The sequence below is a fragment of the Rhipicephalus sanguineus genome, chromosome 3 (genome assembly GCF_013339695.2).
Source record: "Rhipicephalus sanguineus isolate Rsan-2018 chromosome 3, BIME_Rsan_1.4, whole genome shotgun sequence".
Lineage (NCBI taxonomy): Eukaryota > Metazoa > Arthropoda > Arachnida > Ixodida > Ixodidae > Rhipicephalus > Rhipicephalus sanguineus.
The window spans coordinates 73,197,445-73,341,623 of NC_051178.1; the positions used below are offsets into that span (position 1 = coordinate 73,197,445).

General features: G+C 47.0%; 2 protein-coding genes across 2 annotated transcripts; one reads left to right on the plus strand and one right to left on the minus strand.

Moving 5' to 3' along the window:
• Positions 1-23,508: 23,508 nt before the first annotated feature.
• LOC119386738 (uncharacterized) lies at positions 23,509-25,327 on the plus strand. Its single transcript, XM_037654021.2, has 2 exons — positions 23,509-23,542; positions 23,609-25,327. The coding sequence occupies exon 2, from the start codon at positions 23,733-23,735 to the stop codon at positions 25,317-25,319; it is 1,587 nt and encodes a 528-aa protein (XP_037509949.2). The 5' UTR covers positions 23,509-23,542; positions 23,609-23,732; the 3' UTR covers positions 25,320-25,327.
• Positions 25,328-52,793: 27,466 nt separating this feature from the next.
• LOC119385574 (phospholipid-transporting ATPase ABCA3-like) lies at positions 52,794-111,783 on the minus strand. Its single transcript, XM_049414021.1, has 10 exons — positions 111,495-111,783; positions 105,195-105,290; positions 100,612-100,679; positions 92,787-93,033; positions 84,002-84,190; positions 63,215-63,387; positions 57,605-57,730; positions 55,870-55,987; positions 54,518-54,660; positions 52,794-52,994 (listed from the first exon to the last, which is right to left on the minus strand). Exons 1-10 carry the CDS (start codon positions 111,781-111,783, stop codon positions 52,794-52,796), a joined length of 1,650 nt encoding a protein of 549 aa, XP_049269978.1.
• Positions 111,784-144,179: the final 32,396 nt, after the last annotated feature.

Here is a 144,179-nt window from a genome sequence, read left to right on the forward strand (position 1 = left end):
AGTGGCCTAAACGCCCGCCAGCCATCGTCGCGGACCGAGAGGTCATGGGTTCGACTACCGTCAACGGAACTTTTTCTGATAAGTTTTTTTCTTTGCCATCTGATGGCTTTCATTTCGCTGACATACTTCCGTGACGGAAATACGTCATGAAAGTCTTGGTGGGCCCCGGCATAAAACACTTTCGTGTTAAAAAAAATCCGGCAGATCCTACGCATTGTAGGAATCGATTTCATGCGAAGCATCAGCGAGGAGCTACCTATGGCACACTTCCAGGAAAGTATTAGGAGGTGTACCGACGTCTCGTGTAATTTTAGTAGTGGACATAATATGGGCTTATCAGGTGCGCTGACCAACTGGCGTCCCAAGAGTACATTATCTGGCGTAACGCCGGCCCTCACGTTGCTGCATAGACGTCACTTTTATCGAAAAGAAGTGCAAGCAGCGTTCGTTGGCGTATTCCTGCATGAACGAGCAATGCTTGACTACAGCTACCTTCTTGAGTCATAGAACTACATTCCTAAGCGCTTGTGATATACATTAAAATTGCCAACTATAACAGACAATATGTGTCTTTATCTTGTCTAAACCGCTTTATCGCGATACCGGTAAAGAGCTCACTTCACAGAAATTACGGTGTTGGCGTCGGTGTAGGCGTCGGCGTCTTTGGTTGTGAGCTGTCCATGAGCGAAAATTTGAGGTAGATGCAGATAAAGAAATAGAAAATGTTAGGTTAGAGTGGGACCGGGGATTCGAACCTGCGACCGCTCGGCCAGCATGCATACATCCCCCAGCATACCAACGGCGATCCATTTATATACCCTAAGGGTGCGCGAATAGTGAATTTCAGAACCGAATTGAATACGAATAGAACAGCGATGGCATCGAATCGAATACGAATACCAATCAAATACTATTCGAATACTAGTAAGATAATCATTTTCTAGGCAACCCTAGAATGGTTATAATATAATCATTTTCAAAACGGCTCAGAATTCCACGCCATTTTATTTGAAACAAATATTCATAAGTTCATAAGGAACAAATATTCATAAATATTCGTAAGGAACATTACGATTACTTTTAACCGACAAAAAATACCACATTTATGAATACCACAGTTTCGCGAACGCCTGCGCACGCCTTTTTATAAATTTCCTTTCAATTGTTAACTTATGCGAGCGTATCCTGAACCACTCTTCCATTTGCTGCCATTTGTTCATCCACTATACAGTTGTGTTAGGTTTTTCTTTTCCTGTTGTTTTCATTTTTCTACTTTGTTCATTGTTACAATGCCCCTTCTTACCGAATGCCCGACAGGGCCTGTGAAGCGTTTCCTAAATAAATAAATAAATAAATAAATAAATAAATAAATAAATAAATAAATAAATAAATAAATAAATAAATAATGTAAACTGACGCAAGCTCGTATACAACAGCATCTAGACCCTTAGAAATATTTTGTAACTGCAGGTTGAAATACAGAAGTGACTACAGTACACTCTAAACGTGGTAACCGATAAATGAGATTTTGTGCAACGGTAGTAAGGGTTGCCAAGTTTAGAATTTGTGCACTCAAAGCTAATGTAAGCCTTACTATAGGTGCGCAAAATCACCTTTATTGGTTACCACGTTTAGAGTATTCTCTACCAACTAGCCCGACAGCAGACGTTAGTGAACTACAGCATTCAACGTGGCATTCTCAACAGACTTTCATTAAAATTCTCATATGAAACAATATTTACGAGTCAACATCATCATATTATGTCACGAGGGAGATAGTGGATTGATTACTCTGTCGTTTCGGCGACACTAGGGTTTTAAGCAAAACCGCCTTCCTCCTGTGATCACTATAGCGTCGATAGTCCCGTAAAAGCTTCGGCTGCATGCGTCTTGGTAATTCTACAATCAAAAAAGGAAACCTTATGCCACTCTCTTCCAAAGTTTTGTTTCCGTAAGGTTTTTGCAACGGTGCTTCTACTTCGAAAAATATCCGAAAAGCATTCGAGTACCTAATCGAATAGGACGCTACTCGATTCGTTATTAAAAATTGTCGAATATTCGCACACCTCTAATATACACCATTTACCGTTGGCGGTACGCACACCTTTGAGGCTCTTCAGCGGCTTGACTATTACCCCGCCAGATGGCGAACAGGGCCCACGAGCTCTAGAGTTACGGTATATGCTACCTTTAGGTAGCAGAGTTGCGCCTTTGATAGGATTCGCCGCTCGCGCCCTCATTCGCTAAGCGCGCTCACGTGCGCAAAAAGAGTACTTTTGAGGGAACGACAACTTCATGGCCACGCGGGTGCTGGTTACCGCCGCGCCACCACCGCTGCTCTACCGCCGTGCCCCCGTCGCCTCTGTCGTGAGCAGTCCGGCGAGGCGATCCGGCTCAGTGCGAAATGTGTTTCGTTGGTGTTGTGTTGGTGTCTTGTGTTGTCCGTTTTTAGTGAACGTCCGTTTTAGAAGGGAAGCATCTCTTGCTCGGGGTATCTCGCGCGGCGTTGGCCTTGGCGTCCGCACTCACACTCCGCATGCGCAACTCTCCTCCTTCCCTCTCTCCAACAGCTGCGCGTTACTTTCTCCACTTCTCTCCCAGACCTGCTTGCGCTTACCATACTTTTTTCACTCTCACTGTCCCTTAAATCCCCAATCCCCCGTGAGTGTATCGGTTGAGGTGTCCTCACTTGAGAGACAGTTATCGTGCACTCCACACCCAATTTCCATTTTCATTTCCTTCTTCCTTTTAAGAATCACCTCCCCCCCCCCCCCTGCGTTCTCGCTTCTGGTCTCGCGGCGCATGCACTACTCTCCTCCTCTAGTCTCCTCTCCTTCAAGTGTGAGTTTAATGCGGGTAGAGCGCTGCGCGCGTTCAGTCCAGCGCTTGCTTCGGTTGACTTCTCTGAAATGCGGGGTCCACATGCCGAAATTCTCTCCTGCGCAACCTCGCGATGGGCGCCAGCGCATGCGCGTCCCCTCCCGCTCTCTCTCTTCTCCTACGCTGCCCCCCTCTCGCGCGCCTGTCGACCGCGTTCCCCGCTCGCCCTGTGATAATTAACGGCCAGGCTAAAGGGAAGACACGACGCGCGTAGTGTTCCTCTTCGCGTTCCACGACGCGAGGTCGGTAGTATGCCCGAGGTCGGTAGCATACCCAACGAACACCCACGGAACGTGATCGTGCAAGTGCTCCGGCTTCGCATCGCCTCATGGTCCCCTTTAGCGGGAGATGGTGTAACTTATTTGTGTTGCCTGTGCGGTGCAGCGCTGTGACTCAGTGCTTGTGAAGTGGCGACGATGACAGGGTGCTGCGCTCCCCACTGCACGAACCAATGTTTTTGCGACTAGATTAGGCGATAACGAATAGCATATGTATTACTGTTCGCCCACTGTCAACGGCTGGCTGGCCGATGACAAAAATCTAACGGGACAGAACGATAAAATTGTGCGCCAGTGATTGTGTGAATGTTCATCTTACAGGTCTATTAAAACAGAATAATTTAGCCCGAGCACTGTACGGCATTACTGTTCGAAGCCTTACCGCATGTTTTCTTTATGCCATAGCTACCTAGATATGCATAAAATTCTGGTTTGCTTGCGTTATTTGTGAAACATAAAGTGCTAACTCTAGCACTGGTTTTCTCGAGCCACCTACTAATCTTTCAAAGCGGTGCGTCAAAAACTACATGAAACGAGCGATTCGCTGAACTTAATTTTTCCAGGATCGCGTCTGTCGAAGTTTTCCTGTTGCTGTTTGAAACAAAAATATTACTTCCGATAGTGACTGCCATCGAACAGGTTATAGCACCCGTATCATCTAAATTAACTTTTTTTCTAGTTATCTTTTTTTTTCTTCGAAACTAAAGTCATTGTGCCAGCGACGCGTTATGAACGAGCGAGAAAGCACACGGAGCCGCTGGGCCGCGTCGGCTCCTACATTATAAAGGGGTGGCTTTCCTGCATGACGTGGATGCCTCGGAGGGCAAGATGGCGAACCTATGCGCAACTCTGCTACCTAAAGGTAGCACGTACAGTAACTATCGAGCACGCTTTTAAACGGCATCGCCCCGCCGTGTGGCCGTGTTTCGTCGCACCGCATGCATAGAGGGCGTCCGCATTGTGGCTTTCTTTGCGGCACGCTTCTCGGTCCACGTAGAAGCGAGGCCACGCTAGCGATTGGGAAGGCGATACGAACACGGTCCGATTATGCTATCGTGTTCTACTCTTGAAAGCAAAGCTCAAGCGTCCTTCAAAGTTTATTCAATGTCTATTTTCGCTGTCCTGGGTTGACATATTTCGTGAATCACCTGTGGCGCATACCCGCATACCACTCTCCGTGGTATGCGGGTATGCGCCACATGTGAACGTGGGAAAGAGGTTCATGACGAGCGTAACAGGCATACTACTTTATTTGTGTTATGACCTGTCTGTCATATTTGTCGCATAATCATACCTTTCTATGTCAATTGCGCACTGGCGTAGCCAGGGGGTGGGGGGTGGTTCAGCCCCCTTCCATAAAGCTTTCCAATTTTGGATGTGTATGTATGCACGCACACATAAAAGCGCACGCACGACTATGCAAAAGCACGGCTGAACTCCCCCCTCCCCTCCCCGTGAAAAAAATTCTGGCTACACCCCTGAAATGTTGATATATACGAGTTTAAAGGGACACTAATGGCAAATAACAGTTTATGTCAGAGTGACAGCTCAATGTATCACAACGTCTAAAACGGCAATATTATCAACAGCAGTGCCCTACTTACCGAGAAATTCAGCTGAATATATCACGCGATGAGCGCCACAAGTGGGACATTTTGGAAGTGATCCCGTTGACGTGAAAGAGTCCGACCACAATTAATTACTAGTAATCAAACTAGCTGCAACAAAAAAGAACCTTCCGTGATAAAGAGACGTAATAAAATGCTGCTTGTTCGTTTCTGTTTGATTCATGGAAAAAGTAACCTCTTTGGCGTTGCCATGGGGAACGGCGCGCGTGGTTCAAAAGTTCCGTTTTCGCCGAACTGCGCTTCGCCCGGCGCCGTGCTTCGCTCACGCGGTCGCGTCTCAGTGATAGTTTTGGTATCGCGTACTCCGGCGTGTGTTTTGCACGCTCGTGAAAGTCGCTCTGACAGAAGTTCAAGAAAATGCCGCATGCATGTGATGTTGCCGGATGCGCTAATGGTGCACGCCGCCAGTGCACGCCGCCACGCAGAAAAGGCGGGCAACGTTGGGCGCGGCAACAGTGACTTGAGAAAGACCGTTTTCAGGCGGGTGATTTGAAGTGTGCTAATGCGATGCGGACCACTGAAACGTGATCTTATTTCAAAGTAACCACTTCCTTGGAACAAAAGTAGCACTACGAGGTTTCTGGGCCGCTATTTCAACAATCAACGTCGACTTAATATTTGCCTTTAGTGTCTCTCTAAGGAGGTTACCATAAGAGCGCCTACACGTAGGCGGCTAGCTGGATGGATAGAAAAAGTCAATGTGCGTTTGGTTCCCAAAGAAATGTTTCTCACCTAATAAATTGATTAAATATAGATAATATTGTCTATGTTTCTTAGCATTTCTTTTTATATACTCGAAACCTGCTTGCTCTAATCATTATTAGCAAAGTCTATACAGAACTGAAATTCTTCTGAAGCGTCATTTGACTGGGGGAACGTGCACATTCTGGTAAAAAAATGCGGTACCTTTCAGCAACAGCTCGCATATGTATTCCACAGTGTGCACTTATTCGTTTGACACTTGGATTTTTCAGCCAACAGCACCTGCAGTGCTAAGCATGCTTGCGCAATAAAAATAAAAAAAAGAAACAGTGTCGCTATAACAACCGAGTTCGGCCTCTCTTGAAATAACTGCAGGAGTGCATTGACAGCACGAGTTGACATTCGTACGACAGTCAGCTAGCCAGGTGCACAAGTGCAGACGAGTCCAATCGATCCTAATGGTGATTGCAAATTAATCAATGTTTCTGGGCTGCTGAGAACTTTTACGCAAACAGCGTGGTACCTCCGATGACGAACAGCGCCAGAGTAGCGGTGAATGCGGCACCTTGAGTCTGGAGCACAGTGGACAACAGGTATGGCCAGAAGATTGCCACCGGAGCAAATGACAGCAGCACCAGGTACAGCGCCACTGTAAAGACGGTATACATGGACATTGTGGACAGTCCATGTCTTTCATCGCCAGCGTCAGTGACCGGCATACAATCGAGAAATTCTGTCCAGTGTCGAAGACTTCTGATGTACAAAAAAATGTTGGCGAAGGTGAGACCACGCCAAAGCAAAAAACGAATAAGACGGGCACGAACAGCGTTGGACACGGGACGTCTGTTGTCCCGTGTCCAGCGTTTGTCGTTCATTCACCTCCCGTGTACAACGCTGTTTGTTGCCATCTTAACCATGTATCAACCAAACCAGTTAAGTGCACTCCTACAGAAAATAACGAATGAAAGCATGAGTTCTGAGAGGAAGAATGGCGTCTAATCAGGATGAACAAAAAGTGTGCGCTGAATAATATGTCAGAAATTAAAATTCAAAGCATATGCAAACGTTACTGCAAAACGAGGAGAATAGAAATATTCTTGACACCGTGCAAAAGCAATGCGCTCAATCATTACTAAGATGCCCTGTAGCTGTTCGATTCTTACGTTTTGTACGAGCTCGTTTTAACGCGAAAGCGTTTCTTGGCACGGTGGGCAAATGCGCGAACCCAGATGGCGTCCGCAAAAGCCGCTTTCCAGAAATCGCGTGGCCTCTCCCACCGTTACTTAGGCCGGAGCCTGCCGCGGCAACTACACTTGCAGTCGCGGTGTAGGAGAGGGCAACCCCCGCTGAAGACAATGCAGCACCCCACCTAACACAAACCTAGCTAAAACAAACATTTTCATATTCTCATCTAATAAGAATATGCTCAATTCACCTGCAGCAGTTTTTTGATAAATTACCGTGGTACAAAGACCTCACCTCAGTTTTGCGCATTCTCGCCGTATTTCTGTATTTAGATGCTTAGAGCGTTGGCGGTGGATGCGCTAGACACCCAATGTGGTCTGCTCGGACAGAGGCGTATGTACAGTACGATCCACTGTTAAAGGGAACACTCGAATGTGCACCTTTGAAATTGCTGGCCTCCTAACTAGAAATACATGTGAAAACATTGGTCGTTCACTGCACCAGTCTGTCGAGAGAAGTCAGAACTGTCAACTACCAGTAATCTTATGCAAATCGATGACACTGTGATTTGGCAAAAGATCGAAATCCGGACATGCCCTGCACGCAAGTGTTCCCTATAACAGTGGACCCGTCTGTACAAGCAAAATAGTGAAAGTGCCCAACGCCCACGGCAAAGCTGTAAACATTTCCTGTTACGGGCGCCACAATGATAACAAAAATATGTAATTTAACGTTTAAACGGGTACTGACACAAAGTTTCGCGGCCGAGATAGCCTGCGGGATCGATTCCGTGAACATGCGTATATCATCTGCAAAATATCAACAGCGAATATAGCTTCGAAGGTATTTTAAATGAATTTTGAAGTTTGCGTGAGCGATCGACACCCTCGGGCTATTGACAACCTCAAAGGTGACCCTTGGTGACCCCCTACTTCCCTCACGTGACCACGCTGCAACAAGTTATGATGGCGTCATAGCCGCCATTTTTTTTCTTTTTTGCCGCGCTGTCTCCAGCAGCCTACTTCTGGGCGGCCGCTCGCGAATCGCGCGGATGTGCGTCGCAGTTCTGTGAGCTGATGTGATCGAGCGCTGCACCGGCTAGCTGGTGATAGTTGCAACCGGAGGCTTGTCGTTTTTGAAACCGAAACTGACCCTGGTCGGTAATGAGGAGCCTGTAATTAATTATCTCTCGCGCGCTGCAACAAACGATGTGCGGTGTTATGACTAACAGGCCCCCAGTACCACATTGCTGAAAAAAACGCGAGGCCAAAATTTTTTGTCAGTACCCCTTTAAAGACTATGCTTTGGATGCATCATGTCATTTTTCGGGTGCGCGTGCTATTGCTCCGCGCTGTAGAAAGCTCGGTGAGGACCCACGAAGTCAAGACCGTTCTCCCTTGTTGCGTGTATACCTACGAAAGCTGAATATCCAAGGAGAGAGATTACTCAAATTTTGACTCTCGTGACTACATTTACTCACGCATGCGAAAAAAGGTTGCGAGAAAACCAGAAAGTTCTCTATGCCAAAAACCGTACGTTTGTGAGCACCGCACGAAACTTAAGTACACCCCCCCCTCCCTAGCAGATTCGCTTGACATTTCCGTTTCTGGTGCCGTGCACAAAAGTCGCGCTTGCTCCGGCGAAGTCCATGTTTCGACTGTCGTGTTTCGATAGGCATTCTTTTTTAGGGGCGAAGCTCCTTATGCCGTGAGTCTGTCCATCCTCCGTTTGTTCGTTTGTTTGTAGTAGCCACCTCTAGCTCGTGAGAAGCGCGCGTTCTGGTATGCAGTAGAAGAAGAAGAAGAAGACGACGTTGACGAGTGAGACTCTCGTGCGTGTTCGCCTGTGCGGCATTCTTTCTTCTGTACTGCGCGCGTTCTGGCATGCAGTAGAAGAAGACGACGACATTGACGAATGACACTCTCGTGCGTGTTCGCCTGTGTGGCGTTCTTTCTTCTTTACTACGTCTCGTGTTTTCAACGACACCCAAAGACAACATTTCAGAAGTAACGCGCCATGAGGCTCCCTCTTGGCACGCTTTCTCTTTAGTTCGGAGTCGCCAGATGGAAGACAAGGCTGCGGAACGGAGGGCACGGAAGGCGGCGGCAGCGCGCTCGTAGACAGAATCCTGAGGTGAGAGCCCGCGAATCCGAAGCTGCACGTTGACGCCGCGAAGCAGATTCCGCCGTTCGAGCCCGCCAGGCCGAAGCTGCTCGACAAGCTGCACGGCTGCGGCGCAAAGACCCCGCCATTCGAGCCCGCGAGGCCGAAGCTGCACGGCTGCGGCGCGAATCGGATCTTCAAAATGTGAAGGACCGTGAAGCGGCGAGAAAGCGCGCGTACCGGCAGGCAGAGCCCGAGGCTGTGCGAGCACGTGAAGTGGCTGCAAAACGCATCAGGCGGGCTCTGCCCGAAGGCGCCGACGCGCGCTTCCAGCGGGACTTCCTTGATAACAGTTTCGGCCATAGTTGCGGTGTGTGCAACAGATTGTGGTGCTCAAACAATCTAGTCACAATATTTTTCCATCAAGAAGGACCACGCTCGCGCCAATGCCATCGCTGTGCTGCAGCGCGAGTTCGCTTCGCCCAACTCATCATCATTCACCACGTGGATATGCTGTGATTTTTTATGCTTGCTGCAAGCGCACGAAGGCAGCGCAACCCACCTCGACCGCTTCCGCACCGCCTTAAACCGAAGATCCACGCATCAATCATTGCGCTTGGGTTGGCTGTATCAGCTCCGTCAGAAAAAAAAAAGATGAGGCATTGTGAGATCTTTGCAAATCCATAACGCTAGCGAATACACACTGCAGACTACGCAGAACGACACAGTACAACCGCTAGATATCAACTATACTTCAGCGTCAACCAGACCGCTATAATTCAACTGAGTTGAAGTGTAGCGGTTATCCTGTGCCGTTCTCTGTAGTCTGATAGTGCGTTGGCTAGTATTATGGATTCATAAATTCATTACCAACTAGAACAGGTATATGCATTAACGAGTTATTGTTAGATCGATATCAATTTTTCGATGGCAAATAATCTAGCGCGCGAACTGAAGGGCACGAACAATAAAGGATGAGAAGTGGCTGACATCCCTTCTTTTTCGCGCCCTTCTGTAGTTCAGATTGAGCCACGGGTTTGAGTATGGATTTCTAAGTCGTCCAGTATTCAGTACTTTTAACTAAGTACTCACCGAAACCGATGAAGTTCATGTCTGTCTCGTACCCGAACGCGTACATGGTGAACGAGGCGCCGAAAGGCAGCAGGTATTGCGCCAGCAGGTCGAACAAGAAGTGCGAGCACACGTACAGCGGGCCCGACACGCCCGTCATGAGCTGCAGTTCAAGCGCACCGCAGGTCTTTTCAGCGACGGGGAAGATGGCCATGGTGGACACGGTCAGACCGAGGATGGCTTGCGGTAGGAGGATCCAGAAAAATGCAACGGACGTGATCGACGGTTTCCCGTCCTCGGAAGTTTCCACATCGCTAGGCGTCTTAATGCGGTAGAATGGCGCAGTGGCGGTGATACGGGCCTTGGGAGAGTTGGAGAGGCTGCGTAACAGTGCCGTGTTAATCAGGTTGAGAAGCACGTTTGCCGAAACGCTGCTGGCCGGGTTGTACCAGCCCTCGATCCTGCGCCAAAAGAGAGTGCGGGTGTTTTTCAAACGAATCTTGTATTACCTCGCAACTGTCGTCGGAGTTGTAGGTGCGACAGCGACAAAACAACCGGCACCCGCGTGCGTAAACAAATGCGGCCCTCGAATATGCGCCGTTTTTCAGTATTAAAGACGATAGTCGTTCTTGGGGAACCTAAACGCAGAAATTTTGGTCTGCCTGTCTGTTAGTCTGTCTGTCACCCGTTTCAGCCACCCGGCAAAAGTTTAACCACTTGCCCAAGGGCCAACCATCTTGAACTGGTTCGTAGGTTCATACTTGTGTACATTGCCGATCAAAAAGCAAACATTACGCATAACTGAGGCGCAACATCACTACGGAAGTATTAGGTAGTGTGTTCCTTTACCAGAAAATACATAGATACGTAATTATAAAGACCCTAGTTTCTTAAGCTGCGCTTAAAATGGCGGCTGTGCTGAAAATGCGGCTCCCTAATGGAAGACGGCGAAGAGCGCCCTCTGCCACGGAAGAAGGAAACCCTCTGTACAAGCTCATGTTTCCCGACGTATGCCAGATGGCCCTGATATCTCACGCAGCGCTCGTCTATCGTCTTTCGGCGGGATTTGCAGCGTAGCACGCAGATACGCGGCCAATTTTATTGCGATAGCAATTATATGGACAGTCTCGGCTGGATTTTGCCGTCGCCGTCGCCGTCGCCGCCGTCATGCACCGTATATGTATAAGTATGTATATATATATAAAGGCCCCAAAGAAAAATAACTCAGAAAAATGCTTCCGAAGCGCGGAATCGTACCAGGGACTTCTTGCTCCGCAGCGAGCGGCGCTATCCACTACGCCACGAAACGCAGATCCTCCACGTAGCTAACGGCGAGCGTTATATACACACAATTTAGCGCTGGACGGACTCAGAGACAGCAGGCGATAATAAGCGTTTCTTCATTACCAGCGAGGTGGCGCTAGGAGCCCGACGGGCGCATTTAAAAGTCGTCGGCGAGCTCTCTCGCTTCTTCTTATATTTGCGCATGGGAGAAGCTTGCCTTTCCGCTGTCTGCTCGCGCGGTTTTCTCGTGGCGAGGGGTAGAGGAATGTTTCACGCTTTCACCGTGATGTCCGCGCTCATGTTACGGCGCGTACGAATGTCACTCGAGCTCAGGGACGCCGCCAAACGAACAAACAGAAGATGAGCGCGAACTATCAAGTGTCACAGCTCGACACTTGAAGCACGCTAGTTTCCTTCGCTGCTTCGGCCGCCTTTGCGACAGAAGCGCTGTTCAAACTGAGAGTATCCATTGGCGAGCCTCACTTCGTATAGCATTAGTTCCTTGCTATCGCATTCATTGCTTCGCCCTTGCGGCGAAACTGTGACTTTTTTTGATACACTTCCAATCATTTTCATATCATACATTTCCCTATCAGATAACATTTTCATATCAGATAGCATTTGCATATCAGAAAACGACTGATCACCGACAAGCCCACGATCGAGAGAGCTGCAGTTATTGGCAAACGGTGCGTACAAATACGCGTGTGACCGGCGCAACTTGGAGGGCCTATTTGTGTACACCCACATTTCTGTACACTTACCGGAGCCAGCCTTTTCGCGAATTACGCTGCCACCACCGAAATATTTACCTCATGGAAGCTTCTCTTAAAAGATTTCGCGAGTTGCCGATGTCTGTACGGAGTTGCGAATAAAAGCGTTCGCTGTCATCCAAAGATAAGCAGATCGAATTTATTAGAAACACCAAACGTCTTACGCAACGGCCGAATGTTGCCACTTTATTTTGACACACTAAATTGATTGCAGGGTTGACGCGAACGGTGTAATAAATTTTGAATGATAACACGCTCCCATTTTAGGTATGACCTTAGCTAAAATAACAAGCTACGTTAGTCTTCCAAATGTTTCTGTCGCTATATCGATAACCGTAAATAGGAAAAAATCGAAATATATGTACCTTCGTGTGGCCTTTGCATTTTTTAGGGGAGAAAAAAGGATGGTAGACAACTCAATCATTGGATCGAGCAATAAATGAAGACACTGTCAGCGTCGTTAAACCAGGCAGGCAACACAAGCTGTGTTCAGCCTACTAAGAAATGCAGGTAGTATGGACGTAAACATGCTAGCTGATGTCAGGTGACCTAATGAGATGTCCTGGTGGCCTTTGGCATAGGCCCATATTTCTCGTAGGAAATTGGACACTATGCCACGCTACAGATGGCGCGCGGAAAAGGCCAATGGGGACATTGTCTTCCACACACAAAGAAAAGAAAAGCCAGTTTCGCCGCAAGGGCGAAGCAATTAATGCGATAGCAAGAAAATGGAAGGTCACACGAGGGAGGACAAGCAGCTAGTGATGCAGAACTATCGATGGTACTATCGATGCTATCGACAGCCGAGTCACTATCGAACCATCGATGGTAAGCAATACTATCGATATTACTATCGATAGTAAAAAATTCGATGGTACTATCGATAGTATAAAATCAACATCACAAACTCATTGCAGAATAAACTTCGTTCCCAGCACGCGTGGTACATAGTGGAGCCGGAGGAGCAGGCTGAAGTTGACATGCTTGTGTTCTTCACCTGAGTGCTTCTCTGACACATGGTCATAAAGTGAAGCTATTCAGCTGTAGCGAAAAGGAAGGCGTTACACGCAGTGGAACTGCGCGGCTTTAAATTTATATTGCATTTTATGATTTCAAAATAAAAGAAAAATATCATTAACTAAGTTTGTTAATTCCAAGGTGCAACTGGCTGCTTTTGAATGCGAATTTATTGATTTATTGAAGGATAGTCCACTATTTTCACTGCGGAAATAATTTATTTCGTTCGCCAAGAATTGCTCATAAATTAAGCGCAGCTGATAGTAGGTTATCGCAAATGTCTTGACAATATGGCCGGCCCGCCACAGCATCATTGTTCACACCACTATCGATAGTATTGTCACGTGGTTGTGACGGTGAAGAATGCTGCAGCAAGACTGGGAAATACGGAGCCGTTTATTTGGGCGATCTTGTGCCCAGAAAATCAAAACTCAAAATACAAGCGGTACAGGCTGCGCAATGATAGCGGCGAGAGCAGTCGTCGGCTGTTGAGTAATCTGATCATCGGTGGAACGCGTCGTCTTTTATACAGACATCAAACCTTCCAGCGTTATCGCTGGTGCTCGCGTAAGCTCTCGAATAAACTTGACTATCCCCGTTCGGAGGGGATACAGCGCAAGAGAAAACGAGGACAAGAAAGGCGACGCACACAGAGCGCTGACTTACAACACTTTATTGGTAGAAAGGGAAGGATGAACATTTATACACTTCGCTGACATGCGCCACAACCGGGGCAACTGACGATTTTTTTTTTTTTTTTTTTTTTTTTTTTTTGAACTTTATACATAGAGCAACCATCACTGCGCACACGGGCGTATCACTCATGGTCTGTTTAGATATGATATTTCATGAGATGAAAGTGCTATCGAAGGAGAGCTGATGCAACTGCTATCGAACTTTCTGATGAAGTCTGCCTCGATGATTTCGCGTGTCAACTGCAAAGAATGCCTGGCCAGGACCTCGCTTTTTTCAAAGAAGGGCGCGCAGCCACAGTCACGACAATGAATGCCCAAGTGGCCCTGAACCGTGTTGTACACATTGTTGTGGTGCTCTCTTAGACGGTCGTTTAAGCACCTACCAGTCTGTCCCACGTATTTCTTCCCACAGGACAGAGGAATCACGTATACCACGCCAGTGGTACAGGGCACAAACTGCTTTTTATGCTTCACAGAACAGCCATTACGGCTGCCACTCGAAGCAAACTTGCAAAGCTTGGACAACTTCTCCGGTGCGGAAAACACTACCTTAACGCCAGCACGTTGCCCTACCCTCTTAAGTTTGTGGGACAGATCATGTATGTACGGAAGTACAGCAAGTTTTTTCTTTTCAACGTGCGCAACTGGTACACGGTCATTTTCACCACGTCTGATTTGTTTTAACAGCTTTTCCGCCACAGCCGAAACCAGAGCCTTCGTATACCCTGCAGATACCAAGCGGCTAACCTGGGCGTCAAAACTTTTTTGCATCGAATGCGGACACGACCTTCTAAGGGCATTGACGAGGCACACATTCGCTATTCCTCTTTTTACTAATTTTGAATGAGCGGAATGGAATGACAGAAGTGGTTTTCCGCTCCTCGGTTCAAAACACCAACATACATGTTCGCTAGAGAGGTACAGTTTGATATCCAAGAACCTTAAGTAACCATTTTCGGGTAATTCGTGCGTCAGCTTCAGCGGAAGTAGGTTCTGCCTAAACACATTTAAGACTTCTTCCGCAGTTTGTTCAAATGACTCTTTCGGACAATCAATGAAAATCAAGAAATCATCTACATATCTGCACACTTTTTCAACTACGGACACATCGAGGTTGGACAGAATATTGCGATCTTTTTGGGCAAGGTAGATATCGCTTAGGATAGGTGCCAGGCACGACCCGATGCAAACGCCACTTTTTTGTATGTACTGGCAACCTTCCCACGAGACAACCGTTGATTTAAGGTACATTGTCATCAAATTCATAAACCCGCTCACTGCGATCCCTGTGGCGTTCTGGAAAGCTGTTGGCCCGAAACTGTCAATAGCGTCTTCTACACATTTTAACATGTCGTCCTGAGGCAGAGAATAATATAAATCCTTAACGTCTACAGAAAAAGCACTCAGGCCCTTGCTGTTTTGCTTTAAAAACCTGATTACAGCGTCCGAGTCTTTTACTAGAAAGGGGTCGTCAACCGTTAGTAGCTTAAGCTTGCTTTGCAAAAATATTGCGACAGATTTCTGCCAGGTCCCTCTTTCGGTTACGATTACTCGCAGCGGGCAGTCATCTTTGTGTGTTTTAGCTGTAAAAAGGAAATCTAAGCTAAGCTTCGTTGATTTTTCGACAGACTTGGCTAACTTATCGAAGTTTAGAGAAGTAATGAGCCTCTTGGCCTCGGATTTTACTTTCTTCAAAGAGATACCATCGTCACGTCTGAATGCAGAGCTGATAGCCAGAGTGGCTTTGTCATTAAAGGTACCCGAACGTAAAACAGCAAAACCTCCTTCTTTGTCTGAAGGTAAAAGCACCAGAGATTGCGCCTTCAAGAAGGAGACTACAGACTTGGTCTGCACGGCACTGTGACGTGGTTTTTGACGGAACAAAATGTCAACACCTTCCGAGACACACCTGTTTGATTCGTCCTCCGGCATGCGTTGAGCAACTTGCCTAACAAGCGTAAGCAGTTCATGTGGCGTTTTTCGAGGCTCCACAGCGAACTTTGGTCCAAGTCCCAGGATCTGGTTCACTTCTTCCGGAAGGGCAATTTCACCCACGATGTGCACACGGTTACTTGGCTGCGGCGGCTTCTTCGGAGTGCTGTCCCGTAAGGTAGTGAGCATGCGCTGCCAGAGGAACTCAGTCGCTCTGTCGATTAGCACACACAGTTCGCGCCATTTTTTCTTTGCCGTTGATGGTCTATCGAGATGATGCAGCTGCAGATAAAGGCTGTCGCGGTGAAGACGAGCTTGGCGTTGCCACTCGGCACGAAGAATCTTGCATATCCTCACTCCATGACCACTGGAGGGTGTGAATCCAGCACACAGTAATTTGACTTCTTGTGGCAGGATCTTAGCTCGGATACATTTACGTTTATGAATTTGATGACAATGTACCTTAAATCAACGGTTGTCTCGTGGGAAGGTTGCCAGTACATACAAAAAAGTGGCGTTTGCATCGGGTCGTGCCTGGCACCTATCCTAAGCGATATCTACCTTGCCCAAAAAGATCGCAATATTCTGTCCAACCTCGATGTGTCCGTAGTTGAAAAAGTGTGCAGATATGTAGATGATTTCTTGATTTTCATTGATTGTCCGAAAGAGTCATTTGAACAAACTGCGGAAGAAGTCTTAAATGTGTTTAGGCAGAACCTACTTCCGCTGAAGCTGACGCACGAATTACCCGAAAATGGTTACTTAAGGTTCTTGGATATCAAACTGTACCTCTCTAGCGAACATGTATGTTGGTGTTTTGAACCGAGGAGCGGAAAACCACTTCTGTCATTCCATTCCGCTCATTCAAAATTAGTAAAAAGAGGAATAGCGAATGTGTGCCTCGTCAATGCCCTTAGAAGGTCGTGTCCGCATTCGATGCAAAAAAGTTTTGACGCCCAGGTTAGCCGCTTGGTATCTGCAGGGTATACGAAGGCTCTGGTTTCGGCTGTGGCGGAAAAGCTGTTAAAACAAATCAGACGTGGTGAAAATGACCGTGTACCAGTTGCGCACGTTGAAAAGAAAAAACTTGCTGTACTTCCGTACATACATGATCTGTCCCACAAACTTAAGAGGGTAGGGCAACGTGCTGGCGTTAAGGTAGTGTTTTCCGCACCGGAGAAGTTGTCCAAGCTTTGCAAGTTTGCTTCGAGTGGCAGCCGTAATGGCTGTTCTGTGAAGCATAAAAAGCAGTTTGTGCCCTGTACCACTGGCGTGGTATACGTGATTCCTCTGTCCTGTGGGAAGAAATACGTGGGACAGACTGGTAGGTGCTTAAACGACCGTCTAAGAGAGCACCACAACAATGTGTACAACACGGTTCAGGGCCACTTGGGCATTCATTGTCGTGACTGTGGCTGCGCGCCCTTCTTTGAAAAAAGCGAGGTCCTGGCCAGGCATTCTTTGCAGTTGACACGCGAAATCATCGAGGCAGACTTCATCAGAAAGTTCGATAGCAGTTGCATCAGCTCTCCTTCGATAGCACTTTCATCTCATGAAATATCATATCTAAACAGACCATGAGTGATACGCCCGTGTGCGCAGTGATGGTTGCTCTATGTATAAAGTTCAAAAAAAAAAAAAAAAAAAAAAAAATCGTCAGTTGCCCCGGTTGTGGCGCATGTCAGCGAAGTGTATAAATGTTCATCCTTCCCTTTCTACCAATAAAGTGTTGTAAGTCAGCGCTCTGTGTGCGTCGCCTTTCTTGTCCTCGTTTTCTCTTGCGCTGTATCCCCTCCGATGTCTAACCAACACGCCCAAGCTTCGATACTATATCCCCGTTCGGCGCGTAATCTTAATAGAATGATCTCAAACAATCGTGAAGCTTCGCTAACATTCGGCTCGGTCTGCGTCAAACGTTCCTCAGTCTTTGTGGGTGAAACCCGAATACATTAAAACAAATCAATACACACGTGTGGCAGTAATATCGCTAGTAATATTAACCATGGTACTATCGATAGTTTGTCGATAGTAGTACTATCGATAGTTTGCCTACACTATCGATAGTTTCAAAAAAACTATCGATAGTATCGATAGTCAATTTACCGATAGTTCTGCATCACTACAAGCAGCTCGATGATACTTGCAGCGCGCCGCAAGCGCAAAGAAGGACGCCCTAAAATAACGCACTGGTATACAAAGGGCAAGTGTGAACTAACCACTGTCATAGTTGTTACGTCTTTGTGCTTGGGCAACGCGCTGCAAGGATCAACAACGGAGAATCAGAAGCTCTTAGATATTTCTTTTTCTTTTAAACTACGGCACGTGGAGTGACTCCTCTGCGTCTCCTGCCACGCAGGGGTGTCTGACGCAAGGTGTGCCCGGTGTTTTTCGTTTTCGTTCCACATCAAGAGCGACTCTCGTGTGGCCACTTTGTCGTGCGCGTATATAGGGCAGTTTTCAAAGTGAAAGAAAATGTAGGAGCGTTGCGTGTTAGAAACCACGCAACGCTCCTACAACGCTCCCACCAGCGGTAAAAGGTGCCTATAAGTAGCTTACCGTTATTTCGCCGGCGCATACATGACGTGTGGTTGAGTTGTCCACCGCAGCGCGCTGTGGAACGACGGGTCGTTGGTTCAGATCCCCCGTCGTGTGCTTTGGAATTTCTCCTGCTTTATTTTTCTTTGTGCCTGTTTATATCTCTACATACTGTGGGGTTCGCCGTCCACGCCAATGAAAGGGGCTGCTCGTCGAAGTCGGGGTGACTCAAAAACCCATTTAATAATAAAAAGTTAACGTTAGGGCAACAAGGGTAAAACACAATAACAAGCTCAACCATGTTCGAAGAACAACTTCCGCGCCGGTCCCGCTATCCTTGGCCCCAGCGGAACGCACGCCGCGCAAACACACGCACCTCACGGCAGTTCGCCGGCCACTCCCCCTTGGCAGCTCGCTGTGCTCGGTTATGAAGCTTGTCCTCATCCGCGCGCACGCGCAGTGGCCCTCGCTGCTTGGTCTTGTCACTGCCGGTGCGGACGAGGGCGAGGGTTCTTATCCGCGATCCCCACACATTCCCCCTCTCCAAAAAATGACGTCGCCTCACCGCCTTCCTTGAGGGCGTGAAAGGTCTTCGCGGTTGCCAACGTGGCGGCGGCCAGACCGCTCACCCACAGGTCGCGCACGGAGGCGTCATCTGGGTAGCCGCGCCGACAGCCCTTGTCCGAGGCGCAGCGGCCCTATTCACGACTTTGTGGCCTTCGGCAGAATCCTTCTGAGCCTCTCCAGCAGCTGCTGCAACAGCCGTCCTCGTAGCCACTGTCTCGGAGCCAATACCTGCGGCTAGTTTCGGCGTCTCCAAACTAGCATTCTCATCTGACGCGGCGGCGTGATCCTCCTCCTCTGCGTCACCGCCATCCTCTTCCTCCTTCTCCGGCTCATAGTTCAACGCCAGCACGCTTCCTTGACCAGCCGGAAGCGCTGCTACTTGACCAGAGCCTTCGCTTTGTCTTTCGTCCATGCTCCAGTGGGCATCCAGTGGGGTGTCGGCGCCGGCGTCAGCGGAAGGGGCCGAAGTCTCCGCGCTCGTACTCTCCCGCGTCGCGGCAGGTTGGTCCTCCTTTATCGCGGCCACAGTCGTGCTCAGGCCGACGTTGTCAGCCTGCACGGCCAAAGCCGCCTCAGCCTCGTAGGTGACGACCTCGTCCTCTTGCGCCGGTGTGCAGTCCCGCCCAACCGGGGCCGTCAGCCATCCGAACTTCATCGTTGGGACCACCACGCCCTTCGCCGCGCAATAGGCTGCGGATTCGGCGTGTCCCCGCGCCGCGCAGTACACTGCGGAGGCTACGTCGAGGCGTTCCATGGTCTCCAGCAGCTTTTGCAGTGCGGCCTCCATTCTAGCTGGCAGTAGACAGGGCCAAATTCACGTTGGGCGCCAGTTGTGGGGTTCGCCGTCCACACCAATGAAAGGGGCTGCTCGTCGAAGTCGGGGTGACTCAAAAACCCATTTAATAATAAAACGTTAACGTTAGGGCAACAAGGGTAAAACACAATAACAAGCTCAACCAAGTTCGAAGAACAACTTCCGCGCCGGTCCCGCTATCCTTGGCCCCAGCGGAACGCACGCCGCGCAAACACACGCACTTCACGGCAGTTCGCTGGCCACTCCCCCTTGGCAGCTCGCTGTGCTCGGTTATGAAGCTTGTCCTCATCCGCGCGCACGCGCAGTGGCCCTCGCTGCTTGGTCTTGTCACTGCCGGTGCGGACGAGGGCGAGGGTTCTTATCCGCGATCCCCACAATACATATACCTATCCGGGACATGACCGCGACGACGACGGCCAAAATCCGCCGAGAGTGTCCATATAATAGCTATCGCAATAAAAAAAAAAAGCCGCCAGATCCCACGCATTGTGGGAATCGATGTATTGCGAAGCAGCCAGCAAAGAACTGCATACATCGTCTTGTCTGTCACTGAGGAAAATGCGTGCCACTCATGTTATTTATGTTCGTTACACAGTAACGTCGCGCAATACCAATTTCGGGATAGGTCAAGCTAGCGAAACGGCCACCAGCGCACCATGAGCGTGGCACGTAAGTCATGCTGCACATGACATGTGTGTCATGATTTTCACGTTAATTCGTGTTATGTCCTTTACACAGTAACGTCGCGCAGTACCAATTTCGGGGTAGATCAAGCTAGCGAAACGGCCGCCAGCGCACCATGATCGTGGCACGTAAGTCATGCTGTACATGACATGCGTGTCATGATTTCATATTAGCTAGTGTTATTTATGTTCACCACACAGTCACGTCGCAAGATACCAATTTTGGTGTATATCAAGCTAGCGAAACGGCCGCCAGCGCACCATGATCGTGGCACGTCAGTCATGCTGTACATGACATGCGTGTCATGATTTCATATTAGCTAGTGTTATTTATGTTCGCCACACAGTCACGTCGCAAGATAGCAATTTTTGTGTATATCAAGCTAGCGAAACGGCCGCCAGCCATCCATGATCGCGGCACGTAAGTCATGCTGTACATTACATGCTTGCCATGATTTTCATGTTAAGTCGTGTTATTTATGTTCGTCACACAGTCACGTCGCGCAATACCAATTCCGGGGTAGATAAAACTCGCGAAACGGCAGCCAGCGCACCATGAGCGCGGCACGTAAGTCATGCTGTACATCACATGCGTGTCATGGTTTTCATGTTAAGTCGTGTTATTTATGTTCGTCACACAGTCACGCCGCGCAATAACAATTTCGGGGTAGATCAAGCTAGCGAAACGGCCGCCAGCGCACCATGAGCGTGGCACGTAAGTCATGCTGTACATGACATGCGTGTCATGATTTTCATGTTAACTCATGTTATTTATGTTCGTTACGCAGTAACGTCGTGCAGTACCAATGTTGGTATATATCAAGCTAGCGAAACGGCCGCGAGCGCGTCATGAGCGTCAGTCAGTCAGTCAGTCCAGTCAGTTCAGTCAGTTCAGTCAGTCAGTCAGTTCAGTCAGTCAGTTCAGTCAGTCAGTCAGTCAGTCAATTAAATAGAGGCGGCTAAGAGTGTAGCTGTCGTCGATGTCGCTACCGCTACCATGTGTATATCTCCTAACCAGAGTAGTATGCCTTTGTTCCCAGGCCACCGGTACCTGGGTCCCGGGAATCCACAGCGCAACGGAGCTCCGGTGGACGAGGACGACGGCATAGCCAAGTCACACGACGAAGCCTACGAGCGGGCCACGAGCCACGAGGACGTCTTTGCTGCTGATCAGGCATCTGCGGCTCTCTTCTTGAACGACTTTAGACGCACGGGTAACTGGCACTCCGCATTAGGTGCAGTTGGTCTGGGCACGAAGAATATTGTGGAACAATACGTCTTGGGCCGTAGTCTCTATGGAATGCCAGGAGATAGACGGAAACGTGCACATAACGGGGAATCAGATACAGCAGACGCAAAGCGATACCAGCCTGACTCAACTACCGGCGACGCCCAAGGGATGTCGCAGCAGATGCACTCAGACGCCCCCACCCGTCCAGGCGGAGCAGGAGTTGGAGGTGACGGTGAAAATTCGACAGAGCTCGTTCAGCAGATTTTGCGCGTACCTCGCGACCACGGAGTGGTCTCAGTCTTCCGTGACAGCAAAATACTCACCACATGGGCCTACGCAATGCTGAAGACCAATTTAGTTTATGACACCGAGAAAACGTTTCCAGGAGTTCTGACTAGCCTGTCACGCTTGCCAGTGGACCGGCCGTATCTTTACATTCCTCACGGCACCTACCTTAACCTACCAGCTCACACAAGAGCTGTTAGCTGCTCTGTCAAGGTAACCCCTCATGGTTTACGCACGCCATGGAAGACTGGCTCTTCGGTTGTCCAACCCGTCAACTCTGACATGCTAGTTTATGGCCTTAGCTCCGTCGGACTGAACCACTACTTGGATACCGGCATGTGTCGTGTGAAGAAAGGCGAGACAAACAACCCGATGAAGCCACAGTCTTATTTACCATTTCAGGAGAAGGACCACTCGGATCTGGCTAAGAGCTACTGGGGTCTAAAGATCACACCCGGAAACGAGGATCACGATGGCGATGACGAAAAGAGCATACCTGCGTGCATGGGTGCACCACGTCACAACTTTGCTTACGACTTTATTCACATTGACAAGGCAAGTCCCCGCTTGACCAAGTTCGTAAACCAGTTTCCGTTCAAAGGTCACGTGGGCACACCTATAGTCAACTATGAGTACCAGTTTGGAAGTGACGCATGGCTAAAGATGGGTCCAACTTATATACGCGGGAAACGAGTTGCTAACTCGTACACACCTTGGCCTGCCTGCTGACGTTGTATCCTACACCACTAGCAATATGTCAAACTACGAATCGTACGAGCAAAAGCCAGATACCAACATCACCATGCGGCTTCGACCCGACGATATGCACACGCGCCACGTGAGGTATTTGGACCCTATGGAAAATACTTACTTCACCCGAGGTTTAAAAACGATGGCGCACTCAACTATTCAACCAAGTTTGAGTTTTGGGGTATTGGCAGTAAGCAAGTCTAACAAGGACAACCCAGGCAGTACTGAAACGTTTCAAGACATTGCCGCCTTTTTTCAAATTGACACAGAACTGGTGGTTCACTCTGACGTAGACACCATAGTTGCCGACAGTGTTACTTTACCCTCGAACGTGGGGCCTTACTTGCGTCACTCCAACGAAAACATCAAAGCAAGTTACAACAGCCTCACACGTCACGGACGTCCAGTCAACCTCGCTCGCACGGAGTCCGAAGTTGCCGAACACAAGGCAGAGCTGCAGAAGATTGCGCAAGCTCAAATTAATGCATCAAAAGAAGTTGCTTCAAGAACCCTACGCTCGGTGCCATTTTTCCCACAATAGATCGTTCTGTTTAATAAAAACAAAATAAAAAAGCACAACTTTTGTTTCGTTTCTTATTTACTTCACAATGCTGCGCCGTTGTCGTTGTCGTCGAAGCCTAAAAAGGGATATTTAAATATATATATATATACTTTTTCTGAGTGGAACTACAACGACAACGACATACAAAAAAAAAATAAAGCCATGTCGTTGTCGTTGTCGTCGAAGCCTAAAAAGGGATATTTAAATATATATATATATATATATATATATATATATATATATATATATATATATATATATATATATATACTTTTTCTGAGTGGAACTACAACGACAACGACATACAAGGAAAATACGTGTTTAAAAAGCGCCTTTGTTGTAGAAGAAAAGAAAAACTCATTTATATTCCACTGAGCGCCATGCAGGAGAACTAACTAGTTGTCGCGCAATCGTAACTAGTTCTAAACGGGTTTTTACACTAATTATAAAGGGCTTCCAAGGCCGCCGCGAGGGGTATATAAAGAGGTGTGAAGCAGCTCAGAACTCACAGTCTTCAACAGGCTGTCCACTCAGGAGGACCTCAAGCGGACACTCAAGACGCCTTCGGTAAGACTTTTTTTCCGGTTAGCTATGCTATATTCTGAATTCTTGCATTTTTCTGCTTTTTAATAGAGACCATGGCAGAATCACGCAAACGTCAGCTTGACGATCAAGAAACAGAAGATGAGGTACCCCTATATTACCATTTGGAATTATTTTTTGGTGACGCCATCTATATTCCCAGGGACAAACTACAATGTTTATTGGTTCGAGCGACGAGAACAGTACCTATGACATTAATGAAACCCTGGCGGCATTTGCGGAACCTGATCGAGGCGTGGGAGAAGTATCAGATCCAAACGTGTCCGAACCAGGAACAGGGGCTGGAGGAGATGGAAAAGGTTTACAACCCCCTCCACGCTGGGCACTGCAGCTACAGTCAATTCCAAAACGAAGAATGCTTGTGCACGATGTGTTTCCCGCTCGAGACGACGGAGAGGCTGAGACAGTTTGTCACGACATTATCAGAGGATTCGAGCAAGGGCCCACCCAGTACGGAATCGCTGCCGTCGCACTCCACACACGAGGAACTACACTCCCACACGTCCACGTCTTACACGACTGCAGCTGGAGCAACGGCACATGCCGATGTGTTATCTTCGCTGGCTTCGTCAGACGACCAAATCGCTCGTCAATTTGGTCTACAAGCGCCAGTGCATGGGACCTCTACCATCTCGTCAAGTATTTCAATAGTGAGCCCCGAGTATTGGAATACATTAAAATGGGAGGAAATGATTGGGGTCGCGACGTTAGAGATGAAGTTTTGGGACAACTCGAAGGTTCTGGACACGAGCCCGGGCGAGTTTTGGAAATACTGCACCCGAAACTTCCGCATTCAGTTGCATGTGACGACGCCCATGGAGGTCAGACGAGCGGTGGAGACACTGACGAGGTACGCGCAAGAGCGGGTGCAAAGTGCCGAAAACGTTCAAAAGGAGCGTCGGAAGAATCCATCTACGAGTGGCTACGCGAAAACCCCGTATCGCCGTTGACAAACATTGTGCGCACCCCCAAGTGGCTGGCAGACCCGGTGTTTCGGTTCATTCGCCTGGACGACAAGCGCCTGCAGCGAGCTATCCAGGTGTTTAATGACGAAATGTGCTCGTACACCACCTTGGACTTTATTGAAATGTACCAGAACACCCAGCCTCTCTTTGACGCCCCACACGGTGACCTCGCTACCTTTTACATGGATGTGCCCGCGTCGTTTGATGCCATGATGGAACTATTAAACTTTCAGTTTAATGGCATCCACGAGGAAGTGTCGGCCTTTGTAAACAACCTATATAGCCTGGTCGAGAAGGCGGTCCCCAAGAAAAACTGTATGGAGATTGTGTCCCCTCCGAGTGCAGGAAAAAACTTTTTTTTTGACCCCGTTCTTTCCTTTTACATTAACCGCGGTACGATCCGCAACTTTAACCGCTACACTAGCTTTCCACTTCAGGACACCGTGGGCCGTCGCATCCTGGTGTGGAACGAGCCAAACTGTGAGTCGTCTGCTTTTGATACTGTTAAAAAAATTTTTGGTGGGGACGTAGATTCGGTGGCGGTCAAGTGCTCGGCTGATCAGACCATTTCCAGGACGCCCGTCATTGTGCTCTCAAACAACGAGGTGTTTCCAGATGACGAGGCCTTCAACCACCGCATGTGGCGCTACAAGTGGCGAGCGTGTCCTCCACTAAAGAAATACGACAAGAAGATCCACCCGATGGCCCTGGTCCTCCTGTTTGATGCTTTTGTACTCGAAGAAACATACGTCGGCACGCGCCAGCTTGATCAATAAACAGCTTTGAACCTAACATCCTGAGTACTTGGTCAATGCTTTGCATTTTCCGACTACACCGACACCGACAAGCGCAAAAAAAAGCTTTCGGCTCAATCAGTCTGTTTTGTTTTGTTTTTTTATGTCACTCAGTCAGTCAGTCAGTCAGTCAGTCAGTCAGTCAGTCAGTCAGTCAGTCAGTCAGTCAGTCAGTCAGTCAGTCAGTCAGTCAGTCAGTCAGTCAGTTCAGTCAGTCAGTCAGTCCAGTCAGTCCAGTCAGTCAGTTCAGTCAGTCAGTCAGTCAGTCAGTCAGTCAGTCAGTCAGTCAGTCAGTCAGTCAGTCAGTCAGTCAGTCAGTCAGTCAGTCAGTCAGTCAGTCAGTCAGTTCAGTCAGTTCAGTCAGTCAGTCAGTTCAGTCAGTCAGTTCAGTCAGTCAGTCAACATACCATGCTGTACATGACATGCGTGTCATGATTTGCACGTTAGGACCTGTCAGTTATGTTCGTCATGCACTCTTGTCATGCCGTATCAATTTTGGTATATATCAAGTTAACGAAACGACCGTAAGAGCACCAAGACTGTGGCATGTATATCATGTTGTTCATGACATATATCATGATTTCGATCTTATGACTCGGCATTCATGTTCGTCATACAGTCATGTTATGCCATACCAGTTTTGGTGTACATTCGATAAACGAAACGAGCAGGAGAGCACAAAGTCGTAGGCGGCTAGATAGATAGATAGATAGATACGCTCAAAGTCGCAGAAGTTCGCTAAGAAATGCTTCGCATTTCAAGAGTATGTGTGACTCCTTTGGTGAGTCCCGACTTGTCACGTATATGACTCTGCTTAAAGAGACACGTTAACTCTCTTGTGGGTCACACGACTATCCGAAGAGAGTACAATGATCTCCAAAGAGAGTTAACGTGTCTCTTTAGCGAGAGCTATATGCGTGACAAGACAGAACTCTAAGAAAAACTGTGAGTGCACTGCATTCCACGCCAGGATTGCCTATTGCGATAACAAATATACGGACGCTCTCGGCGCGTTTCTGCCGTCGTCATGTTCCATTTAGATAGATAGATAGATAGATAGATAGATAGATAGATAGATAGATAGATAGATAGATAGATAGATAGATAGATAGATAGATAGATAGATAGATAGATAGATAGATAGATAGATAGATAGATAGATAGATAGATACCCCAAAATGAAAAATAGTACTGAATAAAGTCTCTCCGAAGCGTGCGACCGTGGATTCGAACTCGCGACCCCTTGCTCCGTGGCGCAATGCAGTAATGCACTCGGCCATAAACGCATGCATACTCCAACCTACCGCGTTTGCTAAAGGAGTGAGCTGCTGGACTTCTTGATATAACACTCCAATTCGTTCTTATCGCATGCATTGCTTCGCCCTTGCGGCGAAACTGCGACATTTTGTTTTACTTCCGCCGTTCCAAAGGCTTTAGAACTTACGTGGTGGCATTGGAGCTGATCCCATAGGCGTAGTAAGTGTAGTACTTGACGAAATCTTTGCGTGCGAATTCCAGCAGCTGCATCTTGGCGTTCTTCAGCTTATCGATGGTGGCACCCTCGCTCACGGCTAGAGCCTCGAAGTTCTGCGAGAATTTGTTCGCCGCGGCTGCCTCTTCCACGAAACAGCGGGCAGCCCCAAAGTGGACGCTGCTGCGCAGCTCCACCGTCTCGGGTAGGCCTGCGCTCGCAGCTGAGCTACTACGGTGACTCTTGGGCAGGCCGAATCCGAAGCAAGACAAGTAGAAAAGCACCACCGGGATAATCCAGCCGAGAATGATGGTGAGCGGCGAGCGGGTCCAGTACAGCGCCCGCTTACGAAACAGCGCGCGGAGCCGCTGAATGCCGTTTGCGGAGGTCGCGATGTTTATGTGGGCGTTCAGACACGATTGGTGGTTGCCTGCGGATCGGCGAGAATCCAAGCTTAACAGCCATTCAAAGTAATTTTTAATTATTTAATATTTACGATGGTGTCATTTACAGGAGAAGGGAGGTGGGATCGTATTAAACTCACCCCCACAGCTGTCGAGGGTAAGGGTGAAAACCGATACCCCCGCCACTCAGTGCCCTTCCCAGTCCAACTGGACAGTTCATTTTGTTTTAAACGTGTAGCATTCCGGAACACGTATTGCTGGAATGAACGTTGCGTAAATAAATTCGCAAGTGTTGACCACCACAATGACGAATTTATTTTGAGGCCCTCTCTGAAGGCACAGGTAATTCGGAAGGCATAGATTGATAGGCTAGTTGGTAGGACATAATTCACGCAACAGCGCAAAGAACCACACGGATGGCGCATGATCAAGAGGGTACACAGCGTTGTGTCCCATCTTGCTCTTGAGCCGTCGGTGTGGTTCCCTGCGCTATTGCGTTAGCTTGGTTTTCACCCCTTCCCTTCCCCGAATCTCGACTCGGGCGAGGCTATGTGCCCTCCTCCTCGGAGAATGAAAAAAGTACGGTTCGGTTTCTTTATTTAGTCAATGTTGTGATCAGAAAACAAAGAAGGAGACATGATGAAGGACAACGTCGTCAAAAGAAGTGTACAGGATTTATACAGCTGAATGGTGCAAAACTTATTCTTGAAAGTCAGTGTTTCACGTACGAAGAAAACGCAAGCCTCTACAAGGTGTACTTTCAAAAGTTGTCAAAATAGTGACAACACCCATAGCTACTCTAATTTACACGTAACGATACGCGTGTGTTTGAGAAGCAGGAACATGCCACGTCCTTAAAACACGTGTTGCACTACCTGATAGTTGAAAGGGGAAATGGCGCGAAATATTGTTACTTGGTTGACGAGTCCTTCGCACTGTAGACTATTTACAAGAGATACTTACAAAAGCGGTTGCAGTGCGGACCTGTTCAGCTCAGAGACCGAGCAAGAGAGATCTTCGTTCTCTTCGTCGTGCGCACACGCGCATGGTTCAAGAGGCTGACAATATGCATGTAACCTAATCCCGGCGCGCCTAGACCTCAACATTATTGGGAGAGTGGTACGGCTTCAAGCGCGCGACGTGTACGATATATCTAACCTGCGGGGAGGATGGAGACGATGAGGCGACTGGAGCGATTTCATATGTCACGGGAGTCACCGCACGAAGCTCTCAACATGCGTCTGTGTACCGAGAGAGCAGTTTTTCGACAGGCGCGGGTCGGATACCACTGCAGAAACAAACTGGGCGAAAAGTGCACGTCCCGGTGTCGTTGATCGTACACACTCAATTGGTTCTCTTGCGAGGTCAGAAGGCGAGTACGGGCTGTTTATCGTGAATGCGCAGCCCAGGTAATAGCTTCAAGGGTATATTCGCTGGTCGGTGCTGCTGGAAACGGAATGACTGCATCGAGTGGCAATGTGGGTTTTCGGCCGAACAACAGGAATAATGGGGAGTAACCGGCAGTGTCATGGCGCGAAGAATTGTAAGCAAACATCACGTACGGTACAGCAAGATCCCAGTCAGAGTGGTCTGAGGAAACACACTTTGCAAGCATGTCTCTAAGTATTCGGTTCAGACGCTCGGTGAGGCCATTCGTCTGTAAATTATACGACGTGGTGAGCTTGTGCCTCGTTGCATATGACTGCAGGATGTCCGCTATGACTCTCGATAGCAATGTGCAGCCACGGTCCCTAAGTAGCTCGCGAGAAGCTACATGTTTCAAGATCACGTCGTGTAGAGGGAAATCGGCGACATCTGTGGCGCAGCTTGTTACAAGAGCTCGTGTGATGGCGTAGCGCGTGGCGTAGTCTCTGGCCACAGCTATCCCCCTGTTGCCAGAGGAAGACAGAGGAAAAGGGCCAAGTAACTCTGAGCCAACGCGGAAGAACGGTTCTGACTAAATGTCGAGTGGCTGCAGGCACCCAGCGGGAAGCGTCGATGGTGTTTTGCGGCGCTCACATTTCTCACACGCCGCAACGTATTTTCTGACGGAGCGTGCAAGCCCTGGCCAAAAGAAGCGTCGGCAGATGCGGTCATATCTGCGCGACACACCTAGGTGACCGGCAGTTGGAACGTCGTGAAGTTCTAGAACAGCCAAGCGGAGGTGTTTTGGTATAACAAGCAGCAGGGCTGTTCCGTCTGGGTGAAAACTGTGGCGGTAAAGTGCACCAGCCTGGAGTACGAACGAGCGATGAGACTGTTCCGAAGATGAGGATTCGAGGCGTTCGATGATAGCACGCAAGGATGCGTCACGGCGTTGCTCGTCGGCGATGTGGGTAAGCTGGGAAACGGAGAAGACGCAAGCGTTGGTGTCAGGGATGGGGCTCGATTCACCTACCGGATAGCGAGATAGGCAGTAGGCGTCCTGATGCAAAGCTGTATTTTTGCAGTCGCAGGGCCCAGCGACCAAGCCGGCCAGTAGGATCCTTGAGTGACGAAAGCCAGCAGAGCGCCTGGTGGTCTGTTATTACAGAGAAGTGCGTGCCATATAAATATGGGCGGAACTTGGAGACTTCCCAGACAAGAACAAGGCATTCACGCTCTGTAATTGAATAGTTGCGCTCTGCAGGTGTAAGGAAGCGGCTAGCATAGGCGATAACGTGGACGAGTCCCTGTTGGCGCTGGGTGAGGACGGGACGATCCCGTGACCACTGGCATCGGTTCGGACCTTTGTCAGAGCGGATGGGTTGAAGTGGGCCAATATAGGTAGCGCCGTCAAAATTGTGATGAGGTGAGAAAGAGTGGCAGATCAAGTGGAACACCACGTAAATGGCACATCTTTCTTCAGAAGGTCAGTAAGTGGTCGAGCGATGGCTGCAAAATCATTCATGAACCGTCTGAAGTAGGAACAGAGTCTCACAGAACTCCGGATGTCCGGACTGACTGGGGTACAGGAAATCTCGTGACCGCAAGAACTTTCTCCGGGTCTGGCTGCAAACCTGAAGCACCGATGAGGTGGCCCAACACTGTAACCTGTCGGCGGCCAAAGTGACATTTCGACAAGTTCAATTGGAGGCCAGCTGTGCAGAAGACGTCGAGAATAGCCGACAGACGCTCAAGGTGGGTCTCAAATGTAAGCGAAAATACGAGAACATCGTCTAGGTAACACAGGTATGTTGACCACTTGAACCCTTTTAGCAGAGAGTGAAGAAACTACCAAGTTCAGCCTCTTTCTTTTCGCCAACTGGCAACCTTGTACTATCGCGAACTCGCTCGGCAACGGGCATCCTTATCGAAATAAATTTAGTTCTTTTGTTCATCCCAAACGAAGCAGTTGGTTCTTTTTTGACCTGCGATAGTTTCCTCAGAGAGTCCATCATACGCTCGAACGTGGCGGGGGCGTTGCATAGACCGAATGGCATAACCTTGAATTTATACAGGCCGTCCGGAGTGACCGAACGCAGTCTTTTCTTGGTCTTTGTCATCCACAGCAACCTGCCAACAACCGGACCGAAGGTCTATTGATGAAGAGTATCGTGCACCGTGCAGGCAATCAAGAGCGTCATCAATTCGGCGCAAATGGTAAGCGTCATTTTTCGTAATTTGATTTAGATGGCGCCAATCATTGCAGAATCGGTTTGTCGTCGGGAGTTCTCCATTCCATTGGGTTGTGGGATCTTGGAGGAAAATATGGGTAAGTCCGCGACGCACTTATTGGTATCGGTAGGGAGTCGGGTCGAGAGACGGAGCACGCGACATGCAAACCGAGGCTTGCAATTTCTTGCCGCACGACTGCCCGAATAACTGAGATCGCGGGGGGTGCTTGGACAGCGGTATGTTCCAATGGAGGTGGATGCAATGGCACTGGACTTGCCGCTTCAAGCTCCCTTCGAACGATACGCGTCACATTCTCCTCAATGGGTGGTGTGGCACCGAGATTAGTGCAGGTTGACGTGACAGCCGTGTTTGGTAGCCGAGAAAATTGAGGCACAACGCGGCGTCTTTTGGCCATTTCGAAGCGGCGGCATTATTTAATGATTAGGTCGATGGTCGACATGTTTGTGTATACGAGCAAATTGAAAGCGTCTTTTGTGATTCCCTTGAGGATGTGACTCGCATTGTTAATTTCAGGCATTGCCTCGTCCACTTTCCGGCAGAGAGCGAGCACTTCCTGACTTACGAGACGTACGATTCAGGTGGCGACTGGACACGGGTAGCGAGCTCTTTTTGCGCAGCCATTTGGCGATCGGTCGGGTTCCCAAGGATGTCATGTAGCTTTTCCTTGAAAGTATCCCAGCTCGTGAGCTCGGTCTCATGAGTATCGAACCAGACACGCGCGGTTCCTCCCAAGTAGAAGATAACATTGGCGAGCATCATGGTAGGGTCCCACCGGTGACTGACTAACACGTTCATACATGCTAAGCCAATAGCCGACGACGGGGCCAGTTTGGGCAGATAATGTCCCGGGATCACGGAGGTTAGACACCGCGAGATACGTTGGCGTTGGCGCCGCAGAAGTGGATGGAGACGGGTTGTCATGGGAAGACATGGTCGGAAGCTGGCCGATGCGGCCACTGCGTAGCTTCGAGGCGAGGACGGGGAACGTTCCACCTCCACCAAATATGTTACGTGAAGGACGAGTCCCTTGCACTGTCGACTATTTACAAGATATATTTACAACAGTGGTTGCAGCGCTGACCGGTTCACTCAGAGACCGAGCAGAGAGATATTCGTTCTCTTAGTCGGGCGCGCACGCGCATGGTTCAAGAGGCTGGCAATATGCATGTAGCAATATGTTGTGAGGCCGTGATTGTGACTTTAATGTCTTAATTTGTGTGAAACATTTAAAGGGTCTCTGCAACACTTTTTCAGCATGCTCAGAAAACGCTGCCGATCGGTAGTCGAGGCTCCTGAGAACACGTGACCCGAACATTGTAGCGCAGGAAGCGGCTTGAAATTTATAATTCATTCTGAAGATCAGCTAGAAACCGCTCCATCTTCTCTTTACAAATGATGCCATATACCCTAATTACTGCGCCATATGCCCAATGTCCGCGACCGTTAGCTGATTTGGACATCGTGCACTGCACGGCCACCGCGAGATGCCGCCACGTGCCCGCGATCGCGATCACACTGTTAAGGCACTCATTTGAAGAAGAAATGAAAAAAAACGTGCTCAAAGCGCGCTGACCAAGGGACGCGTCTTTTTGTCCCCTTTTCGTCCCCCTCCCTGCGATGCTTTCAGCGCCCTCGCTGGTACGAGCATACTTGACGGGTTCTAAAAATTTTTGCGGCAGTAGACTCGTGTGGCAATACGATCTTTTAATGAAGCCATTAGATGATTATCTTGAAAAGTGTTACAGGGCCCCTTTAAGAAAAAGATATGTTTCACGGCTGATACCAAACTAATGTTTTAAGAAGGAAAATAAAATTCCGCCTGTTGTGGCATGCAGCTTAGCAGATAATAGGTTCTTCTGGTCAGCACGAGGACGAAGGTTCGAGACCCAGTTATCGCAGTGGCGTTCTCGATGAATGGGAAATGGGGAAAAATACTTAGCATTACATTTAAGTGTGCGTTAAAGAATCCAAGTGGTCAAAATTAATATTTAGTCTCCCACTACAGGGTATCTCACAGTCATGTCGTGGTTTTGACATGTGAAAGCCTTAAACTTATTGAAGCTTAAAATACTCTGAATGGTAATGGCTCGGCAACGTTTTCAAAATAAAACGTCGTAAGCATGTTTGTTACACGTCGAAAAGACTATTTTTGTTGCACTGGATGACGACAAACAAAGTATGGACACTTAGTGCACATAATAATAATACCTGGAGTTTAACGTCCCAAAACCACGATTGATTATGAGAGACGCCGTAGTGGAGGGCTCCGGAAATTTCGACCACCTGGGGTTCTTTAACGTGCACCTAAATCTAAGTACACGGGCCTCAAACATTTTCGCCTCCCTCGAAAATGCAGCCGCCGCAGCCGGGATTCGATCCCGCGACCCACTTAGTGCACATATGTTCTTCACAATCAACAAAAGTGTACAAATATAGGTGACATCTCTTAAGAAACATAACTCTCAAAGGTCCGTATTTTGGTTCTAAAAAGCGCTTGAGAAAGGCAGACGCATTTCTCATTTTCTTCTCCCTCGTTTTCTTATACTTAGGCAGGCCGAAATCCACTGGACTGTGAACGCGCCACATGGTGCTCAATCAATCTCTTAGAGTAAGGAATTCGTACATACAATGCAGCAGCACATTCTTGTTGAGCGCGTATATGTACTTAAAACGCCCCTAAAAACCTCTGAAAATACAAAGAACAAGCGCGTTATTCCCTCCTGGAGTTTCCCGGCTTTTTTTTGGCACAATTCGCGATGCCAGCAGTCTGTTGACGTGACGTCACAAAGGAATAAGGACTCGATTGGTTCATATACGAGAGATATCAGTTGTGAATTGTCTCCTACCCTGCTTTGTCATGCAGTCGCTCGCCCGTTCTGGCTTTTATCGTATGACTATCGTGCACGGTTCACTGATTTGACTTCGCTTTGTGTGCTTTCGACTGCGCCAGCGGAGATAACAGCGTGTAACCTAAAAACGTGAAATCCAGATAGGCTCAACGCTTAGTTTTGACATTTTCCAGGTGTTTTATGCAGCAATAAGTGGCGAGGAGGAGATAGCACCTGTAGGAAGGATAGTGAAGGCGAAAAAGAAACCACTCTCTCGTCCTTGAATTCGGAGTGGCTTAGGGGCCCTTTAAAAAACGAGACACACACAATGCACGTGTGTCAGATCCAGGTAGGTGCAAAAGGACCTATTAACGAGATACATGTTAAAATGTCTAACTAAACGGTGCCAGGATTTGTACAAAGTCGCCAGAAGAGTGGATAATAAAGGGCATCATGCAATGTTCTTAGAATGACTGGCAGAAAAGTGCTAGAGGATGGATATGGTGTTCGCAAACGTACATGTAAAATGCGCGCTAAGGGAAGCGGCAGCGCGCCGGCCGAGTGCTATAGACATCGCTCAACCTATTCCCTCTTTCTTACGATTTCTTTATATTCCTCTAAACTCTAAGAAAAAGAAAGAGTAATTTCACTCTTTTTTGAGAGTCATAGCTTGCCACGTATATGACTCTCTTTAAAGAGACACGTCAACTCTCTTTGTAGATCATTATACCCTCTTTGGAGGGTAATGTGTCCCACAACAGAGTTAACAAGTCTCTTTAAAGCAAGTCGTATACGTTGCAAGTCAGGACGCTCCGATAGAAGTCACACATACGTTTTTTTTTTTCTTGGAGTGTAAGTGCTAAACGTTGTTACGCGGATCACAGCCAACTCGCCCCACACTGAGTGTTAAAATTTCGTTAATTGCGTAACATTCAATATTAGGCATCGTCGCCCTGCAGTATGCGCATTCAGTATTCCCTGAAGCTCGCAGAGAAACCCTGTGCATCCAGCGTAACAATAAAACAAGTTCAAAGTATGCCGCTGCCTAAACGCACGAGGGATGAGCTTCGTAAGTGGGCTGCCTCATTTCACACCCTTTGCTTTTTATTGTGATGACAATTACACGGATACTTGAGGCGCATTTTGCCGTCGCCGTCATATTCCGTATAAAGTCCGAATGAATAACATCTTCCCGCGCGTCTTATGTTCTATGTGCGAGTGAAAGCTTGCAAAGGCTGCAGACGGGTGCGGCTCAAGCAGAGATAAAACGCACAGGCCGGCGGGCGAAGGAGCATGAAGGAGTGCCGGTGAGGGGTGCCGCGTCGCTTGGGTTCCAACTGCGAGCTTTGATCGAAAGCCCGCGGTCGTGCGCGTTATCTCGACTGAGATCAGTAGACGGATCATACCCTTGTACGTGATGTGCTCTCACCGCTTACTTCGCGCTGAAGCGACAGACAACACGAAAACCGCTTCGCTGCCTGGAACGGCTGTATTCCCTTACGCCAGAGTTTTGTAGTCACTCGAGATCGAATCCTAAAGGAGTAAGCTGCTAGCCTTACTTCGAATAATACTCCAATTTGTTGCAGTTGCTTTGATTACTTCGCTCCTACGGCGAAACGGAATATTCTATAGTCGTCGGCTATATGTGAATGACGTATTCCAAAACTCTACAGTAACGCTTTACTTCAGTCAATTCGGCCATGCGTAAATTGATTGCGCCGTACGGGGGCACAATATTACGCTTCTACTACAGAGAATAGCGTCGACAATATATGTGCGCTGTGTACCGGAAACGCCTTACCCGTGTATTCAGGTGACATCATTTCGCATTGAGAGCTAAAAATAATGACTCTTGTCTCTCATTTTGTAACTTGTCTGCTAAAATAGTTTTCGTCATTGGTACAAACAATTTAGGTCATTCAAATAGTAGGGGTGTGAGTATTTGTCTAAACGTTTTATTGCCACGTATCATGTCTATTGTACTACCGTTACCTCATGCCTCTCGTATGTTACTTTGTGGACTGGCTGTTGAAACACTGCCACTCTGATTAGCACGTTTAGGGCATCCTGAATGAGACTTTTTAAGGGCAGTAAAGAGATGTTATCCGCGCTAGCGCACTGGTTCCGTGCTGACGCGGCATACCAAAAACAGGGTTTTATACTTTGCTGAGGTCTCGCGAGCGCTCTTGTTTGTCTCAATGAAACTATCAATGAACAAATTATTCATTTGGTCCTGCATAGCGCTCAACTACCAGCAAAAATGAGACAACTTACCTTGAGATCTTGTTTCCCTGTGTCGATCCTCGTCGGCATCATGTGGAACCCACAGATTGTTTATTCTGAAACAACAATCCAGAAGAATTCAGCGGGGGTGTAGGCAGAAATTTTCTTATTTAGGGGGAGGGGGAATCAAGCAACATTTACGTATGTTCGTGCGTGAGCGGAAGGGGGTTGAACCCCCACCAAACACACCCCACCCTCTGTGGGGTGGATATCAATATCCTCTAGAAGCCTCCCCCCCCCCCGTGGCCACCCCAATGGATTTCAGTATATTGCCACGCGCTTAATATGCCAGCGAGAAAGAGGCAGACGAAGACGCAGTAGCTCTCGCGTACGTTTTTTTTATTACTATTATTTCTTTATTCATTATTTTTAGTGCCATCAACATTCAACACTCACAATACTTTAAAAAAAACTTTTCATAAGATAACTTCTTGGCCAATCCCCTAGAGTTGGTATGAGCCATGCAGTAGAGGCTACTACTACTACTTCTCGCGCCAGTGCCTTTGTTTTGGCTGTGCTGTGCCGACCCCGTTTGGGACTTGGGACCTTGTGAACGTCGCCTTTGTCTTGAACGTGGCATTTTATTGGTGGAGGTTCGGGGTAATCTCACCTATGCAAAAGACCCCTTCCAGTAGCAGGAACGCGAGCCAGAAACCGGAGCTTACGCCAGTACAGCGTGCTAATCGCAGAATTCGGGGACTGGCCCCCGAGATTCTGCACCGCTGTACAATTTCAACGCCGACAGGTATGGAAGATACTACTACTCTCACCCCTGCTGCTAACCCAGCTGCTGCAGCTGCAGCTGCAGGTGCACCCGCTTATTACACGCTGCAAAAACCGCGCGCGCCGAGTCCCTTCCGTGGTGGTCTTTTTGAAGACGTGGAAGACTCGCTGGCTGAGTTCGAGCACGTAGCGGATTTCAACGGGTGGGACGAAGATGCGAAACTCAGGAATGTCTACTTCAGTCTTCTGGATGGTTCTCGTACATGGTTCCACAACCGCAAGGGCGTCCTAACATCATGGCGCGAGTTCTATCGCAGGCTCCTCGACACGTACTCCAGCCCTGATCGTCGAGAGCGAGCTGAATGGGCTCTCCAGTCCCGCATTCAGATGCCTAATGAAGATGTGGCTATGTACGCGGAGGATATGGTCCATCTGTTCAACCGAGCCAATTCAATCATGCCTGAAGACAAGAAGCTGCGTCACTTGATGCGAGGTGTGAAAGAGCAGCTCTTTGGTGGACTCATTCGTAGGCCGCTTAAGACGGTTGCGGAGTTCCTCACTGAAGCCGTCGCCATGGAAAAGGCGCTGCAGCAGCTGAACCAGTATGATCGGCAAGTGAATGCTAACTATACTACCGGCCTAGGATCATTCGCGACTGACGCGGAAACGCTTCGGGAGCTTATACGTTCGGTTGTCCGCGGCGAACTGCAACAGCTGCACCAGGCGCAGCAGCAGCCTACCACTAACTGCATCGCCAGCATCATACGTGACGAAGTGCAGCATGCGCTCGGCGCGCATCGTCGCGAGGCACCTGTTCAGCTTCCTGCACCACTTCAGGCGTTCACACCGTCAAGTGAACCTTGGCGTGTGAGTTACGCCGATGCTTTGAGACGCACCGTCCCGTCGTCGGTGACGCCGCCTCCGGTGAGCGGCTTCCTGCACGCCAGTTAGGTCGTCACATTCGGACACATCTCACCTGCAACAGCGCCGCTATCGGCAGCAACTCCGTATGCCACACTTCACATTCCCAGGATTTGGGGACATCTGTGCGTGGTGCCATCTCTCGGCGGTAACGACGGCCTTCTGCCGTAACTGAATGGGAGATATGCGAAAAAAAATCATATCTCTTGAAAAAAGCAAGCTATCAAAAACGACTCGGGGTTCTATATAGTAGAGACCTACTGGAACATTTTGGTAAAATTGCTGTATCGCACTACAAAGCCTGTGGCTTCCCAGGGCAATTGAACACCGCCCATTAGAAATACATGGGGCCCCATGGTAAAATTTTAAACACTCTGGGAAGTCACGCGGTTTGTAGCGCCACACTGTAATTTTAACAGAATGTTCAAGTAAGTCTCTGCTGTATAGAACCGGGAGTCGTTTTTGATATCTGTATTTTTTCGTCAGATATGATTTTTTTCGCCTATTTCCCATTCAGTTACGGCAGGCCACCGCAGTCCCCGACGACAGATGGCGCTACGTGCATATGTCCCCAAATCCTGGTCATGGTCTGCAAAGGCGGTTCCTTATTTTGAGGACGCTCGGCCCGCCGCGCGTAAATCCGATATTTGGCGCATGCCCGACCGACGACCGCTCTGCTACCACTGTGGTGAGGCGGGTCAGGTGTACCGAGAGTGCCAGTACCACCGACTTGGGCTTCAGGGTATTTCTGCCAATTCACTACGCCCCGGTTCGGACAGCGACCACCCGAAATTGAAGATTTTATCGCTCGGCAGCGCATACCACCCAGGCGGGTCAGGTGTACCGAGAGTGCCAGTACCGCCGACTTGGGCTTCAGGGTATTTCTGCCAATTCACTACGCCCCGGTTCGGACAGCGACCACCCGAAATTGAAGATTTTATCGCTCGGCGGCGCATACCGCCCAGGCGTCAGTCGCGTTCACCACCACCACGGTCACCATCCTATTCGGGCAACAGAAGTCGGATGCCGCAAGGACGATCTGCGAGCCCTCACCTGGAAAACTGACGCCAGCGACCTTTCGAGGTGAGGCCGCTGATTATCAACGTGATGAAGACCTCGACCTTCAATCGGCGCGACGTCGCACCGACGGAAATTCGACGACGCATGTATACCAGCCTGGCGACATTGCAATGTACATACTTGTGCTTATCGACGGTCGGAATGTAACTGCACTAGTAGATACTGGCGCTGACTACTCGATTATTAGCGGAAAATTGCCCAGCCTACTGAAGAAAGTTATCATGCCTTGGACAGGATCGCACCTACGCCCAGCTTAAGGACGTGTTGTCACGCCGCTTGGTGTGTGCACTGCCAGGCTACAAATACGAGGTTCCTCGCTTTTGGGGAGCTCCCTCGTACTATGCGAATGCTCTCGCGCATTAATTCTCGGAAAAGACTTTCTTCGGGAATACGGTGCCATAATCGACCTACGCAGACGCTGCATTTCCTTTTCTATAGTCGAAGCTACGTCAAAGGACACCTGACGGAGGGGCAATGCCACGCGCTTAGTATGCCAGCGAGAAAGAGGCAGACGAAGACGCAGTAGCTCTCGCGCCAGTGTCTCTGTTTTGGCTGTGCTGTGACGACCCCGTTTGGGACTTGAGGCCTTGCATCGCCGCCCTGTGACCGTCGCCTTTGTCTTGAACGTGACAATATTGTGCACAAGCCTTTATGCTACGCACGAGTCGAAATAACCGCCACTCCACAAGAAATCCTCCAGCATATGCAATTGAAATGTGTACCGTGGGTGTACACGTGAAATTTAAGTTCTAGTTTATTTATTTATTTATTTATTTATTTATTTACAGGACCCTCAGAGTAATCTGACCAATATAGAGGCGAGAAGTTATATAAAGAGTTCAAAAAAAGATTTTACACAGAAGGCGCAATAAAAGTAACAATGAAAGATTATGTTATCTCGCTAATTGCATTTCATAATAAAGACTTGCAATGCGCAAGTAAGTAATGGTGGCCGATCGAATATTGCAGAATTTTTTAGATATCCTACTTCTATCCCGCGCACCAAGTTTAGATATAGCAGTAACGTGTGGCGTACTTTGCCAAATAGTTTAGCGAAATAAGAAAAATACAGTCCGTAAGAAAACCTGCGTCCAAGTTGTAATGCAAGTCGTCAGTAAAAGAAAGAAGCTGAGCGTCACAGGAGAACGTTTAAGAAAACCGTGATGTCTAGAACCGCAAAGAAACTGTTAGATTGAAAATAGCCTGAGAGTAATTACTTGCGCCATCATTTTTCTGGTAATTGAAGCCAGATAGTTAATTGGGCACCCTGCCGTCCTGAAGCGACTGAGAAAATTTTATATAAAAAATTATGCAGCAATACTCACTAGTGCTCATTAGCCATCTATGAAAGGCTAGCGCATAATCAGGTGGTTAGTAGCATTATTTCAGGAGAAGATATCAGTGCGGGCTGCTGCTCTCAGCGGTTTGGTTTTTTAAATGCGAATCATTTCTTAGCGAACCAAATTCACTTTGATCATATCTATCTATCTATCTATCTATCTATCTATCTATCTATCTATCTATCTATCTATCTATCTATCTATCTATCTATCTATCTATCTATCTATCTATCTATCTATCTATCTATCTATCTATCTATCTATCTATCTATCTATCTATCTATCTATCTATCTATCTATCTATCTATCTATCTATCTATCTATCTATCTAGCCGCCTACGTCTTGGCGCTCCCGTGGTCGTCTCCTTAACTTGGTAGATACCAAAATTGGCATAGGAGGACATTAGTGTATGAGGAACACCATTCACAGGTCACAACATGAATAACGTTGACTTCCCTGTCGCGTACATCATAAAATCACTTCCAGGAGTCACGTGTAGCACATACCTGTGTACCGCGGCCCGTGGTATTCGGGCATGCGCCGCAGATTATTCACATTTATACCAACCCTGACTTTGAAAATCTTAAAACGCGATAGCCTGAAGGAACCGGTATCTCAGAAAATGCGGTGTCGGCGTCGGCGGCGTTGTCGATCAGTGAAATATTCGATAAATGCAAAGAGTAAAAATCACTGCTCGGGCCGGAATCGAACCCTCGCCTTCGGCATGGCAGTTAAGTGTTCCACCGCCGAGCAACGCCAGTACGTTAAGCTGCTTCTGAAGAAGACCCTATACAAGCGTCACGTCATGACAACGCCAACTGTGGCTGCAGTGTTGACTATCCGCTTTTAGATCAGTGTAATAACATCACACATGCAAGCCTAGACTCCGCAGGTCATAGTCAAGCGTTCCGCGAATACGCCTACGACAGCTACTTCTGATATACCCGTCACTGTAGCGTAGCGTGCGCTTCCTCCACACGACGTCTTTATTCGACATAACGTGAATTCCGCGGACTGCCCTTCACACGCCAGTGTGCTGGGTGTGCCTGGTGAGCCCACAGCATGAGCACAACTACTCAATTTCCATAAACACGCCAATGCACCTCGTAACGCTTGGCTCAAAGCAACACGACCCTGCATACGCTGCTACTCGCTGACTGCTTCGCATGAAATTGATTCCAACATTGCGTGTGATCTTCCCAATCTTTTTTTTTAGGCGAAAGCCTTATATGCCTCATAAAACGCGATAATTGACCGGCGTCCCACGTTGGCGTCAACACGGGTGAGGCAAAAAATGATCATCACGTGATGACGACACCATATGACATCATTCATCATGGCGCCACAGGTCGCCGAAATTTGTGACGTCATTATGACATCATAGTGACGTGGCATGACGTGACCTAACATGATTACTTCATCACATGCATCTTAGCTTCGTCAACGGCGAGCCGATCACGGAGGCAGTGCAAAACCAGGTGAGGTGCCTCTGATCTTGGAGGCAACGTAAAAAAAACACATCAGGTGCGAAAGGCTTTCGGAAGGTGGCGGCGCAGGAACAATAGATCGACTGAGAAGACAAAGAAGATGGCTTTCGCTTTCCAGTCGTCTTAGGTGTGTGCATAAGGAACCTGTGAGTTTTTTTCTGTTTAAGTGAAACACGTGAAAACAATGCGTTCAAGTTAATGCATAGATAATGTATTGGATGGGAGGGGAGGGAGCTTCTATCCTCCAAACATCTTGATTTTTGCGCTAAGAAAGACGAAGATGAGAGATGACGGGACAGACGCTATGTACTCGCCAACGCGCGTAACAACAAGCTCTTATTAAGTATACATTTCTCTTTTCCTGTTGGCCAGTACACATGGGCACCCATATACCCCTATGTCCCCACAAATACGTACATACACGCAAGCAGGCCGTACGGTGTAAGAGCAACGCCAACTTTTTCTGAGTAAACGGATACATTAGGCCCCGTGACTAAGGTTCGAATAGCTTTACAGTGTGCACAGAAAGCCGTCTAACGGTGCCTGCTCACTTGATATAGGCGTCCGTCATCGTGGCCACAGAGACACCGAAGCTCTTTATTCCCAGGCGCTCAGACTCTTCCTCGAGCTTCTTGAACATCTCTGCGAAGCCCTTGTGCTCGATGGTCTGCAGCGCTAGCGTCGTGGTGCCTTGCTTCTCATCCTGCACCATTGCGTGTGGCGCCGTCTGTTGGATGATGTGCAGCGTCTCCTTGAGGTCGAAATCGGCGGATTCGGTGTTCACGCTGATCGTGTAGCCCACACCTGCAACACGCGAAGTAAAGGCTTAAATATATTGAGTGAATTCAGCGCGATGCAACGAGGACAGAGGTGAAGAAGAGACGCGAGCACCAGCGCTGGTGTTCGTATCCCTTCTTCACCTCTGTCCTCGTTGTATCGCGCTGAATCCACTCGGTATGCTTAACAGTATCCAACTCGCCCAAATGTCAGCTCTTCTGAAGTAAAGGCTAACGTTTTCAGGAGAAAGCCTTAGACGCCTCACGAAACGCGAAAATTGGGCCGTCGTCGTCAACATGAGTTATGCAAAAATCCTCACGTGATGTCACCATATGACATCACAGATCAGCAAAATTTGTGAGGTGCGTCACTATGACGTCACATACACTAACGTCACATAACGACGTCATTACGTGACGTCCTCGCTTGGTCAAAGGTGGGCCGATAACGAAGGCAGCGCTAAGCCAGATTAGGTGCAGAAACCGTGCAATGCCTTCGATCCTGAAGGTAATGCAAAGCCTCGTTGGTTGCAGAAACATTTCGGAGGAGGGCAGGATCACATACATCGACTAAGAAGAAAAAGAAGACTAACATGGCTTCCACCTTCGAGTCGTCTTTTTCTGTGCGCGCTGGGAGTGGGCAGACCTCCTAAATACTTTGAATCTTGACTGCTGATGACCCAAGCGTACCGGAGATGGGCATGCGCACGAAAGCGTCCGATGTTCGATGTGCGTTAGGCATTATCAGGTGATGCAGTAATCCTTCTAGCGAACACATACCATTACGGACGACACAGAACCGCACAGGATAACCTTTAGACTTCAACAGAGCTTTTATCGTCTTTCCAGGACGCATGTATACATTGATTGCGCACACGCAGGTGCCTCCAGCGCTGATTAAAGGTTTGAAAAATTACCGCCGCCCCCTCACACAAGTGCTTTCTGTTCGAAGTCTCCTTCACTGTCAGCGCAATGGAAGGGAGGGCGATGGATAGTGAGGAAAACAGCTCTTTATATTCAAAGGGCGGGTTGTACATGTGTTACCACCTCGTCCATTGTTTTGACAGTGACGTAAATAGATTACCTGCGCAAACCATTCCCAGGATTTCGGGACATCTGTACATGGCGCTTCTCTCGGCGGCAACAACGGCGTCCTGCCATAACAGAATGGGAAATAGGCGAAAGAAAATCATATCTGACGAAAAAAGCTAGCTACGAAATCGACTCCCAGCTATTAGCAGCAGAGACCAACTAGAACATTTCGGTAAAATTGCAGTATCGCACTGCAAAGCGTGTGGCTTCCCAGGACAATTGAACACCGCCCATTAGAAACAGATGGGGCCTCATTGTAAGATATAAACACCCTGGGAACCCACGCGCTTTGTAGCGCGACACAAATGTTACCACAATGTTCAAATAAGACTCTGCTGTATAGAACCGGGAGTCGTTTTTTTAACTAGCTTTTTTTCGTCGGACATGATTTTTTTTCGCCTATTTCCCATTGAGTTACGGCAGGCTCCACTGTCACCGACGAGAGATGACACTACTTTCACATGTCCCCAAAACCTGGTCATGCTGAGACTACGTGTGCAGGAGCAGCAAAGATAACCGGCGGTAATTTGAGACCTTTCTTCAGTAACGAGGCTGTGCGCAGTCAGTGTATACAGGGTGTTTCATGTAGCAAAAAGCAAGAAGTTACAGAAATAGTTGACAAGAACTTCATGAAATGAAGAACATGTGATTTGCCGCCAAATCGCGTTCGTAAAGGTATTTTTTCTATTAGGCTTAACTGGTTAATCAACTCAGATCAGTCATGCGAAAATTAATATTCGCTTAAGGACCAAGTGCGTTCATTCATGTTGGAGAGTGCATTCCAAAACGACAAATATACAATATGCTGTAGCAACTTGCGCGCTGCATGGTGATTTTTTCGGCGTTTCAGGAAAGCCCGTGAAAAAGTCAGTTTCGCGCGACTTAAGGGCGAAGCAATGAATGCGATAAGAAGAAATTGGAATGCATTCGAAGAAAGGCTAACACCTCAACACTTGCATAGCGCAGCCCAAACGCAGATAAGGACGCACAAAAAGAACACGCAGGTACACACGGGTATCATTTTCCGGCTGGCTTTGTCTTATATGTGCTGGGAAGCTTGTTTTTGTTTATGCATGTTGACTAAACAGGCTGTTGACAAGCTGTAGACAAAACCGACCAGAAAATGCTCCAGTTAGTGAAGCACGCTTTCCGATTGCGCAACCTCATGCACTGGGTCGCCTGCGTTTAATGAAGTGTATAACTCACCGCAAAGCAAGAGCAGCGCACTGCAGCGCTGTAGCAGACGACGCGAAGCAACCTCCCCTGGGTTCCTGTGTACCTGCGCCACTACGCATTGATGCGCGTCTGCCCACGCGTTCACCCTAACTGTCTTCATCGTTATGCTTCATGATGCCGAAAGTTTCGTATAACTCTGTTTCCTTACGAACCACCCTGTAAGTTCGAGTAATAGGAAAAAACCATGAGCGCGCAGGGATCCTTGTTACTCTAGTCTTCCCTTTGATAGGCATGTGTCTGTCTTTCGAGCTATTTTGGTTGATTAAGCAATCGGCCTTTTTTTTATTTGTTTCCTACAAAACTAGGTACGCACCGCATGCTTGCTTTAGGAAGGCTGGCGTGCCGGTGCACACGAGTTTTCCCGAGCTCAGCATGACGATGCGGTCTGCAAGCACATCGGCCTCCTCCATGTCGTGCGTCGAGAGCAAGATGCTCGTGTTGTTTCGAAGCTCGCTCAACAAGTCCCAAATGCTGCGTCGAGTTTCGGGGTCCATTCCGGTCGTCGGTTCGTCCAGGATCAGCAGCTGCACGTGGCACAGAAATTGTCGCCGTAGTAGCGAAACGTTACGTCAAAGCAAGGCAGACGACAGGGGCATCAAAGTACGAGAATGACAAGTTTGTTGCGCTTTAATGCCTGTCTGCCTTGCTTTGGCGACGGACGGATCGCTGAAAGCCTCATACCCAATAATATTGTCCCTTATGCGTTCACTTAAGACGACTCTAAGGCGAAAGTCATCTTTCTTTTTCTTCTCAATCGATGCATTGATCTTTCCCCGCCACCCTTCGAACACTTTCTGCACCTTACGTGGTTTTGCACTGCCTGCAAGATGGGAGGGACCTTACCTGGTTTTGCATTGCCTCTTTGATCGGACTACCTTTCACCAAGCTATGATGCCATGTGATGACGTCATCATGTGACGTGCATCGCAGTTACGTCATGACGACGTCATAATGACGTCACAAGTTTTGGCGATCTGTGACGTCATCGTGGCGTCATGCGGTGACGCCGTCTCGTGAAGATTTTTTCCATCACTTGTCTTCGACGCCGCGGTACACCGAAGCCGACGATCAAATTTCGCGTTTGATGAGGCATCTAAGGCTTTCGCCTTAAAATTACGCCCTAAAACCACGATATGATTATGTGGGACGAAGTAGTTGAGAGCTCCGGAAATTTCGACCATTTGGAGGTTCTTTAACATACACCTAAATGTAAGTAAACGGGTCTCTAGCATTTCGCTTTCACAGCCATGCGGCAGCCGCAGTGGGGATTCGATCCCGCGACCTTCGAGTCAACAGTCGAGCACCACAGTGACTAGAACACTGCGGCGGGTTCCCGATACCCGCAAGACATAGTTGCAAGTGTGCGCGAGGGCTGTCGTTCCTTCCTTTCGTCCGTGTTTGTCAGTGCGCCTTTTTCCACTAGGCTGTTAGCTTGTCAGTGCATGTTAAAATTAAAAGTAGCTCGTAAACATTTATATGCTTCAACTGGCGTCAGCAGTGATCTTTGTAACCGCAAGTGTAAATAACCTGATTACTTTTTTTTGCGACTGGAAAGCTACAGATTTCATTTTATCAACATCAGTGGCTAGGTCGTTACAGTTAAACCATAACTGCATTCTGCGGAATTTATTTTTGTTCAGTTCAGAGAGGGTCATTTCCAACAAAAGACAACGCGGTATCATACGTACGCTAATTCTTCTGAGTGAATCAACATTTAAACATTGCAGACAATAATTTACATGAAGCGTAAATAATACTGGGCCGAAAGCAGGCTGGTATTATTTCATCTCTTAACCAACATACGGAAACACTGACATCTGCCATCATTTAACCAGCGCTAGTCGACATTAGCTATTATTTATCTAACACAAGCTGACATTAGCTATTGTTTAGCCAAAGTTATTCGACATTAGCCGCCCAGCATCTTCATTTAGCGTTACAATATCGTACTGGTATAGCGCAGCTCGGTTTGAGCATGAAGGAAAGAGGCAACAGCGAAGAAGGAAACACATGCAGCAGGATGAGCGCTCATCCTGTGTTTCCTTCTCCACTGCAGCCTCTTTCCTTCAAGCTCAAACTGAGCTGCGCTATACCAGTATGATATTGTAATGAACCAACTTGCCCAATCTGCCGTACTTGTTAATTTAGCCATCACTAACTTGTGTATTACGGTTGCTAGTCACGCGGAGTGTGCGGTAGGGTTACCTGCTAGGGCAACCGAGCAGTAGTCTTTCCGCTGTACGTTATCATCACGTACGTACTGTACGTTATCGTTACGTGTTGCGCCGACTGTATGACATAGTAATTCGTTACGCCGGCGTTATGGAATTGAAAACAGCTCCCTCCAGCTTTTTCTGGTCTGCGTCGACGGTTTTTATTGTTACTCATTGCGCCGAATGCATGGTATGGCTGCGTGTTGCACGAACATTCTTGCTCATCTTTGTCTGCGTCGGTGGTATATGTTATGTTTGAGTATTCGTTGCGCCGAAAGCGTGGTATGAATTCTCGTTACACAAGCAGTTCAGCTCAGCTTTCTACATGCGTGGACTGTATGTTATGGTTACCCCTTCTACAAACAATTCTGCTTAGCCTTGACTGCGTCGACGGTATGTTATGGTTACTTACCGCGTCGATTAGATGATTTAGTTACTCTTTGTGCCAATTGTATGGTATGCTTGCTTGTTGCCATACGTCGTACTTTATAGCTCCTTGTTGCGGCAACTGCAGCAGGCAGCTTTTTTTTTCCAGGGCTATACTGCCTTTGTACACGCGGTGGCGCTGTATACAACGCACGCTTTCCCTGCAGATGTAACCAAACCATGTTTACACACTGAAAGCGTGTTTGCATTTTCCTTTTAACAGTGGAGCTTTTGAAGCTCTTCGTTCCGCCAGTTCGTGTGACCAGAAAACTATCATCATCATCATGAATGGCCTCTTTCTGGTATGGCATCTCTGGTCGCCTAGCACCTGGCACAGCTGCGCCTAAAGCGTGCAAAGCAATGAGTCGACCGGCGCGCGACCTCTTCGTCTTCCTCTTCATTTTAGAATTTGCTATAAATATAGTTTTCGGCTGGCGACGTCCATTCAAGGAATGGGGATATTCATAGTACATTTTAGGGGCGAAGCTCCTTATAGCGGCACCCGTTCGTCCCGTAGTAGTGTGTAACCAGTCTTGAAAACGGAGGGGGCGTGCACACATGAAGGCTCCCTAAAGACAATGCGCTGCGACAGTACGTGATATGTATCGCCCTCTCCTCTCCTATGCTTCCCCCTCTTTCTCCTCTCCTACGGTTCCCCCCCCCCCTGGCGGCGCAGTGGCGCCGACGCAGGCAGCGTCGCGGCAGCGTCTTGATTGAAAAAACTGACCGCTCGCGCTTCACAACCGTTCACTGACCACCCCGTATATATAGGCACTAGATTTTGACCTCCAAGGTAGTGCGTGTGTGCGATTTCTCCTGTGCGTGATTAAACAATGAAAATTCACAGCGTACATGTAAAATTAAAGTGAGCTGCAAGTCGTCATAACTCTCATCGAACCTTTAGTATAAACGCGCCCGATCTCACGTCGGTGATGATGTACTGGGCAGAATTCACGGAAGATTCACGGTTTACCGATGAGCCTCCGCAGCTTCGCCCACTCATCATCATTCACTCCGTGGATATGCTGTGATTTTTTTCTGTATCGCCATAAACTTGGCGGGTTATAAGGCCTGTGGCCAGCCCACCCATTGAGGTTGACACGATGGATGTGCAATGTAGGCGTTTCTTCAATGCGTGCGCCTTCTGAAGAAACCGAAAGAGAAGCACAGAACAGATAAACGGAACAGTAAGGACAGAAAGAACCAGAGAGAAAGAGACAGAGAAAAAAACAGACAAGCACAGGGAGAGAGATGACCTTGCTAACTAAGACCTTGCTAATTAAGGCTAATTAAGGCTGATTAAGATAGTTAATTATGTCTTCTAAATTAAGGTCATGCTGATTAATACTGTAGAAGGATTGAAAGCTGGGCTAGTTGGTGCTGCGGTTTGTGCTTCTGTTCTCTTCGTCCGCGCCGTTGTTGCGCTCTTTAAAAAATACTCATTAATACCTTGCTAATAATCAAGGTCGGCCACAAGTACCACTGTTAGTCCAGCCTTGCACCATGCACTAGTGCAGGCTGCCCACATTTTATCTTGCTTTATTGCCCATCCTGCCTGGGCCAAAATATTGGCCTGCGGTTCTACTACATAAATAAATAAATAAATAAATAAATAAATAAATAAATAAATAAAAGCGATTATTGTTCATGGTTTTTGGGAGAAATTAACGCAAGAATCTTGCTCAACACCCCGGTGCACACGATAGACCATGCAGGTGCGTGGTAAGCTAAGAAAGAGCACATAACGCAGATTTTTCTACATATGTAATTAGACAACGTTTCGTCCACGGCGAACTGTTGGACGTGGACAAGAACGTCGGGCTTTCTTTCCAAATAGACTACGTTCGTCGTTATATGCTGTATTGGCAAATGCGTCATGCGTTTGTTTTACGGCGCGGCTGCAAATTGCTGGAGTGGCGGCTTGGGCTAGTTGGTAGGTGTCACGACAATAGCTATAGCGTAAACTTGCGACGAGGGACAAAATAACGCAGGATGAGTAATGCTCGTCCTCGTGTCCCTCGTCCTCACTTTGCGCTATAGGCTTCCAGAGCGACGTCGAGCGGCGCCACTACTCTTAAAGCAACTAGGGGCATCCACGGCCACAACACTGCAGCCCCCGCTTCCGCGCACGCGCAAGAGTTCTTGGATTGCATCTGTGGTGCGTCACAAGACTAGCAGTGCTCTGGGCCGATTCAGGAGCGCATGCGCGCACGTGTCCTTGCCGCCGCCGCTCGCTAATCCGGCGACAAACCGCCTTCGCGGGCAGCGTCTGCCCCCATTAACGCATAGCTCAGCCGCACGAGCGTCGCGCCCAAAATTGAGCTTGGGTTCCCTATAGCTCTTGTCAGCAGCTGGCAATGACACAGATGATTGATTTACGAACATAAGAACCCGCGTGACCTTCTCCTAGAGAGCGAAGACGTCACATGACGTCATCGTGTGACGTCCTAATGAAGTCTTATACAACCAAATCTCATGATGAAGCCACCACAATACGTCACATGATGAGGCCATCAATTTATTCGTCGATCGGTCAAAGGTGGGTCCTCTCGGAGGCAGTGCAAGAACACTTGAGGTGCAGAACGCGTCACTCGAACGGTGCGCCTTTAGCGAGTGTTTCGCCACGTCAGTCGAGTTTAGACGCTGCGTTGCCACGATCGTGCGTGGGATGTATGGGTCGACCGCGCATTGTGAAAACGCCCGAGGAGCAGCGAGCTTGTGAAGAACGCCAACGAGGGCACAGACGGGAATGCGCCCGTCAGTTCCGCTCGTCACCCGCCTTAAAGGGGCCCTGCAGCACTTTTTTAAGTGATCATTCAATGGCTCCATTCAAGGAGTTTATTGCCTCGCGAATCAACTGCAAAAAAAAAAATTAGAATCCCTCAAGTACGAGACGAGTTACCGGTATTCTTCGCAAATTTCGAGCGCTTTCTCTCTCCTTTTGTAGCAGCGAGCACGCTGAAAGCTACGGCGGGAGGGGATGACAAAGGGGCACGAAGCTACATCCATTTGTCAGCGCGCCTCATTACCTTGAGCACTTTATTTATTTATTTATTTATTTATTTATTTATTTATTTATTTATTTATTTATTTATTTATTTATTTATTTATTTATTTATTTATTTATGTATATAGTTCTTGGGCGCGCGGCTTACTTTCAGTGTGGTCGCGAGCGAGCGCGCGGGCATGTTGCGCCATCCCACGGCGGCCGCGGTAACTATGCAGCTCACGACGCTCAAATCAAGCAATGTCCGTGGACTTCGGCTTTATGGATTCATTCGTAGAGAGAAGAGAGGAATGATTTCTAGCTGACTTTGAGAATTGTAAATTCCAGGCCGCGTGCTGCGCTAAATGGTTGGCTCACATGTCCTCAGGAGCTTCAAGTTTCATGGGAATATGAATCACGGCCCCGAAACACCAGTTCTCCCCTTTTGAGGAGAACATCTAGTACAAGGATGTAGGAGACCTGGATTTGCTAACAAGGATCGGGAGAGCCAGCTGGCTCTACTCAACCAAGCCCAGCGAGACGTAAAGGCCAGTGGAGCCCTGGCTTGAGGACCCACACCATTTGCCCAGAAACCTTATAATCGATAAATGTTATCTCTAGTACCACGACTACCGATCGGCAGCATTTTCTGGCCATGCTGAAAAAGTGTTGCAGGGCTCCTTTAACAGAGTGCAATGGCTCCAACTTTTTAAAGTGTATTTTATTGGTAAGGCAAAGGACTTAGATGCTTCATCAAACGCAGAAATTGACCGTCGGCGTCAACGCAAGCGATGCAAAAATCATCGTGATGGCGTCACCATATGACGTTATCATGACGTCATCAGATAACATCGTCGCTTAAAGGTGGGCCGATCACAGAGGCAGGGCAAAACCAAGTGAGGTGCAGAAACCTTTCTGAACATTGACTCAGAAGAAAAATAAGAATAAGATGGATTTCGCCTTCGAGTCTTTTTAGGGCAATGCATAAGGGAGCGTGTGAGTTTTTTACGACTTTTTGCGTATTGCTGGTATTTATCGTACGTACTCGGATATCTTGATATCCATGGTATTCTTATTAATGTACGGCTTATATCGTGAGTAATTATTCATGTACCTGCATGCATTTTCATTACAGTTTATTTCTAGCCCATTTATCTTCGTCGTCGCCAAGAACTCACATTCTATTTGCCCAAAGCACCGTTGTGATAAATGACTACTCTTTGCTACGAAACTACGCCATGAAACAACAAACTTCACATTAATGTGATCGCCACAGCAAGTATACGCCGTCAAGGACATCGGTGCTTTCATAAAGCGAACATCTTCATGAAAGCACTGAAATCATAAGCGTGGAATTAATGAAGGACAAGGGGAACTGTCGCGGCTTTCACCTGTGTGTTCAAAATGATGGGCGTTTGTTCAACACCCTTGTCAAATGAGCACAGCATGTGTCTTAATGTGTAGAGCACCGGGCCATGTGTTCCTAGTGAATCTTCCGGGAATCATACGGGACATACTTTTGTAGCGTTAGCTACACTTGCCTAGCCAGAGTAGGTTTCGCGGGGGTCATCATGAGCCGTGCTGCGCATGCGCGCGCGACTCGCCGCTGCTGCTCTGCGCATTCGAGAGGGGTGACGTCGTAGCCATGGCGCGCGCAGCTATTAGATGCGAAATATCTTAAGGCGGAGCTCAATCCGGTGGTGGTGTGCGGCGTGACCACCCTTGCTGCGCATGCGCATACCCTCTCCACACACCTCTCCACTCCCCCTCACTATCCCCCCTGTCATCTACCCTCTCCCATTTTCCCTCTCCACTCACCCTCACCCCTTCACCTCTCCACATTCTCTCTCCCCTCCACACTCATATTACCCTCTCCACTTCCCGTCTCCCCTCCTCCTTTCCACTCTTCCTCTGAAACGCGGGCTAGACATGCCGAAATTCTCTCCTGCGCAACGCCGCGATGAGCTCGAGCGCATGCGCGTCCCCTCCCCTTCTCTCTCCTCTCCTACGCTGCCCCCTCTCGCCCGCCTGTAGACCGCGTTCCCCGCTCGCCCTGTGAGAATTAACGGCCAGGCTAGATGGAAGACACGACGAGCGTAGCGTCGGTCTTCGCGTTCCACGACGCGAGCTCGGTAGCATGCCCAACGAACGCCAACGGAACGCGATCGTGCAAGTGCTCCGGCTTCGCATCTACTCATGGTCCCCTTTAGCGGGAGATGGTGTAATCGCCTTCGCTGTGCAGTCGCCGTCTGACAGTGCGCTGGTGCCGCTTGATAGCGCCTCTGACTGGCGTTTGCAGGTGGGTAACGCCATGGAGAAGGAGAGCGCAAATGCTGTTCAACGGCGCAGAAGAGCCGAGAAGCTTATGTCATCGGATCCCGAAGTGGTTGCCTGGCAATTGGCGCTTCAGCGTAAGAATGAACAGAGGAACGCTAAACGTGCTGCGGAAATTTGGAAAGCTCAAAATAATCAGCTGAACCTTTGCTAACGCTACGTATATCCTGGCATAGCCGAGCTAAGCCACTGCAAATTTTTATTGAACGACAGCCTGCATCAGACATCAGCCGCCCCTTAGAATCCTCTAGCGGCACTGTCACAACCGCCGACTGCGTGTACCTTGGGTCTGGCAACCAGCGCGATGGACATGCTGAGCCGTCGCTTCATGCCACCAGACAGCTGAGGAGGGAACGAGTCTGCCTTGTCGGTGAGCTTCACGGCCTCCAGAGTTTCGTCTATACTCTTGTTCAGCTCCTTACCGTCCACGCACCGCAACTGTGAGCCGCACGTATGATACGTAATTAAGTTGTGCCAGTTATGACTGTCAGTACGAATAGAATTTGGAGGATACATTGATTAACGCGCACATGCACCTCATTTTCACATCAGTGAAGCGGCCTTTATACAGTGTGTTTTAAGAAATGTGCCCGAAAATCCTCAAAGGCAAAAGCGATATTTGCTTGTGGTCCTCATGATTACACTTTTTTTTGCGGTAGACAACTTAAGATCGCTATAGACATCAATTACGGCGCTACATACAGCACGTTACCTGAAAACGGGCGAAGCGTTCCACCCGATGCACAGATAATGTTAAAAGTTTTCGGTTGACTTACGGGTATTTGTAAAAATATCCTTTCATTAAGAACTCGAATACGCATACATAATCATTTTACGCCCCGTTTCAAACTTTTGCTTAAAAACTCCACGCTGCATGGCACCCAGAAATCGGAAAGAATGTTACGTCTATGGAGAGCGGCGGAACTCTAACTTTTCTGGGTAAATTATGGTCGACGCAAAAAAAGAGAAAGAAACCATGATTTTCCGATGTTTATTTCTTTTCTTATGTCTATATCACTCGTAAGTAGTTTGTACATATTTTTCTCGGTGATAATGACATAGTCAAAGCACCTCGTTCATATTAAGATTTGGTTATTGTTACGCACCGGTTATAGGTGATGCGCAGCAAAAGTTTAGAATGTGCGAGTCGATAGCGGCCTTTGCAATAATTTACGCACGCTAGCGCTCTTGAAAAGCTTGCACTACGCCCACTTCGAGTGCCTCCAACTGCTTCCCTCTGCCGCGAAAGATCTATAAGTGCTATAATAGTACTCCTTTATTATTTAGCAGAAATGAGGAGAAACATGATGAGTAAGTCAAAACCATGTAGCCAAAATAAGCGCTTCTTAAAAAAATTCCTTACCTAAGTGCTTTAAACCATTACATGAAGACTAGGTTTCAAACAAACAAGACACACGCGGGTTTGCTTTAAGGTACATGGTTTCGGCACAGACGCCTAAGTTTCTTACTGCAGATGCTCAAACGACTATCTTTGCTAGAAATTGAAGCGCAATTCACGGAAGTCCCTGAAGTCTGCTGTGTTTTTTTTTCTCAATCCAGTTGCGTGTAAAGAATGCGTAAACTCCGCTAATTTACACTTATATGTTATAGTTACAGAAGAAGCAGCAATAAACATTACAGCAGGAATTTAATGGCGTCAGCTAGCTAGGCGAGTGACGTTAGCTGTCACAAATATCGCCCATCGAGCTAGCTAAGAAATGTCACTCGCATTAGAAATTCGAGTGACAGCATATCGAGTAAACTTGTAGGACAACCTTCGGCAGCAAAATCGGCTTCCTACACACGGCGCAGAGATTTGTTTATCAATGTTATGTTTAAGCATGAAAATGCGTGGCATAAAATTTCTTGGCACTAGCGAGAAAACACACTGCATATCAATTATACTCCTCATTTGTTATGTCACGCATGCAGTCTCTAACGAGCGGCAGGATATTACTCACCTGACCGAAATATACGAGATGCTCCCTGACAGTGAGGTCGGGAAAGACAACGTCGAATTGTTGACAGAAACCGGTAGAATTAGAGTGGGCGTCACCTTCGCCCCCGAGAAATTCGACGACGCCCGACGTAGGTTTCAGCAGGCCTGCAGGTTGTAAATCGAGACGAACTTTTGGCATGGTGAATGTTTTGGGCACATTATAAGATGCGTAAGTTGCGACGCATGTTCGGTGCATACTCTATCTACTCTATGGCTGCCGCGAGAGTTAACATCCGCATGGCTGGGTTTTATGAAAGTAGCAGTCCTTGTATAAGGCCGGGATGAATAAGGCAACTTAAATCCTGGCCTTTTACGTGCCGTTACCATATGATATGATTACGAGGCACGCCGCAATGGAGAATTTCAGATAATTTTCAACCACGCGGAATTCCTGAACGCGCATCTTAATGTAAACGCACAGGTGCTTCTGCATCTCGCCCCCATCAAAACGCGGCTGCCTTGGTCGAATCGAAACCGACGTCCTAGATGTTAGCAGCAGTCTAGCCGCTAAACTACCACAGCAGGTAATTTATCCTCAAGACGAAGCTCTTGAATTGGTCGAATATTTCTTGCTACTTCTTGGTTTTTTTTCTGACGCATTTCACGCAGCATCCGAAAGTGTATACCAGCGCTTACCTGCACATGGGCGAGAAAGCTGGCCCAGCGTTTCTCTACGAACATCAAATTAGAAAAGTGGTGTGACTGGGATACTTAATGATCCAGCGGAGCACAAGCGCAACACGTTTAATCCTCAATTCCTAGCCATCTGCATCCGTTGGCCACTAAAGCGTGATGTGGGATGTTGCATGGGTTGGAAAAAATAAATTGAGCTCACTCAGACTCACTCAAGAAATATTCTTGACTCACTAAATTATTCTTCAACCAGCCCCACTCGGACTCAGACTCACTAATATTCTCGCCAACCGGACTCACTCAGACTCACACTCACCAAAATTTTCCTCAAGCGGACTCACTCGGACTCGCGCTCACCAAAATTTAACTCAGCCGGACTCACTCGGGCTCACACTCACGACTCAGTCTGGGTCTGTGTGAGTCGGAGTGAGTCGACTCATGAGTGAGTTTGCCGACCTGTGGGTATGTGTGCTATCCCACGTATACAGAGACTAGCAGTCGCTGTCGGTATGGATGTATACGAAATTGCAGTTGCAAAACTATCTCGGAAAACTTGCAACTGATTTGTACACATAATTACCGCAGCTTTCATGCGCTACTTTCCCAAGCGCAATCAGGCTGTACAACTCGCCTAAAAAGCTGAAGCTTCCGGGAAAATGCTTTATGCACTGTTGCACTCGCCTGTGATGGTGCTCATCAGGGTTGTCTTTCCAGCACCATTGTGGCCAAGCAGCGCAGTCACTTCGGTTGAGTAGATCTTGAAGCTGACTTTGTCAAGTGCGGTGAAGGAGCCAAACTTCTGCGGATACGTTCAACATAAAAGAAAAAAATACCAGTCCTTAAGCTAAAGATACACAATCCAATCGCAAACAAGAAAATTGCTCAGCTTACACTAGTGGCGCAAGGCCGGAACCATCAGCGGGGCTAGTGCGCGACCTAGGTAAGTTTTGTTAGTAATAAGCTTTTGCTAGAGAGCTTTTGCTAAAGTTTTTGCTGGTAGTACTAAGTATGGCTAGACTTGGCTAGACATGTCACTCGACTACCTTTGACGTGATGTTGTGATTTTAGTCCCGTGACTCGCTGTTACGTGGCTTTTAGCGGGAAAATGTCACGTGGCTAGCTCTTACGCGATTTTGCGTGATTTTAGTAACGTGACTAAATATTACATGATTTTTTAGTCACGTGACTAGACGCTGCGTGATGTTACGTGATATTTAGTCAGGTGAGTGTTGTGATTTTAGTCACGTGACAAGTTGGTATGTGATGGTACGTGATTTTAGTCACGTGACTGAATGTTACGTGATTTTTAGTCACATAACAGACTCAACCATCATGGACTAAAGCGGGTTCTTGGGCTAGTTGGTGCATGGTCTGACAAAAATTTTGAAGCGCAAAGGAGCGGCATTGTGCTTGCATACCGCGCTAAGCAGATCTTGATGATGGTTGACAGTATTCATTATCAGGTTTCGCGTCGCCAATCGGCTTCTTTCCCTTGCTTAGTCATAACTAGTGTTTCGGAGAGTTTGCTCAAGAAATTGAAAGGCATGCGCAAAAGGGTGGAACCTACACAGCGTAATTTTAATGGCCAAAAAAAAAACTGTTGTTAGTTGGCGCCAGTTCTGTCATTTCTTGTCCTCGTTCGTTTGTGTGTCCAAATTTTCGTCAACCATCATTGTTTTTGTATTCCACGCCGGGCATATCAGCGCACGTGTTGTGGAAGTGAAGCAGAAGTTGGAGAGGACGAAGCGAGCGCGTATTACTGTTCAAGATGATGATAATTCCTGTTTGCACTACCCCGCGCAACGAAAAGCTTAAAGAGATCTGCTCTTAAAACAGCTAATTCATATCATCAATGCATCAGTTCTACACAAAGTGAGCAGTCAGTGCGACCCCAGACTAAACTCAGACTAAACCAAAGCTTATAACTTAACGTAAACTACCATACTGAATAGAAAAACCTCCCTAACACGGAAGCGTGATAGCATGTCAATACAGCTAATCGAACAGTTCGGTCTTAAGAGCAGCGCCGACAAGCACGAAAGGCAAGTACCTAGAACAAAAAACAACCCGAATACCTGTGATGCAAACAAGTTGAAATTTAACGACAAAGACAGGATGTATAACATAAACTTGTAGAGGACAATTAGATCAGCATCGGTAATATTCAGAATAGACATGCTAGCTATAAAATTGAAGCTCTTCGTGTTCGAAGAAGACGTTTATCTATTCAGTAAACTAGAGAATGCGTTCATACGAGCCCGAGCCCCACGTTACATACACTGATGCTTCTATAGACACGTGCATTAAATAGGAAATTAAGTTATTGCAAAGCAGGCGCTGTTTCTCTGTAAAGCAGACGAGACATATACAACCAACTCTTTCCCACTTCTTGTAATTAATACACTGGTTCACTTACCACAGTCAAGCCGCGGATGTCTACAGCCGCCGCAAGGTGCGGCGGGGCTTCAAAACGTTCCGGGTCTTGCTTCTGCGCAGAATCCTCGGCGTTCGGATGCCCTTTAGCGGGCATCCAGTAGCTGGGCTGCATGTAATAATGTTTCTGCTTTAGCAACACCTCAGTGGCACCGCAAGACGAAATATGTGCAACCAAGCGACTTTTCTATGAAGGACGTCCTACATATATTCACAGTTAAAGAATTGAAAAAGCGTGTGACTTATGACCAGACAATGAACCAGACCCGAAAACTTGGAGGACGCTTGAGCTTCACCTTGAAGAGTAGAACGCGATTGCGTAATCGGGCCCCGTGCGCATCGCCTTCCCAATTGCTAGCCTGGCTTCTGTTCTCGGTGCATGCCTCAACCACGCCGTAAGGAAACGAACGACTGTGCACGTGACATCGGCCGTTTCAAACTATCCTCGAATGCCCACTGCAAGTACACTTGTTAGATGCCACTACACCATAATTCTTCCTTTTGCGAATCAGCGAAGGGCCCACTACGCGTCCGCAACGCAACACGCGAACTTACTCAGCTGCTCACTTTGCTGATGCTTTTGCAGCTGATGATGGTTAAATATGTCTGAGGGTGTTGTAATGGTGGGCCTTTAAACCGCCCACTCGTGCTATTCACATGTTTTGATGCCTGGCGCGATTCTACGCTTCTGCCACGCAATATTACATGTGTTAAGGAGACTCCTCGCACTACATGACATTCATATAATGTTTCTTTTTTTTTTAAGCAGATTCTAGCAATAGCGTCGCTGTGTGGTAGAGCACCTGCTTGCCACGCAGACGGCCTGGGCTCGATTATCACTCGAACCGTAGTTCTTTATTATTTATTTTAATTTCATCTTGCTCAATTTTTCGGTCACGGACAAGATGATGTTTCGCTCACAACCTACGGCGCTGACGCCGACACCATCATTTCAGCGAAATGAGCTCTTTAACGCTATCGCGTAAAAAGCGGATGCCTTGGTTTTCACAGTGTTGTCCTAGATGGTACGCTTCCTCACTCTGCAACTGACTGTTGATCAATCTCGTGGCTGCAAGACATCCTTATTTCTCGGTTGTAAAACGTGATTTTCTTATTTCTTTGTTCTAAGGCGTTCTTCTTTCTCGGTTGTGAAACGACAGTCCGGGCTGTCGTATGCTGTCGTCGCCTGTCGTCCATTGTCTCATGTTGTCGCTGTGACGTTGGCAAAGCCATGTATAGCACAGCCATGTATGTTATAGCAATGTGTAGTATAGTAAGAGGGAAGTGAGAGTGAGGAGGACGAAAAGAGGCTGGCGAAAGTGTAAAACATAGCATAGGTATGAAGCCACGCAGGCAAAACCATGTGTAGAATAGCCATGTACAATATTGCCCCGCGAGCTTCTTTTGTTATTTTTATGTCCAGACAACGTTAGGCTCTTCTTACAGGCTTGAGCGCGCGAAAACGCTAACAGCTGAGATTATTCTGGATCTAACGCGGCCACCAGCGTAAGGCTCGAATGTTCGCTGCCGCCCGTATAAATGCCGACGCGCCTTGCTGCAGACCAGTTTTATCGACGGCCGACGCTCTGTTCGCCGCTATCAGTGTACAGTGTGTATTGCTGTAGTTTGCCTTTCCGCTTCCTGGCCACAAGTTCGGCCAGATAAAAAGTTTCATTTTGGACACGCCGACTGCTGCAACGTTACTAGAACAAACTCAGTTTAAAAGCTCCGCCGGAGAGGTGGTCCGCGTGGCGGTCGTGAGAACTAGTGGCGCTGCAGTCACGTCTAGCTCCCGCGGCTGGCGTTTGTTGTGATCGGCGCCGCCGATGTACGAGCGCACGTGGGTTACAGCATCGTCTGCGCTTTGTTAGCTCGTCATTTTTGCGACTGTTCTTGACCAGGCTTAGCGTCTTGTACGAAGACACGTGCATGATGTACGAAGCGTAACGAGGGCGCACAGATTCACAGTGCGGTATGCCGACTTGCTTTGCGCCGGGCTGCAAGAGCGGCTACCGCAACGACGACTCCACTTCACGACACTTCTTCGGACCTCCAAAAGACCCTACGCCATTCAAGCTTTGCATCGCAAAGATAGAAAGCTGACTGCGAAATGCAAGGTCTGTGACGTTCATTTTGAGAGTGACGACATTGTAAAGCACTATCGTCGTGTCGTTGCGGGACAAGAAGTTTTGATCCCACGTGGAAAGTGGGAACTCGCGCCAGGTGCCGTGCCGCGCTTGTTCCCAGCACTTCCACCCCACATTTCAAAGCCAAAATGTTCGGGGTTTAGGCGCAAATCCCCCCCAAAACGCACGGCGTCCCGCGAAAGCCCGGTGCCCAATTTGGAGGAGCCGCCAGAAATAGAACAGCAAAACGAAAGGCAGGCGAATACCTATATACGCTACCGAGACAGAGTTGCATCACACTGACATTCGATCAGTTGTCAGCTGTCACTATGCCTTCAAAGTAGTGGATTTTCGAGAGATTTTACGACGAGGTATTGAACAAGATGTGTGGAATATTTTACACTCGCCGGCTCGGGAACGGGCTGCTCAGCGCAAAAATTTGACACGGTACACATAGAAAAGACGATGACCAGCGCTGGTCCTCGTCTATTCTATGTGTACCGTGTAAATTTTTTTGCGCTGAGCAGTTTAATAATAGAATACCAACAAGCCCAATCCCACACTTTGCTTCGGGAACGGAGACTTACTTGTGCAAAAGATAATTGTAGTTGACGAGCAGTTTAACTGTGTAGTGAACGGCTACAGCACAAAACGCAAACGGCTGTCGTACAGTGTAAGAAGTGCTGTGGGCATGGAACATCTGCTCGGTGAAGTTGAAAAACTGAAGTTGAATACTGACGACTGTTATAGCGACAGAGTACGCGCGAATAACTGCTCGGTGCTCACATCATGGCCGCTCTGTTCGAATTGTTTAATGCACCGTAGAAGCATGCGACGTAGAAAGATGAGACACCGAAAATACAACTATCCGCCGAAAAAATTGCTCAGAGACGACATCTATTCGATGTAATCGCACACTCAGATTTCATTTACCGAGTTCTCGTAAAATTTTCCGATTTTGGGTCAGTATCCCTTTAACCGTCGCGAAAACGTGTCTTGTAAACATTGCAAAGCATTGGTGATGTTTTTCGAGAAAGTTTTTTTCAATAAATTGTAGAAACATGAGTACTGTTTTTCTAGAACGTTTTTGTATCTCGAGTGAGTAAGCTTCTTTGTACACTCTAAAGGCTTTTACAAACGTGTTGGGTTGTTCTTGGTCTAGATAAGACGGCAGCGGCTAAAATTGTGGTGGTATAGTCATAAAGATTACGCTGAAAACCCTCATTCGCTTAGAAACTCCTATGCTTGGAAGTTAGTGCAATGTAGACAGCTCAAATATTGTCACAGGGTCGTGACGTCGACGAAGGCAGCAGTCAGCAGGTCCGAGATGAAACTCTTTATTTGGCCGAACTTGTGGCCGGGAAACTGAAAGTCAAACTAGAGCAATACAGTGATAGCGGCGAACAGAGCGTCGACCGTCGATCAACTGACAAGCGGTCAAGCGCGTCGGCTTTTATACAGGCGCTATCGAACTTTCCAGCGATATCGCTGGTGGCGGCGTTATCTCTCGACAAAGCTGGAACATTCGCGTGCGGCGCGCAATCTTAACAAAACGATCTACTACAATCGCGAAGCTTCTCGAACACTGCTTCGCGGACAGCGTCGAGCGTTGATAACCGTCCTTGCTGGTCAAACCCGAATATATCAAAATAAAACAAGAAGTGGGCGTGGCAATATAGACCGAACATCGATTCTTAGCCAATCAATGAACAACGCACGCGGGCCAATGCATAGAGAAGACCTTATGCATATCCACCTAAGTATCCACCTAACTAGTACAATAAGAAAGTTGCTGCGCAGTTGCCGCGAGCAACTGCGCGGCGTACCGCAGCGTTATGCCGTGGCAGCAGACGACGCGCCGATAGTGGCGCAAGACGGAACTGCAGCGCCGCTAGTTCTCGCGACCGCCGTTCGGACCACCCTCCTCCGCTGGCGGAGATACGGAGCTTTGAAACTGAGTTTGTTCTAATAACGTTGGACTGCTGCCTTCGCCGACGTCGCGGCCCCATTACAGTATAATATATCAAAGGGGCGGGAAAGAGAAGTGAGGGTAAGAATAAGTGTTGCGAGGGTTAAAAGGACGGAAAAGGGAGGAGAAAGGGTAAAGGATACATGTGTAGTGCAGTGTAGCACGATTTGAGAAAGGAGGAGGGGAGAGCGTAAGGCATAGTATAGCCATGTATAGTATAGAGGGTTATTTTTAATACTTCGTTTCCCACTGTTTTCTGGCGCAGCACCTTGTTGTTAGGCATTGTTAATGACCTATTGTTGGTTTTCTTGGTTTTTGACGCGGCTCTTATGTGGTTGAGCTTTGTTTTTGCTTTTTTATGCTGTTTTCAAAACTATATCTCTTACTTACGCGGCTCTCGGTTAAGTATTTTTTCGGAGTTCCGTTCACCATATGTGCAGAGTCTCTAGCCCACAATTTTTTTTTCTAAACGTGGGGTAGTTTGTTTCCGCTTTGTTTGGATGGTTCGTTGACGGCCTGTTTAGTCTGAAAGGAACTCGTTTCCTTGTGGGTTTCGATGTTAGGGTTTGGTGATTGCGCATGCGTTTTTCTAGGTTTATTTTTAATGCAAGTGTTCCTTGGTCTTTAATCTCAGACGTTTTCTATCGCCTTCGAGCGGTAGGAAGCTAATTCAGCGTTGGTGCGCAGCCATTACGTGGTTTTTTGGTGAGGTCTTGGCAGTTTTGTTATCGGGTAGATGATTGACAAATGTTATCGCCCCTGCTGGTTGCCGGTATAAATTTTTCATGTTTGCTCAATAAACCTCAGTTGAAAGTTGAGCGCTTGTCCTGTGTTCCTCTTGTCTATGTCCCCGTTCCATAGAGATAGTTTATTCCGCATCAAGGATGAACCAACTTGCCCAAACACAAGTCTTGCTAAGCCATATGTATCGTCCATGCTCACTTTCTAAGCGCAAATTCATGCAGCCTGCCATATACATCCTATACGCGTTGGTGACAGCGTACTCTTCGAAGCACAAAACATACCTCACCTGCACTGTGGTGATACTATATTCAGAGAATATAGCAGGCGATTCTTGTATTAACATGGAGGCATTTTCTTTCGCTGCTGCAACGTCTCTTAAAATGAGGACAGAAGCTTTTAAGCTTCTCGTTACTTTTGTATTGTGCGCCCATGCAAATGATAATGTTGAAAATAAGGCGGGCATTGTTTGGTCTGCTCTGTCTTTTCCTTTGCCGTCCTTCGCTATGATTAATGAATGATTTAGAACTTAAAAAACACCGTAAAAATTGAACAATAGTCTCCTGTTCGCAGTGGAAGTTAACCATAAAAAATTGAGGTTTTAGGCATCTGCTTTCGTGTTTTCGCTGCGCACACTGTGAACCTTACTTCATGAAGTCAACTGGTTCTTAATTTGTGTAAACGCGACATTATGGTTATCAACATTGCCAGCTCTAAGTAAAGCAAGCGCTGAATACGAATAGTAAAATGCACGAACCATGAAGATGAAAAGCGGGGACTGCGGATAAGCCGTGGCCCACGGCAAAACATTGCTGAGGTAGAACAACAGAAACACTTCGACAAGGCAGGTGAGCATCATGACGGCGAATAACTCGAACACGCTGTCGTAGTTCAGTGCATGCTTGAATATGCTTCCCCAGCCGGCTCCGTCTACGTACACAGAGGAATAAAATGTACAAACAGATCAGTGTCGACTTAGCGGCAATTGCGCGACGAATTCCATCCATCCATCCATCCATCCATCCATCCATCCATCCATCCATCCATCCATCCATCCGTCCGTCCATCCGTCCATCCATCCATCCATCCATCCATCCATCCATCCATCCATCCATCCATCCATCCATCCATCCATCCATCCATCCATCCATCCATCCATCCATCCATCCATCTATCTATCTATCTATCTATCTATCTATCTATCTATCTATCTATCTATCTATCTATCTATCTATCTATCTATCTATCTATCTATCTATCTATCTATCTATCTATCTATCTATCCTTTTGTGCTCTCGTGGGGTTTTTTTGTTATCCTGGTATGCATCAGAATTTTCTTGACATGACATGAGTGTACGGAAAACATATGATAGATTATTTCGTGAATAATATGATACATGGAAGGTATATCATAACCTAAATGACAACGTGCCTTTTTGATAACACGGTGTTCGTTGCACTATCGTGGCAAGTACCAGAATGGGCATATCATCTCATGTGTGTGTTTTACAAAACTAGCACAGCTCCACTGACTTTAGGTCGCGAAGACTAATGAAACAGCGGAACGGGTGGCTTTTGCTGAGCTTTAGGGCTTTTTTACTAAGTACTATTTCAGTTGTGGTATAGCGATGACAATGTGATGACAAGAAACCGTCCGTCGGCTTTGGCTGTAGCCCCTCTTTCTCGGCTACAGATGTTTTGCAGGACTCGCAGGCCAGGGTCGGTTTCTCGTCTGTGCTGGGCGGCCAAGCGATTTTCCTCCCGATGAGCCTTGTCTCAACGTAGTCGTGACGCTACCTCCCTAGATCGAAACTCGGCTCTTCGCTGTCGCATAGCCTCGGCTTCCATTGCTCGGAACTCGGGATCGGCACGTCGTCGTTGGGTCCATGCTCGAGCAGCTTCCCGCCGTCTTCCTAGATGCGCCGCTACTCCCGGAGACAGTTGCTTCTTCATCCTCGCCATACTCGTCGCCCAACGTTGTCCCCCGCAATCTCCCATCGTGTGCGTCGTCGGTCCAAGTACGCTTCGATAGGCGGCATTTATTCGGTCCGGTATTAGCAACCACTACCCCGAAGGTCGCTGTGGTTAGTCTTCTCGACGCGCATCGACTGCGCCACGATCTATCTGCATCACTCTCGGATAGGTACGGCGAGTAGGAGAAAACCGCCGCTGTGGAGGGTAGTGTGAACCGTGCCGAAAAGACAGAAGATTCGCGCTGCAGCGCAACGTATTCTTCCATTTCAGGAGGCCTCTGGTCGAACCTAGGGCTTGCAGATTTGCAGAAAATTTGTATATTCTGAGCACTCGAATTGGGCACTCTCGGCAGAGTAGCCCAGCTTCGCCACAGTCGAAGCTTAGAGGACATGGATCTGGTGCATGGAATGCGTCTGATTTCCGCGAGACCAGTCGGTGATTGTCGTAATACGAAACCACTTGGACTGTCTGTAGCATAGCCGGGAACCGCGGTGTGAAGTCGAAGTGTGGGCACGTTTTCTCAAACCTTGAGAATAGGGCATAATGGGGCAAGTCTGGGAAAAGCACTCATTGTAACTTGACAGGGTTGACGACGTGCGCTGCAGTGCCCGTATTCTGAAACGCTCCTTACCTCAGTGAGGGGGCCTTAACTGCTTGAGGACGCCTTATCACGTATTCTGGAACGCTCCTTACTATTGTTCCCTCACTGAGGCCCTCCTTGGTGCTCCCTCAAGTTAAGGTAGCTCTAGGGCTACCTTCAGGCCTCCTCACCTTGCTATTTGCACTGAAAGGGTGCTTCTCTGCAGTACTTTGTCAGCGACAGTGTGTCCGATTTCTAATTTTCGATCGATGCATTGCACTTCTGCACAAGCTCGCTCTCGTCGTTGTTGGAAAATTGCTTGCCAGGCGTGTTTTTGAGCGTGCGGCCGAACGGCTGTCAACATTTTTCGTTAAGATTGCGCAGCGCGAAGAGGACAAGGCATTTCACAAGAATACAGAAAAAAAGAACAGACTCGAGGAATGCGAACCGGTAGGCCCGCTCATCGCACACCGTTCGTGCTGCCGTCTTCCAGCAATGGCAGTTCTTGTTTAGATTAGGCTAACAATGGCATTCTTCACATACCATGCGGGCTGCTTCCACAATGAGACAGGTGGGGTCGTCCGGGTAAGAGAAATCACATTGGTCTCAGCGAACACAGGGGTGCAGCCGCATGCGCTACAATGTATGCCCAGGAAACCCTCCTTTCCTTTTCTGCGAATTATCTCAGCCACTGAGATTAGTAATCTGTCGTGATGCAGGCGAGTGACCTGTGCCTGAAAGCTGGCGCCTACTCTGTGGCAGCATGACTATTTTAATGCGTTGTAGAAGCAAGCCCGAACAATAAGCCTTTTGACAAGCTTACTTTGCGGAGTTGAGCTTGTACGAGCCAAGCTCATATGTCCAGCAAACATGATCACGGGTGAAATCGACCTTAAGGTCAAGGAACCCGACAGTATCCTAGAAGAGAATACCACGTGTTATGACGACGGGCTACATTCTTCAAATATTCCGACCATTTGTGACAACTTAGAATGCAACTCCGAGGCACCACATTGTAAGACTACTAAGAAATGGTGCACATATATCCGAATACTATCAGGACTTGGGTTCCTGGGAACCGCTGCTGTAAGATTTTCTCGTTTAGCAAAAAAAAAAAAAATCAAGAAAGGTCAATCCACGAAGGCGCGATGCACGACACGATAGACGCACCCTTGCTTCGAATGTAAACATAATAATTTACTTGAACATCAGTACATTCGAGTCAAATTTGCACCAAAGTGAGGAGATTTCACAAGCTTAACTCTGCTCGGTTATGAACATCAATTTCACCCACGTCTTGAATTCTTTAAACGATCTTTATTACTCGCTCCCACATAACAGGCCGTTGAAATGCATCACTGAACGCAATGAGCTCCAAGGTTGCTCGACCATCCTGTTTTTGTCTTCTGCAACAGGCGAAAGTTAAGTAAACGGAAAAGGCTGTGCACCCATATCACGAAAAAGCAGTGTACACATTCATCATTATGCACAAAAAATGTGTACACGTTATTTTTCATCGTTATGCCTAAAAATATTCCTTATTCTTGCTTGAAAACGGACGTTTAGTCCGTATTTCACACGGACTCTCGATCCCAGACTTGTGAAACGGGCGCCTTACCTCACTGAGGCGGCACTTAGGAAAGGAAGGTTGAAGGAAGCTTTTAGAATACGCTGGCTCCCTGAAGGAGATAAGGAGGCATGAAGGGCTCCTCACGTAAGGTAAGGAAATGGTCTGAGGTAAGGAGCGTTTCAGAATACGGTAAATCACTCATTGCAGACGGTAATGGTGCTACGACAGCTACTGGAACTCTTCGCGTATTATAGAATTGATCAGCTCTCGAAATAGATCAAAATCGCTTTCGAAATCTGCCTAGAAGTCCGTGGCTGACGCAGCGTTCATTTGATGTTCCTATGATGGATCCCGTTGCCGGAGTCTTTTCAAATGTGGCGGTTCAAGAAGAAATTCTGACACAGCCTTCACTCCCAGAAAAAAAGGTCAAAAGAGGGTCACGACAACCTGACTCTCTTCGGTTACTCATTTGACCCCTTTTGGATGGTAGAAGCAGAATATGAGAGTTAACATTTCTGCAAGAGTCACTTGACAGTCGTGAAGCGCGTTTCGATTGGCTTCCGTGCTGAAGACGCCGCCCTATACCTCATACATATCACGTGGTTGGCGTTCGGCGCTGTTCGTATACGCTGTGTGCCATGGCGCCGCGGGTCGCCATTGGCGCGTCGGTGGCGTCGGCGGCGACGGCACCTCGTCTGTCTCGTGGAACGCGTTGCGTGTCCTGTAGTTTTGTGTACTAGAAAGCGCGTACATCTTCGGTTGTGGTCACGCCATTTTTTGCGGATGCTCCATGCTTGAGGTGACGCTTGGAGGGCGCCATATTCATGGAGCTGCGGACACGGGCATCGTGTGCCTGTTCACGGTGAGTGTACTGCTTTCGTAGGTAGTAATTATACAGCTTTAGCTGGGCCCCTGCACCAGTTCCGCAGAAATAGGCTGTCAGCCATTATGAATGACAGCCTTCGTCCGCGGGGCCGTTGCGGACGCCCAATTAAACTGCCTGTTAACGAGTTGAGAACGTTATGCGCGTTGCTGTAAAAGCTCCCGTAATATGAGCGTTGCAATCAATTATCAAGGGCGATTGTTTGCTGATAGCAGATTGTGTCTGCACTGCTGACGGTGCACGATGTCGTTTTGAGATGTGCTTTCGTGTAAGTCCTAATAACATTGAAGTACGCAACGTGCGTCCGCGCGTGGAAACGTGAGAAAAAGTCTGCATGCAGAAGATTTAGACGCCCTAAATATAATGTTTTTTTTATTATTTAAAGACTGTAGTTAGGTGCAGATATAGTACAATGCGCCCAGCGCGTACGCAGCAATCAGTTATATTGGACGCGTCTCGCTGGGAACATGAAAGGCTCTAGACTGCAATATCAACAGCGCGCGTTGTTGGGCCCGCCGCCGTGCACTATTCTAACGCGATAGCGTTAGAGAGCTCGTTCCGCAGAAATTCCGCCATCGGCGTCGGTGACGGCGTCGTTTGTAAGCGAAAAATCGTCCTTGACCGAAAAATGGAGAAAGATGCAAATAAAATAAACAATTAAAATATTCGGTCCCATTGAGGATCGAACCCGGGCCGTTTGCGTGGCAAGCAGGTGTCCTACCATAAAGCCACGATGTTAGTAGCAACTGCTTCGAAAAAAAAAACACTACACAAATGCCATGTAGCGGAAGGAGTCTCCTGAACGCATTTTGTTCGGCAGGTGTCACGACGAAAATGAGCCCATTCGCTGATTTGTAGGCGCATTGGAGAGGTCATCAAACTACGTTTTTTTGCGCGACGCCATGCTTCGATAAAAGCTGGGGTAGTGCACCCATCGCCGCTAAAACAAGCACACGCAAACTTGCAAACAGCTCCAAAAATGGACAACTATGTCCATCTATATCAAGCAAACAGCAAACATTAGATAATGTGCTGCCATCTGTGAGACATTGTGAGAAACATGTCTCGAATACAGCAGAGCCTATATGGTTCCGCCGTTCAAGCACAGGGAAGTGCTTTAGATCGAAAACCTGTACCATTACTATAGATACATAGCGCGCGTGCGCGTGTGTGTCTGTGTACGTGCGTGTGTGTGTGTAACACACATTAATAACTATGCACTTTGTGGGTGAAGTGCGCACTAGGGGCCGGATTTCGCCATCGCGTTCAACTCTTAAAGGCGAAGCTTAAGGGTCCCCTAATTTTTCTTCTCGTTTCTGTTTGCTGTTTTCGTGGTTTGCCTGCATCTGCGATGATGGTGGGCATTATAACCGAATCAAGTGAGCGCACGTGATTGTGGGAGCTATGTACGGCAATTCTAGCATATGACATATATGTCCAATCTCAACGGAGACGGCGGCGGTGGTGGTAAAAGCATTTATTAGAAAAACAAGGGAGGTATTCAGGGAATGTCCCTTAAGGGGACGGCACCTACAAATAGTAGGTGGGGCTCCCTAGTACGGGACCCCATTGGCGTCAGCTGCTGCCTGGGCTCGTCGGACCAACGCCTTTTGGGCCTCAAGGTCAGAACAGCCAAGCAGGGTCGCCTCCCACTCCTCCCGGGTTGGGTTGGGGATAGGGGGTATAGCAGGATTGGAGGGGCAGGCCCACACCATATTCTAGATATCCGAAGACTTCTCCCCACAGTTCGAGCAACTGCCGGAAAAGGCGGGATCGAAGTGTTTGAGTGCTGCCGGGCACATCGTAGTGTTTGTGTACATTCAGAGTCAAAGCTGCTCCTCCGCTTTACGTAAGCCTTTCCATGGGCGTTGATAAAGGCTGTGGTCAGATTGGTAATGCTGCACAATTTCGCGGAAAGAATACACAGGCGTACGCGCGCGCTGGGCGTCGTTCGGGCTCTCGCGCTCGCATGTGTTTATCGAGCCTTTAAGGATGGGTACGTTTGTAAAACACGCGGTCAATAACCGCCCACGGCATGCCCCTGACTGGTGGAGGATGCGCTTCGGTGTTGGAATATGACGGCGCTAAGCCAGGCTTATTCTGGGAGCAACGTTTGAAGCGATTTCTCAGAAAACAAGCGCTTTCATTTGTGCAGAGCCCGTGCCTATAGTAAAACGAGGTTGCCGCCCTCCTTTACGGAAAAATTTGCTTTCGTTGAGAAATTATTTAAAGCGAAACACTCGTACATATGTGTGTAGAGTTCGGTGTGTTGCTATAAATCTCTTTGTTTTAAGTCTGAATAAGCAATTGAAATAATAATAATAATTGTTGGGGTTTAACGTCCCAACACCACGATATGATTATGAGAGACGCCGTAGTGGAGGGCTCCGGAAATTTTGACTACTTGGTGTTCTCTAAAGTGCACCCGGGCCTCTAGCATTTTCGCCTCCATCGAAAATGCAGCCGCCGCGGCCGGGATTTGATCCCGCGACCATGCGGGCGAGCAGTCGAGCACCTTCACCACTAGACCACCGTGGCGGGTAGTCCGAATAAGAAGTCTGCGTGTGTTGGTTATTCCCAGAATCCTGGAACGCTTCTCCCTCCTCTTCACTCCAGTTGACAGCCACACTCCGATAAACGAAGGTGCCGCTATGCTCTGTCGCCTCGCCACTCTTGATTGGAAAGCCATAAGCGCCGTTCGCCCTGTCAACGAGGCACTCAGTCCGACATTTCCTTTTGTTGGACAAGGGGAGGAGGAAAAGGAGGTGAGTGGCACCCACGCAAAGGAGCCTAAACCAATTCTATTCGATGCTTAAAAGAGGCTCACATCATCTTGTGCTGCAAGTTTGTTACCAAGTCACAAGTTACAAAAGCTACTATTTGCAAGTTGTGTTTTACACGATAACGGCAAATACATTGTTCTTTGTCATGTCTGTTTGCATTTGTTGTTTTGTTTTGAGCCTTCATTATGTCTATGTAGATGCCTTATTGTGCAGCATTTTCCAAACTCTTACTACAAATCCTTTTCTCAACACGATTTCACGTCCTATTTTTCAGATACCATTTTTCATGGCTGCTCACGCTGAACAGGAGCGACGACAGAGCAAGTTACAAGTCTCATGCCTCCAGCCATCATTACGTTTTCTTCATCCATAATCATGAGGGATAAATATGGAAACATGATGCCGATTTCTGCAGTTTATTTTGCACCATATGACACTCTGCATATCACTGTCGCACATTTTGGATGGCTATGCTCACACAAGCATGTAAACGAGGTCTACCTGGACTGCTTAATTGGAAATCACAGACCATCTTTTCGCGCTTCCTACATTACCCTGCTGGAAAAGTTGTGTTATTTTGATGAGCTTTATAAAAATAACGCCAAAATCAGATTATTTTTTTCTGCCGTCACTGGGTACAATGGCAAGTATTATTAGACTTGTTTAAAATGAATACCTTGCTATTTCCAACAGTGGTCGCGCAACACTAGAGCATGAATCAATTGAGTAACTTAACATAGTTCTAGAGTAGCTTGACGCTTCGGTGTGTGTCATTTGACCCACTTAGGGGTGTTACCGGCAAGGGTCCTCTGACTCCCTAAGAGTAGGTAGATTAAGGGGGTAACAGCGCGAACACACACCCACAAGAGAGACGACACGGACACAAAAGCGCTGTATGCTCCGAAAAATGCGGACCGGCAACGTAATAGTTTGTTAAAAGACGTGGTGACATTCTTCAAGACCAACAACCTGATGCTTGTCCAAGCCGATAAAGAAGGCGGGTTCGCCGTTCTACCGAAGGGAACCTACAACGAAAAAGCGAAGGCTGCGATAAACAAGAATTTCGTCCCCGTGAAGAAAAGTGAAGTGCGAGTGAAAACCAAGTTCGTCGAGTTTTGTAAGCGGCTAGATTTGTGTACGCTTGCGAGGGACATAACTAACAGTAGAGGTAATAGCTTGAACGCGTTTTTTACTGCCAAGACCCACAAGCCTGAATTTCCGTTTAGGACCATAGTTAGTGAAGTGGGATCGTGGCAGAGGAATGTTAGCCAGTTCTTGTTAAAAAAACTCAAAATGCTCGTGGTCGACGACCCGTTTCTTGTAAAAAAATCTGCTGATGTCGCAAAGTTTTTAGAGGGTAATGACGATGTTTCTTATGGTTTTTCAGTAGACGTGCAGGATTTGTTCTACTCTGTTCCGCAGAAGCAACTGATGGTTTCAGTGAAAGAATGCATAGAGGATAACGGTGACGTGTCCTTCCAGAACTCAGTCGGCTTGTCCGTTGAAAATTTCTTGACTTTATTGCAGTTTTATTTAAACTCTACTTTTATAATGTTTGACGAACAGCCGTTCTTGCAGCGCGGTGGCGTTTGCATAGGCTCTTGCGTAGCCCCTATCTTGTGTGATATTTTTCTTGCTAAGGTTGATAAGACTCTAGAACAGGTTTTTAATGGGGGGCCGGTTTTAAGAATTTTTAGGTATGTTGACGATTTTTTAGTGGTTTTAAGGAAACAGCCAGCCTTCACTTAACCCTCTACGGTAGGTGAAGTTTTATCAGTTTTTAGTGCACATGGACTTGGGTTGCGATTTACCCATGAACTCCCCGAACAGTCGGTTTTACAGTTTTTAGACCTTAAAATAACGTTCTGCGATGGACACGCTTGCTGGGGCTACTACCCGAGGGCTAAGAAGGGATTGCTGCCCTATGATTCGGCACATTCTAAGACGATTAAGAGAGCTACAGCGATGATGTGTCTGGAATCGGCTCTCAAAAAATCGTGCCCGCATCAAATGATGCCTAGTTTCGACAATCAGGTACGCCGTCTTTCGGCTGCAGGGTTCCCCAACTCGGTCTTGACTGCTGTTTCTGAGACCCTCCGTCAAAAGTTGAAACGTGGAACGGGACGTACAACGGCTGAGGACCACCGGAAGGCGCTTCTGAGGTTGTACCGTATGTTCACAAGCTTTCCCACCATCTAAAGAAGGTGGCAAGTAGGCACGGGGTCCCAATTTGTTTCTCTGCCCCCAATAAGCTGGGAAAGCTGTGCCCACGTATTTGCAACACCAGCCAACGTGGTTGCCAGAAGAACCACCAAACGCCGTTCGTCAAGTGTTCCACTGGAGTGGTCTATTGCATTCCCATGTCATGTGGGATGTTGTACGTTGGCGAAACTGGGCGCTGTGTCAACGACCGTTTGGGGGAACACGCACAAAGATTAAAAAAGCTAGATGATAAGTACGCACATTTAGTTGCGCATGTCATTAAATGCACAGGATGTGTGGCCCGGTTTGAAGGGACCATGATTCTTGGTAGGAGCGAAGACAAGACTGCACGTGTCAGTTTAGAAGCCTATCATATTAAGAAACTTGATAACAAGTGTGTTAGCGCCCCATCTCTTGCCCTCCTTGACTGTGAGTTTTATCTTCTAGATGCGGCTGTCGGGTCTTAGGTCACGTTTTCCTGCGGTTTTCTTTGGTTGGCTGTTATGCGTTGTTGGCGCTGCGGGTTGTTAATCTTTGTTATTCATCCCTCTATTTCTTTTTCTTTTTCATGCTTCACTTTGGCGTATATAAGGTGTATCATTCTGCCATTAAAACCAGTTGTCAGGCAGCGTTGTTGGCGCTGCGGGTTGTTAATCTTTGTTATTCATCCCTCTATTTCTTTTTCTTTTTCTTTTTCATGCTTCACTTTGGCGTATATAAGGTGTATCATTCTGCCATTAAAACCAGTTGTCAGGCAGCGCTTTTGTGTCCGTGTCGTCTCTCTTGTGGGTGTGTGTTCGCGCTGTTAGCCCCTTAATCTACAATATGAACCAACTCGCCCAAGAAGAAGTATTAATGTAAGAGTAGGTAATGTGATCCTTCAGATAAGAGTCCTACCACTCTTCCTAAAAGAGTCAAGGTACTCTCCAAGAGCGCACCGACTCTGACCCATCAAGAGAGTTCATGTATCTTTTTAAAGAGAGGCGTACACGTGGCAAGTCAGAACTCCCCGAAAAGAGTCACAGACTTTTTTTTCTTGAAATGTTGGGCGGATTCCGCAAAAGACAGTACAACCGCAGCTTTTTCACTCCACGCATTAGGTACCGCCGCTGCTTTTTTTCCAGCATACTGTGGTCGGCTCGTGCGAGAAAAAACCCACAAGGGTCCCTTATGCATTCGCATAAGAATACTTGAAGGCGAATGTCATGTTCTTTTCTTCTCAGTCGATGTATTGGTCCTCCCACGACCCCTTCGAAAGCTTTTCTGCACGTCATCTGGTTTTGCACTGCCTCCATGATCGGCCCACCTTTCGAACAAGCGACAATGTGATGTAATGACGTCATCATAAGACGTCACGTGATGTGATTTCATCATGACGGCACAAATTTTAGCGACTTGTGATGCCATGATGACGTCATATGGCAACGTCATCACGCGATGATATTGTGCATCACTCGTGTTGACGCCGAGGGACGCCGACGGTCCATTTTCGCGTTTGATGAGGCGTCTAAGGCTTTCGCCTTAAAGGCCAACTCCGGTGATTTTTCGAGGTCAGTGGATTTCAATAAAATTCACTGGGTACGTTTCTTTTCACGTTCCTGTTATTTATGTCAAATTACAAGCTAGAGACATACGTAGATTCATTAAAAATGAATTTTATTGATTGCCCCGACTCTCCCCACCTCGCTTCCCAGAATTATTGGCAAGATTGTGTGCGTGACGTCATTTTTGTTAAAGCGGAAGTGACGGAACCGAGGGGCCGCTAGAGCGTCTGCTATCCGCAAGGCAACAATCGCGTGTGTTTGGCGAGCGCTTCGTTGGCTGGGCGCGTGAATTTCAGTTCCTTGTGGTAATGCGTGCGATGGGTGGCAAGTGGTGTTGCGTTGTGGGCTGCACACAATTCTTCGTTGGCAGTCACAAAATACTCGCACCTAACGATTACCCTGCGTCTTTATATCGCAGCGCCACAAACATGAGCCGCCTTGACAGGTAGCGCCATCTGGCGGTGGAATGCGCAACCAGGCAAGCAAAGAACTAAACAGGTGTGTCCACTTCATTGAAGAGGATTGAAATGGCGATTTTAATTGGCCTACAAATGCGTCGAAATCGCAGCTGTCATTTTCCGACACCTCCGAGGAGCTTGTGCGCGTGGCGCGGTCAGTCACACACAAGATATATTTCCGACGGAGTCACCTTTCGCCTGAGCGTCTGCACTTCGCCGCTTTCGCAGCTTTCATACTACGCGCTGGCGGGACCGGCATGCCTTGCATGATTTCTGGTTTTTGCCTACTTACACGTCACGCGAAGACAGTATGCTCGGTTGGGTTTTGGTGTTGTGCTTTCTTGTTTATTTAAAATTATTCTCCAATTTGCCGAGTATTTCTGCTATCGGGACCGTGACAGGAGCGTCTCAGGATCATAAAAGCACCATTACATTGGCATGGCCAAAAAATCGTCGGAGTTGGCCTTTAAACGGCCAGTAAACAACCCCGAGGTCCAAAAATTGTAATTTAAGAGAAATATGCGCACTTTTGCTCTTTTAACATGCTGCCGCAATAATTTTGCGAATACGTGCTATAATAAGGAAGTTACAGGGGTTAGAACATCCGTTTCAGCTGGTTTCAAATTTTCGCGCGGCCTTGCCACCCTTCTCCGCCACAGGGAGGGGAAGGCGTAGCCCGTCGTCGTGACTCCGCCCACTTCGGCAACGTGACACGACGTCAGCAATTGACGTCATTCGCGAACTCGGTCACTTGCAATGCACTTTCGCTTGCAGCGGCTCCTGGTTGTTTATTGTTTACATTGTCGCACGTGCTCCGTAACTAGACGGGCAATTTTTTGCCCTTCGGTATTTTTAAACCTTTCTGACAGTTCACAATGCAGCAGGAATGCGTGCTTGCTTTCCAAGACGACGAAGGGGCGCGAGAGAAAAGAACCCCACTTGCCGCGCGAGCAATGGGAAAACCAAGCAAGCGCGAGCCGTCCCAAGATTCCCCCTCTCTCCGCTCAATTTGCAGCCGACAACGCTTCCTCCCTGTTCCTCCACGTGTTGCTCATGTCGAAGGCGAAGCGGCAACCCCACAACTGCGTGGCCGAAACCGCATACCGGGTGGAAGGAGACGTTAGGTGGGCAAAACGTTCGGTTCACCCATATAGCCGCTTAAAACCGGCTTGACATGGCTTGAAGTGTATAAGTAGGTGGCGGCAGAGTAGCGTTCAGGCCCGTTTGTGTGGCTTGCGTGGTGAATGTTGGCAGAGGAGGCACACTACTGTACTGATGTTGATATTGAGCGTGAACTGTGTGCATTAACGAGAACTGTGTGTGTTGTAGAAGTCGTAGCAAATCGTTGCCGCTTTTGTTGCGATGTCCTCCGGTTCAGTGGACCACTGCCAAATCTATAAGCAATGATAACGAGCTGTACGAGCATGAGATAAAGGCCATGTGTTACGTGATTTGTGAAATGTGTCTGTTTGACGCACAGCTTGTACTGTGGCGTACGTGTATGTGTGGTAAGTGCGTGCTCTGCGTGGCCCGTTTGTGTGGCTTGCGTGGTGGGTGCTGGCAGGGGAGGCACGGCACTACGCACTACTGTACTGGTGTTTATATTGAGCGTGAACTGTGCGCATTAACGAGAGCCACCTCTGACCGTAGGGACGTGATCGCGTTGTGTATGTTGTAGAAGTCGTAGCAAGTCGTTGCCGCTTTCGTTCCTGCGATGTCCCCCTGTTCAGTTGACCATTGCCAAATCTATCAGATATGATAACGAGCTGTACGAGTATGAGATAAAGGCCATGAGTTACGTGATTTGTGAATGTCTGTCTGACTCACAGCTTGTACTGTGGCGTACGTGTATGTGTGGTAAGTGCGTGCTTTGCGTGGATCGATCGCTTACAGTTGGAAAGTCATTTGGGCGAAGTGTACTTGAACCATCACTTTTATTTGACGGTGCGGCTAGGGTTACGTCCAGACGTAACTGTAGCCGTCGCAATCGTTACGCCCAGACCAGGGGCGTAGCCAGAAATTTTTTTCGGGGGGGGGGGGGGGGTTCAACCATACTTTATGTATGTTCGTGCGTGCGTTTGTATGTGTGCGTGTATATATACGCATGCAAAATTGAAAAATTTCGGGGGGGTTTGAACCCCCCCAACCCCCCCCCCCCCCTGGCTACGCCCCTGTCCCAGACGTAACTGTCCACGGTGCAATTCTGCCTCCGTGGTTACGCGTCCTATGCGCAGACTAAAACAACTCCTTGCTGTTTGCAATCTACTGTCCCTGAGAATATTTGACGTAAGTTAGGGGTGGTCACCTTGTGGTCGGTGTGAAAGGTTAGACGTTTACACCTATCCACTGTAACTGTGCACGGCCGCTCGCTGAATTAAGGGGCCATACATTCAGTATCACTGTCGTATCACCGATTTACCATCATCACTTATGTATTGAGACGTGCGTGGTTTGTTTTGCCGGACTGTTTCGCGTATCAGCAGCTCTGTTGTCGAGACAGACCAGCTGACGCACTTTAGGAAGACGTTAATTTCGGCCTCCGCCGGAGCCACGCTGCCTTCAGCCATCGTCTCGGGTGCTGCCTTTTCCTTAGCTTCGTTGAGGCGGTCAGCCTCAGTTTGGGGCAATCACGGTTAGTGAAATAAAAGTGAAATAACTGCAGGTCTCCATCGAACTTGATGTAAGTACGGTTTGTGTGCCCGTGTTGATGTATCACACGTCGTTACGTCCATACAATAACAATTGGTACAGCTGCCCCGCGTGTGTACACATAAATGTCGTCTTTAGAAAGCCTCCTTCTGTCCAGTTATGTTGGTGCAGCCTTACTAGGCCTACTGGCAACACATTGGTGCGAGGTTGGGCTCACCGTCGCGGCGTTAGCTAACGTTCCTATTACGTGTGTGAGAAGTGCAATCCGCCAATCAATGGGGTACTGGCCTTCGGCGACAGTCGTGTTTTCCACTGTGCTCGATGTTTTTTTTCTTGCTTTATTTGTACGTGCTTATATAGGTTGTGTTCTGGCCATACTACAATATAAATGGTGTTGTGCGACTGAACCAATATACTTCTTGCTTCCGTCCCGTGTCCTTTCTTGTGTTTGTCCTGCTTTGCGCCTTAAAAATCATTATATACTTCTTGCTGTAGCGGCTACAAAAAAAAAAAAGCCTGTATTTCTGTGTAATTTTAGTTGAAGTGGAACTCTGTGCACTCTGCTTTTCTGTTTGCATGATTCCGTGTACCTCTCTAGAAGTGCGTGACTTGAGGTCTTTTTTACTGCTAACCGGCCTTTGCAGATATATAGTTCATGCTTGGTATCACAAGGATTTCTAAATCGCCCACACTTCACGATATTGCGAACAGTCATTTACGAAAAGTCCTTAAAACACAGTTCTCTCCCGACTGATTGGAAAATGGTATTGGTTGCTCCTATACATAAATCTGGCCCGCGCAACGTTATCAATAACTACCGCCCCATTTCACTCACTTCTGTGTGCTGCAAAATTCTTGAACACGTTTTATATACCGCCATTGTTAAGCATATAGATAGTAATTCTTTATTGAACTCAAACCAGCACGGATTTTGACATGAACTATCGTGCGTCACACAATTCTGATAGAGTTCACACATGTTTTAGCAGCAGCACTGGACGATAACTCTTCGGTTGATTGTATTTTCCTCGACTTTCAGAAAGCGTTCGACACCGTTTCGCACTACTTATTACTGCAAAAACTGTCCAGCTTTGACATTAATCCCCAAGTTATTGCATGGGTTGCTGAATATTTACGTGAGAGGCGACAATGCGTAGTTGAAACGGCGAACAGTCTGCAATAACTGAACAGTCTGCAATAACGGCGAACAGTCTGCAATAACAATAACTGTCAGGGGTGCCTCAGGGATCGGTTCTGGGACCCCTTCTTTTCTTACTTTATATCAATGAGATTAACGAAAACGTACAATATCATATTAGGCTATTTGCAGACGACTGCATATTATACCGCAAAATTACCTCTGAAACCGACTGATCAGTGATCCAAAACGACTTATGTGCGATAAACGCATGGTGTGAGCGATGGGAAATGAAACTGAAGCTTAAAAAACGTATGCATGAGGTTCACCAGAAAAAAGAAAGTCCAGGTGAATTCGAATACACAATAAACTGCTCACCGGTAAAAATGGTGTGCGAATACAAATACCTAGGCGTTTACTTTTGCCCCTCTTTATCATGGAGTCGGCATGTGGATTATACTGTAGGTAAAGCTTGTCGGAGTTTGGGATTTTTGCGACGAAATACACGTGCATTTCCACAGCAAACCCGGGAGTTATTATATAAAACATACGTAAGATCAGTGCTGGAATACGCGTGCTGCGTGTGGGACCCTTCAACAGCATCAAACAAAGAAAGATTAGAAAAAGTTCAGTCCATGGCGGCAAGATATGTGCTTAATATACCCATGTATGACAGACAGTTTAGTGCAACGGAATCTAAGGCGATATTAAAATGGAAGTCTCTGCAGCATGCGAAGAGCGTCATTTCGACTGAAGCTATTACACAGCATATATTATTTTCATACTCGAATTCCCCGTGACGTATACATTAACCGGCCTCACTACACATCAGCACGCAAAGATCACGAACACAAGATAAGAGAATATAAATACAATACATCGTCCTTCAGCAACTCTTTTTTTCCCAGAACTATCAGTCAGCGGAATCGATTTCCTTCCACAATTGTAGGAATTTCGTCTAATGACGCATTCTTTTCTGCAATAAAAATGATTGAATCTTTTGACCACTGAGCCTTAAAAGAAATGCGTACGCCTGGTAATCACCATGATCTATACTGTATCCCATTTGTAAACTGTGTTGTTTTCTTTTAGTGCTTCCTTTGCATCTTGTGCTGTACTATATATTTACCACTGCCGCGCTTTGTTGTAATTACTGTTCGCATTGCCATTAACTGTTATCACTGTGCTTTCTGTTTATTTTAGATTGTTTTCCCAATGTATACGACAGTTTTGATGTAGCTGTGTTCGACGCAGCTGTGTACGTTTGTGTCGGCGTAGAATAATCTACATTTTCATTTGCACCTGCAACTTTCATGTTTGTCCTTCTGTACACCCCCTCCCCCCCACTGTAATGCCTGTATGGGCGCTATGGGTATTAAATAAATAAGATAAAATAATAATTGTGTCTCAAAAATTCTGCATTCACACCTCCATACCGACACGTGCATGCACTCACTTAATAAAAATATAAAACAGCGCTTTTTTAAACACAAGACGAAGGAAAGAAGAGACGTATGTGTCCCTCCATTCCTTCGTCTTGTGTTTAAAAAAGCGCTTCTTTATATTTTTACCATGGAACCTCACCAACTCGCCCAATTTGCGTGTCTTCCTCACTTATTAGTCTGCATACAAGCCTTGGAAATTGAAATGCTTGTTTATATCGTGCAGACATACGTACAAGCATTTGATGCTGTGCTAACACAACGGCTGCCCTCTGAGGACGCGCGCAGGACGTTCGCACACTAGCGAACACGGTGTGGCTAGCAGACGACGCATGGAGCCATAATCAGCTGCTAAAGTTACGTCCACCGTGTGATTCACAATGCGCACTTAAGTTTAATAATTATCTTGCCAGTCTCAGTGGTTGGCTCGTGCTGTCGCTTCGCGGTGCGCCGTCGTCGCTCCACTGTTTTGCTCGAGTGGCTCGTGTCACTACAGCAAGAGTACGGAGCGCCAACGACGTGGGCTGGGGCGTCCACCGCTGCCACCAAGGCGATTTCCTTAAACAAAAAATATTACGGCGCCCGTGGAGCACTTAATAAAAAAAAAGAGAGAAGGACAACAGCGAGGTTCGAACCAACGTCCTCGCAGATCTGAGTACGACACGTACTAGCCCGCTGCGCCACTAGAGCCGATCGGTTCGGCGCGTCTAATCTCACGCTGGACGTAACATTAAGACTTGTTATTCTTACGTCCAGACGTAACCGTAACTGCAACGGCTCCTATAGTTACGTCTAGACGTAACGCTAGACACTCCGTTCTTCCTTTCCATCAAGAACCAATTATTACAGACATTCACAAATCGCATAACACATGGCCTTTATCTCACGCTCGTTATCGTTGCTTATAGATTCGGCGGCGGTCCACTGAACACGGGGACATCGCAGAAACAAAAGCGGCAACGACTTGCACATGAATAACTTTCTGCAACACTACACAACGCGACCACGTCCCCACGGTTACACCACGGCCAGAGGCGGTTCGCGCGCACACAGCTCACGCTCAAAACCAACACCAGTAGTGCCTTCTCTGCCAACACCCACCACACCACGCAGAAATAAACGGCGGCCTGAACGCTACTCTGCCGCCACCTACTTATACACTTCAAGCCAAGTCAAGCCGGTTTTAAGCGGCTATATGGGTGAACCGAACGCTTTACCCTACCTACCGTCTCCTGCCACCCGCGCGCACGAGACGCGGCCCAGGGCCAAGAAACAAAGCGCAGTTTCGTAGCTGTGGGTGGGAACAGGAACTGACGTTAACTTCTTGAGACCTGGTTTAGACCGGTCGACGAGCTCAGTGGCACGTCAAGTTGCTCATGGGCAAGTCCGCGTCATTGCGTGTACGAGGGAGGATAGGTACGGCGAAGGAGAGAAGCGCGGAAATTGTTTTTCGAAATGGAGGGTCTGCGCGACGCGCAGCGCTGTAATATTCGAAAAATGTGATCGCCGCTGTCTACTGTACGAATTGGCGAGCTTGTTTGGGGGGTGTAAAAAAAAAAGTCGGAGCCTGTTTACTGGCCCTTTAATGAAACGCGTCATGTAATCGACAGACATTGCGACACCCTTGTTTGGCATTTGTATACGGAACTGGAGGTCACGCTCAGTCATGTGTCTGAACTTTTCCCATGACGTAGGGATATCTGATCGATTGTCGCAGCGAACATGTGCGCCATCGTCACGACTGAAACAGACGCTTCAATGCGTAAGCATTCTTTAGCGAGTACAAAGCATAGTTTGTCGGTCACGTGAGCAGTGCAATACCTTGTGTTTGGACAAAAAATATGCGCAACTAGCGCAGCTAAGACACTTGTTCGTTAAAGTAGCGTAAATGCAGATGATTTTCAGTATTACAACAGATAAGAAACAATTGAAAAATTAACAAAAAATAAGTTCTTGAGCGATAAAACCATTCTCCTGTGCCTGCCTTCAAAGCTTGGTTTCCCGCATTACCAGTGTACGTTTAGAGAAGCCTGCTGTGGGGCTGCCCAGTACGACAACTGATGGGTAGATGACAGTGAAATGCTATTAAATGAATCGTAACGTTTAGAACAGTGGTGACGTCAAGGCGTGAAAGTCGTGCAATGAGAATAATCTAAAGAATTCAGAGCCCTTCTACTACTGTGAAGATCTTCGTCTACTGCTGGAAACCAAAGAAGCCAGTGGCTGCGGCTGCTCGTTCTGCGGCAGCGGCTTCACGTCGTTTTCACGCCCGTTCGCGCAGACCTGCACGCTTCTGTTTGCCGCATTCGCGAGCGCAGATGCTGAACGACCAGGTGTGGCACCGAGGCATCAAACACCCATAAACGCCGGTAAACGCTGAATCTGGATCGGGCGCGACACGGTTAAGCTACGCCGAAGTACAGTGCGGCTTAGGCAGGTGCCCAAAGACTGCCAGGCATAACATCGATTCTCACGGTGTGTCAGATCTCGCAGAATTTATCTTTGTGACACATTGGGCACAACACGCGTGCAGCGTTCCGTTCGCGCAAGTGCGACTTCACTCATCTACCACTCATTGCTGCGAACGAAGTACCGTAAAATGCCGAGCAAGCTCACCTCCTACGGTGAAGGATAATCCGACCAGATTTGGTGGAAAGGGGGGGGGGGAGGGCTAGCTTGGTCCCGGACCGAAATTCAAGATGGCGGCGGGAGATCCGCTAAAAATAAAAATCACACCATCTCCCGCTAAAGGGGACCATGAGGCGATGCGAAGCAGTGTCTCGGCATGTAGAGCCCGCGTTTCAGAGGTGGAGTGGAGAGGGGGAAAGGGGAGAGGCGAAGTGGAGAGGGGGAGGGGAAAGGGAAAGGGGTGAGGTGATGTGGAGAGGGGGAGGGGAGGAGGGGAAATGGGAGGGGGAGGAGGAGTGGAGAGGGGAGGTGGAGAGGGGGTGGGAAAAGGAAATGAGAGGGGGAAAGGGAAGGGGAGAGGTGATGTAGAGAGGGAAAGGGGAGAGAGGGAGTGGAGAGGGGAAGTGTAGAAGGTTTGCGCATGCGCAGTAAGAGTGGTCACGCCGCACACCACCACCACCACCGGATTGAACTCCGCCATAAGATGCTTCACATCTAAAAATGCCCATCTCTGTTTCTAGTTAAATGCTTTATTTATTTACTGTTTTTATTCACCCTCGTCACTGTCAAACTGGTCAAACGACTCCACAGTGTCGGACGCAAAAGTTAAGTCCGCGCACTCGGCCTGCAGAGACTTGCGGTCTTCTGGTGGTACATTGCCGATACCGGAGAGCCTGGCGTGCAGCGCGCCGTCCTGCGAACCATCTAGTAGTGCATTAGATATGCGACAACCGGTGAATGATCGAGTAACCGTTTCTACCGAAACGGCTGCCCAAGCCTGGGATACGAAGCACAGGACATCTCGCCGGGATGGTTTTCGGAGGTTGCGCTTCGGTGTCCGCTCGTCTTTCCTCACGAACGCACACGAAGTTCACGCCAGCAGCTGCTTCCACGCAACGTTCCACGAAAACAGTGACTGAAGATACAGGGATGTAGCGCACACACACAAAGCGCAGACTTCCAGCTGAGTTTACTTCTTGAACGTGCAACACTTATAAGGGTTGAACAGGAACAATCACACCTATAATGTTAGCAGTCCATTTCTTTTCTTGATAATGACAACCTATTTTCTTGATAATGTCAATGAGGCTGAACTGACGCAAGTTTACGCAAACGATGCTCGTCTTGAAAAAAAAGTGGCCGCAGGGGAGGAAAGGGAGGGGGAGTGGGCGCTTGCTCGGTCATTGGCGCTAATTTCAAATCTCCCAGAAAGGGAGGGGGGTGCTTGCTCGGCATTTTACGTAGTATGAGCACCTCTTTCAAATGGAGCCGCTGTCCCGTAGACGAGCGTGAGCTACTCATCTGTGGATGAGCTGCAGCAGCATATATGATCACGTAACCAACCATTTGTGGAGTTTTACGTGCTAAAGCCAAGATATGATTATGATACGCGGCATAATGAAGGGCTCCGAAAATTTTCGACCACCAGGTTTTCTTTCACGCGCACTGACGTCGCACAGTACACGGCCTCTAGCATATCGCCGCCATCCAAGTGCGATCGCCGTGACCGAGATTCGATCCAGCGACCTTCGGGTCAGCAGTCGAGCACCATAAACACTAGACCACCATGGTGGGTGCATTAAATAAAATGGGCGGCCGTTTAAACACCCGCGATAGTATGCACTTCGACAGTTGTTGGTGGCCGGATGATAACACTTCCGCATTTGTGAAGCTTGCTGTCGAACGAACTTACCCTCGTAGTCGTCAAAGATTGCAAGGGTCCTCAGCAATATAGAGCATCCATATTGTGGGGCAATGGCACATTTCAGCTTGGTCCAGCGATCTTGAAACACCAAGCCGCTGAGCGATGGTGGCTCTTCCGGGAATACGAACAGCGGAACGAAGAAGGCCACGAATACAGCACCAAAGGTGGCTCTGTTTCCTGGTATCGATGGCGGAAAGTTTGTTGTAAGCAAAGCATGTTTACTTAAGGCAGTATCAATTCAAGCTTATTTTTCGTTCTGTCGTACAGAAAGTAAAGACTGTAAAAACAGAAAAAAAAGCTCTGTGTAAAACAGCTCGTAGGGTAAAACTGTATGGAAGGGTAAATTGCCATAAGATCGACTTTTTATATTTTAATTACTGAGAAATGGTAGACTGCGTGGAGCAACACTGCAATCATACGCGCCTATAGCCCGCAGCTACTTAAAAATGGCGCACAAAACCGCGCCTCCTGAGGAACGTCATGCGTTTGTTTACATCTTTCCATCATTCTTATCTGCGTATATATATATACCAAGGCGGTGATGTGGGATAGTTGGTTTGAGTCACTTTTAATCATATTCGTAGCGCGAAACACCAGAGGCAGACACAAGTAGCGAACACATACACAGGACGGGCGCTAGACATCGATTGATTTAATGAATCAGTTGATGTCTAGCGCCCGTCCTGTGTGTGTGTTCCTTACATGTGTCTGCGTCTGGTTTTTCGCGATACGAATATGATTACAAGTATATATATATATCTTATAATATTTATAGCCAGATTTGCTAAATATATTCAATTTCTGCCATTTTCATTACTTATGATTGCACATTTTCCCACCAGAGATGCCCTTGTAGCGTAATCGTTGGTTTTCGTTGTGAGCACTTCTAGCGCATGTTTCTAAGCATAAAATTGACTTTTTCTAAAGATCACTTTTTTTTCGAAACTTGACGTACCTTTTCTGGAAACCTATTCCAGCTATTACACTGAAATTTTCTCAGCATTATACTTACATTCATTGTAAATAGTTCGAACCTAAAACTTGAAAACGGCGGGAGTAATAATTTAGAAGAAAAAAAAAAGATCAGATGGAAGTCTGCCTTATGGTGCAAGACAAACGAGGGCAAGATTTTGTTTCTTGTGAGATAAATGAATGAATCCTTTATTTTAGATAGGGATTAAAGCCACTACCATGTGTAATTAGTGTGCAAGATTTCAAGGTCATGTTGCTTTTCGTTTCTGAGAAAAGGTACATTCCTTTTTACAGCCCGGCCTAAATATTTATTCTCAGACACACACAACACACACAAAGGCTGCAGGAAAAATTTGACACCAAGTGAAGGCCAAAAGCATTCATATTTGTTATTGTTATTGTTTCCGGCTGCCCTGTGGTGTCGATCACAAAACCGCCGTCAAAATTGGTTTTCAGTAGGCTCGCGCGAATATTCGAGCAGTTCGAATATTCGAACGAATATAGTATTCGAATTCGCTTCTACAGGAATTCAAATTATTATAAATTACGAAGTATTCGGAATGAACGAATAGACATATATAAACCACATGTAACTTTCTTTAAAGGTGGTTTTACTGCAGTGGAACAACGCTTTGCCGTGATTACACCCATCCAGGGGAAATGCGCACTGGCGCGAAGCCCCACTTCAAGGTTGAATGAACATAATACCCTCAAGTCGATTCATTATTTCTTTTTGAAGTTTAAAAAGTTTGTTATACCAGCTTCTACGCTTTTAGTATACGCTAATATGGTCGTAGTAAAGCATAAAACGTAACATATTTTACAGGTTATCCCTTGCATTCTACCGAAAATCATATCCTGCTACTATTCAAAGTTGCTTCCACTTTCCTTTGAACCAAAAAGCAAGACATTTGCGCATGCCTTGTTTCAATTTAAAAAAATTGTGGAGGGTAATTGGGTCATAATAAACATGCTCGTTTTTCTTTATAATATGTGATATATGTACTATTCGAATTCGATTCGAAATTACTCGACCAATCACTATTCGCTGCGAATTTGCTTCGAACCTAAAATTTACTATTCGCACAAGCCTAGTTTTTAGAGAATCCGCCGACACAGGAACGATGCGAAGAGAATGGAAACGCACCGCAGCGCTCTTGCAGAGCACTGTGAAACGCACGCGTGACCATAAAATTGACTGTGATGACGCTTCCGTAATCGACACCGACACGAACCCGCGAAAGAATATCTTGCTTTAGTCGCGGCGCATCCAGAACACCCCTGGAAACACCAACAGCTAACTAGGAACAATGCCCTTTCTATACCTGAACGGCCTTCAAGACGCGATAGAAATGGGAAGCCGAGGTGAAAGGATAAGAACCGATGCCGTTTCCACAACCAATACAGTCAACCTCCAGAGGAAGGGACCGAAAGGGACCCGAAAGCTCGTGTCCATTTCCTCAGAACCGTTTCATCTTAAATATACGCGATCCCTAACATTATCAGAAAAAAAAACTAACCGTTTCTACCAAACACCATAATCAGAAAAAAAATCCGGCAGATCCCACGCTCTGTGGGAATCGATGTAATGCAAAGCAGCCAGCAAAGAGCTGCATACGTGGCTTTCTTTATTTTTGAGCCAAGTGAAACATTCATGCCATGGCATCTAATTCACCGTATATCGCATGTTTGCCATACACGATGTGGTATATACCATGCCAATGAAACGTATATTCTGGTATATACACTGCATGACCCGTAATTTATGTTGATCACGCACTCCTGTCACCCCATACCAATTTTGGTATAGATCCAGTTATCTAAACGGCCGGAAGCGCGCCATAACAGTGTCATGTAAATCATACCGTACATGACATGCATAACATAATTCGCGTGTTAGGACCTGTCATTTATGTTCGTCATACAGCCTCATCGCACAATACCAATTTTGGTGTATATCAAACGAGCGAAATGGCCACGAGTCCACCGTGAGCGTGGCATGTAAATCATGCCATTCATGGCATGCATGTCAAGGTTTTCATGTTACCACCTGTCATTTATGTTCGTCATACATTCACGTCAAGCAATACCAATTTTGGTGTATATCAAGCTAGCGAAACGGCCGCGATCGGACAATGAGCGTGGCATGTAAATCATGCCGTAAATGATATGCATATCACAATTTTCAAGTTACCACCTGTCATATATGTTTGCCATACAGTCACGTTGCGCAATACGAATTTTGGTGTATATCAAGCGAGCGAAACGGTCGCGAGCGCATCATGAGTGTGGCATGTAAATTATGTCGCGCATGACTTGCCTGTCACGATTTTCATGTTACCACCTCTCATTTACGTTCGTCATAGATGCGCGTCGCGCAATACCAATTTTGGCGTATATCAAGCTAGTGAAACGTCCGCGAATGCACCATGAGCGTGGCATGTAAATCATGACACGCATGTCATGGTTGTCATGTTACCACCTGTTATTGATGTTCTTGATACAGTCACATCGCGCAATACCAATTTTGATGCATATCAATCGAGCGAAACGGCCGCGAGCGCACCATGAGCGTGCCATGTAAATGATGTCGTACATGACACACATGTCATAATTTTCATGTTACCACCTCTAATTTACGTTCGACATACAGTCTCGTCGTGCAATACCAATTTTGGTGTATATCAAGCCCACGAAACGGCCGCGAATGCACCATGAGCGTGGCATGTAACTCATGACATACATGACATGCATGTCATGGCTTTCATGTTACCACCTGTTATTGATGTTCTTCATACAGTCACATCGCGCAATACCACTTTTGGTGAAAAGCAACCTAGCGAAACGGCCGCGAGTGCGTCATGAGCGTGGCATGTATATTATGTCTTGCATGACACGCGTGTCGCGATTTTCATGTTACCACCTCTAATTTACGTTCGTCATACAGTCGCGTCGCACAATACCAGTTTTGGTGTATATCAACCCAGCGAAACGGCCGCGAATGCACCATGAGCGTGGCATGTAAATCATGACATACATGACATGCATGTCATGGTTTTCATGTTACCACCTATTATTTACGTTCCTCATACAGTCTCGTCGTGCAATACCAATTTTGGTGTATATCAAGCCCACAAAACGGCCGCGAATGCACCATGAGCGTGGCATGTAAATCATGACATACATGACATGCATGTTATGGTTTTCGTGTTACCACCTGCTATTCATGTTCTTCATACAGTCACATCGCGCAATACCAATTTTGGTGTATATCAACCTAGCGAAGCGGCCGCGAGTGCGTCATGAGCGTGGCATGTAAATCATGACATGCATGACACGCGTGTCATGATTTTCATGTTACCACGTGTCAGTTATGTTCGTCATGTCGAAATGTCTTGTCATACCAGTTTTCGTATATATCCATTGATTTAAACGGCCGCGAGCGCCCCGAGACCATGTCATATAAATCATGCCGGACATGACATGCGTGTCATAATTTGCACGTTAAGACCTGTCATTATGTTCGTCATGAGCTCTTGTCACGTAATACCAGTTTTAGTATATATGAAATTAACGGAATGGCCGCAAGAGGCCCAAGGCCGTGGAATGTAAATCATGCTGATCATGGCATGCACGTCACGATTTTCATGTCATGACCTGTCATTCATGTTCGTATAGGGTCATGTTATTCCATAGCAATTTTGGTATACATCCGACTAACGAAACGGCCAGGAGAGCACAAAGTCGTAGGCGGCTAGATAGATAGATAGATAGATAGATAGATAGATAGATAGATAGATAGATAGATAGATAGATAGATAGATAGATAGATAGATAGATAGATAGATAGATAGATAGATAGATAGATAGATAGATAGATAGATAGATAGATAGATAGATAGATAGACAGACAGACAGACAGACAGACAGACAGACAGACAGACAGACAGACAGACAGACAGACAGACAGACAGACAGACAAGATAGATAGATAGATAGATAGATAGATAGATAGATAGATAGATAGATAGATAGATAGATAGATAGATAGATAGATAGATAGATAGATAGATAGATAGATAGATAGATAGATAGATAGATAGATAGATAGATAGATAGATAGATAGATAGATAGATAGATAGATAGATAGATAGATAGATAGATACGCTCAAACTCGCAGAAGTTCGCTAAGAAATGCTTCGCATTTAAAAAACAGTGGAACAGTTTCTAACAAACCGCAAACCGTTTGTCAAAAAAAAAAATCATATCTCGAACAGTGAACGCGTCACATCACAGGTCCCACAGGGGTCAGTGTTGGGCCCACGTTTATTTTTAATCTACATTAATGACATAGCAACCGACATAAATGCGTCAATTAGATTGTTCGCAGATGACTACGTGGTATATAAAGAAATAACACGCCCTACCAGCATTACTCACCTAAATTCTGCCCTCAGTAAACTAACAGACTGGTGTTCAGTGTGGCAGATGAGAATTAACATAGATAAAACAAACACCTCAAGTGTAGCACGGCAAGTGATTCTCAGACCAATTCATACACAATTAACAATACCACAATATCACGTTGCATGGGTTGCTTTAGCAACATCCTGTTTTTCCTGCCTGTTTCGCCGATGCAAGTCGCGTCGCAATCCCCGCATTGAACATGTATATAACCCCGCTCTGAACGTCCGCAGGTGTGTGGTCTGGATTTCGCGAACACAGGTCCTAAGGTATAACTGGGCTTAAAAATGGTTTGTATGCCCAGCGGACGCAAAGCTCTCCGAACAGAGTTTGATATACCTTGAAGATAGAGACGTCGCCTTGACTCGTGACGAACTCCCTGTTGCTCTTCGCACACAGCTGTCGTTCCAGTGCATCAACCACGTTTTCCAGTTACAGTATACCCAAGGATGTTTATTGATGCGACAAAATAAGGCGTACACAACGATTGCTTGTTGGCCCCCCTTTTAGGTTTCCTTTGTCTAGGGTTTTACCGCGTGCAATTTCGACTACTCGCATGCCTTCGTGTGTTTTTATTAAACAAATTCTATCATTTGTTTTGTGATCTATTCCTTAATATATACAGTAACGAAAAAGCGACGACGTTATTTTTCACAGTAACTGTAACTGTAACAGAGTTACTTTTTTGGCTTAGGTAACTGTAACTGTAACACTTACTTTTTACTGGTAACGTGCCCATGACTGTTTCCTACGGACGACCGTGCCAACGCAGCGCTTGAACTCGACTGACCTGGCGAAATGCGTACTGACTGGTTTTTTATCACTTTAACGCATGATTTCTTCCACCGCTGCCTATAGATGGCGCCGGAGGTTTTAATTATCTAAAGTCACTGGAACGGGAAAAGTACCGCGACCGTCGTGCGTGCCCCCATATTTGGTCCAGCGCGGCCGAAGCTGCGGCAGTGCGGTGTTGATTTCACGTGGAGTAACGCATGTTTTACGCATTGCGTGCGCTTTTGCAGGCCCGAATGAAGCATACCGTTGTTCTCTGACTGATTAGGAAAGAAATAGCGGCAATTTTCACTTGCCTACATGCACACGCACGCGTACTAACGCGATAAAAAATGCGAACTGCGCGGCATTTACGCGCTCGGCTGTCTGCATTTGTTAAATGCGAAGCATTTCTTACCGAATTTCTGTGACTTTGTACGTATCTATCTATCTATCTATCTATCTATCTATCTATCTATCTATCTATCTATCTATCTATCTATCTATCTATCTATCTATCTATCTATCTATCTATCTATCTATCTATCTATCTATCTATCTATCTATCTATCTATCTATCTATCTATCTATCTATCTATCTATCTATCTATCTATCTATCTATCCGCCCCCTACTTTGTGCTGTCCTGGCCGCTTCGTTATTGGGAAGTACACCAAATTTGGTATGGCATAACATGACTGTATGACGAATTTAAATTAAGGTGATAACATGAAAATAATGACATGCATTCCATGTACGGCATGATTTACATGCCATGCTCATGGTGCGCTCGCGGCCGCTTCGATAGCTTGATACACAACAAAATTGGTATGGCCTGACAAGAGTGTATGACGAACATAAGTGACTGGTTATAACGTGGAAATCATGACAGACATGCCATGTAAAACATAATTTACATGACATGGTTTCGGGGCGCTCGCGGTCGTTTAATGAAATGCATATATACCAAAATTTTTATGACGAGCTATTTCTGTATGACGAACGTTAGTGATAGGTGGTAAATGAAAATCATGACTTCCATGTCATGTACGGCATGACTTACTTGCCACGCTCATGCGGCGATGGCGGGTGGTTCGCTAGCTTGAAATGCACCCAAATTGGTATAGTGTGAGGTGACTGTATGACGAACACGAATGACAAGTTGTAACGTGAAAATCATGACGGTATTTATGTTGGTCATACAGTCACGTCACGCAATACCGATTTTGGTGCATATCAAACAAGCGAACCGGCCGCGAGAGCATCATGAGCATGGCATGTAAATCATGCCTTACATGACATTCGTACCAATATTTTCATGTTATCGCGCATTTATGTTCGTCATACAGTCACGTCACGCAATACCGATTTTGGTGCATATCAAACAAGCGAACCGGCCGCGAGAGAATCATGAGCATGGCATGTAAATCATGCCTTCTATAACATGCATACCATTATTTTGATGTTACCGCAGGGTATTTATGTTCGTCATACAGTCACGTCAAGCAATACCGATTCCGGTGCATATCAAGCAAGCGAACCGGCCGCGAGAGCATCAGCCATTATTTTCATGCTACCACCTGTTATTTGTGTTCGTCATACAGTCACGTCAGGCAGTACCAATCTGTAGCGGTCAGTTTTCATGGCGCGCTGATCAATATATGTGAGCCCAGAAGCGTCATTTTTATGCCAAACATAATAAAATGTTATTGTGCATGAACCTCCTGCGACAACCACGCGAAACAAGCTGCACTAGTGCAGGGTAGGCGCAAACATTCCCCGAAACATTCGCGAATTCTTAATGAAGCGCTTATCTCACAATGCGGGTTTCACGAAGTTTTCCCGCCTAATTCTGTGCAGCTACACAGCCCGTCGTTTGGCATCCTTTTTGCCGCTGGGACTGGCAAAGATGGCCTTACCCGGGCATTCTTCGATGCCTCGATAGGCTTTCGATGAAGTCTCAAAACGATACGGGATGTCGTAATGTACCTGCACGCTTTCCTGAGCCTATAAAAACAATTGCCCTCCAAAGCGCCGTGCGTCTGCGGCCGGGAGACGCTAGCGAGGCGAGCGAGCTGGCCCATTTCTGTGGCGAAGCCGCCGAAAGGGCGCGGCGGCGAAGAGAAAAGGAACGCGGTACTTTTCCCGTTACAGTGACTTTATAATTATCTAATGCTTCAAGAACACATTTGAAGCATGAATGTGATAAAACCCCTTGTGCCCTCTACAGATCGCTGGAAAACCTAAAGCACAAGTTAGTTCTTCCACTGCTCCCTACGGGGCACTAGAAATTTTTGCATACGAACAGCGACGTGAAGAACTCAAGGAAATGTGCCATATACAACTCCGCTGTATAACAAAGAAAAAAGAAAAAAAAAACGCGCATCTCCCGTCCCTCCTCCACAAAAAAAAAGCTCTAGAGTACAGGCTGCTCGTCAGCACAAACGGCGCAATCAGCAATATCGACGCGCGCTGGCGTTGTCTCTTGTTATCTTGACGTCGACTGCAATTTGACATTTGCCAGCACATTTCGACTAAACCGGGACCAAACTTCAGTGCAGCTTACCCGCTTTGCATACAGCAGCGACAATCATGGCCAGCAGTATGTGCCCAGTATTGAAGAGAATCATCACGAATAAGACCAGGCTGACGTCAGTATGTCGGTAGTAGGTGTCCTTAAAATAACTGTGGTTTCCCACGATATACATAGTCGCGACGATGATGAGGCTCTCGAACATCTGGATTATGAAAGCCGCGAGGAAGTGGCCCAACCAGAACGCCGACAATGGTAAACCATTGAGCCGCTGCTGGTCCTAAAAGAAACGCGCCAAAGCAGCTTGTAATCAACACTTCGGAAGGAAAAATGCTTCGCCGACTATTGGAAAGACTGCACGTTTTTCTCGGTTTCCAAAACAAAAACAGTCTGACAGATGCTAATTTTGCTTCCATACAGCAGGCTTGTGTAGCACTCACTCGTGTATCAGTTATTTGTCAGTCGTGCATTTGATTGAGTTTAAGCCAATGATATCTGGCACAGTTTGACATCTCTGAGGGCTACAGGTAAAAGGATACTGGACAATTTTTATTCGCGCATCTTTTTTATTACAAATATTTTTTTTTCGCGTTACACACTGGTCTCTATTTATGGGTTAACTGCCTAATTTATAGCTTATTCACTGCAATAAATGACCGCTTTTCCAAGCAAGCCCTATCCGCTTACTTCATAGAGAGACAGTGACTACACTCAATACATCGTATTCAATACACCGTTGCTAAATACACCGTATGACACCAGCTCTCGTTAAGCACTCTTTCATCGTAGCAGTCTGCTATACCGGTAGTTTGAAGAAATGCGTCCGAAATCCTGAAAAATCAGGAAAATGCGATATTCGCTCACTGCCTTCACAAATGCTATTTCTGTAGCGGCAGGCATCCCAAGATGGTTAAAGACATCATTTGGGACAGTAATTGAGAAAGTTAAATTAATTAACTTTTTAATTAGCGCAGTTAGGTGGTTTTGTCAAATGGGAGAGTTTGAAGTTTCTCATGCGAGCAACCCATCGCAGCTTTGAGATATAGAAAAAGCGGCCTCCAGTAATTATTGTGGCCTAATTAAATTCAACAAAATTCAACGGCGAAACCGAAACCGAAGCACTGAAGAGCGCAACAAGCAGACGATCCGAATGACGTCACTGTTCAAGACAACGATTACAGAGGTGTAGGACGCTTGTTCATTCTAGGCGTTTCAGAAGAATATGGCTGAAGCGCTATTTCGCGTTTAGGTTTCGGTTTCGCCGCTGAATTTCGGTGAATTTCATTACTTCGCATTTTATTACAAGAGGCCGCTTTTTCGAAATCTAAAAGCTACAACGGGTTCTTATCATGAAGGACTTCAATTCTCCCATCTGACATAACCGCCTAACTCTACTGATTAGAAGACAAATAATTTAACTTTCCTAATTACTGTCCCAAATGATGTCTTCAGGCATCTTAATATGCCTGCGGCTGCAGAAGAAGCAATTGTGAAGGCATCGAACAAATATCGCCTTTTCCTGATTTTTGAGGATTTTGGACGCATTCCTTGAAACAGCCTGTATACAAACCCTCAGAAGAAAAAGTATCTGTCACTGAATTAGATTCTAGAATTGGGCTGGTTGGTGCATACTGAATTTGAACGATGATAGAGCGCTAGAAAAAGAAGAAGCGTCGTGTTCGTGTCCTCTCCTCTTCGTCTTGTTCTAGCGCTGTTTCATCGTTAAAATTCATTATCAGTTAATATTTTCGCAATATTTTCAATCGTACTTTATGTATGTTCGTGCGTGCGTTTGTATGTGTGCGCGTATATATACACATGCACAAATGTTGAAATATCGCGGGGGGCGGGAGGGACGGCATGTTTTCGGAAGAAAGAATTGCTGCGACTGACATATGTTCTGAACACTTGTGAATGAACACACGATGGTCAACAGAGGTGATGGACGTCTGTGGTGTCAGCGATGTAGTTATTTTTAAGTTTCAGTGTAGCGTAAAATGCTTGCGTCAAATGTGGGCCACTTAAAGGTAGCGCTATCGCACGCTGCAGAGCATCTTGCCATCTGAACGCCAACGCACGGGGACCAGTTAAGCCAGGGGTCCTAAAAACGCGGCCCGCGGACCTTTCGTTAGCGGCCCGGCCCGCTCATGAATGTCTTAGTACTGTATATATTTTTATATTTTTTTATTTTTTCTTAATAAGTATGTTCATGAGCTACACAGACGTGAATGGTCTCAAGCATATTTTTTTTTCGTGATGCACCTCATGCGGTTACCATGTGTTGAAACATAACCGTGGACCAATAACTCTATATTTAAGAATCGGCGGCCAGATTTCACTCGCTGAGTATCGATATTTTGCTCGAATCATGACGTCCAATCCCCTTCAGAAATGACCCATATATGAGATATGGAAAAGGTCTTCGTCGAATTGGCAACGTTACCTGACATTTTGTCACGAAGGCTAAGAAACGCAGACAATGCGTCTGTCTGCGTTTGTACGCGTTTGTCTGCAGCTGGCCTGGTACAGGCGTGTATGGTTAAATTACGAATGACTGACCTTCATTCCGGTTTCCAGCTCTTGGGTTATGCCGGATACTCGGCGCAGAAACGCGATGCTGAAGACCATCACCGTGATGACAGACACGCCTTGTCGAAAAGTTCTTTGCTCTACAAAGGGCGGTGAATCGGGCAGTCGCCGAAGAAACACCTTCGGAACCTGAAATAAGTGACTGTGTAACTGGACTGTGCCATCTTTTTCATCGTGCATTTGGCAGTACGTCGAATCATAGGCGTGCACAGGGTTCCCCTTCAGGGGGGCGGAGGGGAAGAGGGGTCATCGCAGCGTCCCCCACCCTATTAAGTGAAAGTATGGGGCAGACTTTGCGCCCCCCCCCTTTTGCGTACGCCTCCTCGTCGAATAAATCGAGACCGTCGAGAAGCATTTTTAAGAAATCTTTGGACTGCGACGCTGGGAAACCACTGTTTGGATGTCGGTCGATGAGGTGGCAGGGACTTTTTCTCGAACGATCGTTTGGAAGATTTCGATCTTTCGAATGCACCATCTGTCAACGAGCCTACAGGTTGTCGCACCCTGCCTGATTGGCTCAAAAATCTGTATGGTAGAAATTTACTGTGCGCGAGATCACCTGTAACGTTATGGCTATTCTGAACTTTCGGAGTTCAGTTTTGCCGCTCCACGATCCCCAACAAAAAAAAAGTAAATAAATAAGTTTAAACCCACTCTTGTCATCGACGGTCTGTCATGCGGCGCCGCGATCACGTCGAAAACTGTCACATTCCAAATAACGTGCTCAGACTGGTTGTGCACACTTCCTTGACGCAGTGTAATACAATACCATTCTACGGACTATCTTATGGATGGGCTTCGGTGCCACCACACTGGACTGCTAACCTTGCCGTTTTGTATCTTTAACAACAAAAGGAACAGTGCTACGGTTGTCGAATACGCAATAAAACGGTTGGCTTGGTGCATTGGACATTTCGTGACCTTGGTAAGTCAATGTCACGACATAGAAAAATAAGGAAAACGCTCGTTTAACTGCCCAACATGGCGTCGCTTATGTGTTGAAAGTAAAACAGTCTATCAGGACGTCTTGAGGGGCTAGTTGGTTCATTCTATGCAGGAAAAAAACTGCGCGAAACTTGAAAGGGCCACCACAAAGAAGGCACACGAACAGATCGAGTGCAAACAAACAACTGTTTTATTGACCGCAGAGCGTCACTTAAATAGGGCCATCCGATCAAAACTGCGCAGGCGCGCGCAAACACACTAAGTGCTAACGCACCTCATCAATAAAAAAAATACATTCTGCACCGCTAAGCCTCACCGAGGCATCATGTACACAGCTATTACCTTTCGTCTTGATGACAAAAGCTTCCAAACCATCTCGAGCACACGTGTTCTTGCTACGTCCCAGTATTTCATGATCAAATTGTGTCTCACAGGCTGCACACTGAGCGGGCAAATTCGCCATTTCATTATTTTTGACAGAGAGCTGGTGTTCACGTGCACAGTCGTTTACGCAGCGGCCTGTCTGTCCCACATAAGATTTCCGCAGGAAAGCGGAATCAGATAAACCACTCCCACATCGCAATTCACCACCGGCTTGGAACGTTTCTTGCCACAAAGGCTAGCGCGCTCCTCGCCGCACGAAATTCGTGAGCACAAACGCGAGAGCTTCTGGGCTGCAGAAAACACCATACTGACTCCGTGGCAGCTTGCAACCAACATTGTGGTAACACAATGATTGGTCTTCCTGCCTAAAGCAGCTGTGTTTATCTCCACAAGAAAGTAGCACAATCGCTTCAAAACCTTCTCGTAAGTCCAAAGAAGTGGCATCACCTTCCATTAGGCATGCATCGTTATTACGGCCTGAAATTTCAAACGGAGGGTCGAAAACGTACCCGGTTGACAGAGACCTTTCGGGTCAGGAAACCGCCGCCGTGCATATACGGCAAAAAACCCTCAAAGGGTTAACGACGAAGCGACGTTTACGCAGTAAACGAGGTATTATTATACAAAAAAAACTATTGCTGAAATTCGCAGCGCGAGTCTACAGAACGAAAAAGAGGACGCGCGGACAAGCGCTGACAAAACCTCATGAGGAGAACAGCAAAAGAAAAGCGTGATAAAACTAAACATGGCGTTGTAAGTTGCTAGAGACGAGTGGAGAGGTAATCAACTACCAAATCCTTTTCTTCTAGCCTTTTGCTACTAACGGGTGGAATACCAATTTTCCCTTTTCATAACTCTTTCGGCCACCTTGCGGGATCCATCGAGAACTGATTTGCCCGGCCCAAACTTTAGCCAAAGTTTCCTAAACATTATGTCAGGATAATAAAACGAATTCCCAACGAAAGAGTTGTACGGTACGGGTTTGCGAATACACCTCACCTTTCAATATATATTGATACGTCCCGCCACGGCCCGCCGGCAGCCTACAATTTCGCTCAAGAACATGAAAGTCTATAAGAAAAGGAACCTATTTTCGGAATATTTGTTCGCAGAAACAACCAAATAGCTTAGGGAGGCACGAACAACAACAAAAAAAAAAAAAAAAACGTTTTGACAGCGGAACTGGGTAAGCCAACCGTTAGTCCGTGCAGAGCGAACAGAAAACTATCGTCATCATAAACCGGCAAGTGCTCGTTTCGTTCTCTTCTTCATCTCATGCTTCGTTCTCAGAACACGATTACCGATTTGTCCGCCGTGGGATGCAATAACTCTGATGGGCGAGACAACGAGCACAGAGAAGAGTAAGACATAGAGAAAATAGAGAGAAAGAAAGGGACGAAATAAAAAGCTAGGAAGACAAAATGAAAGACATAGAAATGAACAGACACAAAAAATAGAAAAAGGAGAGAGCAAGGCAGAAGGAGAAAGAAAGATAAAGACAGAGCGAGAAAAAAATACAGAAAGACAGAAATAGAAGTCAACAGAGACAAAAAAGACATAGAAAAACAGAGAATAGGAGAAAATGAGAAAGAAGGAGATGAAGAAAAAAAGAGAAATAAAGAGAAACAAGGCAGACCGCCCAGCTCCGCTCTTGCTTCAGGCTTGGCACCATTGGTGGAAAGCTGACATTTTTTTGTTTTACAACGCACGTACGAGGGCAATTCTACGTACAGTCAAACGTCGCTACGATGGACGCGTCTGCTACGAAATAGCTTGTACTTACAAAGAAGCATACCTTATATGGCCTGGCCGGATTTTTACCCTTCCTCTGTATTCTGAACGCCGCTACAACGAAGACCACTACAGCGAGTGTACCTGTTTAACGTTGCAGTTCATACGTTCCCAATCGCTGAATCGTTCTTTTACAACGAATGTGCTCAGCCGCCTTCTAGTCATTGAAAGGGGGCGTCAAGTCTGCTCCAAACCAGGCAGGTTTTTGGGCTGCCGAGGACCACTGATGTTGCAATCCAGGAATTGTGTACCTTTACTTCCGTAAAGCCAGGGACCAGGGACCGGCCGTTGTCAGGAGCACGTCATCGGGTGTTTTTTTAGGGGCGAAGCTCCTTATAGCGGCACCCGTTCGTCCCCGTCGTAGTAGTGTGTAACCAGTCTTAAAAACGGAGGGGGCGTGCACAAATGAAGGCTCCCTAAAGACAATGCGCTGCGACAGTACGTGATATGTATCACCCTCTCCTCTCCTACGCTTCCCCCTCTTTCTCCTCTCCTACGGTCCCCCCTCCCCCTATCTTGCCTCGCGGCGCAGCGGCGCCGACCAACGCCACCTAGACAAACTAAGTTTTTTCAAGGTGACGTTGCGCCGACGCAGGCAGCGTCGCGAGGCAGCGTCGCGGCAGCGTCTTGATTGAAAAAACCGACCGCTCACGCTGCACAACCGTTCACTGACCACCCCATATATATAGGCACTGGATTTTGACCTCCAAGGTAGTGCGTGTGTGCGATTTCTCCTGTGCGTGATTAAACAATGAAAATTCACAGCGTACATGTAAAATTAAAGTGAGCTGCAAGTCGTCATAACTCTCATCGAACCTTTAGTATAAACGCGCCCGATCTCACGTCGGTGATGATGTACTGGACAGAATTCACGGAAGATTCACGGTTTACCGATGAACCTCCGCAGCTTCGCCCACTCATCATCATTCACTCCGTGGATATGCTGTAATTTTCGCTTTTTATCAACAATTTTCATTTTCGCATCCATTGTGAAGTTTGTTTTCTTTCAGACTCGACCAACGGGGGGGGTTGTTACTGCAGTGAATATTCGCTACCTTCAGGTCCAGCAGGCCTTGGCACAGAAAGCCAGGGCGGCGGCTTCAGCCAATGGGGTCCCGGAATAGGTAAACCACAGAGTATGTAGGTACCTCTAAAGAGGTCTCACACCTCTTTTTCTTAATAAATGCTTTTCACCACCACCGCCCTCTAATACCGAACCCTGAGCACGCCTATGGTGCGCAGGACTACGTAGATGCGTCAGCCTGTCTCGTATGCCCTAGAATCCTCGAAGTAACGATTAGAAGTGATGCTGGTGCTGAAGAAATAGCTGAATTCTTTAAATGTTAAAGAGTTCAAAAATGACACTACTGGTTGAATTCAGTACTTATATTGCAATAATGCACATTGCAAGAACACCTTTCTATATACATGACTTCTGCCGACAAAGCAATGTGAATCTGCCCAATGTTACACTCAGCACGCATCGCCATGAAACCGAAAATGAACAATCGGCCGAAAATGACGATCGATTCCAATATGTTCCTCTTCTAATGCAATTGTCTTTAATTTCGCGCGTATTTATGTGATTGAGGTAACGTATCCATATATTCCCACGAATTATGTAATCAAGCCACAGTCGCACGTAGGATGTCGCTGGCATTTCAATACAGCGCACATCAGAGCCTTGCCTGTCCGCGAATGAACCTTGCTGTATCCGTCTAAAACTCAAGACAAGCGAAGTTTTATCAAGCAGGTTGAGTGTCAAGAAAGTGAGATTTAACAACAATGCATGTGACGCGCTTCTCATGCTGATGCGACGCGCCTCTCAGGTAACTTAAAGGTCTCATGCATCTTGCTTGGTTAAATAAAATAATTTCGTGGATTCTGTATGTTACGCATTCCTACATTAAACGCTTCCTTGGTACGACAGCCGTCTATATAGCAGCACACGTGGAACATCGAGGCACCCTGAAAATAATCACCAAAGCCGCATATCGCAAAAATTTCGCATTTAAAATAAAAAATAACATTTTCAAACACTGCCTATACAGTGTAGGCACCAGCACAAACTGCTACACGTATTGTTCTCTACGGCAGTGAATGATGACGATGACCGATGACAGAAGAAAACAAAGTGTTGTCGCCTTACGTCTTGCGAACCCTTGGCCTTTTCCAGGAAGTTAGAGTCGATCCTCGCCTGCTCCGCCAGCATAAAGTCTGCGGACAGAAGTTTAAAGGTTAAATATCATCCCGAGCAACTAAGAATTTATTGAAGAACTACACAGGGAATGAAGTGTATCTTGGTTTTTTCACCATGCAGGTTCTAGTCAAGCGCTAAATGCTTACACTTAGTCTTTCATTAATGAATTAAAAGTGTTACAGTGAAACCTCGGTGATACGAATCTCACGGGACCACCAAAAATATTCGTATCATCCGAAATTTGTATCACCAGAAAGCATGGATAATTAGCATGCGACAAAAGAAAGGTGGCGTACATTTTCATTTATTGTTTATCAGGGCGGCGGCAAGGCCAGGAAGAATCCTGAACGATTTTCAGTTAAGGTTTGCGATGTCGGTAATCATACCAGCACTCGTGAATAGACGGCCCGTACGCGCGCATTTAATTAATGAACCAGGTGCGTTGTGACCCGCGACACTCGGAGGCCGTTACGCGTCTCTGAAGGTTTGTTCTGACCGTAGGAAAAGTGTTTTTCTTACACCGTGATTCTGACGATTTGGCGGTGTGACGCGCATGCCCACGCTTGCGTTCCCGTGCTCGCACGTGCTTGGCGCGTCTTCCGCGACAGCGCGTACAGCACCTCTTCGTATCTGGGTGGTAGCGAACGTTCGTATCAAATGTCGCTGGGTGAAAATCGGTTCGCAACAACCGTACTTCATTACATTGAAGCCAATGGGCCTTTGCCGGGACCAACGAAAAATTCGTATCACCTCGAAATTCATATTAGTTGTGATCGTATCACCGAGGTTTCACTGTGCAAAGTTCGATAATATGTACGAACATTGTTTGGTACTGGCTCTTCGAAGTGAAAATTACCAAAATAAATGACCAACTTATACAAAAAGGATGTCTACAGCGCACTGCCTAAAGTCTCGATCCACTGGTACGTTCCCCAGTGCCGAGTAAGCGATGGCTTCCAACTGTTAAGCAGATACACTTGCCCGTACATTGAAAAATTGATTTTACATCAGCATGACTGCGCTTTTTCTTGCGAAATACCATGCTTCATCTGTTCTATTACTATTATATTGCCATGCGCGCTTCTTTTTCCAGCACCAACTCGCCCAACTTTCACGGCTAGTTACGCTTTTTCTATTGTCATGTAACCGACCCGTTACACGTGTAACCACTGCCTCGCGCACGCTGCGCCGCAATGTCGGACGTTCCCGATGATTTTAGACTGTTCTGATAAATTTGAGCGCGCAACGCGAACAGTACAGTTCATTATGGCACTGACGCGACTACCAACGTTAAGGCGAGAATCTTCGATGCCGCATGTATAAATGCCGAAGGGCCTTACCGCAGAGCAGATTACCGACGACCGACGTCTTTGCTTGCCGTGTTTGCTGAACTTTGAGTGCTACCTTCTCTACTGGGCACAATTTCGCCCAATAAAGAGTTTCATCTTTACCGGTTGCGTTTGGTTTGTTATCCCGTAGCCACCATGTGACAATATATACATTCCCCGTATCCGTATCTCCCAGTAAAATGATGAAAAAAGCGTAATTTTGAATTTCCGCTACGTTTTTTTTAGCTTGTCTTCAAAATTATTATGGTATGATTTCATTGGATGAAGAAAAAATGACACACTTCTACAGTCGCAGAAGTGACTATAAAGCCACGCCAGTGTATTCAGAACGTGTTTGCTGAAATAAATGCGTACTTCTATACCTTAGAGTCACCAGTGAGAGATGGCGTTTGTAGATTTATAGAACTTATACAAGACATGACCAAGTTAGAATAACAATTACAGAACTCCATCATGAGCTCTAGCAAAGTTTAAAACAAATTTTGGTGAACGGCTGACAACAGTGGGCGAAAGACCTAAAGACAGCACTACAAGTTTTTGATCAGAGATACCATCGCTGGTCTCACAGGCCAGTACAAATGAAAATAACAAAAGTTTTTTTCATTTAACAGAAATGAAGATTTTGAGCAGCTGGGGTTCTTTAACGTGCATCTAAATCTAAGTACACGAGCCTCTAGCATTTTCGCCTCAATCGAAAATGCGACCGCCGCGGCCGGGATCGATCACCGTAACCACTGTACTACCGAGCACCGTAACCACTGTACTACCGTGCCGGCTAAGTCACAGCAGAAACGATCATACGATGTTTGTCAACGTCAGGGAAGTTTTAAAAAAAGTGCACCTTTTTTTAAAAACTAATCTTCAACGTGATAGTCTACGCTTATATAGCGTTTAAGCACATGAGAGGCATACGTGTTTGACACGAATGAGGGTTAATAACCTGCACCCCAAGATCGTCGTTGATGAAGTGCTTCTTCTGGTACACACCTGTAGTCCTCGTTCGATTGAACGAGCACGCGATTACATGTCGTTAGAATTGTGAAGACGCGCTAAGTATCTTAACGCACTGCTTGAAATTCTTATCATTACACATTCATACAAGCGTGTAGTATGTGTTGCCAATGTATCAGCCAAATGCCGTTCGCAGTGACAATGATTACTGGCGGCATTGGATTTCTGTCTTAAGTTTTGTTTATGATTAACGTCATTACGCTGATATCACTTGCGCGCACGCGCTAGTGATAAGTGATATCAGCGTGATGGCTGTTCTGATATGCCTTCCATCGCGTCGCGACAGGCATAGCAGAACCGCCACAATCACAGTCACTGATCATTTACATGCAGTTCAAATTCGATCTAATGGAACCCGATGTTACTAATTTACCGATGTAGCGAAGAAATTTCCATTCTCCAGCAGTACACACTTTAAAAGAAATGTTAGTAAACCGTTAGTAAACACATGTATCTCTAGTTCGAGCGTATTTTACTACCTTCGCGGTATCCCTTTACTAGCCAGCAGCTAGTAAAGCTAGTTAATTTTGCCGTTACTAACCAGGCAGGCTCTCTTAGGGTTTTTAACTAGGCAACTACTAAGCCACCTATGTTACCAGATAGCTCGTATAGGTGCGGCAGCATATTATGCCGTACTCCTAACAGTCTTATGGAAAATTTAGACAAACTTTAATTTTCTTGATCACGTTGGAATAATAGTTTCGTGCTCCCAATTTAACCAAATAATTCGATCGCAGTCATCACATCGCTAAATCAAGTTTCAACTTATATCACTCTGAATAGTTAATCGGTTATGTTGCACGCAGATTTCACTATTGCTGACTTCTTCCTGTTACACTGGCAAGATAATTGTTTGCTTCCTTTTAAATGACCGCAGTTTGCGCTCGCATTAAACGAACTTGAGATCGGGAATGTCCATTTCTACAATGTATACGCATCCGCGAAAGTCTGCAATTACCGTGCATCGCACACAAGTTCATCGACGTGATTATAAGGGACAGAGCCCGGAAGGAGGTTTCTATTTTCATATCCCATTTTCATTCGTTAACGTATAGCGTAAATTGCAATAAAGCTAGAGTACTCTTGAAAGCTAAATTCGTATGCGCAGATTGTACTCAAGAACACGGTAAAAAAACCTGGACAAACACAATAGAGGACACACTCAGTGATTTCCTAGCATCTTTGTGCTCCTTTGCGCTACCGTGTCATTACACCCTGTTGCCACAATGTTTACCCTAAGAAGCTCTACGAAATACTCCTGCGTCATGTGCACCTGTCCCGGAATAACGTTTACCAAGTCCCTGCGTAGGTTGTCGCTAAGTTCCGTAAGCATCTAATGCGCCATCATCAGTTGTCAACACTGGCGACAAAATTAAGTATGCACTTATTTCAGCAAACAGTCTCTTGAATACATGGGCCCGACTTTATAGTCAGCTGAAATCTGCTACTGCAGCAGCATATTAATTTTTTCGCCATCGCATAAAAAGAAATTACTAAAGCCCAACCAGCGCAGCTTTCCGACGTCTTTGCCTTGAAAAATGGAATCTGCAGTGCAAGTGTTTCTTATTTTAAGGCGAAGGCCTTACAATCCGCATCAAACGCGTAAATTGACCGCCGTTTCGCGTCGGCGACGTGAACACGAGTGATACAAAAAATATTATAACGTGATGACGTCACCATATGGCGTCATCATGACGTCAGAGACTAGCCAAAATTTGTGACGTCACATGATGACCTCATCACATGAAGTCGCTTGGTCAAAAAGGAGGGCCGATCACGGAGGCAATGCGAAACCAGGCGCGGTGCAGAAAGCTTGCAATGTCTCCAATCCTTGAGGTGTAGTGTAAAACAACGTTAGGTACAGACGGCTTTCGGAATAGGGTGGGGGGGATCAATACATCGATTGAAAAGAAAAAGAAGATGGCTTTCGCCTTCGAGTCGTCTTAGGTGAATGCGTAAGGGACCCTGCGAGTTTTTCTTGCGACAGAACCGAGCCGCTTACCGAAGTACTCCTGGAAGAGGTCATCTGACTCCAGCGTGAAGCTTTTCGGACCGGTCAACTGGGAGCCTCTCGGGCACTTCAAGTTTGGACGCTTGCAGCAACTGGTACTCGAGGCTGCCGCCTCCAGTGGCGCCGAACACCTCCGAGAACATCGACGCACGCGACCTTGCCGTGCGTGCCGTACTTGGTCCACTCCGCTCGGCACTTGGACTCCACCTCGGGCCCCTTCATCAAGGCCGTCACCTTTGGTTCCCATCCACGATTATCTGCATGATCCAATGGCATGCGCTACAGCGAGGAATATTGCTGCCGAAATTATTCGCTATCTTGTTGCTCGAAGCACGCGTATCCTAATAATATTATTGATAATTGTTGGGGTTTACATCTCAAAACCACGTTATAATCATAAGGGACGCCGTCTGGTCCCTCGTACTCATAATTTTGACCATGTGGTTCTCTTTATTGTGCACTTAATTCTAGGTACACGAGCCTCTAGCATTTGCCCTCCTTCGAAATGCGGCTTGGATTCGATGCCGCGACCTTCGGGTCAGCAGTCGAGCACCGTAACCACTAGACCACTATGGCGGGTCACGTACCCCTTGCTCCTTCCTGAAAGGTCTCCTCTTTGTGCTTTCACGCCTACGCATGACTGCTCCCTCACACCTGTCCCAAAAGCACGAACAATAGGAGACCTCGTGATACGGCAGGTGGCAGACCCCCGCACTCTGTTTCACACATGAGGTGCGACTCTGTGGAGGCTGGCGAGACTTCTTGCAGTAGATACATTGTTCGCATTAAGAAATAGTTCAATGATTTTGCCATCCAGAATACGTTCTGGTTTTCGTTCTCAGGCTGAGTATTAAATAAAGATATTGTGTGGCTTAGAAATGAACGAACCCTGTTATTCGGTTGATATCATACAGCTGGGTCTCTTAGCCTCTTGTAGTTTTCGTTTTTTTTTGTGTGTTTCCTTTGCGTGGAGTCGCGACGCTAGTCACGATGGCGACGGGTCGCGTGGAGCAGCGTTTCTAGAAAAAAATCCACAGTATATCCACGGGATGAATGATGATGAGTGGGGCGAAGCTCCGGAGGGAATCATCGCTAAACCATGAATACTCCAAGTAATTCGCCCAGTATATGATCAAGTAAACACGTGAGAAACACCGTGTATATATTAAACATCAAACTTTTAATGTACTGTTGGTTTACGTGGTCCCTTCATTACAACGGTCCCCCTAGCGTACGTCGCCACACTAAATCGAACGATTGCCTTCCACCAATGACACGCGCCATATGTGAATCTTCTGTGAAATCTGCCCAGTACATCATCAACGACGTTAGATAGGGCGCGTTTATACTAAAGGGTCGATGAGAGTCATGGCGACTTGCAGCTTACTTTAATTTTACATGTACGCTATGAATTTTTATTGTTTAATCACGCACAGGATAAATCTCACACAGGCACTACCTTGGAGGTCAAAATCCAGTGTCTATATATACGGGGTGGTGAGTGAACGGTTGTGCAGCGCGAGCAGTAGACTTTTTCAATCAAAAACTCGATAGCAGACGCTGCCTGCGCCGGCCTCGTGAGGCGAGAAGGGGGGGAGGGGTCTAGAGCACGAATCTGCAACGCAGCGAGCGCGGAGCGTCGGCGTCGCGAGGCGAGAGAGGGGGGGCGGGACTAGAGCACGCATGTGCAACGCAGCGAGCGCCTCCGCGCCATCTAGGGATCTTTCTGAGAACTAGAGGTGGCTACGACAGCGCCATCTAGTGAACTCCAAGAACTAGAGGTGGCTACCTACTACAACTACTACTACTACTACATACTACAGAGGAGGGACAGACCCACACCCGAAGGAGCTTTAACCCATAAAACGTTGGCCGAAGGCACGTGCGAGCGTTTACAACCATAGAGTTTCCTAAAAATAACTAGAGGGGACTCTGGCGTTGCGATCGTTCAGCCACCATGGGAATGATGGTTAGTACACGGATTTGCCTAGTCTTCGTACTTGTGGGCTTCGAACGCACTTGTGGCTTTGCTCATTGCTGCGTTTTGGTTTTCTTTCGGAGAAAAGAATGTATCGTTGCAAACTTCGTGACCAAATTTGAATTGGTGAGGCTAAATAGGTTAAAGTGGTGAAGGGGAGCTGCTGACTTATGCTGAACTTCGTTTTGCGACAAAGCGGATGCAGGCGACGTGGAGCCAAACGGAGCCGAAAGAACGAAGTTTAGACAAATCCGTGTACTACTCATCATTCCCATGCTGGCTGAAGCGCCATGCGTTGCAGCTCTCATAGACACTAGCGCCAGAGTTCCCTCTAGTAAGTATTGTAGGAAACTCTATGTTTACAACGACGAAAACCGACCACGAGACGCGCGGAGTTATACATTGTGCTGACCGAACGTTTTGCATAACTTCCACAGCGTTGCAGCTGATGTATCAAACGGAGTATATAGGCTGGCGGCAGTAGACAGCTTTTATCTGAGATGCAACTGACGCGGACATCAAGGAACAAACCCACAAGTTCATCGCGAACTACTTGCGCTTTTGTGTGAAAAAGTTCTGCAAGCGATGTAACCTGGCACTCTAGCAAAGACATGTCCACGTGCTAAGGTACAGTAAAGGTGCGTTTCGTACGTTGTGTCGACTTCGATTTCATATTCCCCCGGCCAGAACCATTCCTGTATCGCGGCATCGTACAGCGCTTCACGCTTTTTGACGGTCGCGATATGAAAACTCGACGCTGACGCATTGATAAGCGTGGCGAAGTTATTGGGCAGTGAAGGGGCGGCGGAGGTTGTGATTCGTGAGCAGGAAAAGTGAGCGCGCTTGCGACCATCATTTCGCGCCCCTCTCATTTTGTAGATAGGAGCCTGTCGAAGGTTAAAGCTATGCGGAGTGCCGCATGCGACAACATTTTTTTCGGGTGTGCAGGCGCCGACGCTTATCGTACCACCAGTTATGTCGCGAAGGCTATCGAAGCATATACCGCATGGCGGAGCCCTGTACGATGCGGCGATTCAGGAATGCAGCCGTGAACTGATCAAAATTCGCTTAGAAGCGCTTGAGTAGCGCTGTTTCATAGTTAGTGTGCTTCACGGGTGTTTTTTCTTTCTCCGGGAAAACAACCGAGTAAATTTCAGCATCAAATGTTTGATTCCGAGGTTATTTGAGGCTTGCTACAACTTAATACTGACATATTAGCCACTGCAGTAGCCGGGCGAGGGTGGGGTGTGTTTGAATCACCTCCCGAAATATTATGACGCAGCGCTCAAAGGGCACAATCACGCAAACAAAATGACGTAAACACAAGCGCTGGAATGCAAGTGATGTTGTATTCCAGCGCTTCCAGTCCAGCTGCAGTACGTTGCAGTGCAGCGCTTGTGTTCGCTTCATTTTATGTGTGCGTGATTGTGTCCTGTGTGCGCTGCTTCATCAGATATCATGGCTCACCAACTAGCCACTCAGTGCATATCAAGGGAATATTTCAATTTTGCATGTGCGCAAATACACGCACACATACACACACGTACGAAGCTACATAATGGGTGGTTGAACCCTTTTCTTCCCTCCACCCGAAAAAAGTTCCTGGCTACGCCCCTGGCTATCGCGTGAAAATGTTCAGTCCATTCTCGCGGTTCCTGGGTTGATAAAAACTTGAGGCGCATGGCCGCATTTCATGGGCCGTGGTATGCGGGCATGCGCCACATGGCTGTGGGAAAGTGTTGCATGACGTGCACGACAGGTATGTCACGTTACTCATATATTAACGTCCTAATCGTGTTCGTCATACATTGTGTGCTCCTATGCCAGATTTGGCACATACAAGGTTAAGGAGACGACCACAAGAGCGCCCAGACGTAAGCAGATAGATAGATAGATAGATAGATAGATAGATAGATAGATAGATAGATAGATAGATAGATAGATAGATAGATAGATAGATAGATAGATAGATAGATAGATAGATAGATAGATAGATAGATAGATAGATAGATAGATAGATAGATAGAAACGGTCATAGTGTGCTTGGTTCGCTGAAAAATGCTTCGAATGTAGAAGTTGACCAAATAAAATCAATTATTTAGTTCTTGGTGATGAAAAATACTGGTTGTAAGCATAGGTCAGCAAACTCACTCATGAGTCGACTCACTCAGACTCAGATCGAGCCGTGACTCTGAGTCTGAGTAGTCCGCAGGTGAGTAATATTTTGGTGAGCTTGAGTTTGAGTGAGTCCGATTGAGAAAAATTTTAGTGAGTCTGAGTCCGAGTAAGTCCTAAGCGCAAAATATATTTCTTGAGTGAGTCTGAGCGAGCTCCACACTTGTTTGCCGACGTATGGTTCTATCGAGACAACTTCAGCCTTACTATCAGCCTTTTATGTCGGCTCACGTTTATACTCCCGCCGACTCACACATACCTCAAAGCACTATCGTTCATACGCCAGCCCAATATTTCATATTCAGAGGCGTGAGTTACATAGAAGGAGCCTCCCTCCCCATCCTGCAAACTCTTTCACGGGAAGTTCTGGATAAAAATATCTCGTATGAGTCACCACTTTCAATGAAAATTTGCTTACTGGATCGCAGCCACTGATAACACATATTTGAAGGCTCTTGATCAAAAGGCGCCAAGTAGAGGACCAAATATGCGAGATATTGGTGTTGAAGAGCATTGACACCAGGGCCAATAAAGCCAATTATACGCTAACGGACTCACGAGTCGACTGGCAGTCTGAGTGAGTGCGAGCGAGTAATGTTTTGGTGAGTCTGAGTCCGAGTGAGTCCAGCTGAGAAAAATTTTAGTGAGCCTGAGTCCGAGTGAGCCCGGTTGAGGAAAACTTTCGTGAGTCTGAGTCCGAGTGAGCTTAACTCCAAACTATATTTCATGAGTGAGTCTGAGTGAGCTCCACATTTTTGCCGACCTATAGTGTAAGTGCACGCGACTGCTAATACTGAGTTGGTTCAATTTTTCTGCAGCAATATTTTCTAAATCTTTGTCCAAGTTAGCCGTCCCGCTGCCGGGGCACCCTGTGTATGTTCTTCAGCATGGGGAACCGAAAAGGCAGGCAGTGAAAAGAGCAAAGCTTTTGCACCTCATTAAGTGGTTCCGCGAAGGCAAACTGGCCTCACATATTTTTTTTTATTTCTGCTGCCTTACGCTTTTATTTTCTTCAAGTTAGCATATGGGTTAAGGCATTAGATGCATGCTGCATAACTTTTGTATTAATTTCGATCCTGTGCAGAGTATTTCGTGCGCCCGTCATCCTCACAGATATTTTTTTTTGTCGTTTATTCATGAACACTTTTCCATGTGACCACTCTTTCACCTATAGTCTGTTTCATACATCAGGTGCAAAGCTGTGTGGCAGCTAGCGAGACCTCTTGCAGGAGACACGCGTTCGTACCTAGAAATAGCTCAGCGATGTAACACCTCCCCCCACCACGTAATGTGTCTTTCTTTTTAATTTTTAAGCTGAGCAATAAATGAAGATTTATGCGTTAGAAATAAGCGAACTCCGTTATTTATACGGTCGTCAGTAGCCTTTTCTGGATCGCTTAGCATCTCTATTTTCGTATCGTGGCCTCCGCGATCAGTTTTGGCAGCGCGCAGTCGGAGCCAGTCGCGGAGGCCACGTTTAGAATGACGAAATTCAAGAGCGATACGCGCGGACTTGCACGTTTTGCTGACCGAACTTCGAGCATAGCTTCCACAGCGTTGCACCTGATGTATGAAACGCAGTATAATTTTAGGAGCTGGCTCGCCAGGTTCTTAAGCTGGGGCAATGTCCCGCGCCGTAAGCGTAACCTTAGTTCCAGAGGTGACCGCTACAGGCGCAGCGCGCACGGAAGAGAAATCTTCTTTCTCTTGTTCTTCGAGCGCCTTGATTATGATATTAACGCAGGCAAAACCACCTATAGCATAGCCGACTGTAGCATTCGTACGCTTGCGCGAAAGAGAAGTCTTCTTCCTCTTTTTCTTCGAGCGCCTTGATGAAGATATTAACGCAGGCAAAACAACATATAGCATAGCCACCGTAGTATGCGCACGCTCGCGCGAAAGAGAAGTCTCCTCCCTCTTGTTCTTCGAGCGCCTTGATGACGACATTAACGCAGGCTAAACCACATATAGCCTAGCCAACTGTAGCATGAGCACGCTCGCATGTTCGGCCACAGCTGCAAGGTCTGCGACCGATTGTGGTTCGACAACAGCCTGACCACAATCGCTACTACAACAGCGTGTGACGCCTTTATATGACAGTAGAGGAATTGTACGGAGCATTCACGGTTTACCCGGTTATCTCCGAGCCAGCTCCTCAATCATTATTCACTTCGTGGATATGGAGTGATTTTTTTTTCATGACACTTTCTGCGCCGCGAAGCTCCAATAATTAACGCACATGTGTACTCCGCACTACGTAAGTAAATCACAATTGAGGAAAACTGCGAACTATCGACAGCTTACGTACCTTGGGCGAAGGATTTCTTAATAAGATCGTCCGCCTCAGAATTCTGAGGCTTGTACACCACAGCGCGAACGTCCACAATCTGCTTCTTCGCTTCGAAGGCGCCGTAAACTATGGCTTCTGGTCGCGCACTCAGGTCATACCCGTTCATGTCAGGTTTGTAAGGGGGAAGTAACAACCTGGACATTGCGGCCACGCACAGAAACTCGAGTACTATGGCAACGTAGTGGCGCCGCACCGTCTGCAGCCACAGCCGACGCTTGACCACGTGAAGCGCTCTCATCAGACTCATGTCCGGTGCAGGGACCGGGACCGTTCTCGATGCTTCTCTTCAAGTATCGCCGGGCGGGTAGAGCGCCGATCACTGCCTGACAGCGTTCGGCAAAGAAGCGCGGGAATTCTGCGTTGATCTGCAAAGGCAACGCAATGAAGTGTATCAGCATTGAAAAGAGGACGAGTTGGAAGCTACTCACTTTAAGGTGGAGGCCTTAGATACCTCTTCAAACGCGAAATTTGACCATGGGCGCCAGCGTCCCGCGTCGGCAGCGCCAACGCGTATGATGCAAAAAATCACCACGTGTGGACGTCACCATATGACGTCACCATGACGTCACAGGTCACCGGAATTTGTGACGCCATCGTGACGTCACCTAACATGGCGTCGCGTGATGACGCCATCACATGACGCCGTCTTTGGGTCAAAGGCGTGCCAATCACGGAGGCAGTGCAAAACCAGGTGAGGTGCGGAAAACTCGCCACGTCGCCGATTCTGGAGCCAGTCCAAAACCACTTTAGGTGCAGAAAGCTTTCGGAAGGGGGCGGGGTAGGATCAATACATCTAGAGTTACTGTATATGCTACCTTTAGGTAGCAGAGTTGCGCATCTGTCTTCCAACGCCGCTAGCAACCATGCATTGCAGAGAAGCTGCCGCTTGGGCCAATTTTTTTATTTCTCGACGCCGCCGCAGCAGCGAACTGAATTAACACAGCCATCGACAGCCAATGTTTATCGCCGGTCTTCGACACGCCAGGCAGGCTAACCGGCGACACGGTAGGCATGTCGCCTGCAAAAACGAAGTGCGACTTCACCGCATAGCTGTGGTTGCTAGCCGGACCTATGCGCTACTCTGCTACCTAAAGGTAGCATATACAGTGACTGTAAATATATCGACTAAGAAAAAACGCCAGGCCTGCGCGGAAAGCGCAGCACAGTCACAGCGAAAGCTGGAGGAGCGGCATTTCTAGAGCCCGTTATAAAGTCTCTTGGGGCTGCTAATACAAGTACACTAGCTAGGTACACACTACGCCATAAATCATAGTTTTTATGAACTTCGGAAGCACCCACTACGCCATCATTCGTCATTCTGCGGAGAAGCGAGGTACCAGCTACACACCGGTAACACATTATGTGCACTTTGTTGACGCGACGACTGATGACGATGAATAATTATGGCTGAGCCCTATGTTAGGGGTTGGAAGCTGCAAACGACCCAGTAGTTACGTAATTCGCATTGTGTGACGCCCGGTCGTTATTTCACTCCACCACCACGCTATATAGCACACGTCAACACAGAAAGAGAGAGAAAGGGAAAGAACTGTATTGATACCCTGAGAAAATGGATCATGGGGGCATTATGGGCTTTCTTGGCGACCAATAGAAGTGCACTTACGAGGAACCCACTACGCTATAAATCATAATTTTTATGAAGTAGGCAAGCAGCCACATGTGCCATTTTTCATAATTCTGCGGAGAACCGCTGGTACCGCTGAGCACCTGTAAGGCATTAGGTGCACTTTGTTGATGCTGTAGCTGCTGATGATGAAGAATTATGACAGAGCCCTTTGTAATGGGTTAGAAGTATTCAACAACCCACTCGTTGCGCAATTCGCATTGTGTGACGCCTGGTTACAGAGTTCGCGTTCTGCGACGCCTGATTGTTATTTTACTCTTCGACCACGCTATATTACATATGTTAATGTGGTTCCTTCCCGACATGAAGGTTGTATAGGGCCTTTTTGGGAAGCAGTTTCAAGCACCTGCGTGGCTCTGAGGTAGAATACTGGGCTCCCACGCAGGAGGCAGGGCCCGGGTTCGAACCCCGTTCCATCCTGGATATTTTTTCCTTATTTCGCTTTTTTTATCTTATTTCGCGCGATTGCGGTTACGGACACCGCCGGCGGCGGCGGTGGCGGACAACTACGGCTCCAAAAACGGCCGTTGCGATTTCATAACAGCATTAGCTGTAAAAAAGGAACATGGCTTTAGCCTTCGAGTCGTCTTATACGAATGCATATGGGACCCTGTGAGTTTTATTTTTTTTTTTAACCCGCAAGTGTTTTATGCCGGTGTCCACCAAGACTTCAGTGACGTATTTCCGTCACGAATATGACGTTGATAAAATGGACGCTAACGTATATGGATTAAGAAAACTATAAGGTTCCGGCGCCAGGAATCAAGCCTACGACCTCTTGGTACGCGACGATAAGCGCCCGGCGATTTAACGAGTAGGCCACCATGGAACATTTTTTTTTATTGCGATAGCAATTATATGGTAGTCTCGCCTGGTTTGTGCCGTCACCGCCGTCACGCACCGTATATATATGTATATATATATATATATATATATATATATATATATATATATATATATATATATATATATAAGCCGGAAAGAAAAATAATTGAGAAATACTTTCCCACGCGTGGCATCGAACGTGTAACCTCACGCTTCACAGCGCGCGGCGTTAGACGGCTAGGTCACGAAGAGTACAGTGCTTCGGCATGCTAACGGCGAGCTATTTATATATACCATTTACTTCAGCGTGCTTTCTTACTCACCAGCGAGATGGCGCGCAGTGCGCGAAGGGCGAGGCGCACTTCGCCCTACTGGGCGTGGTCGCCTGCGTGCGCCTCATGGAGGGAGCAGGGGGGTTGTATGTTTTATGCTTTCACCGCGCTGTCCGCGCTGAAGTTACAGAGCGTACAAAGGTGACTTCGTTCGCTGGAGCGGCCGCGTTTGCGAAACGAGCACGCTGTTCACACAGGAAGAAGTAACACCTGTAACAATTGATAGTTCGCTCTCGCCGTGTGCGTGCTCTTTTCGTGCGTCCTTTGCGCTTGAGCGACGCGCTGGATATTTCGAGCTGCTTCCCATTCTTCGCGTTACATTCCAATTTGTTGCTATCGCATTCATTGCTTCGCCGTTGCGGCGAAACTGTGACTCTTTTTTTCTTTATTTAACTAAGCCACCGAGGCACATGCACGACACTTTACAAACGCGCCTTATATCCACAGTGTAAGAATATTGAGGTGTTGACACTGCGCACGTCTGAGCGGCCAAAGTATGGTCACCTACTCCCGGGCGCCCCTAGTAGCTCTTCTGCGAGCCAACAGATGGCGTCGCGTTCAGCGGGCCCAGCAATGCGGTGCTGGCTAGTTGAAATTCCTCTGCTTCCCCATTGTATTCGCTCGTAATTGTGTGAGTAATACTCAAAGCGCGAAGGAAATTATTTATTTCAGATTAAAAGGACAAGTGTACCAGGTTTAACGATACGCTAACATGAAAACACCTCGTGCAGGGTGTGAATGTCCTGAAAACGGATCGACCAGCCGCTCGCGCGCACTTGTAGTTTCGTCTGTTCACGGCATTCGTGTATGCAAAGAAAAATTTAAATAGAAATACGTTATCCAGCATGCTATTCCTCTGACAAAATGCATCACTTCTATGGGGGCGAAACGCAAAGAATACCCGTGTGCTTAGATTTCGGTGCGTGTTAAAGAACGCGAGATGATCGAATTAGTCAGAAGCCCTCCGCTACGGTGTCCCTAACAATCATATCGTGGCTTTGGCGCTTAAACCCCCAGCAATCATTATTATCGCTCCAATCAAAGAAAATGGTGACTACACCAGAAATGTATTTCATGCGTATCGCTGCTTCCATACACACAGGAAATTGTTGAAGCATAGTCGCACGAATTCAGTGTGACCGCGGTATAAATAAACATTTGAACTGCACACGTATTCCATGTATAGCGCACTACAGCAATGCGGTTATTCATGGCTAGATGTTACGATGGCTTTCCATGACTAGATGGGTACGATGGGTTACGTATATTTATGTAAAAACTATTTCACGTGGAAATTTATGTGGCGGTTTGAACGCGGCCTCCTATCTTGGATCGCAGCACCACTAACAGTTCACTGATGAAAACCTGGACAAAGAGCTTTTTTTATTTTACTTCCGATTATACTACACAAATATACTACACACTGTACAAAAATTTCAGTGTGCTTTTATTTTACAAAGACACAAGAGGGGAGAAATATGCTTGAAGCAGTTTGAAAAGTTTTAATAGGACGTAACCATCCCAGAGACTTATGCTCTCGTACACTTCCACGATGCAAAAATGTAGAATGAGAACATGCAAGACTGTAATAGACCCCGTACTTGTGGCGCACAAAAATGTAGGAACAAACGGCAATGTTATGTCTTATCCGTGTAGCAAAATTTGCACGAACAACTGTGGCACACAGGCATATATTCTGCGTAGAAAATGCGGCTACAAATTAGCAAAGCTTAGCCATTTTCTTTTTTCTCCTACCTCCTTTTTCATGCTCATGTTCTTACGTTTCAACTACATTTCGGAATACGAAGCACTTCCTAGCCATTTCAAACACCTCTCAGCTGCCACCTTCGTCAAGACAACACGATGAAATGCACGCGAATAAATATAACGTGGTTGGTCCCTCCGTCATAGGAATCGGTATGATACGAAAGTGAAACGCGTCTTCACAGAGGTAATAATAATAATATCTGCGGTTTAACGTCCCAAAACCAGGATATCATTATGAGAGACGCCGTAGTGGAGGGCTCCGGAAATTTCGACCACCTGGGGTTCGTTAACGTGCACCTAAATCTAAGTACACGGGCCTCAAACATTTTCGCCTCCATCGAAAATGCAGCCGCCGCGCCGGGATTCGATCCCGCGACCTTTGGGTCAGCAGTCGAGCGCCATAGCCCCTTGACCATCGTGACGGGGCTCTTCATAGGGGTAGTTGAGCGTTTATTGTGCAATTGTTTCGTCGCAACGGCGAAGCAATGAATGCGATAGAAACAAATTTGAATGTCATGCGAAGAACGGCAAGCAGCTCGGAACTTGCAGCGTGATGCTCGAGCCCAAGGGACGCACTAAGACACACACAGGACGAGCGCGAACTAACAAGTGTCACAGTTGTTATTTCTTTGTGTATGAGCAGCGCGCTCCTTTAGTAAATGCGGCCGCTGCAGCGATCAAAGTGACCTTCGTGCACTCCGTAATTTCAACGTAAACTTGCGGTGAAAGTTCAAGACGTACAAACCGCCCCCATCACGAGATAAGCCCACGCGCACGGGCAACCACGCCCTGTAGGGCAACGTATAGGTGGGGGCGCGCACACATCGCAACGAGCGGGGCGACGAGCTTTAAGGAAGCACTGACATCAAATTTCCGCATGTCAGGATTTTTGCATCCACGAGTAGTTATCGATCCCCTATTAGCAATTCGCGACCCAAAATCTCACTGAGGGACGAATAACTGTCTGTTTTATTGATTTAGATCACCGGTATCTGTAGCACGATTCAAAACGGCCAGCAAGCCCGCCATTTTTTAGCGCCGCTAGCGCCAAATCCAGACCGCGCCCCAGCTGACCACTTGTCTACAGAAAGGAGTTACGGGAGTTTCAGCTGCTCAGCTAACGTTTCGTCTGCTAGGCGCAGACTTTCAGTCATGCCTTGACACCAGCATCGCCGTCGTCGCCTGAAACGTGTGGGACTAATCTTGAAGACGACATTCTGGAACTTCGAATCGCCGCGATTCGCGACGTCGCGAATCATTTTCGCTTCGACGCTTTGCGAAACAGCGATTCAAAAGTGGGCGCCGATCCAAGCAGCAACGAGGAGGTGCCGGGGACGCGCGCTTGGGCCATGCTGGCTGTTGTGTCTCAATTAGCTATATTAGATCATTTTAGCGGGCACGGCATTCCGGTATACGCAAAGGGGTCTATGGAATATCCTCCCCCAGCGTCTCATCTCTTTCTGTGCCTAGGCGAAGGAGAGGAGCGCAGTGGGAACCGGCCGTCGGCGATAGTGCGGCTTTGTGCGGCTAGGCGCCACCACCGTAGTAGAACCGGAGTCGCGTCGACGCTCGCGGAAACGTCGCTCGCGTAGCTCGCTGGGCTGCGCGTCCGGCCCTGTACTTTGACCTACAAGTCATCATAGTAGGTTCAAGTGTTGTGCTTTCATCGCAAAGTTGTCGCAAAAACCATAGACCCCACGAAGGTCACTTCGCTCGCTGCAGCGGCCGTGTTTGGGGAAGGAGTTAGCTGCTGGCCTTTCTTTGTATGACGTTCCAATTTGTCGCTATCGCAATCATTGCTTTGCCCTTGCGGCGAAACAGACTTTTTTTCAACGTCCATATCACTTGACATTATGACAATGCCATAACGACGTCAACATTACATCACATTGCATCATCATTTGGTCACATGCGTATTCTTTTGATCGGGTGGTAACTCCGATGGTCGGACGGACGCCCTGGATTTCTCGCTTCATGGGGCATACACTGCTTCCCATTAATACATTCGTTCATGCACTGCGAACTGTCACTCATACTTAGGATATACCGAATACCTTCAGCAAAATTGGCTCACTTATACGAGTGCTTTCGCTTCAGTAGGGTTACATACCAAAAATAGCCTTGCCAAGCATATTTAAAGCTCGAGAATTCTTTCTCCGTTAAATATAACATACGTCAATGAATATGAAAAGAACTGATGTTTCAACCCGCGAGAAAGTTGCGTACGCTGACGTTGCAATTATAATCGCCCTTTGGCATACAGGGCATGCCGAAAGTTTCTTCTGGAAATGAATGTCAACTTCGGCTATGCATGATAGGCCGGCAAGAGAAAAAAAAAACATGCCGACATAGCCAACCTAAAAAGTGCTATTTTTTCTGTAATGTTGAAGCCTGCGTGAGTCGGCAGTGCTTGCCTGCACATAGTGCTCAAGCCACAAAACACAATGTGAAGGCATAAAACATGGCTCACTAACATAAAATTGAAGATATGTTATCGGCCGTGGAAGGTACTCCAACGCTGGTCATCTTTCCTTTTGAGGGCTTTTTGCCAGTATTTATCACTTATGATTTAGTCGTAAAATGAGCGTGAGCATTCATGCTATACATGCTATATTATCGACAGGAGACATCTCTCTGCGATTAGAAGTGCTATGCGTCCACAAAGCGGCGCGGAGAGGGATACTTGAGTTTATCGAGCCACGCTCGTCGTTGCTTCATAGTATTCAATATGTTTGTAGGGTAAATAGAAAAAGTCACAGTTTCACCGCAAGGGCGAAGCAATGAGTGAGATAGCAACAAATTGTAGTGTTACTATAAGTGAGCTGGCAGCTAACTGTTTTCTATCCGATCTCGCGTGACTACAAAACGCTGGTGTAAGAGAATACGGCCGCTTCAGGGAGAGATGCTCTCCGCATGTCACTTCGCGTTGAGAGCGCAGCACGTAGAAAGGTATAGGAACCGCCCGCTGTGATGGCTTTCGACATAGCGCGCGCGCCAGCGATCGCGACCGCGCCCTTAGATTGAAAGTTCAAAGTGGCTACTCGCGCGACAACCCCAGCCCCCGCCCCCGACCTCACGTCTTTTTTTCATGGTCGTTAAAGACGGGTGGGGCGTTTCCTGTCTGCTTAGACGGCAGGCCTCCCGAGCCGGGTGAAGTTATCGCATGCACCCTCCGAGCGATGGAAATGGGCCGGCTCGTTTGATCTCTGCTTCGGCCGCGTTCGTCGCCCCCGCTCGCGCGTTTTTACTTGCGGTAGAGCATACAATGCGCAGGGGGTTCTTATCAATTTGGATTTCAATGAAGATTTTAATTTAGACATGATGTCTAATTCTACCAACGCAACTGATTTTGATGTATTATTAGAGCTTTCGATTCAGTATCATCAGTAAACATCCGACTCGTATCACTGTGAACTCCGAAACGTTAATTGACCTATTCATTGCTAATATCAATAGCTCTGTTATATAGGCAGGAGTAACGTGTTGCGAAATGAGTGACCACATGGGCATTTATTTGTTTTTTCAAAAAAACCTAACTCGGTCTAAACGTTTACATGCGCCAATGGTACAGTGTATTACACCCAATGCTTTCGATAATTTTCATCGCGAAATATTAGCTACCCTTTGGGATGACGTGTTCAATGAAAATGACGCTGAGAAAGCTTATGCAACATTTCTCGGACAGCTTTGTAGTATTTATAACAGACACTTTCCGCTTAAGAAGAAAGCAATGTCGAAGAAGATAAGAAACCCTTGGGTAACACGCGACCTGCACCACGACCTCCTCTATAAACTTCCGACCTGCTCATGACGCCGCTCCCCGTGTCACCAGTTTTTTTAGTTCGCCAAACTGCCACCGCACGCCACGGTGCCACAACTGACCCCCATCTATGCCCTCATGGCATCGCCAGCTTGCGACTTTGCGGGCTTCGCTATCGGTTGCCGCCTCCGCAGGATCTGCTTGTTCGGCGCGTATAGTAGGCGCTCGCCTTCGCGACATTCGGAAGTTATTGCATGACATCAGTGACTGCGCAGTCAGGAGCAACGTTATAGGCAACGGTAGCAGTACAATCCCCCCGATGGTGCGCTGCTGCGTTTTGAAGGTTTATGTTTTTTTTTTTAACTCGTACCGGCCATGTACGCAGAGTTCCCTGTGCATCATTAGGCGACATCCTGATTTTCCTATCTATACAATTCTACGAGATACTACAAAAGCCGTCATTTCTGAAGAACGGAGTGTCGAGCGCTCTTTAAGCAATGGTAGTGACGAATTACAAAACAAATATATCGCAGACCTAAACTGAGAACGCGTTAAAGTAGCGTCGAAGATAAATATGCAGAAGACAAAATAATACGTGTTCAGCGAAAGAGTGTCCGCGACAGACAACTCGATACGAGAATCTGTAGAAGAGTACTCTATGAAATATACCGGAGAGCCAATATACATCATGTCTAGCAGATTTACCGAAGAATGAGAATGGGTGCATTCTTAACCCACGGCTGACAATACCACTGTCACAGAAGGGGAAAGTGTGCAACTACTCCATTTTGCCAGTTCTAACATACAATGAAGAAACTTGGAGAGTGACAATGAAACTACAGAAGTTAAGAACCACGCATGCAATGGAACGTCCGCGTTTACAGGCGCGAAACCAGGGCTAGCCAGCTAGAGTATTTCAATAGTATTTTAGAGATACTTTTGAGTATCTGTATATCTGTATCGAGATGCATTTGCAAAATGGTATTTGTATCTCAGTAGTGAAATATACTTTTACGCGATATCGATCAGATCGCGATACAGTGCAGGACACGGCAGGCCCGTAACCAGGGGGGGGGGGATAATAAAAATAGCTGTCTTTCTCAAATAGTCAAGGTTTTCAGCAAGTTCCCCCCTCCCCCCGAAAAAGATTCCTGGCTACGGGCCTGGGACACGGGTATCTATCGTTACTTCTTTTTGTCGGAACTGAACAACGTGTTCAAAAGGGGAAAGGAAGACTTTTTTTGTCCTAATCCAAGCAAAGGCACGCCGCCGGTCTGTGACACAGTGCGGGAGGCGAAGGATTCGCCACGCGTGCAGAATGGCCCATCTCATAAAGCGTCCAACCAGCTATTGCCATGCAGTGCCGATTAAAGTATATTGTCTCTCACGGCAGGTGCATACCGCACCGCAATTTTTTTTTCGGGCTCTAAGCCATTTTGCGAGTTTTGTGTTGAGGTTTAGTCGATCATGCTCTCTAAATTACAGCCTACTTGAGTATAACTGCTGTTCTAAAGTGCAATTAGCGCACCAACATTTTCAGCAAAACAGATATGATGTCTAGAATGAATGTATACTCTAGTATTTGCATTTTGTATAGATGTATTCCTGTAACTGTATCCCGGTATACTTTTCTCGTCTTTTTGCGAAGGCATTTCGGAAATATCCCGTTACGTCAAAAACACATATGTATCTCAGAACCTGCGCTTGAGGCTCCCAGCACATGTATGTCGATATCTGTATTTATGAATACTTTTCTGTGTATCTCTGCCTAGTCCTGAGTAAAACTAAGATATAGGAAGACAGGAGAGTAGATAAAAAAAGTATGGGTAACTTATATACTAGTTCGTATTCGGGCGACCGCTTGCGTCGAATACAGTGTTTCGTAGTCCTGCAGAAACTCGGCTTTAAGATGAATCCACCATCAGCCCTAGGACGAATTATTTTTGCACATACAGCTATAGAGAACGATAAGGTAGGGCACCATTGCACGAAATAACGCCAGGAATATAAGGACTGCATTCTGCAGGCCATCCTTTGTATATTACGTTTGATTATTTTTGTTGCCTACACGTTCCCGCTGCTCTAACTTAGACGGGTACATAATGCAAAGGCGTTCGCGAACTTAGATATTAGGTCCAGTTGTCAACATTATTCAGGATCCCTCCACGTACGGTGCATCGCATGGCCAGAGTGTTGCTTTGAGACGGTAAAACTCTGTAAATCAGTCAGTCTAGACGCTAGAAACTCGAAAAAAGACGACAATTACGCGCACACTGGTGCGCCAGGAACCCAAGACCAGCGTGCGCTCAATGCAAACGAAGCCGCCGTATCGTCTGCTATGGGGATAAGTGCTGGCGGCACCTGGCGCCACTTTCGGTCCCTATCCACAAGCTTTGACGACCGCGCGCCGCCGTAGGGGGAGCGCCGGTGAGCAGGTCGTAAGTTTATAGAGGAGGTCGTGCCTGCACACTCGCATAAAACGCAAAAATAAACGCTATCATAACTATATTGCATCTAAAATTATACATTTATTTGAGGAATTTAAAAGTTATAGAAACAAGTTAAACAGTGATATACGAAATGCAAGGAGGCTTTATTACGAAAATTAGCTCCAACTTTCAATTAGGCAGCCAGATAAACTGTGGGCGAAAATACGGTTTCTCGACATGATCTTTGTTGAAGACAAAAATTTTGATACAGTCATACAAAATGGCCATGTTTACACAGGTGAACAGTTGGCTGAGGCTTTCAGCCTGCATTTTGCTCAACAGAGCTCCACACTATCTTACTCTCATGGCATGCATATTACCAGTTGCTCGTCATCCCTGTTTTATTGCGATAGCAATTATATGGGCAGTCTCGGCTGGAAAATGTCCGTCCCCGTCGCCGTCATTCACCGTATATGTATAAGTATGTATATATATAGAAAATCCACAAAGAAAAATAATTCAGAAATCCTTTCCGACGCGCGGAATCGAACGGGCGACCTCTCGCTTTGCAGCCCGCCGCGTTAGACGTTAGGCCACGACAGCACCGTCTTTCAGCCTGCTAACGGCGCGCTATTTATATACACCATGTAATTCAGCATGCTTTCTTAGTGGCCGCATAGATGGCGCGACGTGCGCGCGTGTGGTCCGCTTTAAAGATCGTCGCCCCGCTCCTACGAACGCCGTTGCTCTTCGCGCTACAGGGCGTGGTCGCTTTCGTGCGCTTATCTCGAGGAAAGAAGGGGCGGCCGGTGGGGTGCTTCGCTTCGCTCGCTGCAGCGGCCATGTTTGCGAAGGGAGCGCGCTGTTCAAACAGAAATAAGTAACAACTGTGACAATTAGTTCGCGCTCGTCTTGTGTGTACCTGTTCGTTCGTTTCATGCGTCCTGCTTTATGTTTGAGCAGTGCACTTCAAGTGTCGAGCTGTGACTTCATTAGTTCGCGCTCGTCCTGTGTGCGTTCTTTTCGTGCGTCCTTTGGGCTCGAGCGACGCGCTGGCAATTTTGAGCTGCTTTCCGTTCTTCCCGTGACATTACAATTTATTGCTATCGCATTCATTGCTTCGCCGTTGCGGCGAAACTGTGACTTTTTTTTTTGAACCCGTTACGGAGAGTGAAGTTACGAGGACGTTCTCCGAGCTATCAAAAAGTAGATCGTGTGATATAAACGAGATACAAATTCGTCCTGTCAAGCATGCAATGGCAGTAATTTCTGCACCACTTACATCTTTAACTTATGCCTGCAAACCGCCACATTTACATCTACGATGTAAACAGCAAAAGTCATTGTACTTTATAAAAAAGGTGACAAAAATGACTTTGGTAACCACAGACCTATCAGCATCCTTCTCGTATTCTCTAAATGCCTGGAAAAAGTTATATATAAACGGATAGATTGGTTTTTACATACTCACAACATACTTACTGACCCTCAGTATGGATGTAGGAAGGACCGGTGGACAGAAATTGCTTTACTACATCAAAAAGAATATATACTAGATAAATTCGAGCAAAATAAATTTGTGCTAGGTATTTTTATAGATTTCACGAAGGCATTTGACTGCATAGTGCATAGCATTTCATACAATGAATTAGATTTTTATGGCATAAGGGGTCATACTTTAGAGTTAATGAAGTCTTATCTATCACATCCAAAACAGTACGTTCAAATTGGCAGTTTTCATTCGAAAACGAGCGACATCAAAACCGGAGTACCTCAAGGTAGTATACTGAGGCCCCTTCTTTTTAACATCTACATCAATGACATGGCGCATATTCTAGATTTATAATTTACACGGATGATACAACGATACTATTGTCAGCTGACACTCATCAGGAGTTATCTTTGCATGGTAAGAGTGTTTTGAGAAATTTAGAATTATGGACTAATGAAAATGCATTGTCGGTCAATGTAACTAGGACTAAACCTATTATCTTTATTTACAAGAATAAGAAATCGGGCACTCTAATAAACCTACAATATAAATCACAGTCGGCTGAAATCGTGAGATCTATAAAATCGCTCGGAGTTTATTTTACACCAAGCATGCAATGGAATGACCATGTCAATAATGTTTTACTCAAGGCCTCTATAGCTGTTGGTATACTTTCCCGTCATAGATCACTGCTACCATGAAAAGCAAGGCTTGCAATATCATGCTTTATTCAGTTCACATTCAAATTACTGTACATTAGTGTGGGCCATTACGACACAAAATAATCTAATAAAGATTTGTGTATTTCATAATAAATTCATTCGCTTAATTTATAACCTTCCGCATAGACCTAATACTCAACCCTTGTTTACTGAACACAGTATCATCAACGCTTTCAATTTATACGATTATAAACTGCTACGGTACTAAAAGATAGAACAAAAAAGACGTTTGTCTACATTATCAGGATTAGCCGGTATGCAATCTTATAAGTCACATTACCAACATCGTAATCAGCCACGTTGGGTACTTCATCACACACGAACAAATTATGGACTGCAGAGAGTATCTTATCAGTTACCGTCACAATTTAAATAAACTCCATTTTGCGAGCATTGAGATTACAGACACAACACTTGCGCAGCTCTGCGAATTTCTAATTACATCTTCAAACAGTTAAAGTATATCATTTGCCTTACCCCTATTTAGATCAACTAATGTGTGGTCATGTTCTGCTTCTCTTTTTTTTTCGCTGTTAATGGTTTGTCTTTGCTATACTTGCACACATGCTTGTCTATGCCTATTGCTATAATAAGAGTGTATATAACCTGCATTGCCTCCATTTCAAATCACTCAAGTTTATTTATTATCCTATATTTTGTATAACTAGGGCCAGTTATTGCTACATTCTATGTGTTCTGTCGCCATCACTACCACTGCCTGATGTAACTGGGGAGTGGGAACTTAGTCAAGCGGCTAGTCGCTTTTTTTTTCTCACCCCCTCTATCAACACTGTATTGGTGGGAACAAATTATTGTTATATATATTATACCGGAAGGACATGACGGAGACAGCGACGGCGACGGCGAAAACCCGTGGAGACTGTCCATATAATTGCTATCGCCATAAAATAAAGTGCTCCCGACGACCATCGATAACCCATTGCAAGGGCATCACCTTGGTTAGCAACGTATTACTCTTCGCTAATGCCTCGCTTTGAGCACCCCTTATTGGCTACGGCTATCCGCCTTTGACGCTTTCCGCTAGTTTTAGAAATCTTAAAAAGGCGCATTGCATAACGATGTGGCAGCTCACCAAAAGGACCAGCCATCAGCGTCCACGGAATGTTCTCTTCCAGCTCGCGCGCAGAACGTGGTTGTTGTTGTTGTTTTCCTCCGAGCATGGCTCATACCCACTGCAGGGGATTGGCCGAGTAGTGGGTGAATTTGCCAATACTAGATGCGAAGTATCTTAAGGCGGAACTCAATCCGGTGGTGGTGTGCGGCGTGACCACCCTTACTGCGCATGCGCATACACTCTCCATACACCTCCTCTCCATTCCTCCTGTCCTCTACCCTCTCCCATTTCCCCTCACCACTCACCCTCTCCCCTCCCGCTCTCCACTTTCCCTCTCCCCTCTCCCATACGCCTCTCCGCTTCCCCTCTCCCCTCCCCCTTTCCACTCTTCCTCTGAAACGCGGGCCAGACATGCCGAAATTCTCTCCTGCGCAACGCCGCGATGAGCTCGAGCGCATGCGGTCCCCTCCCCTTCTCTCTCCTCTCCTACGCTGCCCCCCTCTCGCCCGCCTGTCGACCACGTTCCCCGCTCGCCCTGTGAGAATTAGCGGCCAGGCTAGATGGAAAATACGACGCGCGTAGCGTCGCTCTTCGCGTTCCACGACGCGAGCTCGGTAGCATGCCCAACGAACGCCAACGGAACGCGATCGTGAAAGTGCTCCGGCTTCGCATCTACTCATGGTCCCCTTTAGCGGGAGGTGGTGTAATTTTTATCTTTAGGGTGTCATTCGTAGAAGCTATATTTAACTACTATAATGAATTGATGTATCAATTATTGGTAACGAAATATTTAAAGACATGACATGCCAAACATGGTCAATGCAAGTCACGTTCATCGCAGGACTCTCTGCCTACCCGAGCTGGAGAGATAGAGATACTTTATTTAGCTTTTAAAATGAAATCTTTCTAGGAGAGGTAACATCGAGGCAGTGTCTTAAGAGCACACGTCTCCGGCTCTTTCCACTGCTCGGTTGAGTCTCCAGTCACGCGTTTGGCGGATCTCGCGTTCACGGGCGCCTCGATCGTGATGGAGCGATCAGCTCTTTGGGTGGGGGTCGTGGTTACAGTCCTGCAGAATGTGTACGATGTCTGCGGTTGAGCCGCGTCTCGTGCAGTGTTTGGAGAAAACTTCGGAGTGCATGCGGCTGTAGAGTAGCGGAATTGGGAACGAATGTGTCTGTATACATAGGCGTATGCACGGGGGAAGTGCCCCCTTGTCATCTAAGAGGGGGGGGGGGGGTCTCAAAGTTTGCCCCATACTTTGACCTAATGGGGAGGAAAGGCGGCGCTGCGACGAACCTCCGCCCCCCCCCCCTTGAAGCGGAACCCTGCGCACGCCTAGGTTTGTATAGGCGTCTCTACGTGATCCGCTAGGATTTGTTTAGCTTCGGTGTACAGAACAAATAGCTATGATTGCGCCGTGCGCTTCCCAGGCAGCACACAACGTCAGGCCGATATTGGTTTTACGGCGGCTATGCGAGGCCCAATCTAGGCCCAATGTTGCCGGCATTGAGCCATTAGAGGGCTGAGCCGTTGAATTTGGCCGGCAATACTGGGTCGGTTTTGCCGCCCTTCATCTGATATTGGGTTTTCATCGGCAATATTGGGTCTGGTTTGCCACCATCCAGCCGATATCGGCTGAGCCAATGGCTTTCATCGGCAAATATTGGACCGGTTTCCGTTCTTCAGCCTATGTCGGCTGAGCCTGGCGTTTTTTGTTCTCGGCGTTTTGCTCTGTGACAACGACGCCACGAGACCACTCAGTATGAAGGCCCCGCGTCCAACTCCACTTTTCAGTCGCTGTAAGGGTTGGAGGCAGCGGTTCCGGGTGTAATTGAGCTTCATGGGAGAAAATGCGGTGAGCCGTCGAAGGACGATTTCTGTTAGGGGAGACATGCCTTTCTTTCTACCAAGCTCACTGCTTAATTAGGCCATGTTGGCGACAAAGCATCGCGCGCGTACTTTGCCATTAGTCTATTTCGAGTAGATGTACGTTGGTATTTCTTCTATCGAAGCGCCTGCCGAAGGACCAGGGCAGAACTATAGCACAGACTCTTATAGCACAGACTCCTACAGAGCACAGAATTGATGCAGTACATTCTCTCCAATATAAAAGCACGAAGCAGAAGGTATTATGGGAAGCTACACCAGCACACATGTTAAAGAACAGGGATGTGTTGTGTTTGCTTATCGGCAATGAATCTGTTTCGACAATGTTACGGTCAAAGCTGTATATATGCGACACGTACATAACTAATGGCACCAAGCCAGGTAATCTTTGGCTGCAAACGCTTCTATCGAATGCGCGCATTGTCAGTCGCCTCATTTTCTACCTGCGTAGCGCTCTGACAAGGCAGATCTGACATTCAACATATACGCCACGGTCAAATGACAATTCTACGATATTTGATGCAATCTAGTTATGAAGCACAGAAAGCCCTCCAGAAATACGGTAATGAAGGTTGCGTGTCTCGAATGGTGTAGGCGAGGTGGACAGTCTCATGCGGAATGGACCGAATTGAACATGTGTCGAGCAGAAGTCTACATACGCCAATGAAACAATGCTGGTGTTAAGTTTTTGTTTTGTTAACCCTTTCAGTCCCGATTTATTTTTTTTCGATGTAAGCAACTGGTTTTTACAATTTGAGATGCGTATGATCATGGTAGTTCAAAAATATGAAAAAAAGCTGTGCTCGCACTTTTCAATCAAGAGTAATTAGCGACCGAATTAATTTGTGAATTAATTATTATTTCATAATATGTCGATCATTTGTTTCTTAATTTCTTACTTAAAAATTATTTCGATGGGACAGCAAAATACCCAACGGCGAAAATTCGATTTTTCGACGCAGAACTCAGATAAATGCCCTACTTCTGCACGGTGAAAGAAGAAGCTGCCTCAGCGAAATGCGCGAGCAGCGCGACCACTTCTGTAATTTCTTCGTTCACACGTGACCTCGCTTTGTTGAGCGTACCAGGTTGGCACCATATGTAGGACAAATGCTAAATATGAACTCTTGAAGAAGAACAATGCTTTATCTTTACCAGGTGCTTGCTGACTAACTTACAAAATTTATGATTCCAATTGGAATCACTGGGACTGAAAGGGTTAAAGATCTAGTTAAACTAGGCCAATGTCTAGTCTAATCCATAACAGCAGTGGATAGCCGTTTTCTTCCTTGAGCAATAGTCACATTCTTCCAATGATTTATTACTTAGCTGTAATAGGCTCATTCTAATAGCCGATCTTTCTGGTTATGTAATCTGCTACCGCTGGGCAGTGTCCGTCGACGTTATCGCGCATAATAAACAATCATCACCGCCCAAGCACTCCGTACAGATGGTTAAACAGCAAAGCTGTTTCCTAGGGTTAATCCTAGGGTTTTTCTAGTATTAACCCGGACGGTTCAATAAAGCCTCTCTCATTTATTAAGCCCAAAGCCGTAGATGCGTCGTGAAACGCGAAAACTTGCCGCCAGTGTGCTCTCTTAGACTTTAGTGAGCGAGCTATGAGAAGTGGGATTTGCCCAGTTTCTGTAGTAAGCACGCGCTAGGAGTTTTTGCGCACATGGGTCGGGCGTTTATGGTTTTGCTTTGCGATATGGCGCTTCGCTCAAGAAAAGTTAATATCCAGACGCAATAAAACATGGTACTATATGGCAGGCGTCAACTCTCTACTACACAGACAGGCCATTGCTTCGGAACGTTTCGGTAAAAGACCCTCTAGATCCATCCTATCGCGCTTGGAGCTACCTGTGCAGTTATGCAAACGTTGCGTAGCAATCGCGTAGTGTTGCAGCAGGCGTCACACCACGTGAATTACGTAAGAAGTGTGCGCTTTAAAGTTGATCGCTCCATATAAAGCACCAAGGCATGATTCGTCATATTCATCATCATCAGCCACAGTGGCAGCAATAGGTATAATGAGCTTCGGTGTAATAATGCCCTGAAGCCGCCTAGCAAAACTCCAGGTGTCACACCATGTCAACTGTAGGAGCTTTACAGCTGCCTAACTATTATAAAGGACTGTGCCACATCTGATCATACCGAGTAGTCGCACTTTCAACAGTGGCCATAACTCGCGACAAGCCACGAGTGCAGGTACATTTTTGTGTTATATAGTATGCCGTATAGTCTTATGTAATTATTTGTTCGCGCGTTTTCTTCATAAACTACTATATGGTGAACCTCGTTCGGGAGTATGAGCGAGTTTTCCTAGGCTGCTCCAGAAACAACATCGGCGCACACATTGCTTAGTTTTACACCATAGGTGTCATGGTCTCTAGATGGTTAAACACAACACAGGAACACCGAGATAACGAAAAAAATGCTTCATGCAAGAAAACCCTAAACTATATACATAAGAAGTAGTGAAAAAAGCCCGACTATATAAACAACGATCCCTTGTCCATACTATCTCAGAACTAAGAAAATATTTACAGTTTCATCACTGGTTGATGACGTTGACGTGGCAGCTTCGGTGCTGAGGCAACGACTTGTCGTGTCCACGAAGTACGTTGCTTCACCGGAGCACGACCGTCTGCTGCACCTTCGGGTATCCGTAGTTGCCGGTCACTGTCGCGTCAGGTACTTGCAGTGGCTATACCGCTCGTCATCTGGAGCGCGATCCACGGAGCATAGACGCATAACATCTGTACATCCTCAGGAGAAGGGTCTCGCTGATGCGAGCTGGTCGCCTTCCTGGTCACGCCTCCCAGATCACAGTACGTTGCTGCGAAGGCCCTGGCACATTTCCAGGAGCTTTGCTGGCGGACCTCAGGCGAACGCCTTGCCACGACCACCGCTCGTCCGCGCCAGTTAATTTCCTTTCCCTACTGTCCTCTGCTAGCTTCAACACTAGCTAAGGAGGAACGGTGTTTGAGGTTCGAATCGGCGCCCCTGGATGACTCGAGTGCACGATGGCAGCGCGAAGCAAGAGCCGTCGTCCGGTGAAGAGATGTTTTATTGGCACGTTCAGGCGTCTGCCCGGGTGCAAGCCCGAACCTCCGCTCTCTCTCACATCCAAAACAGCCTCTTTTCAACCCTCAGTTAGACAAAGAGTCCCCCAACAAGCCAATTACACTTGGGGGTTGGCATCACCAAAACCAATGGCACAAACACTTTCATGACAGACACTGCATTGGTCAAACGTACGAAACAATCTACAACACGCGAGGAGATAGGTTCACTGCACAACACGTGTCATCTCACTCTCCCCTACGTTATAGCCTGAGCATGCCTCTGACGTCCGCCGGCGCCGAAGGCTCGGCTCGAGCTCAACCTGCCCGTGCACCAACGTCTCGTTCAAGAAACCGCCACAAAAGCAGCGCGAATATTCCCAGGCCTTGGCCATTGGCGAAATGTGTACGTGATAGTGCGTTGCTCTGCCAGTCTAATGACACTCGGTCATTACATGTAGCTGGGGGCCGGTTCACCTGAACGCTCCGAGTGCCGTAATTACGACCAGACGGCGATGGTACACAAAAACATCCCCCGGTCGCATCCGGCGAAGCGGTCGCAAAACCGATTCCTCGCGTTCCCCTTTTGCGGCGCCGACACGTGTTCCTTGTTAGCGGTAAGTTCTTCGAACGGCAGCGCGGGTAAACGCTCAAAAGGGCGCGTGCGGATGCCAAACAATAACTGAAACCAGGCGGCCATGTGTCGCGTCGTCCCATCGGCGCGACGCTCTTCCCGTTCAGCTCTTATCTCCTCCCTTTTGTTGCAAGCAAGGAGGCGGTTTGGCGGCCCTGCGCTTCAACGGCGTCACCACAGAGTCCCCTTTCTTTCCCAGAGCGGGGCCTTCCGCGTCCCCTCTTTGCGGCGCCGACACGTGTTCCGACGGCAGCGCGGCAACGTGGGAATCGCTCTGCGCTTCGCAGAATTTGTTCACTGAACCACACAACAACACGCCGACTCTGCATGCCTCAGACTGACTGCGCCTCTACCCGTTCCAAGCGCGCTTTGCCTTCTCTCCTTCTCCTCGCCGGCCACGTCGCCTCTCGTGCCCGTTCTTCTCCCTCTTCTTCCTTGCGTTCTTTTTTCATTTCTCTTTCAATGTACGGTCTTTTTCTTTCTTTATTCTACATTTCTTCGTTTGATATCTGTCTTTTCTCTCATTTCATCTTCCTCTTCTTCTCCCTCTTCTTCCACAAGTGAGACAAATTCACGACAAAGGGATAGGCGTGGTACGGTACGGTACGAAGAACTTTATTTAAAGATCCGGAGAAGTGCCACCCCTTCGGGTGACACCGCGGGCCGGGTACCTGGTGCAAAACTGCGCGATGTGTGGGTGCATGAAAACTGCCCACCCGTTACAAGCAGCTATGCCACAATTCGTTATCCTCATCAACAATACCATTATTATGAACGGCCTTTTAACAGCCAATGAACCATTCGTATAAAGCCACGTATTTGCGCACGGTGCATGGCAGATATACTTCAGTGTGCTTCTCCATACAAATTGCGTAACGAGTGGATGTGTTCTAGCTGCCCAGTCATTACAAAGGGCTCAGCCACGATTCATCGCCGTCGTGCTCAGTACCAACAACGTTGCGTCGTACGTTCCTAGGGTAACTGCGCCATGTGTTTCGCCATATGACTCGCGTAATGGATGGAAGCCTTAAACCTCCCCAACCGATACAAAGGGCTGGGCCACAATTCATCATCGCAATCCTAGCCACAACTTTCTCCATCACCCGGTTAATTCGGGCGCCTTAAATATGCCCACCTAATACAGGCCACGCCGTAATGCATCCTGGTCATGGTGCTAGCCATAACTTCCCTTATGGCCAAGCTACCACGGGCGCTTTCATGGCCTCGACAGAAATTGAGAAGCTGCAATCATCCTTGTTTATTACGGTCTGGCCATGCTGTTATGACGCTTAGTGTTTGTAAACAACGGATCCCCCCCTCCCCCCCCCGCAGTGTCAAAATAAATGTTTCCCTACGCAACGCACATTTGGGATCACAGAGCACACCTGACACTATTTCGATGAACGTGTGTAGATGCTGAACCACTGTTTTGCATGCTCTATACTGACAGCAAGCCCCCTGAAAGAGTTTAGGACGGGCTCGTAGACTGCCGTTCCTCCAACTTACACTAGCACTTCGCCGCGTGTTCCACGCAGGCCTGGAGTTTTCTCTTAGAGATATTGTTATCATTGATAGGTCTATTGATCTTGAAATTTATGTTTGTGTGAATACTGTATATTCTGAATGAATAAACTCTGATCTCTCAATACCAAGTAAAGAAATTTGAGAGAAAACGCACGCCTCGATAACTCGCTAGCTATCAGTCGATCGATAGCAAAAGCTGCCTATTTCCGAGCGACGTCTATGTTTTGCTCAAAGCTGTGCGAAGTTGAAGTTGAGCTTTTGGGAGCGAAAGGGACTCCTAATCATTCAAAGGCGTGGTAGGGGGAGCCGAGATGATTTTTGTCGTTTCTTGCCTGAGAACATTGTTTTGCGTTGCAGGTAAGTGCGCACGCGACTAGGGCCTCTACGCGAAAGCTTCTCTCCTTTCTTATGTGTACATTTGTGAATAGCCCCGTCGCCTCGTTATGTATGCTCTACACGCATGTTGGCATTGCAAATTAGGTGTATGTTTGTTCGTCAACATATTGTTGTTACGGCAACGTTTTCGCTTAGCTCAGCTGCAAGACATTTGAACCTTAATAATGGTATCACCATGTGAAGCAGGTAGCCGTTGGGTGCAAGCTTCTTCCTCGTGGGCACATGGAGCTGCCCATTGCTGCCAACGGCAGAATACTTCACTGGGCCATTGAAATAGGGAACACAGACAGTGCCAAGTTTGAGTTGGTGATACGCTTATTTCTCTCGCATATTGAAAGCATTTTCGGCCGAATACCTTCGTAAAGCTTACCCATATCTCCGCAGTTATTTTGGCATCTAGGCCTGCAACAGTCCATGTTACGTACGTAACCAGCATCTGGCAGGCGGTTCCTTCAAAGGTGCACTTACACATATCTTTGACAACCCTTTCATTCGTTTATTACTTCTCTTTCTATCGAATTTGCATCGCAGATATCGATTGAGAGCTGTCGGAACAATTGGCGGAGAAATTGTCAGCAATGCCATGCAAACCGTTTTGTCTTCGCCATCTAAAGCCGATCCCCGCCGAACATTTCATGGATCCGACAACGCAGAGCAAGTGGGCAAAAGTCAAGGAAAAAGAATGGCATAGGCGCACTTTAGGCAGCCCAAGAACGAAGTGTAACTTGCTCAGAAAATGAGCTTCATTTTGGAGAATATTCATCCTTACATGAAAAGTTTCTTTCACGTTTTTTGTCAAGACGTTTATTAACGGGGACTCAGCGACGGCGCACGGCAGCGACAGTCAAAGCGGGGCCGACTCTCTGCACGAGGAGCGTGCTCTCAGAGAAGAGAACGACCCACTGGAAGGCGCTCGAGAGGACGACCCATTACCGAGTAGGAACGCTTCGCTACACTGTTTATTTTCTAAACAAGTGTATCACCTCATTTGTAGCCGATTCCCAGGAACGGCTGTGCCGGGGCTGTGCTCGTCCTTGTGTATCTCTTCTTTGTCTCCGTGTGCTTGCGCGAATGCGTGAGGATGAACAAGAACGAGATGATCCCCGAGTACCCTGAGGGAGGTGTTTGTACCACGAACCAGCTATTTTTACTGATTCAAAGCGATCGCCCAGCTGAATTTGGCAAAGATTGGATAAGGTGGACGTTTAGATGCAAGCTGTGTAGACGAGGGCCGATGATTCCTCCCAGTGGGCAAGCGTGAGATCACTTGCCACCGAAGGAAGCCTATTACCTGCGTCGCTTCTGGATTACGGTATATCTGTAGAGTGGACATCATCATGTGCACCAGATATTGTAATTGTTTCTCACTTTGCTGGGCGATGGTTCGTCCTACAACACTATCAGTTGTTCGGCGTATGGATACAACAGATGAGCGAAGCTCCTTAGGAATGGGACGCAAACGATTATGCGCCTGATCTCGCTGCTGGCTTTCATGAAGGCGATAGGGTGGGGAGCGGGTGGGGAGAGCGTCTGTCATGCTCGGTGGCGGGAACGACTGGGCGAGTCAGTGTGCGGCGCGCGCAGCGCAAGGAGAGAGAAAGAGGTGGGAGAGGGGTGCGAGCAGTAATGTGACGGCGAGCTTTGACGGTGGAGACGAAAAGCCGCGTACGGCGTTCAGCGCGCGCAGCGTTTCATTGTCCTTTTGAGCCGGCGTCGGGTGGGGAGAGCGTCTGCTACTACCTTCGACAAAGCGCCCGTAGTGCGCCCAGCAACCACGTGCCACAGCTGCACCTGGCTTCGCAGAATGCACCGCCTGGCAACGGACGAGGAGATGGGATGAGAAGTGGCGAGGCGGCGGATACTAAATAAATCAAATATAATAAGATATCTTGGTGAGGCGGAATTTGAACCCTGGCACCGACGGGCCGTAGCCACGCGTCGTAACCACTCGGCTATCGAGGCATGCAAGCAGAGCAAGCATTTATGGGAACCGTATGATTGCGTTGATATGGGTTAGAGAACAACAATAAAGAGAGAACGAAAGACAGAAAGAGAAACGGAGAGAGAAAGAAATATACACAGAGAGCGAAAGAGATAGAATGAAAGATAAAGAAAGCACAGCATAGCCATGCATTTTGTACTGTAGCAAGGTGGTGGGAAAAGAGGAAGGCAAGGCCACGAGGTCCGCTGCTTCCACTGTCTTAGCGTCACTAGTGCGTGGCTGCCTATATTTTTTATTACTTCCATTAGGCCTCATAGCTTGACCAGCTGAACTGTAGTTCTCTTCCCATGGAAAAAAAAGGTTTATAAGTTCACAACCTAATTTTCTCTACCTTTCCGCAGAAGAACCTTAGATTTCATGCTATTTTTTTCATTTCTCTCTGCTTTTCCGCCCCCAATCCTTCAGCCACTTCTTATTGATTAGTGGTACAACCACTGAGCGACACTCTAGTTTCACTTCCAAGCATATCCGGTCAAACACTTGCTTGCGGTTTTTCGAATATTCATCAAAAGTGTTTTAAAAATAGAAATCCACGGCTCTGGCTCAAGTTAAGAGTTATGCTGGATGCATATGATGTCGGTGCATAACTTACTTAAAATAGGGGCGAATCAACCGCAAGAATAATTAATCAGAGTTAATTCAAGTATTGCGGGCAGGTGGGATCGTTGCGGCACCTGGTGGAGCTGATCTCAACCACCCGCTTCTTTCTACGTGGCCTCTGAGACCCGCTTCGACAGTGCGCGAAACACAAGGTTTACCCAAGGAAAACAGCAGGGCAGACGAACTCCATCGGGTGAGTGCCACCACGAGACACCTAAGCCAAGGATTAGGGTCACCTACAGGACTGTTTTCAATGGATGCCATGTGTACCTTTCCAGTTGTTGTCCCTAAAACCCAAAGCTTCTTGTAGGCTAGTGCCCTAATATACGTCCCGTTGACTATATCCACATTCAATTAAAGTATGCTCTGATATTTCGTTAACTTCCCTACGGTAAGTATATTTTCCTTTTTTCGTTACTAAATCTGGCTTTATAACTACGCATTGTAAGGTAACCAGAGCTCGCTCAAAGGTTAAGGTGCTTCCCTTTTAGCTACCAAGAAACGACTCCTTCTTTATTTCATCTTCACCTTTCGGCGGTTAGTGAGGCCCGCTATTCTTTCCAACGCTGCAATTGGATATAGCGCCTTTCTGACAAATCAATTAACGCTATTTGTTGCCATATCGCTGAAACTGCCAGAAGTATATTCGCTGGTGAGTCTGCTAGTAGTTTGCCTCCACTGTGAGTCAACGGTCTTCCTTTACAAATACCGGAACGCTTCCTCCGCCCATCTGCACTCCTTCAATTTTTAAAAGCCTTTTGGAATCCAATTTTGCTGACGACTTCTCTCACGTCAAATCCTGTTTGTTCCATATCGCCCTTTACAGCCTCATTTGTCGCCTTGCGTTGAGCGCCCAATGCGAGGCGTTCCACGGTTCTTTGATTCGCATCCAGTCGTCACTCCACCTCTGACTTCATGCATACCACTGAGTTCCCAAATGTAAGTTCAGGAACCATCACAGTTCTCCACAAACCTCGAAGCACCTCCTATTGTGCCCACATAAAGCTCTCTGCTTTGCAGCATTGGTCCTCCTGTTCGGAGCCGTGACTTTTTTCCTGCACCTCTATGTACTTATCACCCTCATTCACCTATACTCCGAGGTCCTTGTATTCTCTTAATCTTAGTATTTTCTGAACCTGTACTGATACCGCCTGATCATCGAGATCATTGAATAACATCAATCCATGTTTTGTTACTCTACATCTCAGTCCAAGAGCTTCATAATTAATTCCGCTGTCCGCAAATAAGGCAATGTCGTCAGCGCACAATATACCAGAAAGCTGCTGCTCTATCATCACGCCGGCCTCTTTACGTGACAGATCAAAACCAATGTTGCTAACTTTCAGCGCTTTTTTCACCCTCACCATGTAAAGCGTGAACAACAGCGGGAACAACCGACATCCCTGTCTCAGCCCTTTGCATATATCCACGTTCTCTAGGTCACTAGCTCTCCTTCGGTTGCGTTCTTTTTCATAATGAGGAACTCCCCTGGCCGTTGGTTTTAAACGAATTGGATGCTACCTTTCGGATGCAACTTAGCGCCTCGTACCCTTCCATATTGTTTACTCCTTCATCTAAATATGTCGTAGGATCGTGACAGACTTCCTACCTAGCGATGTTACATAGCTATAAAATACCCAACGATCGGCCTTCCTCTTCTCGTGGATTTCCGTAACGCAACGATCATTTCCACCTTTTAATCTTTCCGTTGACTAATATCATAAGACCGATTTTTTCTCTAGATATACGTTTAATCTTTTGTTACCTTCGTTCTGCGGCCGTATCGCCTTGCGGCTGTATTTGTTATTTGTTTTTCATTTAAATAAGAACTGTGCAACTTTGATTCATACTCTCTTTTCCAATTCTTGAGGGTGTTCCAAATATCACGCAGCACGGTCTAAAAAAACAGAGAAACGCTGTTGCGGTGAGCACACCTAGTGCATTTTGTTCCGAGTATACTGTAGTAGCCACTACTAATTTTTTTTGTTAATGGTGTTGGACCTAATATGTTTCTAACTCGACGAATAATAACCTAAACATTGAAATGTCGTTGAGGCATATGTAGGGATGTTCAAATGACATCTAACAGCGCTATTTTCAACAACGTACTAATTACTTGCTAGCTTTTTTGGCTAATAAGGGAAGCCCGTGAAATCTGAAAAATAACACGTGACTAGACTGCAGCGCGCACCAGGAAGCAGCTCCCTCAAACAGGATCACTGTGAGGTAGCAAGTCAAGACTACGCTTCCACCTTTTGAAGGGTGGGAGCGTACTCGCGTGCTATTTTTCATACTTTGCGTGCTTTCTTTTACAGCCGGAAAAAATGAGCGCGTAATTGGCACATTGCATGCCTACATATGGCTCATTGACATTTTAATGATTAGGTGACTACTTGTTGAGTTAGAAACATAATTAGGACTTATTAAGTAAAGCTCATTAACGAAAAAATTTGTAGTGGCTACTACAGTATACTGAGAACAATATGCACTAGGTGTGTTTCGCGTAACGACGTTACTTCTAAGTAAAACGTGCTGCGTGATATTTGTGACACCCTCTATATCCCATTTGTAATGTTGTGCGTTTATGATCACTAGCCAAGCTGGTAATGCATTCCTCTTCTAATCTAAGTTCTCTCAGCGTGTCATAAATTCGTTCTGTCATGAGACAATAATCACTGTTCGATTGCCTGCTTCCGACTTCACACGTGATTCTCCCATAACATTTAGGCCTCATGTTGACTTTGTCAATACTAGGTTGCTGGCATTGCTCTAGCGATTACTTCCCGCTGGTGTCTGTAAAACCATCAAGGGGATGTAGGTGGGCATTCATGCCCCCTACCAAGATGATTTCGGCCCTGTAACATGATTTCTGAATATATGTGCTTATTCAATCCACTGCCTCCTGATTGTTTCTTCCACAGTTATTTCCCGTTCATCGTAAGCTACCGCTTTCCACTTACTGTGCCGGAAACCCAGAGGTGCTCTGCCCACATTTGTTTCATTCCATCCCATTAGGCTCTGCGATGAAATAGAACACAAACATCCCCACGTATCCTTTATGGTTTTTTCTATTGCAACATTCCCAAACATAATTTCTAATATCTGGTGGACCTTTCAAGTGTCTAAGGTGTGTTTAGGTAACCGCATCTACACCTGTATGTTCCTTACTTAACCTCACCTCAATTTCTAACCATTTTGCCTTTTTTATGCCATACTGAACGTTTAGTAAGTTATTACACAACGGGTCATATTCTTATTTCTTTTTACCTTTGTTTCGTTCATCGCAATGGTACCTGCCAAATAGTTGCCCTGATTAGTTTCTTCGCTACACGCTACCATGGCCTCCGCAGGGCTGCTGTGCCCCCCACTACCAGTCGCCGACCCACTTCATGGCCCACCAAACAGACGTCCGTAGCTTTCGCAACCACCCCACCTGTGCATTTCTTTATGTCCACTACCTCGAAACCTTTCTCTCGACTTATTCTCCACATAGTTTTGTTGGCGGTGACAACCGCTCATTATGGGCGGTCATCGCGCACTGATACTTCTGGTACTGAGCACACGACAATTTGCTCCTCGCAGGACACGGCACGCATGCCATCGACCTTGTTTGTCAAGCTCCTCGCCAATCCTGCTGATTTTTAAGGCGGAAGCGTTATATGCCTCAATTAACGCGAAATTTGACCGTACGAGTGGGTCAAAAAATCCTCGTCAAGTTATGACGTCTCCATATGACGTCATCATGACGCAACAGATCGCCAAATTTTGTAACGTCAGGATGACAGCACGAAGTCTGGCGTGATGTCATGGGACGTAACGCCACGTAATGCCGTTGTAGCGCCCTCCTTTGGGCAGCCAATGAAACCGGAGAGCGCGCGACCTCAAGAGGTGTTGCCTGCTGGCGCCGATTCTCGTTCAGCCGCCTCGTTCTTTCGCTCCTGTGGCATAAGCCTACACCGTCATCACATGACATCGTATCTTGGTCAAAGGTGGGCTCATCACTGGAGGCAGTGCAAAACCAAGTGAGGTGCCTCCGATTCTGGAGGCAGTGCGAAACCACGCTAGGTGCACAAAGTTTTGGAGGTGGGCGAGGCCGGATAATTACATCTAGAGAGCTGACACGACAGGTAGTTCTGTAGGCTCCCAAATACATCTACTGAGAAGAAAAAGAAGGCTTTCGCTTTCGAATCGTCTCAGGTGAATGCACAAAGAACTTCGTGATTTTTATTATGGACACTCTCGACTGATCTTTGCCGTCGCCGTCGGCGTCATGTCCCGGATATGTACATGTATGTATATACATAAGAGGCACAAAGGAAAATAATGCAGAATAAAGAAACTCCGAAGCACCCGACAGAGGATTCGAAATATTTGGCACTTCTGCAATTACTAACAGGTAGCACCGATCATGTCTGCCTCCGAGGTTTTCTCTCGCTTGTAAAAATATATTGGAAGAGGTCACCCACTACTCGGTCATTCCTCTGCACTAGATACGTACCATGAACAGAGGACAACAGCAACAACAACTACAGACTTTCATAGGAACAATAGTGATTGCATTTTCCTTTATAATCAAAAGGGTGGCCAATCCACATCTTAACGTGGTTCCCTGCTCACATGGGTCATTTTGAAGGAGGCCCCACCAACCTCAACGAGCTGGCCCACTCCAAGGCGCGAGGTATGACGTTCCGCGCCCACGGAGGTTCTCCCCAGCCCACGACGTTGGACAATAGAGATCAGCCCACCACATACAATGAAATTACCCAGCACTTCTACCTAGGCAGGAGGGTCTGCCCCCCTCCTCACAGAAAACTACACAGAGCCCAGGCCATGACGCTTAGACTCCTGCAGACTGATTCATATCCAAATCTGGCCTTATTTCACAAAATTTACCCGGATACTTACACTAGCAGCTCGTGTCCCCTTTGTGGGGAAATAGCTAACTTAGAGCATATGCTCTGGCGATGCCCCTCGTTACTGGGCAGTGAACAAGCCGACCCAGCCAAGTGGAGCTCCGCCATCAGAAGCCCCAACAAGGGGGATCAGCTTTGGGCCGTCCAGAGAGCCCACGATGCGGCGGTCAGGCTAAGCCTGCCCGTCCCAACGTGGGAGAAGCCCACTGCGCGCTAGTCGCGTCTCTCAGGACTATATTTAATAAAGTTCCACCATCCATCCCTCTCGTGGGTAATCCCCCTCGTGGGTATCCGCCAGCGTGGGTACGAGCCACCTGTGAAAGAGCATTGTCATCATCAACGCCCGTCTGGCATCTATGTCGCGCACATCAACACGGGTGTGAAGATCTACCAGATGCGTACGGGGCAGTTCGAATGAAGAAGGGCGTGCTGTAGGCGAAGGTAAACAGGTAAACCGTTTATACGTCTTCAAAATACTGCTTCCAGGAGAAGATCGCAATGTAGAGATCAATTCTACTACGCCAAAAATTAGGCCTTTTCTTGTTTCTCTTGAATATGTGAATAATAATCGCGCAGTTGGCACCATCATCCGAAGGAATGTATGCCGACGACCTTATCTTTCTAGCAGTTGCAAAGCAGTGAAAAATGCGAGGAAGCTATGATGGTACCTTATGAAAATGTTGATAACACAAACGCTCTTAAGTTTATAGCTCTGTGAGTACACTGATCCGATGAAACTGGCGTATGTATAGTCTTTGTAGTGAAATTTACATATTTATTGGGAAGGTATACAGAACTATTCGTTCCTTAACAGTATGGGCCTAGGTGAAACAATGTTAATGTGCTCTAACTATATTGCACCCCTGTTTCTTCAGATTTCTATTAGGGTGCTTCATTCTCAGCAGTGATAAAAACAATGTCAATAAATTGTATATTTGCAAAATACATCACAACTTCGGGGGATTCAAGTTTCCGAGTAGCCGTGTTGATCAACCAGGCCCAGGTTATACCTAAGCCAGCCAAATGTCGTCAGCGTAATAAACAGCGCAGATACGGGACGCAGTGAAGAATTAGCTAAAGTGCCCGGACTGTGAGGCGGTGAATAGCGGTCTAGTTGGTGCACATTTTGATGTAGTTGGTCTGTGCTCTTTATTCCTTCTTTAAAAACGTGTACCTACTAGCCCGCCTCACACCACTTGTTCAGTTCGTCAATGGGCTTAACAAAATATGCCCCAAATTGATAACACTTAACTCGTGTCAGACTTCAGGAGAAACAGAAGATACCCTCAGGGAGGAAGCTAGAAATTTAAATTAGGCGTCCCCACAGAGTGCAAAAAATTTATAGAATTTGACAGGCCTTAGACTTATTTTGAAGAATCAACTGCCGTACATTTGAAATAAAGAATACGCAAGCTTGAGAGGTAAAGGTGATCAGGCGACTGATAAAGATGAGTTTGCCTTAGAACATATATTACTGCCGTAAAATGCAACATATTGTACCGAAATTTCTGTATGGATTTTTTTTAATGCGAAGCATTTCTTAGCGAACTTCTGCGACTTTTAGCGTATCTATCTATCTATCTATCTATCTATCTATCTATCTATCTATCTATCTATCTATCTATCTATCTATCTATCTATCTATCTATCTATCTATCTATCTATCTATCTATCTATCTATCTATCTATCTATCTAGCCGCCTACGACTTTGTGCTCTCCTGGCCGTTTCGTTCATCGGATGTATACCAAAATTGGTGTGTCATAACATGGCCTTATTACGAACATAATTGACAGGTCATATCATGAAAATCATGACACGCATGTCATGAACAGCATGATTTACATTCCACGGCCTTAGGCTCTTGTGGCCGTTCTGTTAATTTCATATATACCAAAATGGGTACGGCGTGACAAGAGTTCACGACAAGCATAATGACAGGTCCTAACATGCAAATCATGCCGCGCATGTCATGTGCAGCATGATTTACATGACTTGGCCTCGGGGCGCTGGCCGCCGTTTAAATGAAGGGATATATACGAAAACTGGCATGACGAGACATTTCTGTATGACGAACATAACTGACACGTGGTAACATGAAAATCATGACATGCATGTCATGTACGACATGATATACATGCCACGCTCATGGCGCACTCGCGGTCGTTTCGCTAGATTGATATACACCAAAATTGGTATTGTGCGATGTGACTGTATGAAGACCATGAATACCAGGTGGTAGCATGAAAACCATGACATCCATGACATATATGTCATGATTTACATGCCACGCTTATGGTGCATTCGCGGCCGTTTCGCTTGCATGATATACACCAAAATTGGTATTGCGCGACACGACCATATGACGAACGTAAGTGAGAGGTGGCAACATGAAAGTCATGACATGCAAGTCATGTACGACCTGATTTACATGCCACGCTCATGGTGCGCTAGCGGCCGTTTCAGTAGATTGATATACACCAAAATTGGTATTGCGCGAAGTGACTGTATGAAGAACGTAAATGAGACGTGGTAACATGAAAATCATGACATGCATGACATGCACAACATGATTTACATGCCATGCTCATGGCGCACACGTGGCCGTTTCGCTAGCTTGATATACACCAAAATTGGTATTGCGCGACGCGACTGTATGACGAGCGAAAATGAAAGGTGGTAATATGAAAATCATGACATGCATGACATGTACGACATGATTTACAAGCCACACTCATGATACATTCGCGGCCGTTTCGCTAGACTGATATGCACCAAAATTGGTATCGCGCGATGTGACTGTATGAAGAGCATGAATAACAGGTGGTAACATGAAAACCATGACATTCATGCCATATATGTCATGATTTACATGCCACTCTCTTGGTACATTCGCGGCCGTTTCGCTAGCTTGATATACAACTAAACTGGTATTGCGCGATGACACTATGATGAACATTAGTAACAGGAAGTAACATGAAAAACCATGATATGCATGTCATGTATGGCATGATTTACATGCTACCTCATGGTGCACTCGCGGCCATTTCGCTCGTTTGATATACACCAATATTGGTATTGCGCCATGTGACTGTATGACGAACATAAATGAGAGGTCTTAACATGCGAATCATGTTATGTATGTCATGTGCGGTATGATTTACACGCCACTGTCATGGTGCGCTTCCGGTCGTTTTGCTAACTGGATATATACCAAAATTGGTATGGCATGACAAGAGTGCGTGATGAACATAAACGGCAGGCCATGCATTGTACATTCCAGAATATGCGTTTCATTGGTATGGTGTATACTAGGTTGTGCATGCACGCGTGCATGGCAAACATGCGATATATGGTGGACTAGTTGCCATGGCATGATTGATTTCATTTGGCTCAAAGTCAAACAAGGCGATGTATCCAGCTCTTTGCTGGCTGCTTCGCATTACGTCGATTCCCACAGTGCATGGGCTCTGCCGGATTTTTTTTCTTTTCGGCTGCCCCGCATATGACACTACGCGCAACTAAAGGCTCTGAAGTTTGTTCATAGCTGGGTCTTCCACCACTCAAATA

Excerpts from the sequence above, each read along its gene's own strand:
- LOC119386738 (XM_037654021.2), top strand. The coding sequence starts at position 23,733 with ATGTTTATTGGTTCGAGCGACGAGAACAGTACCTATGACATTAATGAA.
- LOC119385574 (XM_049414021.1), bottom strand. The coding sequence starts at position 111,783 with ATGAGTCTGATGAGAGCGCTTCACGTGGTCAAGCGTCGGCTGTGGCTG. Across the intron at positions 84,191-92,786 it reads CGCTGCTGTATGCAAAGCGG|GAAACAGAGCCACCTTTGGT; the intron begins GTAAGCTGCACT and ends CATCGATACCAG. Across the intron at positions 63,388-84,001 it reads AATCTTTGACGACTACGAGG|ACGGAGCCGGCTGGGGAAGC; the intron begins GTAAGTTCGTTC and ends CTGTGTACGTAG.